The 119576-nt window shown below is 43.1% G+C and overlaps 3 protein-coding genes across 14 annotated transcripts; 2 read left to right on the forward strand and 1 right to left on the reverse strand.

Annotated features, from left to right (window-relative positions):
- The first annotated feature begins 7105 nt into the window (after positions 1-7105).
- Positions 7106-27656, forward strand: LOC109892950 (serine/threonine-protein phosphatase 2A catalytic subunit alpha isoform). The gene is made up of 7 exons (XM_020485876.2): positions 7106-7646; positions 17693-17902; positions 18238-18411; positions 25598-25687; positions 25883-26044; positions 26249-26367; positions 26915-27656. The coding sequence occupies exons 1-7, from the start codon at positions 7545-7547 to the stop codon at positions 26985-26987; spliced, it is 930 nt and encodes a 309-aa protein (XP_020341465.1). The 5' UTR covers positions 7106-7544; the 3' UTR covers positions 26988-27656.
- Positions 27657-30424: 2768 nt separating this feature from the next.
- Positions 30425-36010, forward strand: LOC109892951 (S-phase kinase-associated protein 1). Its single transcript, XM_020485877.2, has 6 exons — positions 30425-30563; positions 31447-31543; positions 33013-33086; positions 34119-34262; positions 34996-35136; positions 35355-36010. Exons 2-6 carry the CDS (start codon positions 31447-31449, stop codon positions 35388-35390), a joined length of 492 nt encoding a protein of 163 aa, XP_020341466.1. The 5' UTR covers positions 30425-30563; the 3' UTR covers positions 35391-36010.
- Positions 36011-36067: 57 nt separating this feature from the next.
- Positions 36068-105599, reverse strand: LOC109892952 (transcription factor 7-like 2). Of its 12 annotated transcripts, none has more exons than XM_031826891.1 (13): positions 105154-105566; positions 104930-104999; positions 104008-104111; positions 62139-62262; positions 58174-58261; positions 52292-52378; positions 51146-51256; positions 50724-50886; positions 45288-45395; positions 44490-44537; positions 41328-41376; positions 40735-40807; positions 36070-37933 (listed from the first exon to the last, which is right to left on the reverse strand). In XM_031826891.1, exons 1-13 carry the CDS (start codon positions 105334-105336, stop codon positions 37615-37617), a joined length of 1527 nt encoding a protein of 508 aa, XP_031682751.1. In that variant the 5' UTR covers positions 105337-105566; the 3' UTR covers positions 36070-37614. The 12 variants fall into 12 exon arrangements, with proteins under 12 accessions (XP_031682762.1, XP_031682751.1, XP_031682756.1 ...); XM_031826897.1 differs by having other exon boundaries at positions 37847-37956; positions 105154-105514; XM_031826896.1 differs by lacking the exon at positions 40735-40807 and having other exon boundaries at positions 105154-105599.
- Between the last annotated feature and the right edge of the window lie 13977 nt (positions 105600-119576).

Below are 119576 nucleotides of genomic sequence, written 5' to 3' on the forward strand. Positions count from 1 at the left end.
TTTCCACCATAATTTGCAAATAAATTCATTAAAAATCCTACAATGTGATTTTCTGGATTTTTTAAACTCATTTTGTCTGTCATAGTTGAAGTGTACCTGTGATGAAAATTACAGGCCTCTCTCATCTTTTTAAATGGGAGAACTTGCACAATTGGTGGCTGACTAAATACTTTTTTGCCCCACTGTATGTAAGGGCAGGTGTGATAAGTTCATGTAAAGGGGACATATAAGCATACATGGAAAAAAAACAAGCAAGTAAATAAACAAAAACGATGAAACACTAAACCTATTATACAACATGCTTGACATCTGACCCAAGCCCATGTCAGTAACAGCATGTTGATGAGGTGTCTGTGAATACAACAAGCATTGTGGCGCTGCCAAGCTTTCTGTCATTGTTTCTATTCCCGAAGGGATGCCCTGATTCACCCCACAGTAATGTTGTGGATTTCCTAATATCTCGCCCAGTATGTTCAGAACATAGTGTCTTATATGTTTAAACCCTTTCTGGCATCAGGCTAAACCACATGGAAGACAGTGCTAAAGCACGTGGAATGCAATGGTGACCGCAATATTAAACCAATGGACACAATAAAAATGTCATAGCTTACATTTCGTATGTACAAGGTTATACAATATGGTAGCAAACAACTATCAACATTTTCTGGTGTTGAACATGGTACTTTATCACCTCTACTTTGTAAATAAATGTTGTTGTTTTTTCCTGACAAGTGTGTTTATGTAGGTCATGATAGTACAGTTACGGACAAATAGACGACTGTGAATTCAATAAGTTGGTGATTTATATTTAATGAATGTATACTTGACTTGTTGTCTGTTGATTAGAACATGAAGATATTGCATGTGTGTTTATTTTAGTGTTTATGATTATGTTGTTTTTGGTTGTATTGCAGAGTGACAGCCATAATAACTTGCAGGTTGAGATGTTCAGTCTGGCTAAAAAATAAGTTAAAGTCAGTGAGAGATGCATAGTCACTTCGTACCCCTGCGCATTGACTCGGTGCCAGTACCCTGACTCGGTGCCAGTACCCCCTGTATATAGCCACGTTATTGTTATGTACATTTATTGTGTTACTTTTTGATTGAGTCTATTTATTTTAACTAGTTTATTTAATAAATATTTTATTAACTCTTATTTCTTGAACTGCATTGTTTGTTAAGGGCTTGTAAGTAAATATTTCACGGTAAGGTCTCCACCTGTTGTGTTCAGCGCATGTGACAAATACAATTTGATTTGAGATGTGAGAGATGTACTCTTCCCTGGACTTCCTGTGTATGGCCACCAGATAGAGCTGATGTCGACAGATGGTAAACTGCGTGGTCATGGTTGCTCTACCTCTGTCTATCCTACTGGTCTTTCTACTTCGTGATCGACTGGAAAGCTCTGGGTAGAAGTTGCCCTTTTTCTCAGATCCAGGATAAACACACGCCCACTGTAAATCAAACCCCCAAATTGAATCTGATCCCAGACGTGAATAAGCATCATTTCCAAAAGTAATCTGTCTGGTTTAACTGAAATCCAAAAGCAATTGGCCCATTGAGCACTGAACGAGAAGGAAAAGAGAGGTAGGTACTGTATCACCTGTATTATTCAATTGCACCTGTATTATTCAATTCAAATAACCTTTATCACATAAGGTCAGAGATAAACATTCATTGACTTATTCAAGAACGTTAATGTGCCTAGTTCATACTTAATGGGGTGTCGCAGCAGCTCGTGGCTCCAGGACAGAGCATGTGGCCGGAATAATGTTACTCTATGATTAGGCCCACAGCTCTTCTGTATTGTGTTACCTGTAAATGCCTCCCGATGGTCTGGTGCAGGGAGTAGCTTGGTCTGGTGCAGAGGCTTTCTCCTATAGAGCTCCATTCTTATGGAATGGTCTGCCTACCCATGTGAGAGACGCAAACTCGGTCTCAACCTGTAAGTCTTTACTGAAGATTCATCTCTTCAGTGGGTCATATGATTGAGTGTAGTCTGGCCCAGGAGTGTGAAGTTGAACGGAAAGGCTCTGGAGCAACGAACCGCCCTTGCTGTCTCTGCCTGGCCGGTTCCCCTCTTTCCACTGGGATTCTCTGCCTCTAACCCTATTGCAGGGGCTGGGTCACTGGCTACTAGGGCTCTTTCATACCGTCCCTAGGAGGGGTGCGTCACTTGAGTGGGTTGAGTCACTGATGTGATCTTCCTGTCTGGGTTGGCACCCCCCCTTGGGTTGTGCCGTGGCGGAGACCTTTGTGGGCTATACCCGGCCTTGTCTCAGGATGGTAAGTTGGTGGTTGAAGGTATCCCTCTAGTGGTGTGGGGGCTGTGCTTTGGAAAAGTGGGTGGGGTTATATCCTTCCTAATTGGCCCTGTCCGGGGGTGTCATCGGATGGGGCCACAGTGTCTCCTGACCCCTCCTGTCTCAGCCTCCAGTATTTATGCTGCAGTAGTTTATTGGTTGGGGGGCTAGGGTCAGTTTGTTATATCTGGAGTACTTCTCCTGTCCTTCCGGTGTCCTGTGTGAATTTAAGTATGCTCTCTCTAATTCTCTCTTTCTTTCTCTCTCTTGGAGGACCTGAGCCCTAGGACCATGCCTCAGGACTACCTGACATGATAACTCCTTGCTGTCCCCAGTCCACCTGGCCGTGCTGCTGCTCCAGTTTCAACTGTTCTGCCTGTGATTATTATTATTTGACCATGCTGGTCATTTATGAACATTTGAACATCTTGGCCATGTTCCGTTATAATCTCCACCCGGCACAGCCAGAAGAGGACTGGCCACCCCACATAGCCTGGTTCCTCTCTAGGTTTCTTCCTAGGTTTTGGCCTTTCTAGGGAGTTTTTCCTAGCCACCGTGCTTCTACACCTGCATTGCTTGCTGTTTGGGGTTTTAGGCTGGGTTTCTGTACAGCACTTTGAGATATCAGCTGATGTACGAAGGGCTATATAAATACATTTGATTTGATTTGATTTGAGTGTCCAAAACAACCCAGCTTCTTGTTCTAAAACCGTCCAAACAAGTCGCTGGCCAGGCCTCTGTTGTTATATCGTAATAGGGTCCCAAATGGCACCCTATTCTCTTTATTTATTTATTTGTTATTTTACCAGGTAAGTTGACTGAGAACAACGACCTGGGGAATAGTTACAGGGGAGAGGAGGGGGATGAATGAGCCAATTGTAAACTGGGGATTATTAGGTGACCGTGATGGTTTGAGGGCCAGATTGGGAATTTAGCCAGGACACCGGGGTTAACACCCCTACTCTTACGATAAGTGCCATGGGATCTTTACTGACCTCAGAGAGTCAGGACACCCGTTTAACGTCCCATCCGAAAGACGGCACCCTACACAGGGCACTTTATAGTACACTTATTTTTACCAGGACCAAAGTAGTGCACTATATAGGGAGAAAGGTGCCATTTGAGATGCAGTTATACTGAATGTCCTCTTGTCACACGAGGATACCAAATAATGTGGTTATATCTCTGCCAATCATGGAACGATGCCCATCTTGTGGGAAAACACAATGCAGGGCTCCATAATCAGAAAGATTGTGTTTGTGTGAGTGGATGAGATGTTGTAATGTCAGAAATTATTAATAATCCTAAATACAGTTGAAGTTGGAAGTTTACATACACATTTAAACTCAGTTTTTCACAATTCCTGACATTTAATCAGAATAGAAATTCCCTGTCTTAGGTCAGTTAGAATCACCAATTTATTTTAAGAATGTGAAATGTCAGAATAATAGTAGAGAGAATGATTTATTTCAGCTTTTATTTCTTTCATCACATTCCCAGTGGGTCAGAAGTTTATATTCAATCCATTAGTATTTGGTAGCATTGCCTTTAAATTGTTTAACTTGGGTCAATAAAAAAAAAAAAGTTTTTTAACCTTTATTTAACTAGGCAAGTCAGTTAAGAACAAATTCTTACTTTCAATGACGGCCTAGGACCTTCCGGTTACTAGTCCAACGCTCTAACCACTAGGCTACCCTGTTTCGGGTAGCCTTCCACAAGCTTCCCACAATAAGTTGGGTGAATTTTGGCCCATTCCTCCTGACAGAGCTGGTGTAACTGAGTCAGGTTTGTAGGCCTCCTTGCTCGCACACGCTTTTTCAGTTCTGCCCACAAATTGTCTATGGGATTGAGGTCAGGGCTTTGTGATGGCCACTCCAATACCTTGACTTTGTTGTCCTTAAGCCATTTTGCCACAACTTTGGAAGTATGCTGGGGGTCATTGTCCATTTGGAAGACCCATTTGCGACCAAGCTTTAACTTCCTGACTGATGTCTTGAGATGTTGCTTCAATATATCCACATAATTTTCCATCCTCATGTTGTCATCTATTTTGTGAAGTGTACCAGTTCCTCCTGCAGCAAAGCACCCCACAACATGATGCTGCCACCTCCGTGCTTCTTGGTTGAGATGGTGTTCTTCGGGCTTGTAAGCCTCCCCCTTTTCCCTCCAAACATAACGATGGTCATTATGGCCAAACAGTTCTATTTTTGTTTCATCAGACCACAGGGCATTTCTCAAAAAAGTATGATCTTTGCCCCCATGTGCAGTTGCAAACCATAGTCTGGCATTTTTATGGCAGTTTTGGAGCAGTGGCTTCTTCCTTGCTGAGCAGCCTTTCAGGTTATGTCGAAATAGGAATCGTTTTACTGTGGATATAGATACTTTTGCACCTTTTTCCTCCAGCATCTTCACAAGGTCCTTTGCTGTTGTTCTGGGATTGATTTGTACTTTACGCACCAAAGTACGTTAATCTCTAAGAGACAGAATGCGTCTCCTTCCAGAGTGGTATGATGCCTGCTTGGTCCCATGGTGTTTATACTTGCGTACTATTGTTTATACAGATGAACGTGGTACCTTCAGGTGTTTGGAAATTGATCCCAAGAATGAACCAGAATTGTGTAGGTATACAAACATTTTTTTATGTCTTGGCTGATTTCTTTTGATTTGCCCATGATGTCAAGTAAAGAGACAGAGTTTGAAGGTAGGCCTTGACATACATCCACAGGTTCTCCTCCAATTGACTCAAATCGTGTCAATTAGCCTATCAGAAGCTTCTAAAGCCATGACATCATTTTCTGGAATTTTCCAAGCTGTGTAAAGGCACAGTCAACTTAGTGTATGTAAACTTCTGACCCACTGGAATTGTGAAACAGTGAATTATAAGTGAAATAATCTGTCTGTAAACAATTGTTGGAAAATGTATTGTGTCATGCACAAAGTAGATGTCCTAAACGGCATGCCAAAACTATAGTTTGTTAACAAGAAATTTGTGGAGTGGTTGACAAACGAGTTTTAATGACTCCAACCTAAGTGTGTGTAAACTTCCGACTTCAACTGTACATATCATTGCCTTCTGAGAATTGTAAAGGGTTGTCTTTGTCAAACTGTAAAAACAAGGATTGTTGCTACCATTCACAGTTATTCATTATGAGGAAAGTGATTTACTAAATGACTAATTACATGCTTCATTGTTCATTGTGAAATTTAATTAGGGAACTGCAACTTCCTAGCAACATGTTTTTCAACAATGAGATATTGATCTCCCAGAATGGTCATAGACTGAATTTGATTGGCTAGTGTCATAGTTTTTTTCTTGTTGGCAAGAGATTTGAATCTCTATTTCATAAACATGAACTATGTTTATACTTTCTATGGTAACGAAGTGAATCAAAAATACTGACTGATCAGTAGTTTTCAGTGTGTCTTCCCACTGACCTCCTCAGCCCTTTGTTCTCATGGCTTGTCATCGCAAAGACAAAGCCATCAAGCAGAATGAATTTATGATAACCAATCCTGCATGTTTTCGTGGAATTGAAATGCTAATCAAATCGTTGATGATGTGGTCTGTGTGTCTTAGCCTCTGTGCAGGACTTGTCATTTTTTATGGAAATTCAGTGTGGATGGAACAGGAGGGAGATGGCGGTGGTGATTGAGGACAAAGGTTATGTTTTTGTCATGGATAGTGCTCCAGCTGGGCAAAACAGACAATGCTGACACACACACACAGGGAGAGAGGGAGAGGAGTAGCTTGCATGGAGGAATATAGATGACATTCAAATGAATTATGTTTCTTCTAGGTTTAATACTTAGAAGATGGCAATATCTGTTAACCTCCTGAACCATCCTTTCTGCTTACTGAAAAATATATCAGATCAGAGAAATCTATTCAAAAGAAGACCATGTTTGCCTCTGAAAACCTGATAAGTAAGCTCAACTGTGCTGACAACATGCTGTTTGAAACTGAATATTTTACTCTTCTATGTAAATGTAATTTGCAACATTACCATATGTGTAAACAACGTGTGGTTTTCTCTGTGTAGATTAAGTATGGTTTCTAAATGTAGATTAAAGCACTCGAGGAAGGAGCAGAGGAAGGAAAGAAGACTCCAAAATACCATCATTACCATCATCTAATTTCACGGACCAGGGAAATAATATTGTGACAACGATTTGCATAGGGACAGGCATGTATTATATTTCCCATTGCTATTAACTCCCTAGGAGGCCTTACTCAATTGAGGTCTATGTCAAAGTAACTCTTAATTGCAATGTTTTTTTTCTTCAGGTTTTGGAGGGAACAATAGTACCATTGAGAGGTGACTGAAAATAAATGATAATGTATTTTTTTGTACTAACTTTGGTGGAAACAGATAATCTATCAATTCAACAGGAAAAAATGTACTTTTTTCCTTCTACTTTTCAGGATTTTATCTTCCAAATATCTCACTGTGAGGACATGAATAAGGAGTCCACATGGTATATAGTTGACCCTGGTAATTTCTGAGTCATTTAGGATTTTGGACAAATCTTGATCAAATCTCAAACACTTCTTTTAGGAATCACAGTTTTGAGAGAAATACTCTTTAAAGTCATAGAGGGCTATAGAAACTACATAAGATAACATGGCCATAATGTAGTTGTCAAGAACGGATTTGTTGTCATATTTTAGTTTAAAGGTAAAAAGGTCAGTAGTGGAACGTCAACTAGGCAACAAAATCTCAGTTTCCCCATTTGTAATTCGTATTTTAAGTGAAAAATCCCTGTCGGAACTATAACTTCCGATAACTTCGATAGGACATGAACGCAGCATTGAAACAGCCAAGTAGGTGGTACTTTCATGGTCATGTCTAGAAGGGATACAGCTTTTGTCAAATTAACGTACAAAGTTTTTATTTTCATAATTGAAGGTAACCCAATTCTCCTAACCTGCTGCGAAAAGTCAAATCTGACAAAAGCGGCATCCTTTCTAGTCAAGACCGATTAACCTGCTACGAAAAGTCCAATCTGGACAAAAGCTGTATCCCCTCTAGTCGAATCTGACTTTGGTATTTGTGTCGGAGTGGATCACGGCCTCGGGTGGAACAGGCGCAACTGACGTCTATATATTTCATAGTCAGCTTCTCTCTCATCATATACTTTCAGAAATAGGAACCCGGTAGACAAGTTTGCGGACGATTTCAAGTATTTGGGTAAATCGCGCCAATTGTTGTGCCACTGAATTACCCGAAATAACAACCAGAAATGGATGAGAAGTGTTTTACGAAGGAGATCGACCTATGGATCGAACAAGTCACCGAATGCAAACAGCTGTCGGAGAGCCAAGTAAAAACTCTGTGCGAAAAGGTATGGTCTACGGAAATAAATAACTTTCCATCTCAAATTGTTTGTGTACAGTAACATTCAGGGGGCGATACATGTTGCGGAGCTTGTCTGTTAGCACTTCCTACTTGCCAAGTAGAATACATAATCTTGTCTAGTTTCAAGAGCAGGCATTTATATTTCCATAGTTTACTGTGTAGCATACAGTATCTAAACTTCTCGTCAACCTTTCAGAAATAGTAACACACATGGCTTGCACATTTATAGAACAATTCGAATGCGGCTTTTCTACGCTTACACTCGCCCCAGACATCCTTAAAATGGCGCCGATTTTGTACATCACATTGAACTTCTCATTCTGCTGAGCTGTAAAACCGGTTTAGCATTTTACTGCAGCAATGTGTTTTGTTCATTTTGGAGACGCCAAACGGTTGCATTCATATAAACATGCTTGTCCGGAACATCTAAATGACAAACTATAGCATGTCTTGTTTAGTACTGGCACAATTTATGTTGGAAATCCAGTCAAACCATACGAGGCCCGGTCTGACCGATATGCTGTCAAAAAAAATTGCAGCCTTCCTATCACCGCAAAGTAGAATAGTCGCCTAGGCTCTACTGCCCACAATGCACTTTAATTCATGCATATCCATGTGGTAGTTGCAGTGGCTTTAGTCCTGATACCTGACAAAGACTTAAGACTAATCATTTTGGCTATTCAAGTTCTGAATATCAGATTCCACAGTCAGCGCATTCTCAAGTAAATTGAAATACATTTTCCAGAATTATAATTACTCCAGTCTTTACAGAAATAAATGACCAAAGTCAAAATACTTCATAAGAGAACATGACTTAGCCACAGAGGATCATTAGCTTCGTTCAAAAAAATCTGTATGTAGTTTCAAGTCACAAGTGAGTAGGTCTATGCCTAGTTGGAAAGTCCGCCATTTGGGCAGCAGGCGTAATAATAGGCCTAAATGATTATTGGGTGGTGGCTGTCAGTGAAAAGCATCTAAAATATGTGTATAGATAATGTGTCTTGAGTATAAGGGGGGGCTCTAGGCACATCTCTCTCAAGAAGACGCTCAGCTGTCTCCCACCAATTCTTTATCATCAATTGTTTCATTGTGTGAATTGTTTGCCTTTTGATGATTTCTTTTGTATTAATTTCCCATTACATATCACCAGCAGTACATTTACTGTTAATCCCCGTCATTTGTTTACATACATTTGTTAATGCTATATTCTTTAGTGTTTAGTTCTCATTCTCGGAGTGGAAATGTTGTTTGCAGAGTTAACACTTGTGAGAAACAAGTTTTGTTTTATTTCTTATCACTATGAGTTTTGTAAAACAAAACAAAATTATATAATGTTTGGTGAGCTCCATGTGAGCAATGAGCATGTGTCTGGTTCATTTCGCTGTCTTGTTAATGTTGAGGGATGCCTAAAGGCTGCTACATGGATTAGGCGAATATATGTGTGGGTGGAGTTTTTGGGGGGGGGCTGCGGACTCTTTTCGTTGTTATACCCAGAGAGGAAGTCCAACTTGTATCGTGAATATCCGCTTGGGGAGCCAGAATAGTTTACCATTCCATACACTAAATTGACTGCCTTTAAACATATTGGAAAATTCCAGAACATTATGTCATGGCTTTAGATGCTTCTGATAGGCTAATTGACTTCATTTGAGTCAATTGGAGGTGTACCTTCAAACTCAGTGCCTCTTTGCTTGACATCATGGGGAAATCAGCCAAGACCTTGTAGACCTCCACAAGTCTGGTTCATCCTTGGGAGCAATTTCCAAACGCCTGAAGGTGCCACATTCATCTGTACAAACAATAGTACGCAAGTATAAACACCATGGGACCACGCAGCCGTCATACCTCTCAGAAATGAGGCGAGTTCTGTCTCCTGGAGATGAACATACTTTGGTGCGAAAAGTGCTAATCAATCCCAGAACAACAGCAAAGGACCCTGTGAAGTTGCTGGAGGAAAAGGGTACAAAAGTATCTATACCCACAGTAAAACAAGTCCTATATCGACATAACCTGAAAGGCTGCTCGGCAAGGAAGAAGCCACTGCTCCAAAACCGCCATAAAAAAGCCAGACTACAGTATGCAACTGCACATGGGGACAAAGATTGTACTTTTTTGAGAAATGTCCTGTGGTCTGATGAAACAAAAATAGAACTGTTTGGCCATAATGACCATTGTTATGTTTGGATTAAAAAGGGGGAGGCTTGCAAGCCGAAGAACACTATCCCAACCGTGAAGCACAGGGGTGGCAGCATCCTGTTGTGGGGTTGCTTTGCTGCAGGAGGGACTAGTGTACTTCACAAAATAGATGGCATTGTGAGGATGGATAAATTGAAGCAACATCTCAATCAGTCAGGAAGTTGAAGCTTGGTCGCAAATGGATCTTCCAAATGGACAATGACCCCAAGCAGACTTCCAAAGTCGTGGAAAAATGGCTTAATGACAACACAGTCAAGGTATTGGAGTTGCCATCACACAGCCCTGACCTCTATCCCATAAATGTGTGGGCAGAACTGAAAAAGCTTGTGTGAGCAAGGAGGCCTGCAAACCTGACTCAGTTACACCAGCTCTGTCAGGAGGAATGGGCCAAAATTCACCCAACTTATTGTGGAAGGCTACCCAAAACGTTTGACGCAAGTTAAACAATTTAAAGGCAATGCTACCAAATAAATACTAATTGAGTGCATGTAAACTTCTGACCCACTGGGAATGTGATGAAATAAATAAATATCTCGACTATTATTCTGACATTTCACATTCTTAAAATAAAGTGGTGATCCTAACTGACCTAAAACAGGGAATTTTTACCTGGATTAAATGTCAGGAATTGTGAAACTGAGTTTAAATGTATTTGGCTAAGGTGTATGTAAACTTCCGACTTCAACTATACAGACACAGACAGCCAGCCATTGAGCGAGCATTCGGAAAGTATTCAGACCCCTTGACTTTTTCCACGTTTTGTTACTTTCCGGCCTTATTCTAAAATAAATTAATATTGACAAAACAATCTACACACAATACCCCATAATGACAAAGCAATACCTTTTTATTTTATTTTAGCAAATGTATTTCAAAAATAAAATGGAAATATCACATTTAGATAAGTATTCAGACCCTTCACTCAGTACTTTGTTGAAGTGTCTTTGGCAGCCATTACAGCCTTGAGTCTTCTTGGGTATGACGCTACAAGCTGGGCACACCTGTATTTGGGGAGTTTTCCCTCACTCTTCTCTGCAGATCCTCTCAAGCTCTGTCAAGGGAGCGTCGCTGCACAGCTATCTTCAGGTCTCGCCAGAGTTGTTAGATCGTGTTCAAGTCTGGACTCTGGCTGGGCCACTCAAGGACATTCAGAGACTTGTCCTGAAGCCACTCCTGCGTTGTCTTGGCTGTGTGCTTAGGGCTGTTGTCTGGTTTCCCTCGATCCTCACTAGTCTCCCAGTCCCTGCCACTGAAAAACATCCCCACAGCATGATGCTGCCACCACCATGTTTCACTGTAGGCATGGTGCCGGGTTTCCTCCAGACGTGACGCTTGGCATTCAGGCCAAAGTCTTGATTTCATCAGACCAGGGAATCTTGTTTCTGATGTTCTGCCAAAAGGCACCTAAAGGAATCTCGAACTCCAAGTCGTCTGTCGTGTACCTTTTTACTGAGGAGTGGCTTCCGTCCGGCCACTCTACCATAAAGGCCTGATTGGTGGAGTGCTGCAGAGATGGTTGTCCTTGTCCCATCTCCACAGAGGAACTCTGGAATTTTTACAGGGTGACCATCGGTCACCTCCCTGAACAAGGCCCTTCTCCCCCGATTGTTCATTTTGGCCGGGTGGCCAGTTCTAGGAAAAGTCTTTAGTAGTTCCAAGCTTCATCCATTTAAGAATGATGGAGTCCTCTATGTTCTTGGGGACCTTCAATGCTGCAGATATTGTTTGGTGCCCTTCCCCAGATCTGTGCCTCGACACAATCCATTCTCGATGCTCCACACACATTTTCTTACGTGTTTCTGTTTTTTATTTTTAATACATCTGCAAAAATGTCTAAGTTTTTTGCTTTGTCATTATGGGTTATTGTGTGAAGATTGATGGATTTATTTAATTTCATCAGTTTTAGAATAAGGCTGTAACAACAATGTGGAAAATGGGAAGGGGTCTGAATACTTTCTGACTGCACTCTAGGTTACTTATTTTGATGGAGTGTTAGTGGAGCGCCACCGCACCATGGAGAGGTGTACTGAGCATGGACAAGATATTTTATGACCCTGCCTTTAGCAAAGTGGGCACTGCATATCATGGGGTGGCATCGGCATTCATCTTAATAGCACGTGCCACTGGGCGAGAAGTTTTCTTTGTTTTTCGGGGCAGAATTATGCGAGGGTTTTATGTGTTGGAGGTGCGTCTTGGCCAGTTTAGTTGGGAAAATGCTGCCCTCTTCAATCTTCCGCTTTAGGCAGCCACTTAATCCTGCCTAATAGGCGGGTCGGCCCTGAACCGCACTCTTCTAAGAACCTTTGTAAAGCACACACACGCCTCATCCATCCTAAATTGGAGAACGTTTATGGGACGGGGCCAGAATTGGGTCCGTTCGAACTTTCCCTTTAACACATCAGTACACCACCAACAGTCTGAGCAAGGATTTAACCTCAATCTTCCTTGATGCCCTTTTCACTAGGTTGCGTAAATACCGTCTGTTCTACAACCGTGTATCCTGTTCTTGTTTACAAACAGGTGATTTATTGTCCAGTGATGCCTTAGAGGCCGGGATTACGGTACGGATGGATATGGTACTTGGCTAGATTTCCCCGTTGCCAAATTTGTAATATTAAGCTACAAGGTGTCGGCGATCACGTTCTATTTGCCTGTGGCGTTCAGTCTCAGTCAAAATCGGGTGGTTAGAAGGAATTAACTTTAATTTGTTTAAAGTAAAGGGGTTTTGTCACTTCATCAAGTCAAACTCTTGAGTTGACAAATGCTTAATCAGCGGTCTTACAAACTCCTGAGCACATAATCGAGCAGGTCCCTCACAGCTCCAAATTGGTAGGCCTAAGCATAATGGTAGTTGTGTGTGTGTGTGTGGTTTGAGAGCACACATTTGCTCAGAGATGTCTGATGCATCCATCCCCTGTGAATGTTGGTAATGTGTTCAGCAGAATGCGCAACGAGTGTAAAAATAGCCATAGATGTGAATGATTCTGAGTTGCATCACCACCACATTGTGGCTGGGCTCTGTGACTCCAATATAACACTGGTGGAATAGCCTCTGTCTTGGGATACAAATTAAAGAATGGGGGAGAGGGAGAAAAGCAAGCTGTTAAATCACAGCAACCCACTCATAACACATTGAAAAGCTGTTGTTTTCTTGTATTTAAAACATGTTCTTACACCAGGAGACTTCAGTGTTACGATCCCAGAGAAGCAGGAGCTCTGAAACAACAAAACGTCACATGCAAACCAGACTCAAAGACTTTCAGGTAGACTCTTGCTTGTGTATTACTCAGAGCGGTCAACAAGAGAATCAAACTCGCATCACTGGATTCTGAATTACTGATTGCCCCCGTGTGATGGTTAATGTGTTTTTGTGCTGAGAACATTGTGTTGTGAGTGATGACAGAGTACCCTTTTGACACCTTGGAAGGTTAAAGGTAGAGTCAGTTGGTTAAATGCGATCTACTGGTGCAAAGATGGTGACATCCACCATGTTGTTGAGTAGTTTGTTTTCACAGTCAACAATCTAGCCCAAAGGTTTCTAGCTAACGCTGAACAAGCAGTCCTGTAGTAGATGCGGTTATGAGGGGTGGAGCAATTTATGTAACCTGCTAAGTCATCCATTCAATAAACACTGAGTATATAAAACATTATAAACCTCTACTCTTTCCATGACGTAGACTGACCAGAAATGTTCCCTACATTTCCTTTTCAGCACTGAGCAAATTTCAGGTCTGAGGGTGAACTTGAACGTTGTGAAACTTCCAGCGGGCATTTACTGTGAACACTGAGGCTGTACCCGCTTTAAGTTCGTTTTAAGTGGCCAAGTAGGCTACTGTGACTGTTTTGATCATAAAGTAGGTCTACCAGAGTGGCCTACCATCAAAACATGGAAATAGCATTTTAACATGGAAATAGCTTTTCTGTAATTCATCCTACAGTTACAGCCAATGTGTGGTGTTCAATGTAGGCCTACATTCCATGAAACTTTAACATGCTTGACATTAACCTGTTTATCCGACTGAAAATGGTTTGATGCAAGAAACCACTTTACAAAATAAAATGCACTATTTAGCCTTTCTCAAAATACAACACTGCCCCTTTAGGACAAAGAAATGCTATTTACTACACTCACTTTTCAAAGATGTCTAGAAATGTACACAATTGCAACTTTGAAGGGACATTTTTATAGTGCTAACAATAAACTCTAGAACAGTGGTCGATCACTTTCTGAGTCGGTGCAAGCTGACATCTACCGCTCAGATTTATTTAACATTTTTAACGTGACTCAAAAAAACGTAAGCCTATGCAACATTAACACATTTTTAAATGTATTAATGCAAATAACTGTCGGTATCACGGTAATTGACTGTTAATTAACAAACATATTTAGCATCTGCTGGCTTCCACACACAGCCTACAAGCCACTCAAAAAAAGTATCTAATAAATCCATTGTAATATAGCCTACACCTTCACAATAAATCCATTATTTTAGACAGGTCTAAAGAAGCATGATATGAAGAAAATGTAGTCTATTCAGAAGGAAAGAATAGCATACTGAGTTGTCCTGATGTGGCTATGCCAAATGGCTGTGGGCTACACTAGTTTATTTAGCAGACAAGATTTGCTTATAATTTCGTGACATTGTTTTATATTATTTTATAGTATGAAGAGTACAATTGAACAAAGCTGAATAAAATATTCATATTTTATCAACTATTTAAGGAAGTGCGCACGTGGCTATTCTGTGAGTGGTTAACAAATAAATGGTTATTCCTATACGCTTAATTTAGTTATTCATGTAACTTTAGTTGTACAAACTTTGGCCTATATTTTGATTTTTAATACATTGTAAGGCTGCATGAGACTGATTTTGAAAAAAGTAGCTTGAAGGGCATGAGCTCTGCTTTGTTTTTTTGGGCAGATTGTACACACTCATAGTCTCATTCACAATTTGACAAGCATGTGATAATGCCTCGAATTTCAAGGTGGCATTTCCTTTGTGGCTGTAAATCACACAAAAAAAAATCTGTGCCTCTTGTGCCCTTCTCCCTGAGTGCTGTGCAATCTGAAGCATCCCACTCACACGGTTTGCCGTCAGATACTGTGCGCGTCCTTATCCAATTCTGAGGTGCGTATTGAAGATATTGGGTGAACTGTCCACATTTACTTTTCGTCAGCCAACAAGATGAGTAGGCCTGACGAACAGCAAAAGCCAATGTCAATATACTATCCCCCATAGTACAAAAGTCAACCTTTTCTGTGCGAGAAATAAATATTCCAAACAGTTGTGGGATGCGACAGATCCCAAATTAATACAACCAATAGCATCAAATAACCTCTTTTTACGCAATGTGGCTGACGCAACTATTAGGCTATTTCTTCACATTATAAGCGCAGATGGTAATAGGCTATAAGTGTGACTGTTCCATTAGCGGAAAACATTATCAAAAGTGACCACACATGCAATTATGCGTGTAATGCTTTAATTATAAAGGTGCATTTTTATGGTGAAAATAATCTTCCCTAAACTTGAAACTCACCCGTTGCTTATGAATGCCAGTTAGGCTCTACACCCCTTGTAAAGTGGATTAATGTGCTTAATTTTAAGAAGTTATTTGGCCAATTTAGTTGTGATACAAACCTTATTGAAACATATAGGCCTATGAGCTAGGCTACATGAGGTGTGGGGCTGATTTCAAACAAGTCGCGGGAAAAAAAGGAATTGTTTCTTATGCTGGGCGTCATTTCACAAGTGATAATATCTAACTCACAAGTGATAGGCTAATATTGTCACCCATCAGACTATTCTTGATTTTAAAGTCGTATTCAAATATACAAAATAATATGATTTTTTAAATTTTTATTTAGAATGGACCACATACCATGCACCTGTATCGAAACAGGGGCAGCGGGAAAAAATACATGTCATCTTTGCACTTAAATAGCAAATGGAGGCTGCTTTTCCCGTGGTCCATTTTCATGCCAACCAGGTAGGCTATTCTCCTGTTGTAAAAAGAAGCAATATGCCTTTATATTAGGGAAGTTGAGAATTAAATATAGTAGGCCTAGCCTATAGAAAGCTGATGGATCCTCTTTTTAGTAGAGGCCATCACTCTGTTTTCTCACGCAATTGCATAGCCTATAGAAATCTTGTGCAACTTGAGCTCATGGGATCTCATGAAGTGTTTGATTAGATTTTCGATTACATTTGCAGTGATTTAGAGAGACAATGGAGTGCTGAGTACCAGGAAGTTAGCAAGTTAGGTAGGCTACTAATGACCATCAGCTGCATCAGAGCTTGGAGAAGCCTAATGACTGTGACTAAATGGTCATGTGGAATTTGACTTCCTTCATGGCTCGTGACTGCCGGTTTGGCGGTAATATGGTCACCGCAACAGCCCTAAATAGGCCCAATACATGACCGCATTTTGGCTTTGTTTGAATTGACCTGCTAATGCATTGTTTGGGCCATTTTAAATATTTTGGAGGTAGTCTATATGATCACACCGGTAATAGATCCGTTGTTGTATTACTTGTGAGGCACAGCTGAGTGAGCATAAATTTAAATAATTAGATTTTGTTTTTATTTTCCTGGACTGATGGTGCCTGCATCTGATGGTCATTCTCAGCAGAGAGAGAAAGCAGCAGACTGAGGGTCAGCCTCTCAATAAGGTGTTCCTTAAGTTTGGTAAATTCAGTGTGTATATAGGCATACCTAGATCAGTTGGTTCAGGTTACTGATTTAAGAGGATCTATATTCTAGGATGTGTTAACTCGGGTGCATGTCATTTTTACCGAGGTTCTGAGTCCCACTAATCTCTCGTAAACCCATGTATCTGACCAAATCACACAAGATTTTACTTCTGGGTTAACCAAGTTTAGAGTCCCATTGACCTAAATTTTTTCCCCCCAGTCTTGGCCTTATCTGACTCTCTTCAATTCCCACTCAAATTAATTCTGAAAAATATCAGATTTGTTTAATACGCATCTAGAATTTGCCTTTTGGCCGAACGATTGAATGGCTTTATAGAAACCCCAGCCAGCAGTTAATTGAAAGGCCTGATGCGGCATAGTTGTGAGGGCATGTGGAGCCGGCTTGTTTTGTGGGCAATTAGGTCAACATTAACCATAGTCCTCTTTCGCCCTGGCCTGGTCACTCTGTTTCTCCTTGGCGTCCATCTGCCGATGTGGCTCTCTCCCCCTCGGGGTGCTGCCTGGAGCTGAGATCAAAAGTTATTTCTCTCATCTTGACCCACAGGCACAAACCCAGTGTGCACATACCCCTGCTCTACTCTCAACATGGGATTTATGCTCTAAAAGTTCCTTACAATCACTTAAACCCTTAGTGTAGTACTGCCAACATTTATCATCCCGGCCGCACACCTCATGGAGCTTCTCTCCTGGTTTTAGGCCCTTTTTTGTAAAGATTGATGTTTCACAACATTGTCAACAAGTGCCTATGGAACGGTGTGTGTTTGTGGACAATTTGTTTAGCATAGAAGTTGTATCAGAGACCTGTGTCTTGAGAAAGAGATTGACAACATATAGCCTTGCATGCAATCACTCGTTCATTAGAGAACAGTAATGGACAGTTTTCCTCAAACACCACCGGCTTTGCGCCCAGCAGGCAGCACTGTTCTTAGAGCTGCCCTACACAGTCCAATGGTTTCTAGGAACTGCTTTGGCATTCAACTAGCTTGCCAAATGTCATTTTTCTATTTATGTCTTGGGAAGATGACTGTTGGGAAGATGACAGTTGGGAAGAGAGGGGACTGAGACGTAATGCAATGTAGCCCACAACACAGCCTTATGTTTGTGTTTTATGTTTTGTCCAGGCAAAGGAGATTCTGACCAAGGAGTCCAATGTGCAGGAGGTCCGATGTCCAGTCACAGTGTGTGGAGATGTCCACGGCCAGTTCCACGACCTAATGGAGCTCTTCAGAATCGGAGGGAAGTCTCCAGACACAAACTACCTGTTCATGGGAGACTACGTGGACCGAGGCTACTACTCTGTAGAAACTGTCACGCTACTTGTAGCACTTAAGGCAAGTTGTTGTACACTGGGGACCAGTTTTCCGGACACAGATGAAGTCTAGTCCTGGAATTAAAAAGCAAACTCAATGAAGAATCTCCATCAAATGTTTTTCACTTCAGGACTAGGCTTAATCTCTGTCAGGGAAACCGCCCCTGAAAGTTTTGAATTACCTTACACTTTTGAACTTGACTAATGAGAGAGCTGAATGGTTAGTAATACACGGGGGGGGAGCCTTGTGATGCAAAAGCAATGTAATGCTGAGAGACACTCATTTACAGAATGCCCTCGTCTCCATTGAACAGTGCTGTTTTGTAATTCCCTGTATTTTGAACATTTTGATCACAGGTTCGGTACCGTGAACGCATCACAATCCTTCGGGGGAACCACGAAAGCAGACAGATCACACAAGTGTACGGCTTCTATGACGAGTGCCTAAGGAAGTACGGCAATGCAAACGTATGGAAATACTTCACAGACCTCTTCGATTACCTTCCCCTCACTGCCTTGGTAGATACTCAGGTAAGAGGTTTCGCATTTCTATTTGATATGTAGTTGAATCTTCTATGGTGCAATTCCACAGTAATGGAATTACACTGAGACTAAAATGGTTATTTGTAAAATGTATGCCAAACAATTGCTTTCAAAGTTTAACAAACCATACAACTATATGCATAAGGAGTCGTTTGAACAATTTACACAAATTTCTCAAAAACACATTTACTGGAAGAACTGTGCAGATAAAGTTTAGTAACAGAATTACAGTAATCTCCCAAAAAAATCTATAAGATTATGCGACCACATTTGCCAAGAACTGTTAAATATCTACTCCGAATTAAGATTTAAAGATGTCTACAGAAAGAATGATATCAGCTATGGCATGACACCATGAGTTTGAAACTACAGTAAGTGAAATGGATTTACATCACGGGTCCCTGTTCTGTACTACACAGAAATGCATAGCATAATTGTGGATAGGAATGTCATTCGCTTCATGATGTATACTAAATAGGTACACAAAGATATGCAATATCATCCTTTGCATATATGGGCAGGGCTCTATAGTGACAAAACATTTTGCTGTGTGACCAGGAGTTTTATTTTGGGAGCACTGTGTGACTATGAAAAAAGCTCTCCCAGAATTGTTTTAATGATAACGTTTCTCTGTACCGTTGCTTCCGAGGGCTGCAGATTTGTTAGCGTCATGGTTGCACCATAACTACCGCGAACACAGTTTGCTTCTTGCCCAACCACGTCAAAAGACCTGACCCATATTACCAGCGCAACATTTTTTATCTTCCTAAAACGGATCTCCGGGACTATATTTTACGTTCATAAACCATCTCGTGCTCTGTTCTAAAACTACTCGCATGTCGATAACCATTTTACACTTAGTCCAGTCATGTTACTTCGTTAGTATCCAAACATTTTAAGGCAGAGAAAGAAAGGGATAGCTTCTTCAGGAGATCAATGAACATAACAATGACCGATCTCTTGCTGGTCGTTTTTAAAGACAAAGTACCATTTTCAATGTAATCTATTCTCAATAGGAAAATAGTGCTTTTACAAAATGTAAAATCTAATATTCCACAAGTGACTTTGTAATTTCATTGACAGGTTTTCCTAAAATTTTATAGTAGACACTAATATACTGAATTGTAATTGGATGCATTTTACCGCCATATCCTACTGTGCTAGGATTGGTTAAGACCACCACCCAAATGGTTAGGTTATGGTCAGTTTGATCCTGGTTGGCGATATGTGAACGTGCCAGTTATAGCTAGCTAATAAAGAGCTACGTTAAGAAATATATCCTGTAGTTCTGCATTTAATTATTTTGTACAAAGTGTGCAAAACAAGACATGGTGTCAGAGTAAAAGGTCTTACAAGATGGATTTTTCTGGAGTTCCTTCACCTCGAATGGACTGGGAGTCTACAAACTTACCCGATGCATGGCGTAAGTACAAACCGCATGTGGCGCTAATGTTCACGGGTCCTCTGAAGGAAAGAGGAGAAGAGAAATGCAGCTACCTGCTCCTCTGGATTGGTGAAAAAGGGAGAGATATTTACAACACATGAACACTTACCGAGGCTGAATCAAAGGTACTGAAAACATACTACGATCGTTTTGAAGCATAGCCCAGAGAGCGTGTTTTAGAACGGAGAGAGACACAACTCCAAAACAGAGCGACAGACTCAAAATATGTGGATATTGTGTATACAAAGTGCATGGCGAACAAGGAAATTGTGGAAAATGGAATCACTTTGCAAAAGTGTAGAGCTTACCGTGGAAAAACAGTACACACAGTGAGTGAAGATGAAATGTCAAACGCTGATGAACTGTTTATTGATTCAGTGACACAGAAAAGTCAAATATAAGAGCAAGCCTTTGCTAACATTGAGATCGGAACACAAGGCACAGAGCTAAAGTTCAAACTAGACACTGGTGCACAAGTAAACATTATTCCTCTGAAAGTACCACCGCTTGACATCTGAGTGCGAGCTACAGCGCAGACTGACTAGTTATGGTGGTGAACAGCTCCCAGTAAAAGGCACATTCACTTTCAAATGCAAATACAAGGAAAGTGACATGATGTTGAACTTTTATGTTGTTGACACTAGAGCACCTGCAGTGCTAGGTCTTAAAGCATGTTTAGACATGGACCTCATCAAGCTAGTTTTATCAGTGACAGCACCAGTAAACAGAGGAGTTTGCTGATGTTTTTACAGGAATAGGATTATTCCCAGGAGAATGTACCATTCACCTTGATCCAGATGCAATCCCTGTGGTCTACCCACCGAGAAAGATTCCCCTTGCTCTCCGTGCCCGTCTGAAGAAAGAGTTGGAGAGCATGGAGCAATCTGACATAGTCACAAAGGTTACAGAACCGACTGACTGGGTAAATGCGTTAGTGGTGGTGGAGAAACCACAGGCAAGCTCTGAGTATGTCTCGACCCAAGAGACTTGAACAAGGCTACCAAATGCCCCCATTACCCGTTACCGACGCTAGATGGCATCACACACAAGCTAGCGGGAGCACACTACTTTGGTGTCATGGACGCTAGATCAGGCTACTAGACTATCAAGCTCACAGAAGTCATCTAAGCTCACAACATTCAACACACCGTTTGGACGCTACAGGTTCCGTCGCCTGCCTTTTGGCATTCTCTCAGCTCAAGATGAGTTTCAGCGAAAGATCGAAGTGTACGAAGGACTCGACGGAGTTGTGGCAATTGTGGACGACATCCTTGTCTATGGTCGAACCAAAGAGGAGCACGACCGAAACCTCCCTTCGATGCTGCAAAGGTCCCGCAAGAGTGGAGTCCGGCTCAACCCCGAGAAGAGCACAGTCGGCGCTACAGAGGTCAGCTACTTCAGACATCTTCTCACAGCGACTGGAATCCAGCCAGATCCACAGAAGATCTTAGTCATAAAAGAAATGGAGCCACCAAGGAACCATGCAGAGCTGGAAACAGTGCTTGGCATGGTCAACTACTTAGCCAAGTTCGCACCCAGCCTCTCCAATGCTAATGCACCCCTGCGTCAACTGCTAAAGCAGTCCAGTGAGTTTCTCTGGGACAAGCAACACGACGTTGCTTTCCAGAATGTGAGACTTGATCATGAGAGAACCAGGACCAATCCTTGCCTACTACGACCCCGACAAAGAGCTCAGACTCCAAATGGACGCGTCGGTGCAGTGCTACTGCAAGAAGGAAAGCCCATCGGCTACGCTTCCAAATCTCTTACAGACTGTGAAATCAACTACGCTCAAATCGAAAAGGAGCTCTACGCCATTCTGTTTGGATGTAAACGTTTCCATCAGTACATATATGGACGACAAGTCATTGTGGAATCCGACCACAAGCCCCTTGAGTCAATTATGAGGAAACCACTAGCCGCAGCCCTGCCAAGGCTACAGAGAATGATCCTTCAACTACAAAAATACAACTGTCACAATCACTCACCGTCCAGGCAAAGACATCCCTGTCACAGACACACTCTCCAGGAAGTGTCTTACCTATAAGGACAGCAGCCTCAGTGAAGGCATGGACATGCAAGTGCACACTGTGTACAGCAACTTACCAGTTAGTGACACAAAACCGAAGGTGATCCAAGCAGAAACAGAAAAGGACTCGCACAGCTGAGGAAAGTCATACAGGATGGATGGCCTGAGGAGAGGAGAAAATGCCCTCACAGCGTCTCAGAATTCTGGAACCATCGTGATGAACTATCACAATTCAACGGAATAATTTTCAAAGGAGAGAAAGTCATCATTCCTACCAGTCTCTGAGAAGAGATTTTGACCAAGATCCATGCTGGACACATGGGCATGGAAAAGTGCAAACAGAGAGCATGGGACATTTTTGTTTTTTTTACATGGTTGGTAAATGCGCCATATGTCTTGAACGACGCCCCTGAAACACTAAAGAGCTAATGTTCTCTCACTGTATCACAGACCGACCCTGGCAGGTCGTGGCAACCGATCTGTTCACCTGGAACAACGAGGACTACATCGTAACAGTGGACTACTACAGCAGATACTTCGAACTCGACAAGCTTCACAGCACCACATCTGCAACTGTGATACACAAGCTGAAAGCAGCCTTTGCCAGGCATGGCATTGTAGAGACTTTAATTTCTGACAATGGGCCCTGTTACAAATCAAATGAGTTTGAATCCTTCACAAAAGCATGGGAGTTTACACATGTCACCACAAGCCCACATTACCCTCAAAGTAATGGCCTTGCTGAAAAATGTGTGCAGATTGCTAAATCACTCATGGACAAAGCATAAGCAGACAAGAGAGACTCCTACCTCAGTCTTCTTGAATACCGCAACACTCCAGTTGACAACTTCAAATCACCAGCCCAGATGTTGATGAGCCGCAGACTTCGCCCAACCTTCCCAGCACCAACCAGCAGCTGCAACCTGAGGTCGTCAGCTACAAGGAAATGCATGGAAACCGCGCACAGAGACAACAACATCAAAAGCGATACTACGACAGGTCAGCTAGACCACTGCCGCCACTGATCGACGGAGAGTCAGTTAGAATCCAGGAGAATGGCCTCTGGAAGCCAGCAGTCGTCATCCAGCCAGCCGACACTGAACGTTCATATCACATCCGCACAGCAGAAGAAGCTGTGTATCGTCGTCACCTCCTGAACACAAAAGAACAACAAACAGATGAGATGAACTGTTCCCCTGAAAGAGAACGTGATGGACTAAACACACACGCTGTTGACTGACACAGAAGCATGCTCAGCATCATATTGCACAAGGTCAGGAAGAGAGGTCAAGCCCAGAGCTGTCCTAGTCCTGTGACATGTCAAAGGGTGTAGGAGGATCGCTGCCCTAAGAGTTCCACACTGTAAATTTGTTATTGAAAGTTCACTTGAAATGCTTTGGTATTGTATTTGTTTGAATTGTTAAGATGTTATTTCTACAATGAAAGCTGAGTTGCTGAGAATCCCTTGTTTGAAAATTAACATCATTGTTTCAGAGTCTGATTCAGTTGGTATAGTATGCAATATAAATGGTTACCTTGAGTTCAAACTACAGAGCATGTATTCAAAAGAAACGCTTAGAATATGTAAACATTTTTCTTTTGATTTAAAATAAGGGGGGGGGGGTGTAATATTAATGTGTAAACATACTGAATTGGAATTGGATGCATTTTACCGCCATATCATAGTGTTCTATGATTGTTTAAGACCACCCAAATGGTTAGGTCATGGTCAGTTTGATCCTGGTTGACAATACGTGAACATGCCAGTTATAGCTAGCTAATAAAGGGCTACGTTAAGAAATATCCTGTAGTACTGCGTTTTATTATTTTGTACAAAGTGTGCAAAACAAGACACATGTATTTACAGTGTTATATATTAGTTTCTAGGCCACAACATGTGCCTCAAAAGTGGCTAGAATTCATATAGGCCCAGGTAGAAGCTTTATCTCAAAACATATATATATATATATATATATATATATATATATTTTTTTTTTTTTTGGTGCTCCTAAATTTCATGTGGTACTCCTAATTATCAATGTTACCAATGAAAAATATAAATGTAGATCCCTGTATATGGTTATTATTTTACACACTCGCTATTATTCTAATGAACTCCGCTTCCGAACAAGACCAAATTTGGTTGGTCCACAACAAATCTGAACAAATCATAGATGTCTGTATTTTACAAGTTTGGGCAGCACAGTAGAGTACTAGTACAGTACATTTTACTGTGCTTTTTTTATTTTTATTTTTTATTTTTTTTACTGTGCTTCACTGTACTGTCCAAACTTGTGAAACCTAGACGTCTATGATTGGTGACGCCGGACAAAATCTGAACCAATCATGGACGCCTTTGTTTGTGCCAAATCAAGGCCGTACCGGGCCAAAACAAATGATGTCTGTGGACATTGAAATCACATCTGTGGACACAGGTTAGGGATGAGCATTTTACATTTTTGTACAGTGAGTACTTAGTGATTTTCTTTTGATTACTCAAATGAAAAAAAAAAAATGTAGAACACAAGGGGAGAAATATGTGCACATTTAGAACTATGCCAGCATAATGCGACAATGCCTAATTTATCATAGCCATTACAGATAATAATTGCTAAATTGCGCCAAATATATTGAATATATTGACAAATACATTGAAGGACACCTTCCTAATATTGAGTTGCAACCCCACTTTTGCCCTCAGAACAGCCTCAATTCTTCGGGGCATGGACTCTACAAGATGTTAAAAGCGTTCCACAGGGATGCTGGCCCATGTTGACTCCAATGTTACCCACAGTTGTCAAGTTGGCTGGATGTCCTTTTGGTGGAGGACCATTCTTGATACACACGAGAAACTGTTGAGCATGAATTTCAGCAGCGTAGCAGTTCTTGACACAAACTGGTGCACCTGGCACTGACAATACCCTGTTCATAGGCACCTCAATATTGTATCTTGCCCATTCAACCTTTGAATGGCACACATACACAATCTCAAATGTCTCAAGGCTTTAAAATCCTTCAACCTGTCTCCTCCCCTTCATCTATACTGATTTGAAGTGCATTTAACAAGCGACCTCAATAAGGGATCATAGCTTTCAACTGGATTCACCTGGTCAGTCTGTCATGGAAAGAGCAGTTGTCCTTAATGTTTTGTACACTGTGTATATTCAGTCAATAAAAAAGTAACTGACATTTTATGAATTTATTGAAACTGGAATACCACCTTGATTATATTGTGAAATACAGTCTTCAAAAAGGCAGTAACCTCAGCAGTGACGCTTGTAGAAGCCTATGGCTGTGCAATGGCATAACCTTGCTTTGTAAATGTGTTTATTAGTTGTCAGGGGTATTCAACATTGTTTTGATTTAGTTCCAAAACCTTTTTTCAGACTTTCTGGTAGATGTTTTCAAAGACCCGTTTTATATAATTTGAACCAGAAATCAAAGCCATTACATTTTTCAACCATTTTCGATCTAAAAGAAATGTATCTGCTTGCATTTCTCGAAGATGTAGACCCTTAGCTTTCATTTGACACCCAGTTTGATATGCTCCTATGAACACGTTGGTGCTCATGGATCCTTTTTACATGGAAATGATCTGTGCTTTACCTGCTGCTGTAAATACATGTTCACTCATGTCTTGTGTCTCTGTCAAAACCAATATTGAAATTCAACTAACATTTCTGTTTTCTTTCCCTTCTAAGATATTCTGTCTTCACGGGGGCCTGTCACCGTCCATAGACACGTTGGATCACATCCGAGCGCTGGACCGATTGCAGGAAGTTCCACATGAGGTACATGGCTCAACAACCCTGCTTCTGAGCATGCTCTGCTCTCTCATTGGTGCTAGGCAGATGGCTTGTAGACACAGGTCTAGGGTCAGTTTATTTGCCCTTAACTATTAGGTGGAAAAACACCTACTCATTATATTGGATCCTTATCTTCTTCCGTATCTTTATTACTTCTTACATTCATCTCCTCCTCTCTAGGGCCCCATGTGTGACCTGCTGTGGTCAGACCCAGATGACCGTGGGGGCTGGGGCATCTCCCCCAGGGGGGCTGGCTACACCTTTGGCCAGGACATATCTGAGACATTCAACCATGCCAACCGTCTTACTCTGGTATCCAGAGCTCATCAGCTGGTTATGGAGGTAAGCTGTCTGTCGCAGATTCTCCATGCTTGAAATCTCAAAAGGTGACCATGGAGAAGTGTATGAGTGTGAAACCATTTTGGAATGCATTACATGTTAGCCCCCTCATTCAGGTTGTTGAATATGTCAAATGTTGCGTCTGTATGCATGTCTCAGGTTTCTGCATTTACTACTAATTCGCTGCTCTCCTGTTTTCTTCCACAGGGTTACAACTGGTGCCACGAGCGAAACGTGGTGACAATATTCAGTGCACCAAATTACTGTTACCGTTGTGGTAACCAGGCGGCTATCATGGAACTCGACGACACCCTGAAATACTCCTTGTAAGCATATTGATTACCATTCCATACATGACCAACCCTAAGTGTTTCCTCCTCAGTTTGGTGAACTACTGTCAAGGGACTCTTATTTCTGGAGGATAATGAATTAAGTAAAATGTTATTTGTCACATGCTTCGTAAACAACAGGTGTAGACTAACAGTAAAACGCTTACTGGGGTGGCAGGTAGCCTAGTGGTTAGAGCGTTGGATGAGTAACCGAAATGTTGCAAGAACGGATCCCCGAGCTGACAAGGTGAAAATCTGTCGTTCTGTCACTGAAGAAGGTAGTTAAACCCACTGTTCCTAGGCCGTCATTGAAAATAAGAATTTGTTCTTAACTGACTTGCCTAGTTAAATAAAGGTCAAATAAAAACATTTTAATAAAACAGGCCCTTCCCAACAATGCAGGGAGAAATAGACAAGTAAAACACGTAGTAATAAATACACTGAGTAGTGAGTGAGTGAGAACTGTATATGTAATGATGTTCCATCAACTCTGAACAGGATTGTTGATGAAAAACAAGATGTGTGATATGTTTCTCTTTTCCAGCCTGCAGTTTGACCCGGCGCCTCGTAGAGGGGAACCTCATGTCACCCGTCGCACCCCAGACTACTTCCTGTAAAACCTCACTCCTTGTACTGTCTAGTTTTGCCATGATTTATGAAAGTATCTTTAGCATCCAACACCATGGGAGGGGGGGGGGAACATGGCAAAACATCAATGTACATAATTTTATTCACACAAAATGCTATTTAAGCATTCAGAAAATATGTGTACATGGACCAAAAGGTATGTTCCATATATTCATTACGAAATGCTGAAGAGTATAATGTCCAAGATCACAACCCCAATTCCTTACTCCACTAGCTCTACTCGGTCTTAAATCTCAAGGTGAGCGCGGCAACCAAGTTTTGTAAATCGAAAAGTATTCAATCCAATGTACCATGGCTTATTTTGTGAGTCCCCACATTTTCAGATGTAAAAAAAAAACACTGTTTGCACTTTTTTTCTTTTTTTACATTCTAAGAATATTTAAACGTAAGTCAGAAGTTGGCTGTTTCATTCTACAGAATGTTTTATTTTAGAATCTGTCAGCAGCTTTTTGATGGGTTAATCTCTCCGGTACACATTTGAGGACAAACTTGCTTAAACAGACGTCCATTCAATTGTGTATGGCAGACCGATTGAAAAATACCATTGTGAAAATGGTCACACACACTACTCACTCATGATTATCTAGTTTCTGTATTGAAGGATCCAGTTCAATAATAAAGTTGCTCCTTGACTTGTGCGATGTGTTTGTTTATTCACTTGACTTTGCGTCATCTGACACTACTGATGGACTTTTAACCAAGGCTTATGATTATGTACAGTGCCTTCTGAAAGTATTCAGACCCCTTGACTTTTTCCACATTTTGTTACATCCTTATTCTAAAATTAAACACTCCCATAATGAGAAAGCAAAAACGGGGAGAACATTTTTGAAAATAATGAAATGCGTATGTGTAATAAGTATTCAGAACCTCAATTCAGCTCGGGTGCATCCTGTTTCCACTGAGCATCCTTGAGAGGATTCTTGATTGTAGTCCACCTGTGGTAAATTCAATTGACTGGACATGATATGGAAAGGCTCACACCTGTCTGTATAAGGTGCATGTCAGAGCAAAAACCAAGCCATGAGGTCGAAGAAATTGTCCGAGTGCTGAGACACCACATTGGCAAAATAAATACAACTGTTTTTGCTTCATCATTATTGGATATTGTGTGTAGATTGAGGGGGGGAAAAAAACATTGAATCAATTTTACAGCAAGGCTGTAACTTAACAATGTGGAAAAGGTCAAGGGGTCTGAATACTTTACAAATGCACTGTAAATAAGTCATATGCCTACATAAAATGACTAAAACCATGATTGATTTTGAGAGAAAGGGTGAAGAATAATGCTTCCATGGATGCTTAATATATGTATTTTGTTGCTACTACACTCATTCTAATTTTACGTAGCTAAGTAATAACTACACTGATCATTTTTATCACATGGTAGTGATAAATACTTCTAATGGTCCAACCTGTTCACCACTTATTTCCCATAAGAATGTGTTACTGTTGATAAAGGGTTGCAGGTAGCCTAGTGGTTAGAATGTTGGGCCAGTAAGTGAAAGTGTGCTAGTTCAAATCCTGAACAATCTAGTTGAAAAATCTGTCCCATGTGCCCTTGACTAAATTATCAAGGAACCCACCAGGTACAACCCTAAATCTGTAAACACGGGCACCCTCATAGATATCATGCTGACCAACCTGCCCTCTAAATACACCTCTGCTGTCTTCAACCAGGATCTCAGCGATCATTGCTGCATTGCTTCTACACCTGCATTGCTTGCTGTTTGGGGTTTTAGGCTGGGTTTCTGTACAGCACTTTGAGATATCAGCTGATGTACGAAGGGCTATATAAATACATTTGATTTGATTTGATTGCCTGCGTCCGTAATGGGTCTGCGGTCAAACGATCACCCCTCATCACTGTAAAACGCTCCCTAAACAGTTCAGCGAGCAGGCCTTTCTAATCGACCTGGCCCGGGTATCCTGGAAGGATATTGACCTCATTCCGTCAGTAGAGGATGCCTGGTTATTCTTTAAAAGTGCTTTCCTCACCATCTTAAATAAGCATGCCCCATTCAAAAATGTTTGAACCAGGAACAGATATAGCCCTTTTTTCACTCCAGACCTGACTGCCCTTGACCAGCACTAAAAAAAATCCAGTGGTGTACTGCATTAGCATCGAATAGCCCCCACGATATGCAACTTCAGGGAAGTTATGAACCAATATACACAGGCAGTTAGGAAAGCAAAGGCTAGTTTTTTCAAAGGCTAGTTCTCTGCTGCCAATGACTGGAACGAATTGCAAAAAATCACTGAAGCTGGATAAACATATCTCCCTCACTAACTTTAAGCAGCAGCTGTCAGAGCAGCTCACAGAGCATTGCACCTGTACATAGACCATCTGTAGATAGCCCATCCAACTACCTCATCCCCATATTGTTCTTTTTTTTCTTCTCCTTTGCACCCCAGTATCTGTACTTGCACATTCATCTTCTGCACATTATCACTCCAGTGTTTAATTGCTAAATTGTAATTACTTCGCCACTATGGCCTATTTATTGCCTTATCTCCCTAATCTTACCTCATTTGCACACACTGTATATAGATTCTTTCTATTGTGTTATTGACTGTACATTTGTTTATTCCATGTGTAACTCTGTGTTGTTGTTTGTGTTGCACTGCTTTGCTTTATCTTTGCCAGGTTGCAGTTGGAAATGAGAACTTGTTCTCAACTGGCCTACATGGTTAAATAAAGGTGAAATACAAAAAATGCTCCATTGATAATGACAGGTCTTGGCTGTGACCCTATTCTCAGAGGGTGACTTAGGGGGAGTTGGTATATGCCCAAAAAAAAATCAAATTCACACATGAATATAATGCAAATGTTAAGCACCCACCTAAATATTATAAGTGAAGAAGATACCATGGAAATTTTAATTTTCAAATAATGTGGAAAGAGTGCCATCTCACGGCAGGACTCAACATTACAACTCTGGATGTCGGTCAAGGTAAAGGTGTGATTGTGAATCAGTGATCATTGTTGTGAATAGTATTTTACATAATATAGCCACATGTTATATGCGAATAATATTTTACATAATATTTATAGTTACATGTTATATGCAATACTTCATAGGCCTACTATTCAAGTAAGGCAACAACAAAGTGTAGTCATATTTACATGAACAATTACTGTCATGGCATTAAAAAATACTAACATCTTGGCTAACAATATGACTGCACAAAGAGAGTAAAACAATTACGGTAATTTATTTTTGTGCTGGGACAAATTGACAGAACCTGAGCGGTACACATCATGAAAGAGCAACAATGTGCATATAATACTATAATTGTATATATTTTGGACGCAAAAATGAACAAAATGCACAAAATATTACAAAAATAACATCAATCATGTGAATAATTATTACGTGAAATTCTGTCTTAATGTCAATGGGGGAAATCACTCACAGGCATATCACAAGACGACCTGCTCCATTTGACAAAGCGCAGCTAGCACAGTTCCAGTGATTGCCTGTGCTTCGGTCTGGCCCTGTTGACGTTTAACATTTTATCTCTAGATTTGCTTTAAAATCACAGTAAGTAACCACCATTTAGTTGCATGTCTTGGTGAAATAATTTGTGTTTTAAATGTAGTATTCCTATATCTAAATGAAAATATAAATGACTTGAATATGGTTGCTAAGACGAGGCCTTGCTGACGACGTCGTTAGCTAGTCGTTGTCAGCTAGCACAGCAGGCTAAGGTTAACGTAGCTAACTAGTTAGCTTACTGTTACCTGAAATTATTGCCACTTACAGTGTAGCGCTAGTATTGAATCTAATTTCAGCCTATGCCTGTTTCAGATATGCTGGTTGTTTACAGTTGCCCAGGCTACATGTGTAGTTAGTAACCAAGCAAGTTAATGCTAACTACTGTACCTAGTTCATGAAACAGACTGGAATCGAAGCTAGATTGCTATGTTGAGTTAGCGTGTGAAGCTAGCTAACGTTATCCAGCTAACTCTACAGCTAACGTTATACAGTCAGTTGCGTGAACTGGTAACGTAGCTAGGTAGAACTACTTAGTTAACTTGCCTGTCTACCGAAACATGAACTTGGCTGGCAAGTGTTTGGGTACCTATTAACTGGCGTTACTTGTCTGACTACAGTAACGTTATCTAACTAGGATTGGAAATAGCTAACTAGCCACCTTAACGTTAGCTAACGTAGCTAATTACTAACTATTTAATTTTACCTTTATTTTACTAGGCAAGTCAATTAAGAACAAATTCTTATTTTCAATGACTCAGTTTGTTAACGTTAGCCAACGTAGCTAAGGTAGCGTAACTGTTCCCTTGTCAGTAAGCCGAATACAGGGCTCGCCTGTCACCCTATATAAAACGGAGTTTATAAAATGTAGTTCATTACCCTGCTAGCTAACGCGAAGCCTGAAACTGACAAACGTTTTACTGTTTTACAGATGCCCACAATTAAACTGCAAAGCTCAGATGGAGAGATCTTTGAGGTGGATGTGGAAATAGCAAAGCAGTCTGTTACAATAAAGACAATGCTGGAAGGTATGTAGCTATGTACTCTGTTGTGATCATGTGGTTGTAACATGAGTAGGGTGTTCAAATCAAAACGCATATTTTGACCAGTGGGTAAAACATGTTAATTATGTTGTTACTCCTCTGAGAAAACCAATGGTCCAAACCCCATGCAACTACCTTAATCCCATCAAAGGTTATTGGAGTTTTAACAGTGTATACAAAAATATGAAAATACTACGTCATGTCTCAAATCGATATATATTTTACCTCTATATTGTTTTATGTCCTCTGGATTTGAGAAGAAAGATGAAGAGTTCAACGGTGACCCTGTCAGGTAGCCTTAATTCTCGCACAGCATCCAGCCTAGCTGGCAATGCTGTTTTTCATATTTTTGGACACTTTTTTTCTTCTTCTCTGGCCTCCATTGATTTAGTCATGCTAATTTTGACCATCCAACAAGGATAACTTGTAACCAGTAAGTTTTGAATGGAGGCTGAAAAGATTTGGCGGGGGTCCTCAGATCCTCAAAGTTACATAGCTGCACCAAGACTCAAGCCACCCAAGTCATAGTCTCTTTTCTCTGCTACCGCACGGCAAGTGGTACCGTCTGGGACCAAAAGGCACCTGAACAGCTTCTACCCTCAAGCCTTAAGACTGCTGAACAGTTAATCAAATGGCCACCTGGACAGTTTACATCGACCTCCTTTATTATTTATGTATCTGAATTGTTTTGCACTGGCTCTATGCACACTCACTAGACTCTACTCACACATACTACACTGACACTCCAACACACACACACACACACACACACACTACATACGCTCACACACACAACATACACAAGCATATTGACGCCACACACTCTCTCACACAGAACCACTTTCACACTTCACACTGCTGCTACTCAGTTTCTTATATATCCTGATTGCCTACCCACGTGTACATACTGTATTACCTCGAATACCTTGTACCCATGCACATAGACTTGGTACTGGTACTCCTTGTGTATATAGCCTCATTATTTTGTGTTACTGTTTCCTTTTTTTTGGTGCAAATATTTGTTTTTTTAATTGTATTGTTGGGAATGGGCTCATAAGTAAGCATTTCACTGTAAAGTTTATGCCTGTTGTATTCGGCACATGTGACCAATAACATTTTATCTGATTGGATATAGACTTGGACCATTGGTTTTCATAGAGGATCATCTACACAATTAACATATTATTTTACCCATTGGTCAAAAGATGCATTTTGGATTAGACACCCTATATTAATGTGAAAATCTTGTTATTTGAAGATTTATTTAGTAAATATTTTCTGAAATCTATTTCTTGAACTGTATTGTTGGTTTAGGGCTTGTAAGTAAGCATTTTGTGGGAAGGTGTTGTACCTGTTGTATTCGGCGCATGTGACAAATACAATTTGATTTAAAGTACAGCTATCAAAACTGTCTGGCAGTATCTGTGTGCTTGTCTAATGGTTGTCTTTGACAGATTTGGGTATGGATGATGAAGGAGATGATGATCCAGTCCCCCTCCCGAATGTGAATGCAGCCATCCTCAAGAAGGCAAGTGGACTCACTGTCTGACAGTTATCCCATATCTGGTGCTATGGACTGAGGGACAGGCAAACTGTTGTGAGTTGGACATTGATAACCTTAGGTAAAGTGCCTCCTCCCAACCAGAGCTGGGGCTATCTTATCTCTATTTCCACTTTTATCAGTTTAGTTGCACACTTCTATCCATAGCGGCACTATTCAATTGAACCCAAACCCTTCTTAGCCTTTTCTACTAGATGATTTTCCAGGAAGTGAAACATTTGTGCACAATTTAAACCAATGTAAGCCAAACGTGTAGGCAGAATTACTTTCCCAAACCTGTAACAGGGATCTGTACGTATGTGGGAGGCACTGAGGGTCCATGCTCGATCATTACATTACTTAGCAGACGCTCTTATCCAGAGCGACTTACAGGAGCAGCCTTGCTCGAGGACAGATGGTTGGGACAGTTGGCCTTAGGGGCACAGTCTACAATGTGAAGGAACAAATGCAACTGGTCATCTGTGCCTGTCCGAATCTCTAGAAATCAAATGGTGTGATTGTCTGCTAAAGGTGTAGACTGTGTTCATTGGATTTATACTGTGTGAAGGGACGTCGGATTAAAGATTATTTTTTGTTATTCCATCTCCCAGTTGAATTGTTCCATGCTGTCTTGTGCATGTCTCCAACTGAGGGACAAGCTGATGTTGTTTCTGCTGCTTTGTTCAGCAACTGTATCCTTCTGGCTAATGAATTACTTTTTGTTTGGGGAAATGTTTGCATGGTCAGACAATTATACATTGTCTGCCTGAGTTAATTCATGTCGGGTTTTTTGTTGTTGTTTCTTAAATCTGTAGAATAGCATGTGTGTCTGCCAGAAGTATACAGCTCTAAACAGAACGTCATGTGTGCTCTGACCTCCGTCCTCAAGTTAGCCCTCTGAAACTGAACTCCGGGGGAGATGGATGCCCCGGCGTGTCTGATTGTTGATTCACGGACAGTGTGCCAGGAATAGTTGTTCCTTTTCATGTTTCCTTTCTCACTTCTGTTTCCTCCCTCCAGGTGATCCAGTGGTGCACCCACCATAAAGACGACCCCCCTCCCCCCGAGGATGACGAGAACAAGGAGAAGAGGACGGATGACATTCCCGTCTGGGACCAGGAATTCCTCAAAGTGGACCAAGGGACCCTCTTCGAACTCATTCTGGTGTGTACTTATCCCCCCCCCCCCCCCCCTGCCACTCACTCACAGAAACAGTTTGACCCCTGTACACATACAAAGTGGAAGTGTCTCAGGTCTTGAATTTAGGCAATTGCTTAGCTGAACATACCACACCAGTTAAGCTACTAGGTGCTTAATAAAGTTATAACTGGAGGTAGTAGTAGGTCATTACTAAAGAGCCTTACACACACAGTCAATAAAGGTTCCGACACTTTATCCAAAATCTTAAACTCTGGTGGTACAAAGCGCCTCCACTATGAAACCACTGGATTATCCAATGAAACACCCCAGAAAAAGGGATCCATCCCCCTGTAATTTGATTGGTCACCGAGGGGAGGCACAGGTGGCAAATATTTGAGTGTCAGAGAAATTCCCTGTGCATGTGCCGTCCCTCCCTCGAAACGCATGGAGACTGCTGCGTTTTCTCTTCCTGTGTGTAAGCGGCTCAGGAAGTATCAGCTATGTGCATATGAAGTTAAACAAGCAGCCTTGCATGGCTCTTGTGTAGTGATTTGCGCAATATGTTCTTGTAGTGCTCAGGGCTTCTAGGAAGTGTAACACAAGTCTGTCATTTGAGTAGTAGGTTTTACCCAGCTCCCGAGACCTGTTTACTCGGCGTAAGCCCAGGGCTGCAGTAGTTCACTTGAAAGGCAGTATTTGCAGTTGTTTTCTTTTCATCCTATTATTATTATTATTATTATTATTATTTTATGTTTAGGCTGCAAACTATTTAGACATCAAAGGACTGCTAGATGTTACCTGCAAGACGGTGGCCAACATGATAAAAGGCAAGACCCCAGAGGAGATCAGGAAGACGTTCAATATCAAAAATGACTTCACAGAGGAGGAGGAAGCCCAGGTAATACGGCCTTCTGTGCTTTTCAGGATGTCCCACACGGCACCCTATACAGTCACAGTGCATAACTTTTTTTTGACGAGCCCTATAGGCCCTGGTCAAAAGTAGTATATAAAATGAATACGGTGTTATTTAGGGCAGAACCGCAGTCCTGAATGCGGAGCTGCCTTGTGATAATATATATGTGAGCCATGTGACAGTGTGTGCTGCTTCCCCCCCAGGTACGCAAGGAGAACCAGTGGTGTGAAGAGAAATAAAGGAGGATCATGGCAACACTAACACACTGAAAGGATTGTTCCATTAACTGGTTGCACTGCGCTATTCATACGTGTTAATATTACATCATAGTCGATTAGAGCTCCCCCCCTATGTACTCCATAGCATGACCATTTCTATTGCTTGTGCAAAATAATTTAAGCTATTTCATGTTTTTACAAATGTTACTTCACATATTCACATGAGATGCATAGTCTGGTCTTTACAATTGAACTCCTTTTTTGAATTGCTATAGTTGTCTTTTTTTTTTTTTACCGAATATCTTTTTTTTGAGTCAACTGAATAAATAGCTTTTTTTTGACTGAAATGATAGTGCAGTGCAGAATTTTGTAAATGCAGCCTCTTCTGTGCTGTCTTCTTAAAGTCATGATAAGGAGACAAGCTGTCGTAGGAGATTTGAAGTGGGGGTAAACATGTGCAAAATGTCCTGTGGATTGGAAGTGCTTGTCGAAGAAGTAAATGTGTGCGATCTGTTTGTCACTCAACTTATGGTATTTACCAAACTTAGTACTATTGGAATATTTTCTCAGTTCTGCTTTGAAGATGACATTTAGGGTTAACAACCATTGAATTCCAGGAGTTAATAAATGACTTAAAATAATGTCTCTGTCTGCTGTTTGTGATTGTACGTCTAATGGGGAAATAGTGAGGAAACTGATCCAGATTTTCAAAATACTTTAATACATCGAACAAAAATGAGCACATCAAAGGCAGAAGTCTTTCAATGTGTAAAAAAAATAAATTGAAAAGACAGACATCAGTACACTTTTATGTGTGGTCGTTCTGATACGAGCAGTCCCCAAATCTAAGATGTGTTAAAATTAGAGCACCCTCTGATGGACTAGACATTGATTGAACAAACAGAAAAGCCTTGCTGTAGACCGCCTATAGTATCTCCAAAGTAAGCAGGGTTTGACACTTGCAAGCAGTAAATTAAAGCCATTGTTTTTCACATATATTTTTGGTACACTTAGGTGGAACATGAACACACTGAAAAGGATTGACACAGCTCTGATAACTTCAATGAAAGGAAAAGCTAATGCAAAACTTCTGCACAAAATGTGTTTTTCTCTTGAGAAGATGGGTGTAAAATAAATTATATATTGCTTTTAGTGGAAAACTGAAATTAGAGACTGAAGAAACAACTTTGGGAGAAAAAGTTAATTCTTTTACATAACAAAACATACATTTTATGTAGGGAATTCAACAGCTTTACAACACAATGAAATATAGTACTCATTTGGTCTTTAGTTTACAGCAGGGTTCTTTAATCTTTTTCAGCTTGAGACCCAAATGAGAAATTAACAGTCCTCTTGTGACTCAAATCGTCCTCCATTGAACCAAATTAAGAAGAAATAGTGTATGAATGTAGATGTATTCTCATAAATTGCGACCAACATCCCAGAGTTTCCTCTAACACCTCTAACATCCCAGAGTCTCACTTTGGGGCCTGACCCATAGTTTTAGAAACCCCAGATTATAGAATGTTCAGTCATACAGAGGCAGTTTAGGACTGCCAAATTTCATTTTTATTATATAATGGAGGCTTTTTGACACCAGGAAACAAATTAATCTCCCAAACTGCATCCTTATGAACAAACACCAATTATGTTTTAATTCTCTGTGAGGGACCTACATCAAAATAATGTATCTAGCAAGAATTTGACTGACAAGCAGGAAGTGCCTAAAACAAATGAACATAACATAGAGATTAGTCTCTCCGAGGGGAGACAAGAACATGTCGACACAGTGAAAAACACTGTCACTACCTTGAAGCTTCAACCTTATACGACATCATTAATCAATATAAATACTATCTATTCTGGAAAAGGTTCCTTTGACACGTCTGAAAGTCTTATGAAAAGGAGGAGTACCGTACTCCTCTGTACAAATCTTTGGAAATGGAATCAATTCGATTTTAGGCAGTGAGGAAGAGAAGCAGTTATCATCCCGGCAATATTAAAATGACATGAGCACTGAGTAAATCAGTCAGAAGTCAGTTAGTCATATTGATGTGAATGGCATCCTCTCCCAGACACAACGCTCTGTCATTGTTTTTGGATGTTTGTGGTGAAGGTCTTTTCTCCAGCGTTTTGCTCCCCACTCCTTGTTTGGTCCGGATGACTTTGGGCTTTGTCTGTCTATCTGGCGGGGTGTTGGGATGGTGCGAGGAAGTGTGAGAGGGGACAGGACAGGTGAGGCTGGCTAGTGAGACTTGGGCAGGGTACAGTCATGATGATGATGATGGAGATTGTCGTGCTGTTGGGATGATTCTATTAAAGCTTTGAGAGAGAGTTCTGTGGTCTTGGGTTTTGAGAGGATACGGGGTGTGTGTTGTTTGCTGGGCTTGGGGTGCAGAGGGATGTGTGAGGGGGAAGCAGGCGAGGGCGAGCTGGGCAGGGAGGGGTGCTGAGGGGGGACGCCGTCGACGGGGGAGGGGGGCGAGTCTATAGCGCTTCCATCGGAAGAAGTGGGGCTGGCGCACCATCCTCCTTGAAGGTATCGAATGCACTTCTTTTTCCTCCTAGGAACAGTCAAGAGAGTTATCTGTGAATAAAGCGTGGATGCAAAGCGTCACCAAAATGAACTTTTTTTTTACTGTTTTCAACATGATTGAATTGAGTTTGAAGACCCCAAAAGTGCAAATCCATTGAATACTATCAAATATGTTTTCATGGATCATCCACCACCATTTCCTTCAAATCATGAATGATTTTTGTGGTTGTTCTCGTGATCATTAGAAATGTTGTTTTCTAAGCTAAATTGAAAGTGAACAACGGTTGTTTGCCTCTTCGTTAAAACCAAAGCGTCACGCCTTATCCCATGATTATTACCAGAACCCAACATGAGTCACTTAGTGCCTGCGCAAGAGAAGGTGCGAGGAAATATTTAGAGATGGGGAGGAAGAGAGAGGGATTCTAAATGTCAGAGTTCACTATCAAAAGCTGCACTGCCTGACCGCATGAATGGAGAAAGTTGAAGGCAGATGAGCATGAGAAATGGCATCAAAGTGCAGAGCGGCGGTGCATGTGCGAGATTGTGTGTGTCTGTGTGTGCGTTCATCTGCGGTGATCAAGATTCGCTCTAACCACATTCACCTCCCTTTGTTCTCTTGCAGCACAACACACATACAACACGCACAGTGGTCAGGAGATTTCCATGATGTGACGGCATGGTGGGGAAGGCAGGGCAGATACCTCTACACTGATGTGACTTTGAGTGTGCAGATGTGTAAAGGAATAAAGGAGAAGAGATTGAGTTGGTAAAAAAAAAGGCACTGATGATGAGCATGACTGATCCTCCATCTTTCGTAAATACATTTTAAAAAATGCCTGCTTTGTCATTTCTACCAATGGCATAATCAAGAAATATCTGTTTTAAGCAGAGAACAGCTACAGTTGAAGTCGGAAGTTTACATACACCTTAGCCAAATACATTTAAACTCAGTTTTTTTCACAATTCCTGACATTTAATCCTAGTAAAAATGCCCTGTCTTAGGTCAGTTAGGATCACCGCTTTATTTTAAGAATGTGAAATGTCAGAATAATAGTAGAGAGAATGACTTATTTCAGCTTTTATTTCTTTAATCACATTCCCAGTGGGTCAGAAGTTTACATACATTTAATTAGTATTTGGTAGCATTGCCTTTAAATTGTTTAACTTGTGTCAAACGTTTTGGGTAGCCTTCCACAAGCTTCCCACAATAAGTTGGGTGAATTTTGGCCCAATCCTCCTGACAGAGCTGGTGTAACTGAGTCAGGTTTGTAGGCCTCCTTGCTCGCACGCGCTGTTTCAGTTCTGCCCACAAATTCTCTATAGGTTTGAGGTCAGGGCTTTGTGATGGCCACTCCAATACCTTGACTTTGTTGTCATTAAGCCATTTTGACACAACTTTGGAAGTATGCTTGGGGTCATTGTCCATTTGGAAGACCCATTTGCGACCAAGCTTTAACTTCCTGACTGATGTCTTGAGATGCTGCTTCAATATATCCACATAATTTTCCATCCTCATTATGCCATCTATTTTGTGAAGTGCATCAGTCCGTCCTGCAGCAAAGCACCCCCACAACATGATGCTGCCACCACCATGCTTCACGGTTGGGATGGTGTTCTTCGGCTTGCAAGCCTCCCCCTTTTTCCTCCAAACATAACGATGGTCATTATGGCCAAACAGTTCTATTTTTGTTTCATCAGACCAGAGGACATTTCTCCAAAAAGTACGATCTTTGTCCCCATGTGCAGTTGCAAACTGTAGTCTGGCTTTTTTAAGGTGGTTTTGGAGCAGTGGCTTCTTCGTTGCTGAGCGGCCTTTCAGGTTATGTCGATATAGGACTTGTTTAACTGTGGATATAGATACTTTTGTACCTGTTTCCTCCAGCATCTTCACAAGGTCCTTTGCGGTTGTTCTGGAATTGATTTGCACCCAAGTACGTTCATCTCTAGGAGACAGAATGCGTCTCCTTCCTGAGCGGTATGGCGGCTGCATGGTCCCATGGTGTTTATACTTGCGTACTATTGTTTGTACAGATGAACGTGGTACCTTCGGGCGTTTGGAAATTAGTCCCAAGGATGAACCAGACTTGTGGAGGTCTACAATTATTTTCTGAGGTTTTGGCTGATTTCTTTTGAATTTCCCATGATGTCAAGCAGAGGCACTGAGTTTGAAGGTTGGCCTTGAAATACATCCACAATTGACTCAAATGATGCCAATTAGCCTATCAGAAGCTTCTAAAGCCATGACATCATTTTCTGGACTTTTCCAAGCTGTTTGAAGGCACAGTCAACTTAGTGTCTGTAAACTCCTGACCCACTGGAATTGTGATACAGTGAATTATAAGTGAAATAATCTGCCTGTAAACAATTGTTGGAGAAATTACTTGTGTCATGCGCAAAGTAGATATCCTAACCAACTTGCCAAACCATAGTTTGTTAACAAGAAATTTGTGGAGTGGTTGAAAAACAAGTTTTAACGACTCTAACCAAAGTGTATGTAAACTTCCGACTTCAACTCTATGTGTGAATCCCTTTCCTCCCCTCAGACCTACAGGACCTCTCTCCCACTTTCCTTTGATCATCACCCATCATCCCCCACAAATCCCTGAGGAGACACCCACCCCATCACCAGCCAGCAAAGCAGCTTTAGTTTCCAATAATACAGCCTCCTGACACCCCAGTATGCTGGGGTTCTCTACCTGTAGGGGGCGACGTGGGTCACAGGGTTAGTGAGATGAGTGCATGCAGAGCAGAGCAGAGCACAGCAGTGGGCTGAGGCACGCTCACAGAGGGAGAGAGGGGTAGCAGAGCGAGAGGGCGAGAGATACACACCTGCAGGGACCACACCAGTCCGTTTGTTGGTTGAGGCCGAAGCGAGCTCTGCATTTCTTAGGAGAGCCAGGGTCTGAGCACAAGGCAACATGCGCATAGGAAAGAAGTAAGGAAAGAGAGGAAGAGATGAAGAGAGAGAGCGAGAGAGAGAGAGAGAGAGAGAGAGAGAGAGAGAGAGAGAGAGAGAGAGAGAGAGAGCAGAGCAGATCAGATAAAGAGGTCAGGGCAGACGTTGACGCATTGACAGAGATGGTAAATCAGAGAGCCATCAAACCAGACTGTTAGTCCCCAATTACTGAGCAGGAGTCAACAACAACAACCCATAACTGCAGCCAGAACAGAGTAAAGGGAGCAGGAGCTCCATTCACAACAGGCATTGAGGACACTAGGGAAGAGAGGAACACTTCAAGTGGGAAGTCTGCCATGCGTTCAAACTCGGCTAGTTAGAGTAGCAGAGACCCAGTCCGAGAAGAGGATAGTCGACCAGTGAAGTTGTTTCAAACGCTAGAATAGGGCTTGAAGTTTTGGTATTTTGTATTGAAGCGTGGTGGTTTGGCCTGAGAGGATGTTGAAGGTTGTTAATTGAACATTACCTGTGGTGGAGTCCTGCTGCTTCTCTCTTTTTCTTCTCTTCTTCTTGCCCTGTTGGAACACACGACCAAACGCACAGAGTCAGTAGGGGGGACGGGGTCCTATACACCACCGGGACAGTATCTGTCAGTGACATCTCGATGAAGACCATGGGAGAACCACGTCGTGATATTCACCATGTTCATGAGACTTAAGTCAACTGTACCAGAGACGGCCCAATTCACAAGTCGTGGAAGGGGGGTCTGAGGGCACTTTATGATCACTTAGGCCACAAGTTACGATGACAGCAGAAGAGAAGAGAAGGGAAAGAACTCGAATGATCTAGAGTAATATTGCTGTAAACTCCATGGGCTATACAGTGGGGCCTTAATAGTATGGTTGGGGTTGTTCACATGAAGAGAGTCATAAAGTCTAAAGTCTCATATTGGGGAGAGGATGTGGGAACAGCTCTTGGATGCCTAGACGCATCTACCCTCACTGCTCCCTAAAGCATTGTGTGTGTGTGGTTACGGCTTGCGGAAGAAAACCCCACGACTGCGTAGGTGGACCTTGACTTCCTGTTTTGCTAACAGATCACATGACTACCCGGGTTTTCTGGCTTGTGTCTGGGAAGGGGTTAGACTGTAGCAGAGCTAGTGGTCCTTTGTATCTCAGTTGGTAGAGTGTGACGCTTGGAACGTCAGGGTAGTAGGTTCGATTCCCTTGACCACCCATATGTCAAATGTATACATGATTAAGTCACTTTGGATAAATTCGTCTGCTAACAAACTATCTGTTGATAAGCAACTGTTTTCTAAGTTGAGGGTTGTTGTTAGTGGATAGTTAGTTGACATTTTGATGACAGTTATTGAACATCTTATGTTAATTAATTAATAATAATATAATATACATAATAATAATATTATTATTTATTAAATTAATTATTAATTTGCTGCGTTCCGTGGTTGCCATGGCGCCGTGAGGTAGCCTAGGCAGAGAGCTCTGTAAATCTTGTACATATTTATTGTTTTTAAGTGTTTTTAATTGCATATTTGAATCAAACTTTTTTTTGTTTTTGATAACTTGTTGATAAATGGGGCGGCAGGTAGCCTAGTGGTTAGAGCGTTGGACTAGTAACCGAAAGGTTGCAAGATTGAATCCCCGAGCTGACAAGGTGAAAATCTGTCGTTCTGCCCCTGAACAAGGCAGTTAACCCATTGTTCCTAGGCCGTCATTGAATATAAGAATTTGTTCTTTTAACTGACCTGCCTAGTTAAATAAAGGTGAAATAAAAAATGGATCAACTGAAATATCTGGTGCTGACCCACGAAATTGCAGGACTGATTATGGCAAGCCAGTTTATATTTGGCTTGGCAAGCTAGCTAAAATGATTTTTGACCCCCTCCCCCAGTTCCTAAAGGCTCGTTTTGTTGAGGGCTTTTCTGAACCACTGCTGAGGTGGCGTGGTCTTAATGGCGTTTTACAGTGCCGAAGCATCACCCAGGTGCGTGGTACATTTCAGTAGTTGACGATCCATCATACACTCTTAGAAAAAAAGGTGCTATCTAGAACCCAAATCGGTTCTTCCGCTGTCCCCATAGGAGAACCCGTTGAAGGAACCCTTGTTGGTTCCAGGTAGAACCCCTTTGGTTCCAAATTGTAGCGTTTTGGGTTCCATGTAAAACCCTTTTCACAGATCTGGAATCAAAAAGGGTTTTGCTATGGGGACAGCCGAAGAACACTTTTGAAACCCTTTTTTCTAAGAGTGTACCTACGGAGGAGGAAGAGCTGTGACTGTTGAGTATGATGAGGGGGCTGATGAAGAGCTCTGTGGCCTGTCTGTCTGATGTCTCTATCTCCCTGCCTGGCTATACCATCTATGCTCCCTCTTCTCAATATACTACATTTCTGAACTGCCTTTCATCTAAAGTTGTGGAAGACCTTCGCCCAAGAACTGCCAAATCCCTATATTTGTTTTGTTATTTAAAAAAAAAATGTTGTTTGTAAAGCGACTTTAAGATTTGACTTGTAATTAAAAGCTCTATATAAAATAAATGGATGATTATTATTATTATCATTGTTGTTGGTAGTATCTATTAAACATCTACCAACCATCTGCTTGGGACTATCCAAATAAAGTGTTATCTATACGGTCACAATAAAGCATTGGTATTCAAACTTTTTCAGCGGCGAGCCCATTTTTTCAGCCAGAATTTCTGGGGACCCCATTTTTTCAGCCAGAATTTCTGGGGACCCCATTTTTTCCCCAAGGCATTCTCACGACCCCACCTCACCCCAAATGTAATGGCACAACCTTAAAATGGGTCATTTTAATTCATTGCATTTCCATTTCTTATCAAGGGGTCGCGACCTCGACTTGGAATACCACTGCTATAAAGTGTTACTATTTTATTCTATTATTATAGAGTTGCCATTAGTTCTAATGTGTTTTGGGACAATATTGTCTCTGGCTGTATTTTTCCCATCTTTGAAATATGAAGAAACATGCATGGAAACATACATTCAAGTGTTAAATAGTGACATTTACCTTCACATAAAAACATTATCCACAGTACGTTGCATCATATTCATCTGATTTGATACTAAATCAGATGCAGCAGTAAAAGCTTCATGCACATTTCACCTCATTGAGAATGCCACCACGACCAGCTCGTAACCCTCTTTACCCTAACCAGCTAACTGACTATCCACAGCCAAGAGACAGAGAGAAATGAGAGAGCCAAGCCCCTATGGTGTGTTATGATACAAAACCCCAAAACTTTATCAAGCCAAGGAAAGGAAAATAGCCTGTGTAAAAGATCTCCAGGAAAGCAAGAAAGTGAGCTCTCTCTCCCTTTGTGACTCATCCGGTCTGTTTTCATATGGGGTGAGCGAACATTGGCAATTATGTAGTCCAGGAAAACCACCTCCCATCGAAACACATCCAGATACATAGCATAACTTACATAACATAAGCCACCTCCACCCCTCTGTGCCTGTCCTAAGGGAGGGTAAAGCCTAATAATGGTCCCCCAAAGCCCAGAAAGCCTCTCCAGCCCAGCTCCCAGCTGTCCTCTCCCTCTCTACAGTCCGAACCCCACCGCCCCACCGCCTGAGGAGGAGAGCAAGCCAAAGCCACCCTGCTGTTAGTAGAGCGGGTAAGTGGGGTAAAATGTGTGCCCTACCCAATCAGCTTTATTCTTTTCCCCCGCGCCCTCTCTAAGGCCCGCCTCCTGGAAGAATTCAACAGCAACTTCACAATTGAGCACAGCACAGAAGGGTAGTTAAGCAGCATTAAGCTAACACACATAACAGAGACGTTCTTAGAGACATGTCTCTCTAATACACATCATATTCATCTGCACAGTATTTGAAGCAAGGGATTCGCTACACTACTTCTTAACTCAGTCTACAAGCCCACTACTAATTACAGATTTCACAGACAGTGCACTTATACTAAGGTCCAGTTACAACAGTACAAAGGTGCCCTCCATGTATATAACTACCAGTGGTTAAAAAACCTATTATAGTAATACAGAGATGAGAGGGGAGCGGGAGGTTTGCAGCTGACTGTGTAATGCTATGTGTAATAAAAGCGGAGCTCGTCATGCGTCCCTAACAGCAAAGCACTCAACAGCCAATTAAATCACCTCACTGAACAGTGCTGAACAGCCATGTCTGACCAACTAATGTCCAGTACGCTCTATCTCATTCTCAAAACCCACTCTAAAGGAATGGCATGCCAAGAGATTATAACACTGGTCATAGAGGTTATAACGCTGGTCATAACAATATGGTCGTAAACTAGTCTCTCTAACAATGTCTGCACTGATACGTGACCAACTCTGGAAATGCGCCAAATAAATATGATTAGATACAATATGTTGATATTTCTATGTGTAGCCACTAGCCTCATTGATTGACAGGTGGCAGGGTGGGGTGATCATGCTGCGTGTGTGTAACCAGGAAAAGGCTGGCCTTACGTAGTTGTCTCTGGCGGACCAGCTGGGGTAGAGCTGCATGTGTAGCTGCCGCTCCTTCCTGGCCAGCTCATAGTATTTAGCCTGTTCCTCCCGGGTCAGAGCGTGCCACTGAAGGGAAGACACACACAAGAATGCACCCGCGCACGCACGCACGCACGCACGCACGCACGCACGCACGCACGCACGCACGCACGCACGCACGCACACACACACACACACACACACACACACACACACACACACACACACACACACACACACACAAAACAAAAATACCATTTAGGTTTTGTTCATTAGCCTAGACCAGTGGTGTAAAACTCATTTTCCCCGCGGGCCGCATTCAGTCTTCATTGAGGTCCGGAAGGCCGCACTTAAAATTGAATATATTATCTCGCCATCATTAGCAAAATATAGTCCTCTATCCATCGCTTTTGGAATTTTCGATGCTCCCTGACCGTATATATTTCATTTCGATGACTGTTGTCAAGCTGGACAGAGTGAAGATACTAGAAATGTAGGTCCATTACCATTTCTACACAGTTTGTTTTGGTTTTCGTCAGTTCAATGTCGTTTTATTTGGCCTGGCCTTGAGTTTGTGACACGTGGCCTAGACAATGACATGCACAATGACAACTGTTGAGGCTAGGAGGGCTGAGGGAATGTGTTTATCTTATTACAGTGCACTGGGTTCTTGGGGATCTTCAATACTGCAGAAATGTTTTGGAACCCTTCCCCAGATCTGTGCTTCGACACCATCCTGTCTCGGAGCTCTACATACAACTCCTTTGACCTCATGGCTTGGTTTTTGCTCTAACATGCACTGTCAACTGTGGGACCTTATACAGACAGGTGTGTGCCTTTCCAAATCATGTTCAATCAATTGAATTTACCACAGGTGGAATCCAGTCAAGTTGTAGAAACATCTCAAGGATGATCAATGGAAACAGGATGCACCTGAGCTTAATGTTGAGTCTCATAGCAAAGGGTCTGCATACTTATGAAAATGTGATCTTTCATTTTTTTTAAACATTTGCAAAAATTTCTAAAAACCAGTTTTTGCTTTATCATTATGGGGTATTGATGAGGATTTTTATTTATATAATCCATTTTAGAATAAGGCAGTAATGTAACAAAATGTGGAAAAAGTGAAGGGGTCTGAATACTTTCCGAATGCACCGTATATTGCTTTATAAACTGGGTGGGTCGAGTCCTGAATGCTGATTGGCTGACAGCCGTGGTATATCGGACCGTTTACCACGGGTATGACAAAACATTTATTTTTACTGCTCTAATTAGGGAAAGGGGGATAGAGTGGTTTGAGAAAGTATTCACCCCCCTTGGCATTTTTCCAGGTTGCCTTACAACCTGGAATTAAAATAGATCTTTGGGGGGGTTTGTATAATTTGATATACACAACATGCCTTTGATATACCCTTTGAAGATGCAAAATATTTTTTATTGTGAAACAAACCAAAAAATAAGACAAAAAACAGAAAACTTACTTATTCACCCGCCCAAAGTCAATAATTTGTAGAGCCACTTTTTGCAGTAATTACAGCTGCAAGTCTATTGGGGTATGTCTCTATAAGCTTGGCACATATAGGCACATTCGTCAAGGCAAAACTGCTCCAGCTCCTTCAAGTTGGATGGGTTTTGCTGGTGTACAGCAATCTTTAAATCATACCACAGATTCTCAATTGGATTGAGGTCTGGGCTTTGACTAGGCCATTCCAAGACATTTAAATGTTTCTCCTTAAACCACTCAAGTGTTGCTTTAGCAGTGTGCTTAGGGTCATTGTCCTGCTGGAAGGTGAATCTCCGTTCCAGTCTCAAATCTCTGGAAGACCAAAACAGGTTTCCCTCAAGAATTTCCCTGTATTTAGTGCCATCCATCATTCCTTCAATTTGGACCAGTTTCCCAGTCCCTGCCGATGAAAAACATCCCCACAGAATGATACTGCGACCACCATGCTTCACTGTGGGGATGGTGTTCTCGGGGTGATGGGGGGTGTTGGGTTTGTAGCGTTTTTCTTGATGGACAAAAAGCAACATTTTTGTCTCATCTATAACCAGAGTACCTTCTTCCATATGTTTGGGAAGTCTCCCACATGCCTTTTGGCGAACACCAAACGGGTTTGCTTATTTTTTTCTTTAAGCAATGGCTTTTTTCTGGATACTCTTCTGTAAAGCCCAGCTCTGTGAGGTGTACGGCTTAAAGTGGTCCTATGGGCAGATACTCCAATCTCCTCTGTTGAGCTTTGCAGCTCCTTTAGGGTTATCTTTGGTCTCTTTGTTGCCTCTGATTATTGCCCTCCTTGCCTGGTCTATAGGTTTTGGTGGGCGACCCTCTCTTGGCAGGTTTGTTGTGGTGCCATATTCTTTACATTTTTTATTAATGGATTTAATGGTGCTCCGTGGGATGTTCAAAGTTTCAGATATTTTTTTATAACCTAACCCTGATCTGTACTTCACCACAACTTTGTCCCTGACCTGTTTAGACTTCATGGAGCCGCACGCTTGGTGGTGCCCCTTGCTTAGTGGTGTTGCAGCCTCTGGGGCCTTTCAGAACATGTGTATATATACTGAGATCATGTGATAGATCACGTGACACGTAGATTGCACACAGTTGGACTTTATTTAACTAATTATGTGACTTCTGAAGGTAAGTGGTTGCACCAGATCTTATTTAGGGGCTTCATAGCAAAGGTGGTGAATACATACACATTTTTTGAAACAACTTCACCAATTTGGACAATTTTGTCCATTACATGAAATACAAATACAAATCCATTTAAATTACAGGTTGTAATGCAACAAAATAGGAAAAATGCCAAGGGGGTGAATACTTAAGGCACTGAACCTAGTCAGTTGTACAATTGAATGCCTTCAACTGAAATGTGTTTTCCGCATTTAACCCAACCCCTCTGAATCAGAGAGGTGCAGGGGGCTGCCTTAATCAACAGCTATGTCTTCAGTGCCTGGGGAGTAGTGGGTTAACTGCCTTGCTCAGGGGCAGAACAACAGATTTTTACCATGTTAGCTTGGGGATTCAATCCAGCAACCTTTTGGTTACTGGCCCAACACTCTAACCACTAGGCTACCTGCTTACATTGGTAACCAGTTTATAATAGCAATAAGTCAACTCAGGGGTTTGTGATATATAGCACGGGTAAGGGCTGTGGTATACTCCGTGTTGCGTCGAGTCTAAGAACAGTCCTTAGCCTTGGCATATTGGCCATATACCACACCTTCTCGGGCCTTATTGCTTAATTATACCATGGCATTGCTGAATACTCCTTTCTGAAGTGCATTCTACAGCGTGCATTTTATTCCCTTATAACACACGGTATGTTTGCATGGTAGAATTCAATGGCTATAGTTAATTTTTACATGTTTTGTTTGAGCTGCTTTTGAAAGCAAAAGTCGAATTGAAAACAGTATTGGTATTGTTGAATTAGATTTTCATAATAGCAAGCTTGGACTGACCTTTTGGGTTACCACGTCTGTTTGGTTACCATGGCAACTACTGTAGCTATCTAGTAAACTTGCTAGCTACTTCAGTGGGTGTTGAACACATTTCCAACAGCAAATTAACCCATTTCTAATGGTAAACTAGTTAAATTATAGTCATGGTATAAAAGGGACAACCAGCTCGGGGCTCCATGCGTTCTCTGGAAAATAATGCAACTCTGTGGAAGGTCAGTTCCACTCAGTTCCACCTTCAATGTCTTTCATTATTCTCCTTAGAACTCTAATTAAGTGACAATGCCCGATAAGCCGGTGTTTGGAGGATATATTGGCAAACTGTGCCAAGATATACTCCGGCTTCGAGGGCATTATCACTTTTATACAACGGGTTACCAACTTATTCATACTATTTAATCATTTCACAAGATATAGTGACATTGCATAGATGAAGGGCCACTGTGAAAAGTTCTGAGACAGACAACATCATGCAAGACAAAGGAGCTGATCGTGGACTACAGGAAAAGGCGGGCCGAACAGGCCCCCATTAACATCAACAGGGCTGTAGTGGAGCGGGTCGAGAGTTTCAAGTTCCTTGGTGTCCACATCACCAACAATCTATCATGGTCTTAACATACCAAGACAGTCGTGAAGAGGGTACGACAAAACCTTTTCCCTCTCAGGAGACTGAAAAGATTTGGTATGGGTCCCCAGATTCTCAAAAAGTTATACAGCTGCACCATCAAGAGCATCTTGACCGGTTGCATCACCGCTTGGTATGGCAACTGCTCGGCATCTGACCGTAAGGCACTACAGAGGGTAGTGCGTACGTCACCCACCCAGTCACCCAAGTCATAGACTATTTACTCTGCTACCGCACAACAAGCGGTACCGGAGCACCAAGTCTAGGTCCCCCCCCCCCTATAGTTTATTTGGTAAATATTTTCTTAACTCTTCTTGAACTGTACTGTTGTTAAGGGCTAGGTAAAGTCCCCCCTTATCTCAGCTCGCTGGTCACCATAGCATCTCCCACCTGTAGCACACGCTCCAGCAGGTATATCTCTCTAGTCACCCCCAAAACCAATTCTTTCTTTGGCCGCCTCTCCTTCCAGTTCTCTGCTGCCAATGACTGGAACGAACTACAAAAATCTCTGAAACTGGAAACACTTATCTCCCTCACTAGCTTTAAGCACCAACTGTCAGAGCAGCTCACAGATTACTGCACCTGTACATAGCCCACCTATAATTTAGCCCAAACAACTACCTCTTTCCCAACTGTATTTAATTTTAATTTATTTATTTATTTTGCTCCTTTGCACCCCATTATTTTTTATTTCTACTTTGCACATTCTTCCATTGCAAAACTACCATTCCAGTATTTTACTTGCTATATTGTATTTACTTTGCCATCATGGCCTTTTTTGCCTTTACCTCCCTTCTCACCTCATTTGCTCACATTGTATATAGACTTGTTTATACTGCATTATTGACTGTATGTTTGTTTTTACTCCATGTGTAACTCTGTGTCGTTTTATCTGTCGAACTGCTTTGCTTTATCTTGGCCAGGTCGCAATTGTAAATGAGAACTTGTTCTCAACTTGCCTACCTGGTTAAATAAAGGTAAAAAAAAAAAAAAAAAGGGCTTGTAAGTAAGCAAGTAAGGTCTACACTTGTTGTATTCAGCGCATGTGACAAATAAAGTTTGATTTGATTTGACGATAATCATCCCATTGAGATATTTCTGCATCCTGGTCAATGGTATCATATGCAGCAGTCAATCGCGCAGGGGGTAACTCACAGGGTAGTAATTCACATTACTGAGATATTCCTCTCAAGTCCATCTCTCATGTGTGAAATCAACAGCAGGGGTTGAGACGAGGGTCTTGGGAATGAGTCTCTTTGCTGCATGAGTATTCATGGATGTGTGTGTGTGTTTTAGTGTGTGTGTGTGTGTGTGTGCTCTCTGCTCACCCTTCTGCCAAGTATCTGGTTGATGGCAGCGCTCTCCTTCAGCGTGCACTCAGCGATCACCTTGGCCCTCATCTCCTTCATGTACAGCATGAAAGCATTCAGAGGCTTCTTGATCACTGGCTTCTTAGGCTCCTTCTCCCGCTTGGGCTCCTGGTGTGGCTTACTGAGGGGGGGGCAGAGCAGAGCAAAACAAACAAGATCAACAGGGACCCCCGTGGTGAATATGTACACAAGAACATCAAAACAATAAGGCGCTATTCATCCATCTAAGCTTTTGATACACTTTCAATGCATCAATGAGATACTACAGTATTATATGCCATGTAACTAGCACACACAGATCACACATCTTCTTTGACAGACACGTGTGTCTAACTCTAGGAGTCATTGTAGAGACAGGGGTTCACCATGGGGGTACTTACGCGTACACGTTCCTGTCGTAATGGTCCTGTTTGCCTGAAGGTGGCACGATGGCTGGATGGGGGATCCCTGTTGAGTGCATGCCTGGCCCTAGCATCAGAGAGTGAGAGAACCTAGAAGGGGAGAGACAGAGGGAGGGCGAGAGAGACAAAGAGAGACAGAGACCAAAGCATCAGACAATATGTTTTGTCTTTATATATGGCAACGTGACCATGAAGCACTGAAGCACGCGGGCGGTTGGTTGGCCCTGAGAGAATGGGCTTCCTGGCAGTCCTCTCAAGAGTGTTAAGACTGTGAGAAGTCTCATCCAGCACCAGCAGATGGAGCTGTGGTCACACTTAGACAAAAGCTAGGCTGTGCTGTAGATACAGTAGATAACATGAATATACTTGCTCTAGTTTTCATTCGTGTTTCATTAAAGGCTTCTTTTCAGTGTGTTATTTTTTTGAGATTCATATTGTTGATGACATCTATTTATTCATTATTGGATTGGGACTGAAAAGTGGCATTTACTGAAACTTTACTGAACATTTAGTTGCCATGTTGGAAATGTGTGTTTTTGATTTCCTGAAATTCATATTTTATATACCTGGTCATTAAATGTGTTTTCTGATTTATACAAAAGACATCATTCTTCTAGTGTAAAATCCTACAGATTCACCCTGAACTGATGAGAAATAGAGAATGCGGTGTGACATAGATGTTTGGTGACATTTAAATGTGAACCATGTCTCCAGTTGGATATATTTCTGAAGCTAACTGAGCTAGCATGTTTGGCTCGCCAGGTACAGTAACAGAGGAGAGATCTCATGACTGAGCCTTTGCCTAAAATAACAACAGTCAACAGCAGACAGTTTGCAGTGGTTTATAGCATCTCTCTTTGTCACAGCAACTGGAGACACACTGCTGCACTCACTCTTCTGTCCAGGAGAACAGACGGGTTGTCTCTTCATGTGTGTCCCCACACAGTTGCAGGGTAGTTTATAGCAGTTGACACACAGAAAGACAGGACACACATTGCGGAGGCACCTGTACAAGGCAATAGCGAAGGGCACATGGTAGGTGGGAGGAGTAGAAGCATTGGTCTGGAAGGGGTATGTATTTTGCGATTCCCTCCCCAGACTGAAGCGGCTCAGCTCATACTGTACCTGGGGTAGGAAGAGCTGTTGGGGAGACTGGAGGAGTAGGGCTGTCTGAATCCACATGAGGACAGGGGATAGACAGGCTGACTTTGCCTGTGGTTGGGAGGACAAATAGGGATGCAACAGGGTTCAACTAGGCTGCTGACCAAATCCTCACTGCCTAACTTCTTACAATATGTTTAGACCAGTGGAGGCTGCTGAGGGGAGGACGGCTCATAATAAATGCTGGAACGGAGCAAATGGAATGGCATGGAACACATAGAAACCATCTGTTTGATACCATTCCAGGGACCTCCATCATATGTTAGCAAAAAAAAAATGCTTTTCACGTCGTATCTTATCATCAGGTGAACGAACATGGCAAAGCGAAGTAATCAACATAAATCATTTTTCATTATTTTGACCTCCCCACATTATAATTGCAAGAGGAAGTGTAAACTCTATATAGCCTATTACCTAGAGAGGTAACTCCAAACACATTTTCGCTAAGAGCAGCTGTTTTGCTGGTTAAACAAAGGTTAGCCATGTGTTGGCAAAACATTATGTCGATGTCAAGAAAGCTTACCAGCAGCCAGTGGCACTTGCTGCACTGGTAGCCTATTTGCGGGAGCTTTCTCAAAGCCTATGTCAGATAATCCAGGGAGTGTAATTGGTTCCAATAAGTGTAATTTGCTCAATATTAATAGTTTAGAAATGAAGTCGACATCATTAGAAATAATATATTTTCCTATGTTCTACTGTAGGTATGTAATTCAAAATTACTTTATTCTGTTATTACTAGCAATATCCATAAAAACATTGGTGGGGGGGAAAACAACACTTAGAAAATGTTTTAAATATGTCGTGTTTTGTATTATTTGTTCTGCACCCAGAACTCTGGGTCTTGTTGTTCCTGTATGTTCTTTTATGTTTAGATAAGAATTGTATACCTGTCTTGTATACCTATACACCATCCTTGTGTGTGTTCAATAAAAAAATATTTGAAACATAAAAAATGTTTTAAATATTTTTCCAGACTCCGGTTGACTAGCCCTGCGATAGGTATATACGGGCAGTGTACCAGTATTGTTTCCGTCGCTCTCCTCACCCCAACCAGGGCTTGAGCCAAGGACCCTCTGAACACATTACCAACTGCCACTCAAGAAACCTCATTATCTATTGCTCCACAAAAGCTGTGCCCCTTGCAGAGCAAGGGAAACAACTACTTCTAGTTCTCAGAGCGGGTGACGTCACCAACTGAAAGACGAGGAGTGAAATCGAGGAGGTGCATATTTGTTTCTCTTTTGGTCCATTCAACAACAGAGCGATATGATCCTTGTTTCAGCAGGACCTTTATTATTCAGAAATATTATCCTACCAACCACTATATGAAGAAGTTTAAGGAAAACATCAACTCAAATTGCTCCTTTTGTAATGACCACCCAGAAACAGTGTTGCATCTTTTTTGGCATTGTATGCATGTAAGAAAACTGTGGCAAGACATCAGTAGGTTTATAATTGAACACATTTATGAAGATTTTACACTATTGTGGAGAGATGTACTGTTTGGATTCTTTACATACAATAGAAATAACCTGAAACATTTTTATGTAATTAATTTCATTATTCTTTTGGCCAAATTGCATATACACAAATGTAAATTTACAAACAGAAAACCACATTTTCGTACCCTAAAAAATAACACACTCAGAAACTGAAAATATATGTGTGTACGTTGTACAATCAACTGGTGAGAGAGAGCCTGAAACGTCACATTCATTTGTACATATCCACTGTATACATGTATTGCGGCAAAGTTGGTTCCTGTTCCAGTCACATCTATGGTCACGTTCGCGTGGGTGAAACAAAAACACCCTAATGCTTGGTTGACAATAGAGCCTCCCACAATGCAGGCGATGGCTGCAGGATGAAGGTGGTGAAGAGCAACTGCAGAAACTGCAGGCGACTGCTGTCAAAACTTCATGACCTTTGATCACGTGATTTTTGTCAAGTTCATGGAGTCAACGTGTAGGCGCAAGTCGAAAATGTTTATCCCCATAATGCAGCACACTTTGGTCACCGACTTGACACATGTGATCTGCTCGAACGCGCCCACAAATGCTGAATCTTCCAACAAAGGCTAACTAGCAAGCTACTGTAGCTAGGAGTGCTAATGCTTACATCATTATGAGTATTCACGAGTCATTGCAGTAGCCTCCTGAGTCAGCTGCTGTGCTCAGCTGACCCAACGATCGCGGAGAAACATTCTGATCTACGGACTGATTTCTGATAACAGTCGGTTCCTCTTAATTGTGGGGCTGCATGTCTACAACTTTAGGGTAATTGAAACAGGCTAAGTAAGCTTTTTATGTCTGTGACGGAAAAGCTAACTAGCTAGCTAACTATGTCAGGAGCCTAAGTTAACAGTTAGCTACACAGCTGATGAAGTGCCTGGCGACTAACGTCCTGACTTTGTGCAGGAGATAGCCACTGGTATGTTTCTATTTTCTCACAATTGCAAACTATTAAATCACTATCACAACATTTGTAATAATTTAGATATTTAGTTGTTCTTCCTATTTAATGGAGAGTCATACGAGAGTGCAGCGATATAAAAAAATGTGGAACTATGTTTTCAAATTTGAATATGAGTTCCACGTCCTACAAGAGAGATAGATCGGTTGAGGGACGAGCTTCGTTTCCTTATTCAAACGGTTATTACAGTGACATTTGGCTTGCCAATTACCCTCATCCAATATTCCATGACCCTATATAGAGTATCTCTGGCTACCTTCACTGCTAACCTCACTAAGGGTCCTGCTGTATGTACAGATGTATGATCTTAATTTGATCACCCTGCTTTGCACAGCAGGAAATGCAAACTTCAAATCAAATCCAATAAAATGTTATTGGTCGCATACATATAGTTAGCAGATGTTATAACACACAAAAAAATGAAATACTGCACAGTTTCCTAGGAGCCATGAACAGGGTGTCCATGTCTATTGTGTATAGTGTACTCAATGTTTAAAAAGGTTTCTAATGTTTGTAATGTCCAATATCACATTTCAGACTTGATTTGCCCTCACAAAAAATGTAGCAACCCCTACAAAAATGTCCATTAATTATAATCCAGAAAATAATTCTAAATTCCTGTTGCTGCAGGATTATTTTCCTACTGTGAGAAACTGGTCAAATTAAGATTCTACACCTGTATAACATGACTGTGTGAAGGGTGGTGGATGGATGTATGAGGGGCAGGAATCTTTGATATGCAGCAGCACCCCCTTTCCCAGCCCTCCTCAGCCCCAGGAGGTCCCTGAGATCAAGGAAGGCAGAGGAGGCTCAGTGTCAGGGAGGCTCCCAGGTCCAGAGGGTTCTCTCAGGGAGGGATTCACTTGCTAATCCCAGCCAACAGGCCCATTAGGAGCAACATCCACATCCAGGACCCAACTAACACCTCTCCTCTCCACAGCCCTGTCTGTCCTCTGCTGGGGAGAGAAAATGTCCTGTTTGTGTTATGGCACAGATGGGGTTTTCCTGTGTATTTGCATACCGATACACTTGTGATTTGTCCCTCTCATGTCCCTTTAAGAGTACCAACTATTCAAACTCTATAGAGAAATCTCAATCCATAAAAAAAAAAAAACTTAAACCTGTATCTGAACTTCTTTGAAACAAATTAACTGTGAAATTTACTGCAATCTGCTAGGCTGTGCCTACAGTGGGCTGCCTAGCTTCATGTGGAAAGAAGACAATACACATCCTCCCAGGCCCCAGTCACGTGCCATACGGTGGCTAGAGTGAGTCACATCCAGTTCTTTGTCATTCCCTTTCCTTGCTCTCTCTTTCCCCACACAAAGAGGGACACAAGAAAACCAAACAAATGCATAATCTGCACTAAGAAGATTACGAGTTTGTAAACAAGATGATTTGTTGACAATACCACAGAAACTCCACAGTGACCATTAACTGTTTGAAATAAAAGTCAGTGAGAGAGAGCCCAGAGAAATAGCAGACCTCTGCCTCGTGCGGACGGAGCCTGTCTAGGGAGTGCCAAAGTCCTCCACCAGCTTTAAAGAAACACGGCATGGGTGTGAATGGAAGTAGTATTAGCTGTCATTCTATTATGGTGAACCAAATCCCCATCACATTTAAGATAAGCCCACAATTGTTCAGGGGGATTCGCTCTAAGTTATTCTGCCAGTTACAGATTTTTAATACATGGATTTGTAAAGTTGAGCTCAAGTCAATGGATGGATTGTTAGCCACAGCGTGTCTGAGATTATGGGTGTTAAAACATGTTCTGATTTGGCATCGTATCCACATTCTGTGATAGTGCCTTAGAGGCCGGGAAGGCAAGGAAGACAGTAGTTTCATTTTGAGAGTGGAACTCTAGGCTAGATATGATCAATGAATCAGGGCATTCATATCTTAGGAAGTGAACTATTCAATCACCAAATTTGTCACGATAACCAGCTTTATAGGAGCTACTAACTGTGTGGGATGAATTGGTTTGTATTTATTATGGATCCCCATTAGCTGCTGCGGAGGCAGCAGCTGCTCTTCCTGGAGTCCAGCAAAATTAAGGCAGTTTACACAATTTTAAAAACATTACAATACATTCACAGATTTCACAACACACTGTGTGCCCTCAGTCCCCCTACTCCACCACTACCACACATCTACAGTACAAAATCCATGTGTACGTGTGTGTATAGTGCATATGTTATCGTGTGTATGCATGTGTCTGTGCCTATGTTTGTGTTGCTCCACAGTCCCCGCTGTTCCATAAGGTGTTTTTTTTTTACATCTGATTCTACTGCTTGCATCAGTTACTTGATGTGGAATAGAGTTCCATGTAGTCAGGGCTCTATGTAGTACTGTGCGCCTCCCCATAGTCTGTTCTGGACTTGGGGACTGTGAAGAGACCTCTTGTGGCATGTCTTGTGGGGTATGCATGGGTGTCTGAGCTGTGTGCCAGTAATTCAAACAGACAGCTCATTGCATTCAACATGTCAATACTTCTCATAAATACAAGCAGTAATGAAGTCAATCTCTCCTCCACTTTGAGCCAGGAGAGATTGACATGCATATTATTAATGTTAGCTCTCTGTGTACATCCAAGGGCCAGACGTGCTACCCTGTTCTGAGCCTGTTCTGAGCCAATTGCAATTGCCAATTGCAAGTCCTTTTTTTGTGGCACCTGACCACACGACTGAACAGTAGTCCAGGTGCGACAAAACTAGAGTCTGTAGGACCTGCCTTGTTGATAGAGCTGTAAAGAAGGTAGAGTAGCGCTTTATTATGGACAGACTCCCCCCCCCATCTTAGCTACTGTTGTATCAATATGTTCTGACCATGACAGTTTACAATCTAGGGTTACTCCAAGCATTTTAGTCACCTAGTTGAGTTTTAGTGTTTAGTGAATGATTTGTCCCAAATACAATGCTTTTAGTTATAGAAATATTTAGGACTAACTTATTCCTTGCCATCCACTCTGAAACTAACTGCAGGTCTTTGTTAAGCGTTGCAATCATTTCAGTCACTATAGTAGCTGACGTGTATAGTGTTGAGTCATCCGCATACATGGCTTTACTCAAAGCCAGTGGTATGTCGTTAGTAAAGATTGAAAAAAGTAAGGGTCCTAGAGAGTTGCCCTGGGGATTTCCTGATTCTACCTGGATTATGTTGGAGAGGCTTCCATTAAAGAACACCATGCAAAAAAAGTATTGAGTGGCTGAGGTGAAGCTGGATTGGTTGATGTAATAGTGGTGAGTAGTCAAGGTGTGTGTGTGTATGCGGCATGTGCGTGTGCGAGAGAGTATGTGTGTGTGTGTGTACTTGAGAGTATATGAGTGTGTGTGTGCACGAGAGAGAGAGAGTGTGTATGTGTGCGTGAGACTTACCAGCCCATGGAGGGGGGCATCTGTCCCACACCGCCCTGAGGTAGGGAGTAGAAGCCTGAGATATCCTGGGACTGGGGCCTGTGAACGCCTGGAGGGGACACACAGGAGACGACAGGCTTGTTAACTCAGGGCCCCTGACTCAGCAAGGGCCTCATTACCTGGCTGGGAACCTACCATTACACAGGTCAAACACACAACCTCCCCCATTCTCATACACCCCTACTGGGAGGGTCAAGGGGGTGTTGATGTACGATGTACGAGAACTAAGGCCTAAAGTCAGCCCTCCAGCATCTTGTTGAACCACTACCAAGTGAAATGAAGAAACTCAGAGCCGTGAACTATGTTCTTTGTTTCCACTCCTTTGTAAACAGCCAGTTTCCTGTGAACATGACTTTGACATTCTGAGCTTACGTCATCTTCTCCTAGGGCAAGCAGTTTTACTGTCTAGCCCCTGCTGCTTGCATCACACCACCAACAATTGTCTCATGGCAAAAGAGGGATCTTGATCCAAGCTACAAGTTCCTTCCCATGATGTGTCAGTCAATCAGAAGCCTGTGAGGTTAGGACCCCACTCACTACTTCACCCTGCTCCACAGACACCCACCCTACTGACGCTCGCTAGGCCAGGCAGCGAAATGGTTTTAATAAAACGGGACGTTTTCCATTATCGAGTCGGCCGACGTAAAAGAGCAGCATCCCGAAACAAAACAAAAAAGGCTCTCTCTGTGCCTTTCAAAGGAAGTCCTTTGTCAACAGCGAGCACCTAGCACTTAAGCGCAACCTGAAGGTAACCTATATTTGTTGCAGAAGAATGCTGCAGATTACTGTAATTTGCCATCGCTGCAGGCCTGTTTCTGGACTGGATCATTTAGAAATCTGAAGGACTGGAATGTACCTCTCTCGTCCCTCCCTCCCTCCTAAAAAAGCCTCTGTCCCTCGTGTACAGACCACTGTGCAGTCTCAATATCAACTCTCCCAACACAGTTATGACAAATTAAGAGGTCTCCAGAAACAACTTGAACCCCGCTTGATATTTAATGCATTTATGACGCACTTAACTTCAATACTTAGCCTTTTTTTTTTTTTTTTATACCTACATTTAACTTGAACTTGAATCTATTCAGGTAAATTCAAAATGAAATGTCACTTTTGATTTATTCATCGGTTAAAATGTAGTAATTGCACTGTTTTGTTTCTTACGGTAAAGAAAAACATCAAATACATTAAAACAAACATCTGTGAAATTATATCAGACACAAGGTTGTTCAGTTAACTGTATCTCTCAGGTGCAAGATAAAACAACTTAGTCAAAAAAAAACTCGATGTTTTTAGGATACACGGCTCAAAAACGCATTTCAATACTGACAACCAGTTACTGTAGCCAAAACCACAGAAAGAGAAACTGTTATTGTATCGGAATCCAAAATGACTGGACAGTAGCTCTTGTGCTGTGCCTGAAAAAAAGACCCAAAGAGAAACACCTGTAGAGTACAGTGCATTACAGTAGCTTTCGTTTCTCCTGTACTTTTCTATTTTTCACTCTGTACTTCACCCTAGCGCAGGCAAAGCTGCACACGTAAACAAACGTGACAACATGGTGTGACTTTGATCGTTTGGTACGATGGTTGACACCAAATGACTAATAGTCCATGTCTGTAGTGAATGCACTGACTGACAGATTGACTGACATGCAGACAGACTGGCTGGCTGAGTGGGGTAATGGAAATGGATGGAGAGTGCTTGGAGGGACTATTGTCAGAGAAGCTGCTGGAAACTGACTGATTGTCAGCTGCAGTCTCTGCACACTGCAAAGTGAGGTACTTGTGGGAAATCAATGTGAGGATACTGAGGTAGGCCTGCAGCGCAAGGGTGTGTGGTAAGAGAGGTGAGGTGTGATGATGTCTGAGGTAAGAGGATGTAGCACAGTAATAGGGGCGAGGTGAGATGGTGTCCGAAGGACGTAAGGCGGTATCAGCTGTGTACGGGTAGGGCCAGACCTCTCACTGTGGGGTGAGTCCCTGGTTCTCAGCCCTCACGTCACCCCTGGGCATTGTCACGTTACCTAGCTGCTACACCACTCAGCCCCAGTCTAGAAAAGGGATGGGAGAGCAGGGGAATTCCAGCAGGAAACTGAGAGAGGTTGTCTGGGCTGGGGCCTGCTGCCTTGCTCTGTCTGTGGAGGAGGTTTTGTCTCTCTGCGCCTGCCCGTCTCTCAGAGTGGACAGAGATAGGCCCCGACGCAGGCAGCAGCACTGACAGACAGACCCAGCCTTGGCCAAAGACCAACTACAGCCACACTCCAACACTGATTGCTATTCAGCCAGAGTCAGTCTTCACCGGAGTGACGCAAGAGGACATTTTCATTGGCTTGTTAATTAAAGTGTGACTCCGGCTGTGTTCGGGTTAAAATGGCATTTTCATCCCACTGAAAATGAATCGGATCCATTGAATTGATAAAGATGAACTCAAACACATTTGTCATCTCTCTCTCTCTGTATTTGAGTGGCATCTTCGTGGGAGATGTTTAGGAGAGTGATGGAGTGAGCGCGGTGGGTGTGGGTCTGTGAGGGACTATGCGAGCCAAGTGTGCGAGCAACTGTGTAAGAGTAGCGTGCCAAGCAGAACCTTCCTTGTGTGCTGCCGAGATGGCCCTGTGTGATTGTCACCCTAATTGCTCCCAGCTGTGTGCGTGTGTTTGAGAGGGGGTTGTGTGGCAAGCAGCCCTTCGTGGGGAAGGGACCACTTCAAGTGCGGTGGTGGGACCGCCAGAGGCTCACTGGAAAGAAGGGCCTGTCTCTGGGCTGCACCATTTCTCCCAGCTAGTGCTCTACTTTTGACCAGGGCCTATAAGGAATAGGGTGTCATTTGGGATGCAGCCCCTGTCTCTGGGCTGCAGCTGCTGCTCGGCTCCACACGGCTCCACCGCTGCAGTTCAGGAACCATGGGTGGAGGTGTGTGTGTGTGTGTGGAGGTTCGGGAAAGACGGCAGCAGCACAACACAGGGCCAGGGGTTTCCCATGACTGCGTGAACTGACCAGGAAAAACTCCAGACCCAAGTAATATGCTATTAATAAGGGCCCATAGTTTTTCATGATAAGGTCATAGCAGTGGCACAGTACAGGTATGACTTAAGAGAAGTGAGAGGCTCCACAGAGGCATTGGCCCAAGTAGATGGTGAAGGGGGAACCATATTCTTCTTTCAGGATTGTTGTTCAAATTCAGGTGGAAGTACTACTTCAATTAGATTCAGGTGGAAGTACTACTTCAATTAGATTCAGGTGAAATAAGGGCCATATAAAATGTGAATCGATAAGGACCGTGGACTATTGTATTACTCTGCTGTGGTGACTGACAGGAGAAGTCAGGCCTTCCCACTCATCTGGCTAGTGAGCGTTAAGATGAGGGAGATGATGATGAGGGGGAAGGCCTGACTTCTCCTGTCAGTCACCACAGCAGAGTAAGACAATAGTCCACAGTTCTTCTCAAGACGATGATGAGGGAGATGATGATGAGGGAAATGATGATGATGGTGATGAGGGAGAAGATGGTGGGGGAGATGATGATGCGGGAGACGATGATGAAGGAGATGGTGAAGAGGGAGATGAGGGAGACGGTGATGAGGGAGATGATGATGAGGGAGATGATGATCATGAGGGACATGGAGATGATGATGAGGGAGATGGTGATGAGGGAGACGGAGATGAGGGAGATGAGGGAGACGGTGATGAGGGAGATGGTACTGAGGGAGATAATGATCATGAGGGACATGGAGATGATGATGAGGGAGATGATGGAGATGATGATGATGATGAAAGAAATGATGATGTGGGAGATGGTAATGAGGGAGATGACGATGAAGGAGATGATGATGTGGGAGATGGTAATGAGAGAGATGATGATGAGGGAGATGGTAATGAGGGAGATGATGATGAGGGAGATGGTAATGAGGGAGATGAATGACCTACCTTTCTGGCTCATGTCTGTGGGCAGGTGAGGGGGGCTGGGGTTGAAGTGGTCATTGCTGTACGGCAACAGGGACGTCAGGGGGTGCATCCCGTGAGATTGCTGGACCACTGAAACTTTGTTGGACTGCAACAGAGAGACAGAGAGAAAGAGAGAGCACGAAAGAAAGAAAGAGTGTGAGAGAGACAGAGAAAGACAGAGAATTAGATAGAATGAGAGAGAAAGAGAGGCGGTCGTCATTTTAAGCATGGTTTGGAACAAACATGTGCTTTGGAGGCTGAATACATTTGCTCCCATTGGGTTGGCTGGGGATTCGGGGAGGGGTGGAGGGTATGGGGGTACATTTGATCGATAGGCCTTTGATGATCAAGGGAGGCTGCGTGAGAGCTTGTTTGCTTTCATGTTTCTGTTTACAAATGGCTTTCAATAACTTACGTGAAATCCAGTTATTTCTAATGCTAACAGCATGCTGTTTGACATATGATATGTCACAGTGGTTACCATGTTGGAGGTATTCGCCCGTTCTTGGACATAGTTGCAATAGCAGAGCCTTTCATATTTATTCAATGTGTGTGTGTGTGTGTGTGTGTGTGTGTGTGTGTGTGTGTGTGTGTGTGTGTGTGTGTGTGTGTGTGTGTGTGTGTGTGTGTGTGTGTGTGTGTGTGTGTGTGTGTGTGTGTGTGAAGGTTTGGCAGAGGCATTGATTTCCATGTGTATGTACATATTTATGAAAAAGTTTTCAATTTTTTCCCCGCTGCTCTGAAGACTCCAGAAGCAGCACTACTGAGAGAGGCTCGTCCTACTGCTTCACGGTGCCCCCTGCTGTTTTACAAAGCGAATGCCTTATCACTTTAAGGCAGTTCTTCCATGCGCACCGACACACATTAAAACATACTTTCAACATTCCCCTCTATCACCTGATCACATCAAACATAGACCTCCTAACACTGGATCTCAGGAGTATTTTTTGCATCTGACAAACCACGTGGTCTACAGAATATTCAGGAGCAGGGCATCTCTCTCTCTTTCTCTTTCTCTCTCCCTCTCTCTAGCTGTCTCGCTCTCTCCCTCTCTCTTTCTCTTTCTCTTTAGGTCTCTCTCTTTCTCTTTAGCTCTCTATCTCTCTTTCTCTTTAGCTTTCTATCTCTCTTTCTCTTTAGCTCTCTCTCTCTTTAGGTCTCTCTCTCTCTTTCTCTTTAGCTCTCTCTCTCTTTAGCTCTCTCTCTCTTTCTCTTTAGCTCACTCTTTAGGTCTCTCTCTCTTTCTCTTTAGCTCTCTCTCTCTCTTTAGCTCACTCTCTCTCTTTAGCTCTCTCTTGTTCTCTTTAGCTCTCTCTCTCTCTTTAGCTCTCTCACTCTCTCTCTTTAGCTCTCTCTCTCTCTCTTTAGCTCTCTCTCTCTCTCTCTCTAGCTCTTTCTCTTTAGGTCTCTTTCTCTTTAGGTCTCTCTTTCTCCTTAGGTCTCTCTTTCTCTTTAGCTCTCTCTCTTTCTCTTTAGCTCTCTCTCTCTTTCTCTTTAGCTCTCTCTCTCTCTTTAGCTCTCACTCTCTCTCTTTTTCTCTCTCTCTCTCTTTCTCTTTATCTCTCTCTCTTTCTCTTTAGCTCTCTCTCTCTTTAGCTCTCTATCTTTCTCTTAAGCTCTCTCTCTCTCTCTCTAGCCCTCTCTCTCTCTTTAGCTCTCTATCTTTCTCTTTAGCTCTCTCTCTTTAGCTCTCTATCTTTCTCTTTAGCTCTCTCTCTCTCTCTTTAGCTCTCTCTTTTTATCTCTCTCTTTAGCTCTCTCTCTCTCTTTTTATCTCTCTCTCTTTCTCTTTAGCTCTCTCTCTCTTTAGCTCTCTCTCTCTCATTAGCTCTCTTTCTCTTTAGGTCTCTCTCTTTCTCTTTAGCTCTCTCTCTCGTTAGCTCTCTCTCTCTCTCTTTAGCTCTCTCACTCTCTCTTTAGCTCTCTCTCTCTCTTTCTCTTTAGGTCTCTCTCTTTCTATTTAGCTCTCTCTCTCTCTTTCTTTAGCTCTCTCTCTTTCTCTTTAGCTCTGTCTCTCTCTTTAGCTCTGTCTCTCTCTTTAGCTCTCTATCTTTCTCTCTCACTCTCTCTTTAGCTCTCTCTCTCTCTTTGGCTCTTTCTCTTTAGGTCTCTCTTTCTCTTTAGCTCTCTCTCTTTCTCTTTAGCTCGCTCTCTCTCTTTAGCTCTCTCTCTCTTTAGCTCTCTCTTGTTCTCTTTAGCTCTCTCTCTCTCTCTTTAGCTCTCTCACTCTCTCTCTTTAGCTCTCTCTCTCTCTCTTTAGCTCTCTCTCTCTCTCTTTAGGTCTCTTTCTCTTTAGGTCTCTCTTTCTCCTTAGGTCTCTCTTTCTCTTTAGCTCTCTCTCTTTCTCTTTAGCTCTCTCTCTTTTGATCTCTCTCTCTCTCTTTAGCTCTCTCTCTCTCTTTAGCTCTCTCTCTCTTTTTATCTCTCTCTTTCTCTTTAGCTCTCTCTCTCTTTAGCTCTCACTCTCTCTCTTTTTCTCTCTCTCTCTTTCTCTTTTTCTCTCTCTCTCTTTAGCTCTCTCTCTCTTTTTATCTCTCTCTCTCTCTTTCTCTTTAGCTCTCTATCTTTCTCTTTAGCTCTCTCTCTCTCTCTTTAGCTCTCTCTCTCTCTCTTTAGCTCTCTCTCTCTCTTTAGCTCTCTATCTTTCTCTTTAGCTCTCTCTCTTTAGCTCTCTCTCTCTCTAGCTTTCTCTCTCTCTCTTTTTATCTCTCTCTTTGTCTTTAGCTCTCTCTCTCTTTAGCTCTCACTCTCTCTCTTTTTCTCTCTCTCTCTTTCTCTTTAGCTCTCTCTCTCTTTTTATCTCTCTCTCTCTCTCTTTCTCTTTAGCTCTCTCTCTCTTTAGCTCTCTATCTTTCTCTTTAGCTCTCTCTCTCTCTCTTTAGCTCTCTCTCTCTCTCTTTAGCTCTCTATCTTTCTCTTTAGCTCTCTCTCTCTCTCTTTTTATCTCTCTCTCTTTAGCTCTCTCTCTTTTTATCTCTCTCTCTTTCTCTTTAGCTCTCTCTCTCTCATTAGCTCTCTCTCTCTTTAGCTCTCTCTCTCTCATTAGCTCTCTCTCTCTTTCTCTTTAGGTCTCTCTCTTTCTCTTTAGCTCTCTCTCTCTTTAGCTCTCTCTCTCTCTTTAGCTCTCTCACTCTCTCTTTAGATCTCTCTTTCTCTTTAGGTCTCTCTCTCTCTTTCTATTTAGCTCTCTCTCTCTTTAGCTCTCTTTCTCTTTTGCTCTCTCTCTCTTTCTTTAGCTCTCTCTCTTTCTCTTTAGCTCTCTCTCTCTTTAGCTCTCTATCTTTCTCTCTCACTCTCTCTTTAGCTCTCTCTCTCTAGCTTTCTCTCTCTCATTAGCTCTCTTTCTCTTTAGGTCTCTCTCTCTTTCTCTTTAGCTCTCTCTCTCTCCCCTTCCTCCCTCCCTCCCTGTAAGAGACCAGAAAAACCCTCCAGGACCACTGGTTCCGTTTCAAGGTCTGAGGTTGACGTACCATTTCCTTGTAACATTAGAGTCGCCACACAATGTTATATTTCAGTTTCTTGATGTCTCGCCTTTCCTAAAGGCAATTAGTCGTCCTTGAAGTGGTTCACTATGTGTGTTCCTTTACACACACTCGCAGAGACCAAATGAGTGCACTCCTTTAACGTATAATTATCAGTCTCCCTCTATTTAACCCCCCCCACACACACACACACAACTTAGACATAATTGTGATTCTGTCGTTGTAACAGAGACAGACTAGTGCGTACATGCATAGGAGCGAGTGCAAATGAACTCACACGTATGCACGAAAGTGCGCATGCACCCAAAGAGAAGTGAAATTAACGCAAGACTTCAATCCAACTCCAATCGACAATCTTCGGTCTCCGATAACATCAAAGACAAAATTCCAATTAGATATTAAACCTTTTTAAAGTACGGCAAACGCACAGTGCTCCTCCTGCAGTAATCTAATTTCACTTAAAAGGACATCTATTAGCATATTGTTATTGCCTTTTATCTGGCGCGGGGTTGTGTTTGAACAGGAATCCGGTGTTAAATAAAAGAGGTAATGGTGTTTGAGACATCACTGGGAATTAATGATGGATGATGCCCCCCCCCCCGACGGCCAATAGGCTACACCTTGACCCTAGTCTCTGCCGCTTCATTCCCTATGCTGATGAAACACTTTGCGCATAATGTATTCTTTGGTTTTCACAGACCTAAGTAGGGTTTTTTGAAGCGGAAATTAGGGGGTCCTTTCTAGAGCACGGCCAGAGTGCTTTGAGAGTAACGTCTTTAATCTCTCTATTTAGATTAAAACACACTCACTTCTCTGTTCCTCCTCTAGGTCTACCCTCTGTTATATCTCATGGCTGAATGAAGTAGAATCATTTCGATTGAATGGTCTTTGGGGCTTTCAGGTAGGTGGAAAAAAAAGCGATTTTTGTAAAGTAAAGAGATCCAAATCAGGGTCAAGCCAGTTTTTATATTTTTGTAACATTGTCACTACATGAATGAGGAGAACACATAAAGTACCACTGACAAAACACTCCCTTCCCGTGTGAATCAATCGCAAGTTAACATGAATTACCATTCTGTTAAGTACAGAAGACAACTATGGTTGTAATGTAATCTACTATTCATTACAATAGAGAGCCTGTTCCCACCGTATACAGTGTAGTCTATATGTGGCCCCTGTGAAATCCCAGGTTGAGCCTCTGGGCTGCAGACATAGACAGGCAAGTACACAGATGAGCGAGATGGGAGACAGTTGTGACTGTTTACCAATCCACTGTACCACCGCCACACTGAACCACACTGAGACAGACTGAGCCAGAGCCTCGCTGTGGTGGGGCTGCGGCATTAGTCATACAGACACACATTCAACACTACCCACACACCCATACATTTTCAACAATACCTACATACCCCCATCCGCACATTCTCTCAACACTACCCCCTCCCCCACCAACACATACACACCCATACATTTTCAACAATACCTACATACCCCCATCCGCACATTCTCTCAACACTACCCCCTCCCCCTCCCCCACCAACACATACACACCCATACATTTTCAACAATACCTACATACCCCCATCCGCACATTCTCTCAACACTACACCCCCCCACCAACACATACATTTTCAACAATACCTACATACCCTCCCCTCCATTCTCTCAACACTACACCCCCCCCCCACCAACACATACACACACATACATTTTCAACAATACCTACATACCCCCCCTCCATTCTCTCAACACTACACCCCCCCACCAACACATACATTTTCAACAATACCTACATACCCCCCCTCCATTCTCTCAACACTACACCCCCCCCCCCCACCAACACATACACACACATACATTTTCAACAATACCTACATATCCCCATCCACACATTCTCTCAACACTACCCCCCCCCCCCCCCCCCCCCCTCACCAACACATACACACACACATTCAACACATACTGACTGAAAGGTGAGAGACAGGTTGGAGGTCTGGGTGAGCAGGGGTATAGAGGCTGAATCTAAAGGTAGGGAAATAACCCACACCCGACTGCAGTGCAGAGAGAGTGAAAGGGTTGTTTGAGGTGGCACAGGATGTCTTCAAAATGAGACCTGAAACTTTCACGTTATTTTTGATCCCGGAACTGGCTATGTGTTTATATATGGGTCCAGGCCAGGGGTGGAAATAATTTCAAAAGTTCTCTGGATGACTAAGTTTATGGCTTCTATAAAAAGACTGAGACAGTTTCATGTGTGTGTGTGTGTGTGTGTGTACAGGGTTGAGTAGGTTACTTTCTAAATGTAATCCATTACAGTTACCTGCCCAAAATTTTAATCAGTAACGTAACTTTTGGATTACCCAAACTCAGTAACGTTTGTTTAAATTGTTAAAAATGATTATTTAAACCATATTTTGAGGCTATACAGTGTTGGTTTGCATTTACATGGTTTACAAACAGTGGAGTAAAACAAGCTTATTTCTTGGGTTCTCATGGAGTGTGACAGTTGAACTAAGCTCATGAGGCATTTATAAGTTATATTCTTCAAGAATCAATATATATATATATTTTTTTTATCAGCATGAATTAGATTGAGCAATAAAAGTGTCACTTTTATTCCATAGGCTGGGATCCGCACTATGCAGCTGTTGATAGAGCAAATTTGACATCAATGTGCTATGTAAATATCAATAATAAGTGATATCCGTATCGCTGTAGGCTACACCACTGCTGTCATCCTTACCTCCAAGCATTTATTCAAGTTAGATCTTTGGATGCCGACAGCAGTCGCACCATTGGAAGACATAGCTTGGACTGTAGTTTGGACTATAGCCTACAAAAGCCTATTCCTGCTCTTTTCCTGTGATCTATCAAACACATTTGGTGTGTCATCATAGTGGTCTCTGACTTGTGGTCAGACTCACTCAGGTGGAACGAACTTAAACTTGCGCGTTTTTTCAATGCTGATTTGAATGTCATTGAAAAAAACAGTGTCAAATATTTTACAGTTACAGTATTTTACAGTTACCGTTTTTTTGTTGTAAACCGTTACTCCCCAACCCTGTGTGTGTGTGTGTGTGTGTGTGTGTGTGTGTGTGTGTGTGTGTGTGTGTGTGTGTGTGTGTGTGTGTGTGTGTGTGTGTGTGTGTGTGTGTGTGTGTATGTATCCAGTGCCCAGGGCCCATGTCTAGTGGCTGACGGTCAGGCAGAGGTACTCCTAACGTCCCTTCCCCGTCATTGCCACTCCCTGCCATTATAACCCAGCACCCAATCACACAGAGTAGGAAGCCCAATCTGGAAGTGATTCTCCCTCTCCAGAGTTACCCAAAATGAGCGGCACTTAGTTGGAGGTTTGGAGAACATCAAAGCCTGGGCAGACATAACAACGAAGCCATGTTTAAAATACTAAATCCCCCCTCCACACACGCGCACACACAGACACACACACACACACACACACACAGCCAATGCACATCACAGTGGACATCTATGTATGCTGGTGGGCAGATGCTGGGCTGTGTTGGTAGGGCAGGAGGCGGATCATAAGGGATCTAGTATCTTAATTGTTACCTCCTAGCAGCACTATGGGAATGCTCCATTGCCGAGCCATTCTGTCTTTAACTGAACAATATACGGGACTGAAGGACAGACAGACAGACAGACCAGGCCAACTCAATACACAGACTTGCAGAGGAATTATATCTCCATCTAAATGAGCACAAATAGACCACAATAAAGATGTGTTCAGCTCCACTGAAATGGTCTTTAATGATCATGCTTTAAAAGCTAATTAATGGTCTTCTCGTTTATATCATCAGAGGAGTCATCCGTAACTATTGATGCAAAATATTGACACAGAATTAAGGGAAATGAGATGACCACAGAATCATAAATCCTGGTGGAAATCATCACTTCCTCCTCTTTATGGTTTATCAACACAATAGATAAACCTTTTAACACACAGAACCAGACATATTTGTTTGTCTAGTGGCGTTCTGTACACAGAACCAGACAGTAAGCGGTGAAATAAGAGCATTGTCAAAGTGGCTCGAAAGTCAGAAGTATGACGTTTGTGGTTATTCTTGGGTGTTCATTGTTTGTTTGAAATGTCAAGACTTATACAGATGTAGGATCTTAATTTGAGCCAGTTTGCTACAGCAGGAAAATAATCCTGCAGCGACAAAAAATGTGATGGATTATTATGTGTATTATAATTAATGGACATTTTTTGTTAGGGCAAATCAAGTCTGAAATATAAATGTGGAAATTACAAACTTACCAGAAAATGTTAAAATGTTAATAGTTCGCCTAATTTCCGTTAATGTGACAAATGTATAGTGTAGAGAATCATTGTACCATCTAAACTGTTGTGAAATATATTTTCCATAACCAAAAATATTGTATTTTCAGCTGTTTGAAGCTGGTGTACTAAACCGAAAGTAAAAGAAGCAAAGCGAAACTTAAGAATGGGAAGCATAGAAATAGCACACATAGAACATATCTATCTACCACTTTTTAGACTTGCTTTCAATGAGAATGACATATCTATAACACACATTTCTTTGTGAATTTGGTCATGTCACTCAAAAAGTTACATATTTAAAACTCGAATACACTACAAGCCAGCAACAAAAGAATGATCAAATTAAGATCCTAGATCTGTGCTCTCTGACCTTTTTGGGTGCTATGGTAGGGAATGGGGATTGAGACGCGATCCTCGTCACCTACAACCCACATGACCTTTTATGAATCCCGTACACTGAGGGAAAAGACGCCATCGAAATGTTCTTAAATATCCCCTTGAATCAAATCCCTTCAGTCAGTGGTTGAATGGTCTGGCAGTAATGATGCTGAACAGACAATCCATTCAGCACTGTGCGAATCATAGTGAAACCTTTACGGCGGCTGGGCCAGCTTTCACTCACAGGTGGTTTTGGAAAACAGAACTTGCGCCCCCCTGGGAAATACCACAGCACATTAAAAAAAACTCCCATCAGGCTTTATGTTGTGGTCGATGACACAATAGACTTATTGATTTCCCAAACTGAACACAGCTTCCCTTGTCAATGAAAACCCCCTCTATACTGTATCACTAGCTAGGTTGGCGACATATTTTCATGCAAATATTCTAAAATCTGCATCCCCACCAGAGACGTGTTTCGATCAAATTTATTTTGGGGGGGTTAAAAGGCTGTGCGTGATGATGTAATTCACATGAACATATATTTTTAGGTTAAATTCCCATGTACCGAATACGGATGGTTTTCTAACAAAAAAAATGTAGCATTATATAGCGTGTATTGGCACGTGGTATACACGTGGTGTATTGGCACACTGGTATTGGCACTCTAGCCAAACAGCTCGCAGGGGTATAGTCTACTGATGAGATTATTATGGACAAAAGAGCGACATAATTTGTATTAGTCAAATGGCAGCCAAGCATCGATGATCATGGCACCAGTATAAGACCCTCGACATTTATTGGAAAGGAGCATCAAGCTCATCACCTTGCACTTTCACCACCCTGTGAAGTTCATCGTCATTTATTTGATATGTAGCCTAACAAACTGCATGATTTCCCGACGAGTCGTAGTGGGAGGACCACACAACAGGTCATCGCGTGACTCCCAAGTTTACTTCGACATGATGGTTATTATATAAATATTTGCGTATAAAAGCGTTTCCACCGACATTTCTTGAATAATTCATTTTACAGGCACAAAAAGATCCTACCTTGTCTCGCTTATTTTGTTTTTGTCGACATTTTGGAAATTTTCCTGACAAATGTTCTGTTTCCATCAGGCCTGTCATTATATATTTTATCCGACATGTACTTTACTCGCATAAAAAGGTTAGATGGAAACTTGGTTACCGTCATCCCTGTTCTAGATGAATACAAAGAATGCCGAGGGCTCTGGCATTAGAGTGCTGGAGGAGAGACAATAGATGAATAAGAAAGGGGGATGAGGAGCGAGGGAAAGACAGCAGAGAGAGGGGACAGAAGAAAAAAAAGACAGAGAGATGGGTGATCTCTAACAAGGTGAGATAAACTGAGATAAGGCAATAGAAATGGAATCCATGGATCAATGGATTCTATTTCTATGGATACGGTATGGTGGGTTAAGGCGTCTGCATGCTCCAGTTCGGCTGGCGGCTAGCCGATGTCGGCTAAGCGAACCGAACGAGTGTGCTCGCATACTCCCTTAATAAAATACGTTCGCTTGAATAACGAGAAAAAAAGCGCCAAGAGAACTTCCTCAAAATTGTCCGAATTAATCTGAGATCACTCAGGAAATCGATCCATAATTTTTTACGTTTTTGCCCGAGGAGATTTTACATCTAACTAAAATGTTTGGTGCAGTATTACTTAATGATAAAATTAGCATGAAAACGAGTCGCATCTCGTTTCTATGACAACATAGTCTTTATTGAAGAATCCATACTGTTCACCAATTACCGACGAAGCTGCGTAGACTTCGGCTCCCGAACTTCCGCGGGCCTTGAGAAAAAAATGTGCGCTCGAACAGCCTGCAAAACCCTAACCGAAAGTCCAAAACTAACACAAACGTCACAAAACGTCGTCATAATAAATGCACAAACTATTCCCGAACTGTTTCGGTTGGGAAGCCTGCAGACGCCTTTAGGCACGAGTCCTATCTATGCCTCATATATGAGAATTAGGTTGATCAGGACAGGCAGACCTTCCCACAGCATAGCTACTAGTCAGCTGCGTCCCACTGCCAGGGGTGGGGTGTGGCCCTGCCCTGCTGGACTGGATGTCCTCTCCTCTACACACTTAGTAGACTCTAATGTCCCCCACAAATATATAGCACTTGGGACAAAACCTGGGTGACAGATGCATGTTGCCATAGAGATGCGTCATTTACAACGTTACAATGATTGGCCCAAGGAGGGACCTATAGTAATTCATTGAAATGTGTTAGTCACATGCAATATCTCAATTGGTGCATCATTTGTTGGGGACAAATGTTTACTGTTGCCCTGTTAATCCGCTAAGATTGATGTCTGTGCCCTGCTGAAATCAAATTAGCATAATACAAAAATCCCAATTAAAATCAGTTTCAGGTAGAGATATCTGTTGTTGTGTTTTTTTTTTACATTGGATGCATCTCAATCCATCATGATCGCCTATGTCACACTTCTGCACCTGTGGTGAAATATGACAAGAGCTGGAGTGGTGTTTGTCAGACCATGAGACATCCCGAAAATCGGCCTTCTCACAATCCCATCGTAGAGTACAAACGGTTTGGCCTGCAAAAATACTATTACCCCTCTATGGAAAGGTGAGACTCTCGCGAACATGATGGTTTTCTCTGTTTTGCTTTACGGCCCCCACAAGCGTCTTGGGACTTGTCTGAAATTGGTACAGCCGATCTGCCAACTCCTTTCTGTAGCGCCCGAATAGTTTGGGGTACACATAATTTCACCCTCTGTGGAAAGGTGAGACTCTCACAAACACATACGTCGCTTGTTTCTCTGTAGGACACCCACAGGCCTCACAAGACTCGTCTGACGGTCCCCCGGTACCAGTTGAAAAAATGGATGGAAGTGAATATGGAGACTGTTTAGTGCCAAAAAGAATGGGTCAAATACAAGTTTAAAAAATGAAACAAATGTTTCCTGATATTTCTTATACACTATATATACAAAAGTACAGTGCATTCGGAAAGTATTCAGACCCCTTCCTTTTTTGCACATTTTTGTTAAATTACAGCCTTATTCTGAAATGGATTTAATTCAATGTTTTCCTCATCAATCTACACACAATACCCCATAATGACGAAGTGAATTTTTCTTGTTGCAAATGTATAATTTCTTGTTGCAAATGTATAGTTTTTCAGTGGCAGGGGCTGGGAGACTTAGTCAGGATCGAGGGAAAGATTAACAGAGACATCTTTGATGAAAACCTGCTCAGGACCTCAGACTGGGACGAAGGCTCACCTTCCAACAGGACAACGACCCTAAGCAGACAGCCAAGACAATGCAGGAGATGCTCCCCATCCAACCTGACAGAGCTTGAGAAAATATGTAGAGAATAATGGGAGAAATTCCCCAAATACAGGTGTGCCAAGCTTGTAGCGTCATACCCAAGAAGATTCAAGGCTATAATCGCTGCCAAATGTGATTCAACAAAGTACTGAGTAAAGGGTTTGAATACTTATGTTAAATAATAAATTGTTATTATTTAAAAAATTACATTTGCAAAAAAAAATGTTTTTGCTTTATCATTATGGGGTATTGTGTGTAAATTGATGAGTGAAAAAAAACAATTTAATATATGTTAGAATAAGGCTGTAATGTTACAAAATGTGGAAAAAGTAAAAGGGTCTGAATACTTTCAGAATGTACCGTATGTGGACACCCCTTCAAGTTAGTGGATTTGGCTATTTCCGTCTGACAGGTGTATACAATCGAGCACACCGCCATGCAATCTTCATAGACAAACATTGGCAGTAGAATGGCCTTACTCAAGAGCTCAGTGACTTTCAACATGACACCGTCATGGGATGCCACATTTCCAACAAGTCAGTTCGTAAAATTTCTGCCCTGCTAGAGCTGCCCTGATCAACTGTAAGTGCTGTTATTGTGAAGCGAAAATGTCTAGGAGCAACAACAGCTCAGCCGCCAAGTGTTATAACACACATGCTCACAGAAAAGGAACGCTGAGGGCTGAAACGCTAGATGTGTAAAAATGGTCTGTCCTCGGTTGCAACACACTACCAAGTTCCAAACTGCCTCTGGAAGTCAGCACAAGAACTGTTCGTTTGGAGCTTCATGAAAAGGGTTTCCGCACACAAGCCTAAGATCACCACACCGCCATTGGACTCTGGAGCAGTGGAAAAGCATTCTCTGGAGTGATAAATCAAGCTTCACCATCTGGCAAGCCAACAGACAAATCTGGGTTTGGCGGATGCCAGTAGAACGCTACCTGCCCCAATGCATAGTGCCAACTGTAAAGTTTGGCGGAGGAAAAATAATGTTTTTTCATGGTTCGGGCTAGGCCCCTTAGTTCCAGTAAAGGGAAATCTTAACGCTACAGCATAAAATGACATTCCACACGATTCTGTGCTTCCAACTTCGTGGCAACATTTTGGGGAAGCCCCTTTCCTGTTTCAGCATGACAATGCCTCCTCGCACAAAGTGAGGTCCATACAGAAATGGTTTGTCGAGATCGGTGTGGAAGAACTTGACTGGCCTGCACAGAGCCCAGACCTCAACCCCATCGAACAACTTTGGGATGAATTGAAACGCAGACTGCGAGCCAGGCACGCCGACTGCGAGCTAGGCCTAATCTCCTAACATCAGAGCCCGACCTCACTAATGCTCTTGTGGCTGAATGGAAGCAAGTCCCAGTGTAAAGGTTTTCCTCCTCCTCTTCTGAGGAGGTGTAGCAAGGATCGGACCAAGATGCGGCGTGGTAAGTGTCCATGTTTTTAATATGAAAAAACTCAACATGAACACTAATACAAAAACAATAAACGTGAACAAAACCGAAACAGTACCGTGTGGCGAACAAACACAGACACGGAAACAAACACTCACAAACAAACAGTGAAACCCAGGCTACCTAAGTATGATTCTCAATCAGAGACAACTAATGACACCTGCCTCTGATTGAGAACCATACTAGGCCGAAACATAGAAATTCAAAACAAAGACTGCCCACCCCAACTCACGCCCTGACCATGCTAAATAACGAAGGAAATAAAGGTCAGAACGTGACACCCAGCAACAATGTTCCAACATCTAGTGGAAAGCCTTCCCAGATGAGTGGAGGCTGTTACAGCAGCAAAAGGGGGACCGACTCCATATTAATGCCCATGATTTTGGAATGAGATGTTCAACAAGCAGGTGTCCACATACTTTTGGTTGTGTAGTTTATCTCTTAGACATAGAACAGACACTTCAGAAGAAACTTCCGTTTTATGTATTTTTTTTGGGGGGGGGGGGGGGGGGGCTATCTGTTGTTCCATGTAGTGAATCTGTAATTCAATGTGTTTGTATGGGCTAATAGCAGTATACTACTTTTCATACTTCAAGGGGTCTTAAAATTCTAAATCAAATAGAAAAATGATCCTTGGTATGACCTTCTTAAAACAATTAAGATTTAGTAGAACCCCCCCTCCCCCAGCTTAGACAGAGGGCTTAGACTCTTATGGGTTAAATGGTGGGAACGTCAAAGGACTGGGAGAAGAGAGGAGAGTCTCTGATGGGGGGGGGGGTGCTTCAAAGACACTCTGAGCTATGGACTACATTTGGATAGAAAACATGCATGTATACTACACATGTAGACCACTAATATCAGTTAACAGAGTGTGTGTGTGTGTGTGTGTGTGCGTGCGTGCGTGCGTACGGAAAATTGCAAATAAGAATGGCAGCCCCGTGTTCCGTATGGAAGTGGTAACTGTTTCAGTCCAAGAGGTCACTTTCAGTTCAGACATCTCAACGCCCCCCCAGAGAACGGCATGATGACCGAATTGTGTAAACATCACCACAAGTTCCCGTGCCATGAATCAGTCTATGAAGTGTAAATGGTCAATTCTGCTTTCCCGTGTTTACAAACAAAGCCATGCTAATGAATAACCTAATGGCACTATAAAGGGAATAGGGTGGCATATGGGACGTAGACAATGCCTTTGATATCTATCTATTGCGTCTGAGAGAGCTTTCCCTCTACTTTGACCTTAGAGATGACCCTCTTCCTCCCGAGGGGAGGATGGTAGAGGAATTGAAGGAAGGAGGAGGGGAATGTTCTCCCCAGCCTAACATCTACCCAGTGGAGATGAACAAATCATTGGTGGACAAAACAGGCGTGAGGCAACTGACCAATCAGAACATTGCTCCAGCATCGGTCTGAAAGATCTGGAGAGATCTTTCTTTCTGTCTTTAAAATGTTTATTTTTATTTAAATCGTTTATAAACCATACAAAACATATTTCTTATCGATAGACTCCATTGACTTACTACAGTGTAGCCCTCAACACCCTGCACCTACTGTTGAGGAAGGTGAACACTGTCTGTCTAGCTGTCTAACTAGGCCCTGAACTCCCTGTTCTTCAAAGCACAACAAACTCGTTCTGATTAGCCATTGACACTGACATGACACAGATGAAGTCTACGCTGTCCCTGATTCTGCTTTCCATCTGCTCAGTTCGATTGCTATCGTTAAACTCAACACAGGAGAAATGGATCAATCCATTCAAAACCAGAACAAACAGTCCATACACACCCAAATCCTCTATCTATCCAAAACCGCATGCATCATCCCTATCCATCCAGAGTTAGATGCAGTAGTAAATAGTGGGGATTAGGGAAACATGGCTGCTTAATGCATGCACAGAGAAGGGGGGTGGATGATCTTCTTTCATGTCATAATTTATTCTGTCTGATTAATTCTCTTTGCCCCTGTGGCTGAAGTGATTCCAGTGGATATGCCCTCCCCTTCTCCTTCCTCCTCTTCCCTCCCTCCTACCCTATTCCACACAGCCCCGAGCTGCTCCTCTCTCTCGTATCTCAGAGCCCACCTGCTGGGCTGGGCCCTCTCTACGGCCGCCTGGAACAAGGCATACCGTTCCCATGGTTACCGTCCCTGCACGGTGTGCGCCGTCCGCAGGTAGGCTGCGAGGCCCCGCTCTGTGGAAATCTGTGCCGGCTCACTCCTCTCAGCCATGTGTGTGTGTGTGAGAGTGAGAGCCAAACCCCTTCATCCGGCACTGCACTGCTCTGAGGCAGATCTGCTGCTGCCGGACAGACAGAGGAGGTGAGACGCGGATGGTGTGTGTTCTGCTACGTCTTAGCTTAATGTAACTTAATTAAACATCAACTTAAGCCTGTGAGGAAACCCCCTGTTGAGACACATCCTAAGCCCCTTGATTCACCTGAAGTTAGAACATGGACGTATCTATTTATTTTATTTTATTGAACTAGGCAAGTCAGTTAAGAACAAAGTCTTATTTACAATGATGGCCTACCCTGGCCAAACCCTCCCCTAAACTGGGGTCAATTGTGCGCTGCCCTATGGGACTGCCGATCGCGGTCAGTTGTGATACAGCCTGGGATCGAACCCGGGAATGTAGTGACGCCTCTAGCACTGCGATGCAGTGCCTTAGACTGCTGCCACCCTGCCCACCTATCTATTAGTGGCCGTACCAACAGGGATGTTGCCGCATGCCGCTCCATCACTTTTTTCAATTTGAGGATGCTAAATATTCAAGGTCAAAATATTTCTGGAAAATTCATTTGGATAAATTCTAAATAAATTCTATTTAATTACCACTAAAATTCCATGAAAACGATAGAATGACAAACTCAATAAATATATAGGCTATAGCAGCCTATAGGTAGGTAATTGGTGGTTTCTTCCCTGTCTTCTCTCTCTGGCAGGAGCGCGAATTCTGAATAACTGTAGGTGTGTGCAGAGGCCCTTTGAGCGGGCCAAATCTGACATAACAAGAACTGCCACTGACAGAAAACTTCAGGGGTTGCTGAAACGGATGTCCTCAAAACAGCTTGTTATGGACTTGGGGCTTAAGTAGGCCTACGACGCACTTGAACTCGCCCTACTGTCCGAGTGCTTAGCTGCCAGAAACGTACCGCCTCTATTGCGTATGCAGACAAACTGATCCCCCCCGCATGAACCTTATCACCACACCAACGAGATCTAGGATCCAAATTCACTGCGTGTCTGCCTTGACGTTCATAAAACTCCCTCTTGCGCAGTGGAACCCAGAACGATATGTGACCACTTGGTTACGGTGCTGTCCTTTCAGCACCGCAAATCGCTTAAAATAATCCTCATCATCAAGATCTGTTCCCTACGCCCCTAACAGTCCTACTCATCACTTACATCTATTATTATTACAAATAGAAGACTATCACTTCTCACAATGGTGCTCGTTGAGTAAAGTTCGATCAAAGCTGAATCAAAGTCTTGCAAGATCACATAATGATTCATTTGTATTTTACATAACAGAATGGAATATAACAGCATATCCTGTAGCATAGCAGGCCTATAATATGTCACACCAAAAACACCTCAGTTAATTCTTAACATAAACTGAATAGTCCCCAGAAATTTGTCATGTGTGGCTAGGTCCACACAACTCAACAGTGTGCGCCGCTAGGCAGGATATATGCTTTGATTGAAAAAAAATGGGAGTACAAGAAAGGCTTGTAGTTTGTAATTAATACCATCTGCTTTTTATCACTCACAAAACAGTAATTCAAGAAGAGCTCAATGCATATTCCCATGAAACTGATTCAGATCAAATGATTGGCACGCAGTTTGGACATTTCACCGGAAAAACGTCAAGATTTATTGACAGTGATGATGGCCTATTTTTTTATTAGGTATGGCTAACTTTGTGTTTGAGGGTATTAAAAATATCCGTTTTAGGTAGGTAGACTTTGCAATTGGGTGATGCATTTCATGCATATTCTATAATGATATTCAATAGTCGGTCGGTACAAACTTTGATTGAGAAATTATGACATCATTCATTATTTTTGTAGGTTTAAAACTTATAGGGAAACCCTAAAAAGTGTTGAACATGCCGTTCCTTGATTTTAACTCAAATCCCGAGAGGCATCTTGACGGTTTGCTAGGAAACATCCTCACAGTAGTTGACTGGTTTGAATTATAGATTTGAGACTCAAACCCCCCGCTGTTTGTTTGTTTGTTCAAGCCTTTGAGTGAGGGGAGAACGGTGACGAGAGTCAAGAAAGACAGAGAGAGAGAGAAAGAAAGGAAAGAGCCCGTCCCCCCCGTGGAAACGGGACCGTTAAAAAATACGTTGTGTGCCTGCCTGGAAGGCTAATGGTTTGTTATTGAATGAGCGTTACATCATTAACCAGTCTCCCAGAGCTGGACCTCATGGTAGGCTTTAACTCCACCAGCCATTCCAATTTAAGCCACCAGGCTCAGATATCACAGGGCCCAACGCTCTGATGTGGCCACAGATATCATTGGAACTCAACCAAGAAGAAGACGGCTCGAAGGAGCCTTGTCCTGTGGGTTCTGTCTATGAAATAATATTTTGGAAAGCTTGTATATTTGCAAGCCAGAACTCCCCTAGCTGGGACCGACATGCTGTTCCCATTTTACCAATGGCTTTTCATATTTTAAAAAATACCATCGCCTGACATCACTCCAGACGAGGAATATTGTGGTGAGTATTTATGACAAGTTTGTCAAAGTGATGCATGCGTACAGTATTTCAACGGTTTTCCTTCAAGGGACGGAGAGTTTCGCAACAGTGTAGAGTGTCTTTCGTGCTAAGATAACCAATGTCAGTTTGGATTTGGGAGCTATGTTGAGTGCAGGGAAAGCCCCTAAACAATTGCAGTGGGCACCATAAAAAAAACTTTAAAAAACTTTGAGATCTGTCAGATGAGCATCCCCACCTTCATGTATTCAGTTAAGTGAAGACATGGGGCAGAAGTGAAGACCAAGGAAACTGGCCCGAGGCCATTCAGACAATCCCTCTTCCAGGGATGCGACACAAGCTGTATCCAGCACAATATAGGAGAAAAGACACGGTGTGTGAGAATGACACGACACAGCCAGGCCTTCGAGTATATGAGATCTTCATTGTGAAAAAAATATATTATCTCTTGAAATTCCGGACCGTGACATCAAACAGCCCATATTATCAAGGGATTTGGACCGTTCTGTTCTTGGTGTTTCACACAACGCAACAACTGTGATGAGATTGAGCAGACCTCAGAGCAACACAGAGAAGAGCCCGACCACACACAAAGTAGAGGTGACACGACACACAAATAATACATTCTTAGTTCATACGTCTCCTTGTAATTTGATGTCTCTGTTCTATCCAGCGAGCACATGAGCCAGTCATTTGGCTTCGCATGCAAACAATGTCGTCTCTCGTTTTCGTCACTACATCTACAAAATGTATTTGACGCACCATAAAAGTTAGCTGCAGCAGAAAATACAAAATGAATAAACAACAGGTTGTCAACATCTACAGCCGCCCTGGTCTATGAAGAAGGCAGGATTCAAAATCAACTAGCCTATTTCTCTTCTTCACCACGTCTCATAACCAACCATTCTTATTACAAAATCTAATTTGTAATAGAAAATCTAGGGATGAACATGACAGAACGGCCGATATTAGCTAAAAATGCCAATATCTAGTTTAACGCCGATGTGCAAAATCGAAGTCAAAGCTGACGTGCCTGCCTATATAGCACAGAAAGATGAGAACATCTTTGTACACAACGTAGGTACATGAAATAATGACGCTGCCTACAATTTTGCGCTACACGTGCAACACAGCATTCCTAACCTAGTCCACAATGTCTGCTGTGTGGATTGAGCAGTCAACAAGTCATTTCAGCAGTCATTTGAAAGAATAAGGAAAGCAAGACAACTCAAAGGCGAAATCCATTAACGGCAAGATAATGGAATTCATTGCCCTTGACAATCAACCGTTCTCTGTCGTGGATGATGTTGGCTCTCGCCGACTGGTCGAGCACCGGTACACTTTGACATTTTTAAAAAAATACTATTTTTCATAAGTTGCCCTAGCGGAGTAACACAGTAACATCGTCACTGCTATTAGCTTCACGACTGACATTTGGATCAGCGATATCAGCCCCATGTGCATGGTGAGTCTGACAGCACAGTGGGTCATCAAGGGTTTCGTACTGAGGAAAGTCGTATATCATGCTCATGAATACGCTAGTTGTCATACCGCTGCTGCCATTTCAATGGCATTTGACAACATGTTTGAAACTTGGAAACATGATCACACCAGCTAGCTCCATTCGAAACAACTGACTCGAGAAATAAGCTCATCGACTGCGCCTGCAGCAGACGTGAGACCCTCTGTCATGACATTGAAACGCCTGCTCAACAAAACTGACAGGGATGTAAAAAAATGTGCACAACATTTGAGATAAGCTTTATGTGTGTATGGAACATTTTTGGGATATTTATTTTCAGCTCATGAAACATGGGACAAACACTTTACATGTTGCATTTATATTTTTGTTCAGTGTAATATTCGTATTCTAATTCCTAATTCTAATGCTACCGATTCTGCCACATGACAGTGGAGTGCACATGCCTACTCTGACTTTGTCAATGTTAAGCTAAACAGTTAGCTAGCAGCTAGTGTGCAACGTTAGTGCTGACTGGTTTCTATGGAGTGAAGATGGACTCTTTTCCCGACGAGGTGGATGTTTTTACTGGCCCACATTTGTGAATGAAACAGTTGCCCTTGACAACAGTTTGCCCCGGCCGCAAAACTGCCCACATAGGCTGTGAACAAGCGATTTGGTGGCATTCTCTCTTTACCACCATGCTCGATGCTATGTACAAGGATCGCTATCGTCTGTGTGTGTGTGTGTAACCTTTATGTACCTAGCCAAGTCAGTTAAGAACAAATTCTTATTTACAATGACGGCCTACCCCGGCAAACCCGGACGACGCTGGGCCAATTGTGAGCTGCCCTATGGGACTCCCAATCACGACCGGATGTGATACAGCCAGGATTCGAACCAGGGACTGTAGTGATGCCTCTTGCACTGAGATGTAGTGCATTAGACCACTGCGTCCATGTGTGTGTGTTAACTATTTAACTGTACTAGAATGCTTAAAAGCCCGCTAAAATGTTAAACATCGGTTATCGGTATCGTTTTTTTGGCAAGGAAAATATCAGATTTCGGTATCGGTCAAAAATGTCATATCGGTGCAACACTAAGAAAATCCACACACTGCAAGTACTCTATGAGCCCTCGAAAAACCCTCATCATGTTTATACCAAATAATAGCATAAAAAAAGGCCACCAACCAAACAGAGCTATAAAGGTGCATGGAGTGGCACCTTAATGCATTTTGAGTGGCGAACGAGAGCCAGATCAATTGATTAAAGAGATCAATGGCACTGAGACACACCGACCGGACACACAGATCCTTTTGAGGGCGCGCTGCTCGTCACGAGGGTCAATGTGTGAGTGTGTGTCTGTCCCCACACACACACACGTCAATTAAAGCCTTTCCATTTGCCTGCCTTTGTACATTATTAGCTCGTGTCACTCCATCTCTGTGTGCCTTTAATCTTCAGGAGATGTTCAAGCTCTCCCTTATATCCAGGGGCACTGGAGACGCAAAGACCTACAGGGGAGAGTCATCCGCATCCCCAGCATGTCGGTCTTTAACCTTTAATGACAGCTGCTAAGACCTTGTAGACGAGACAGAGTTAGATGGGCAGCGTTTTGCTTGTGAGCAGCTCAGGAACTTTGCTCATCACGGCTGTGCGAGGTGGAAACCTCAGGCTGGTCCAGTGAGTGAAGGCAGAAAGGGCAGCTTCTCCCCTGAGTTCAGTGTAGCAGGAGTGACTTGCACCGGGTGCATCCCAAAAGTTGCCCTATTCCCTATTTAGTGCCCCGCCTTTCTGACTGGCCACTTCTAAAAGCAGAGTCAGCTTCTCCATGAGCCGTCGGTCTTCCAGGAGTCGGCAGAGCTCCGTCGGCAGTGAGCCAACCCAACGAGGGCAAAACCACAGAGCAGCACTCCCAGCCCCAGGGGGCCCCCCTGTGGTCCAGCATCACAGAGAACCACTGTCATCACTGGGTTACACTCCTCCAGGCCCAGGGCCGCTTGGCTGGGACACTACCCTCCCTAGAGAACAAGGTTGCCAGCGGTTCTCGGGACACTGCCAAGCTGCCTAGCAAAAGGGTGGCATTGAGCGATCGATAATCAGCACAAATAACATAGTAAGCCTTCTCACTGTGTAATTTTCACCCCAAAATAAAGTGCCATGCAGGGCTCTCTCTCTCTCTCTCTCTCTCAAAAAGTTGCTGGGAGGGCCTGTTTGAACATGGTCTCGCATGACTCTGTACTCTCCCTCCATCCCCGCTAACACAATGGACCTTATTTGTCCTACAGTCAGATGAATTTTTGCAGAAGATTTGTAAATGTAAATGTATGGTTGCACATGTGAACACCGCTCCCTCCCAGTGAGCTCCCCGGGAGCTGCCTCCCTGCCTGGGACCTGCAGGGCTGCCTCCCTGCCTGGGACCTGCAGCGCTGCCTCCCTGCCTGGGACCTGCAGCACTGCCTCCCTGCCTCTGCTGCATCTCATAATTGCTCCCTGACTCTCGTCTTCTAGCGCGGGGCTCATTGGAGCCAAGATGCTAACCAGGAGCAGCTTGTCAGCTTTAAGGCCACAGTGTGGTCCTCAGATACAGCCGAGATAAGTCCATCGGCCTTGTTTCATCACGCTCCAATAGCAACATGGAAAAGACGGGTGTGTTTGCCTTTACAGCGCCGGCCGAGCCCACTCCTTCCAGGCAGGCTTCCCTCCCTGCTACTGCGCCTGGGAGCTGGGATATGCTGGGAGGGAAGGCTGCTGGGGAGTGGGGATGGTGCTGACTGCTGACACAGACCCATCACTCACTCACTCACGTCACCTGATCCATTACGCAACTGAAGACCCCCCACTGCTGCAAAACAAAACAAACCATGACCACAGCACACAATGCTAACATCTGACATTGTTACCTTCTTATACATGGAGGTAGCGCTGTCCCTTCTGGGGAAGGCAGCATTTTTTTTATGCACTGCATTTAACTCACTTCTTCATTCAGAGCTGAGGGGCCACAGGTGCTGGGATGGACGAACAACAAAGAGCAATGTCGAAGATCGGATAAAGTACCTGACAACCGGGTTCAAAATAACATAGCCACCTGTCAAGGTCAAATAAAATAGGTATTTGCACATTTTGCTCCATTTGTGACAGCCGCAGTAGCAAGGGCTGAGGCCAAGAGCGGATCGGACCGTTGAAAGGTTTCCGGGGGCACTGTGCCCGGTCAACGAACTGCTGTGTTTGTGTTGCTCACTTGACACACAGTGACAGACCCTTTATTTTCCATGGTGAACCACAATAGGTTTAACCTCACACCACTGTAAACGATGAGACGAGCGAGGCACACAGACAAGCTGCAGGCAAAACCATCTAGACGGAATCTTAACACAACTTCCAAGCCGCAACGCCTAGACAGGCGCAGTATTCTGTACATTCGAAAGGTAACGTTCGCTGGGCAATACAAAGACCAGAGATCACGATCACATAAAAACATGTCCTATAGAGGAAAATCCTTCATGCACGTCATCACATGGTAGCTAGCAGGAAGGACATTGCCCATGTCCTAAATGGCACCCTATGGGGCCCTGGTCAAAAAGTAGTGCACCAGATATGGAATAGGGTGCCATTTGGGACGCAGCCCTATGCTGCAGCCGTGGATCAGTGAGTCTCGTCCATCTCCATCCGTTTGAAACTTGCTGTGTTTGACGGCATGCCTTTGATTGTGCCCTCCTCCATGTCGCCCAAGCAATTCCCTCGAAGGCAGCTCTCTCTGGTAAGGTGGCGAAAGAACTAACCCAGGATCGAAGAAAATAAGCCCTGAAACAAACACTACAAAAGTTATCAGGCTGTTTAATTGCTAATAATGAACATGAGCTTATTATATCACTTAAGTTAAATAACATTACGCACCCTATACATATCATTTCCACTTCTAAACGTTGCATTAGAAGCAGAGCCTACTACGGGCATAAGGGACTTTCGGGGACTTTCTTCCTTCCTTGTGGTAAAATTAACCTAAAAAACGTCAACAGTCATCTCCCTTGTTTCCCCTCATCAAAAATGTATGACATAATGTTTTGTTAATGAATGTATAATTGAAAACAGTATTCCCTGGGTTGGCTTGAATTAATAAGGAGGGAAATCTACTTGAGCTGGGATAGCTCTCTGCTTTTAATGAAGACAAAGTGGTAACGTCTAATTCGACACATTAACTTGGAGCCCTCTTTCTACACCCCCCCCCCCCCCCCCGAGATGGATGGGAGGAGGAGGAAGACGATGGCGTCCCTTTGAGACTTGGACCGCAGAGAGGGGGCTCTGGGTCCCCAGTCACAATGATTTAATTCTAATACGACTAGCTGCTGTAAATCTCCCGGGTTGGACACGTTCTGGAAAGGAGATGAAGCAAGTGGGAGCGTAAAACGCTGGGGAGTCGTCAGTGCATCCCAAATGGCACCCTATGTGGGGAATAGGTTGCCATTTGGGACGCAGATGACTTCTGTGCTCCCAGTCAGTTTGACTTGATAAAGACCGTTCGCTGTCTGTGCTCCCATTCAGAAAAGACAACCAACTGCAGTGAGCGGCCGAAGCCTCCAGGAACACAACAGAGTGCTCTTTCTCTTAGTCACCAGGGCATCTGCTGCTCCTCAGAGAGAGACGCTGCTGAGGATCCTCACGGATTTAGAAACTGGGGGGGGGGGATTCACAGATGAATATCAGTGGATCAATGACAGATCAGTGACAGCTAAGACACTGTAAACACGCTCTCCCAGTGCGTTTTAAACATCCGTCGTGTCTTTAACATGTTTCAAGCAGACCAAAATAGACACTGTGCCCAAGAACGTCAAGGTAACCTGTCTAAATGACTATTGCCCCATAGCACTCACTTCTGTAGCCATGAAATGCTTTGAAAGGCTGGCCATGTCTCAATACCAATACATCAATACCATCATCCCAGACATCCTGGATCCACTCCAATTCGCATACCGCCCCAACAGAACCACAGACGAAGAAACTCTGTATTGCACTCTACACTGCCCACTTGGACAAGAGGATCACCTATGTGAGAATGCTGTTTATAGACTACAGCTCAGTGTTCAACACCATAGTCCCCTCCAAGCACATCACTAAGCTAAGGACCCTGGGACTAAACTCCTCCCTCTTCAACTGGATCCTGGACTTCCTGACGGTCCGCCCCCAGGTGATGAGGGTAGGGGCCCTGCAGGGGTGCGTGCTTAGTCCCCTTCTGTACTCCCTGTTCACCCAAGACTGCGTGGCCAAGTACGACTCCAACACTATTATTAAGTTGGCCGACAACACAACGGTGGTTGGCCTGTTCACCGACGACGATGAGACGGCCTACACAGAGGAGGTCAGGAGACCTGGCAGTGTGATTCTACATCTGCATAGTTTGCTGTTTTGGGGTTTGGGGCTGGATTTATGTGTAAGCACTTTGTGACATCTGCTGATGTTAAAAGGGTTTTCTAAATACATTGGATTGGACTTGACAACAACCACTCCCTCAACTTCAGCAAGACAAAAGAGTTGATCGTGGACTATAGGAAACAGAGGGCCGAGCACACCCCCATTTACATCGACGGGGCTGTAGTGGAGCGAGTTGAGTGCTTCAAGTTCATCGGTGTCCGCATCACTAAGAATCTATCTTGGTCCACACACACCAGCACAGTTGTGAAGAGGCCAAGACAACGCCTCTTTCCCCCTCAAGAGGTTGAAAATATTTTGCATGGGCCCTCACTTTCATCCAAGACCTCTATACCAGGCGGTGTCAAAGGAAGGCACAAAAAATGGTCAAAGACTCCAGCCACCAAGTAGTAGACTGTTCTCCCTGCTACCGCATGGCAAGCAGTGCCGATGAACAAAGTCTGGAACCAACAGGACCTTGAACAGCTTCTAATCCCAAGCCATATGACTGCTAAATACTTAGTCCGGGTAGCTATTTGGTTAACTATTTAACTATCTGCATTGACCCCTTTTCACTAACTTTTTTTGACTCATCACATACGCTGCTGCTACTGTTAATTATCTATCCTGTTTCTGAGTGTCTTTATTCCTAGTTATATGTACATATCTAACTCAATTACTTCGTATCCCTGGAAAGATACCGAAGAAGGTACAGCTGATGTACTACTCTGAAGGAGGAAGAAGTCATCGAGGAAATGGTGGCAACCATGTAAACTAAAGAGGCAGAGAAAGAGGTAGAGTGCGAGGAGCCCCTGCACATCGACTCTGTACTGCTACCCTGTGTATATTAGGGCTATCTGTTCTTTGGACAAACATAAATGTTTTTTAATCAAATCAACAAGATTCACTGAGCTTGTCTGATGCTTTAAGCACACTGTTTGATGACATTTCTGTCATTTAGCAGCCAGATGGCGAAGCGTGATTCATCACTCTAGATAACGTGTTTCCACTGCTCCAGTTCAATGGCGGTGAGCTTTAAACCACTCCAGCCAACACTTGGGCTGTGCAGGGCTGTGTAGGGCTGGGCTGTGCAGGGCTGTGTCCGGCTGGGCTGTGTATGGCTGGGCTTTGTCGGGCTGGACTGTGTATGGCTGGGCTGTGCAGGACTGGACTGTGTAGGGCTGTGCAGGACTGGACTGTGTAGGGCTGGGCTGTGCAGGGCTGTGTGGGGCTGGGCTGTGTAGGGCTGGACTGTGTATAGCTGGGCCTTGTAGGTCTGGACTGTGTAGGGCTGGACTGTGTAGGGCTGGACCCCTTAGGACTGGACTGTGTAGGGCTGGACCCCTTAGGGCTGGACTGTGTAGGGCTGGGCTGTATAGGGCTGGACTCCTTAGGGCTGGACTCCTTAGAGCTGGACCGTGTAGGGCTGGACTGTGTAGGTAGGGCTGGACTCCTTAGGTCTGGACTGTGTAGGGCTGGGCTGTGTAGGGCTGGACTGGACTGTGTATGGCTGTGTAGGACTGGGCTGTGTAGGGCTGGGCTGTGCAGGGCTGGGCAGTGCAGGGCTGTGTAGGGCTGGACTGTGTATGGCTGGGCTGTGCAGGACTGGACTGTGTAGGGCTGGGCTGTGCAGGGCTGTGTCGGGCTGGGCTGTGTTGGGCTGGACTGTGTATGGCTGGGCCAGGTAGGGCTGGACTGTGTAGGGCTGGACTGTGTAGGGCTAGACTGTGTAGGGCTGGACTCCTTAGGGCTGGGCTGTGTAGGGCTGGACTGTGTAGGGATGGACTCCTTAGGGCTGGACTCCTTAGGGCTGGACTGTGTAGGGCTAAACTGTGTAGGGCTAGACTCCTTAGGGCTGTGCTGTGTAGGGCAGGGCTGTGTAGGGCTAGACTGGAATGTGTAGGGCTGTGCTGTGTAGGGCTGGGCTGTGTAGGGCTAGACTCCTTAGGCTGGACTGTGTAGGGCTGGACTATGTAGGGCTGGGCTCTGTAGGTCTGGACTGTGCAGGGTTGGACTGTGTAGGTCTGGACTGTGTAGGGCTGGACTGTGTAGGGCTGGACTGTGTAGGGCTGGGCTGTGTAGGCTGGGCTGTGTAGGTCTGGACTGTGTAGGGCTGGGCTGTGTAGGTCTGGACTGTGTAGGGCTGGACTATGTAGGGCTGGACTCCTTAGGGCTGGACTGTGTAGGGCTGGGCTGTGTAAGACTGTACTGTGTAGGGCTGTGCTGTGTAGAGCTGGACTGTGCAGGACTGGACTGTGTTAGCGCTGGGCTGTGCAGGGCTGGACTGTGCAGGGCTGGACTGTGTAGGTCTGGACTGTGCAGGGCTGGACTGTGCAGCGCTGGGCTGTGCAGGGCTGGACTGTACAGGGCTGGACTGTGTAGGGCTGGACTGTGTAGGGCTGGGCTGTGTAGGGCTGGACTATGCAGGGCTGGACTGTGTGGGTCTGGACTGTGTAGGTCTGGACTGTGCAGGGCTGGACTGTGCAGGGCTAGACTGTGTAGGTCTGGACTGTGCAGGGCTGGACTGTGTAGGTCTGGACTATGCAGGGCTGGACTGTGTAGCTCTGGACTATGCAGGGCTGGACTGTGCAGGGCTGGACTGTGTAGGTCTGGACTGTGCAGGGCTGGACTGTGTAGGTCTGGACTGTGCAGGGCTGGACTGTGTACGTCTGGACTGTATAGGGCTGGGCTGTGTAGGTCTGGACTATGCAGGGCTGGACTGTGTAGCGCTGGACTGTGTAGCGCTGTGCCGGGCTGGACTGTGCAGGGCTGGACTGTGTAGGTCTGGACTGTGCAGCGCTGGGCTGTGCAGGGCTGGACTATACAGGGCTGGACTCTCCAGGGCTGTAATTTGGACTGTGTATGGCTGGACTGTGTAGGGCTGGGCTGTGTAGGTCTGGATGGTGCAGGGCTGGACTGTGTAGGTCTGGACTATGCAGGGCTGGACTGTGTAGGTCTGGACACTACAGGGCTGGACTGTGCAGTGCTGGACTGTGTAGGTCTGGACTGTGCAGGGCTGTGTAGGTCTGGACTATGCAGGGCTGGACTGTGTAGGTCTGGACTATGCAGGGCTGGACTGTGTAGGTCTGGACTGTGCAGGGCTGGACTGTGTAGGTCTGGACTGTGCAGGGCTGGACTGTGTACGTCTGGACTGTATAGGGCTGGGCTGTGTAGGTCTGGACTATGCAGGGCTGGACTGTGTAGCGCTGGGCTGTGTAGGTCTGGACTGTGTAGGGCTAGACTGTGCAGGGCTGGACTGTGCAGGGCTGGACTGTGTAGGTCTGGACTGCGCAGGGCTGGACTGTGTAGGTCTGGACTATGCAGGGCTGGACTGTGTAGATCTGGACTGTATAGGGCTGGGCTGTGTAGGTCTGGACTATGCAGGGCTGGACTGTGTAGCGCTGGGCTGTGTAGGTCTGGACTGTGTAGGGCTAGACTGTGCAGGGCTGGACTGTGCAGGGCTGGACTGTGCAGGGCTGGAATGTGCAGCGCTGGGCTGTGCAGGGCTGGACTTTTTAGGTCTGGGCTGTGCAGGGCTGGACTGTGCAGGGCTGGTCTGTGCAGGGCTGGTCTGTGCAGGGCTGGACTGTGTATCGTTGGACTGTGCAGGCCTGGACTATATAGGGCTGGACTCTCCAGGGCTGGACTGTGTAGGGCTGGACTGTGTAGGGTTGGGATGTGTAGGGCTGGGTTGGACCGTGTAGTCTGGACTGTGTAAGTCTGGACTGTGTACGGCTGCACTCCTTAGGGCTGGACTCCTTTGGGCTGGGCTGTGTAGGGCTGGACTGTGTAGCGCTTGGCTGTGTAGGGCTGGACTGTATAGGGCTGGGCTGTGTAGGGCTGGATGGACTGTGTAGGGCTAGACTGTGCAGGGCTGGACTGTGTAGGTCTGGACTGTGCTGGTCTGGACTGTGTAGGTCTGGACTGTGCAGGTCTGGACTGTGCAGGTCTGGACTGTACAGGTCTGGACTGTGCAGGGCTGGACTGTGTAGCACTGGGCTGTGTAGGGCTTGGCTGTGTAGGGCTGGACTGTGTAGGGCTGGGCTGTGTAGGTCTGGATGGACTGTGTAGGGCTGGACTGTGCAGGGCTGGACTATGTAGGTCTGGACTGTGCAGGTCTGGACTGTGCAGGTCTGGACTGTACAGGTCTGGACTGTGCAGGGCTGGACTGTGTAGCGCTGGGCTGTGTATAGGCCTGTCGGATAGTTAGTTAGGGAGTGTCTGACAAGGAAGTTTTGCTGTGGCCCTGCCTTAACTGATTAAGGCATCGAGGCGTTCATTGTTGGCGCTGTTCCTTGAATGCTGCCTGCCGTGGATGGCTGTGAAATGGTTAAGGTGCTGCGAAGGTGCCTCTGACTGTTTGAAGTCGTTTGCGGTGAGGTATACCAGGTGCATACGCGGTTACCTGCTTCTCAATGTTTACTGCTAACTCCCTTCCGCTATCCGCTCTCTCTCGCTCTCTCTCTCTCTCTCTCTCTCTCTCTCTCTCTCTCCCCTTCTATAAATCAGATAAGGTAATGAGAGAGAGGAGAAAGAGGCTTGTTTTACGCGGTCCCTACCTATCCTACCCCTCTCACTGTCTATGTTGCATGTTTCCCCGCATACATCAATATACGTTCACGCACACACACGCACACACTAACACAAAGAGGAGGCAAGGTGTCTAACCACACTACACATCACCATCAATCTATTCACACAAGCTCTTCGACTTGGCCTTGATATACAGGATGCATGTCAGAAACCCAGCCACCGCAATGCCTATGCACATACTCATGCACACATGCACGCCCACACACACACACGCACGCACGCACACACAAACACCAAAATGAACGCACACCCACAAACACACACACACACGCATACATACACACACACGCCCACACACACCCAAATGAACACACACACACACCCATCCACCCACCAACCCACCCACCCCCCCACCCAAATGAACACATGCACACACACATATACCACATGTGAACACAAGCACACACACTTTCATGGTATGAAACCTGCACATGAACTAGGTCTCACAGCCTAACAGTGAACCAAAACGTTTCTTAACTCAGACTGCAACAAACCTAGGTGTGACAGAGGTGGGTGGGAGGGACTTCAAACAGGCGTCATCACTTCTGAGGCAGAAAGGGTCTCCCTCTGTATCCACAGCACACAGCTTGCATCCCAATTGGCACCCTATTCCCTACACAGTGCGCCACTTTTGACCAGAGCCTCTGGTCAAAAGTGGCGCTCTGTGTAGGGAATAGGGTGCCAATTGGGATGCATCCCTTCTGTATCCACTACACACAGTTGTTCCCTTAAAACCTCCCTTTAAGCTCAGGCACTAAAAGCACAGCTCCGCGGCACAGAGCGCTGCGGTTCCAGCTGAAATGGGGGGAGCGTTTACGTTAATAACTTTCATGTCCACCATTAAAAATCTTGATGCTATTTTTTGAAGCAAGATTTTCATTTTTTTCCATTCTCCTACCCGCCACAGCTTGTTTGATATCTACAAAGACCTTGCTCTCTATCCCAAAAGCAAAGCCCTATTTTAAGACGTGAAATGGTTTCCAGTTGGCTCCAGACGATCATAGGGGGAAAACCACAGAGAGAACCACATTCCATAACATTTGAAAGGCAGCGAGCAGCTTGGCGGAACTGGGATGCCTCTTGTTTAACTTGTGGAGTTCTGAGGAGCAACAGAGGCTCGGGCTCTTGAGATGAAATGGCTTTTACATCGTCACTCACAACGCTGGGGTACAGCGTCGGTAATTACCACCACACCCGCCTACTCACTCACTCGTGTTATTATTTGTCTGTTATTTCAACTTTTCTCTCTCTGCGGGGCCCGTAAGTAAGCATTTCACTGTTAGTCTACTATGTGGGTCTTTCTATGTACTAGGGCAACAGTGAAGATTTCCTACACTGTCATTGATAATAATCTAAAATTTTTGTTTATGTCGTTACATTATGTTATAAGGGGGACCATAGCTATATTCAATAGAATTCACATGTTGATTTGGTGTAGAGATCAGCCCTGAATCCCTACGAGTGGGGCGGACCAGACCAATTTATTGGATGCTTATGACAGCGGAGGCCGCATCCAAGGAAATACTGTACGGGCCAATGCAGATGTCGGATTGACCATGCAGCGCCTTTTATGAGGACATCTGTTGGCTTCAACTTGGCTTTCCATACGAATCATTCCATTAAAAAAAGAACCCGTTTTTTTCTTTTGGACACTTCCTCATTATAAAAACAGCGATGGTGAGATTCAAATGGTGAGATGAATGCTGCCGCTATTCACAGCTTTATTATGTGACCCCGTGTCGGCTACATAGGCAGAAGAATCTCCATGCATCCAAACTATTTAGTCTTCACATGTTTTAGAATGTAATCTGAATAGCAATGTATTGGCAAGGCCCCCCAAAATTGTTTTTTCTTAAAGTGGTAATGGCCTACTTTTTTTGTTGACACTTTTTGGGGGGGGGTATAAGGCCATATATGTACAATTATATAAATTATACAATTGAATAACATTGACATCCTTGAAAATGACAATGAAGTGCTTGAAAAGGTCCCTGAAAGACCTTGAATTTGACTTGCCAATGTCTTTATGAACCATGCTTAAAGGATGCATAGTCCTCGGCCTATGCTGTTGTGTAGGTGGAGCTATGGGCCAATTTGCATATATTCACATTATTTATGGGGCCATGTGTGCTTTCCCATCTAAGAAAAATAAAAGAGTAGAAATGAACTTGGTTACGTAATTTATCTCTTTATTTCTCTCTCTCTCTCTCTTTCTTTCTCTTTCACACACCTGCTTTTTTTTACGGCTATGTGTGTTTGGGGAGCCCTCCCTGCCTGTAGTAGGCAGTGTGTCATTATCTCAGGGCCTCTTTCTCAAGGGATGAGTACACACACGAGGAATCGGCTCTGACAAAACATATCAGCTTACTTTTCAGGGAATGTCTGAGACCGAGACCTACGGGAATGATACAGCTCAACGCTTCAAACAAACCACCGTCTAACAATCCAGCCAGTCACTAATTTCATAGTCTTCTTTGCCGAACTACACATTGTTTCAGAAACACTGTGATGACAAAAAAAAAACGGTTTGAAATGAACATGGTAATGGATATCAGATCGTTAGAGAAGAAAATGTTAGGGGGCATTGCTCTTAATGTTGAACAAAGACTGGCTGAGTTCCCCTTTGGAGTCAATGATGGAAAAATAAACAAACAAATGAATTCCATCCATGAAGAACAACAGGACTCCATGTTGTGATTGGAGTTGGAAAATGGGCAAAATGTTCTGCCTGTCTGTCTGCACGGGAGTGGAATCTTTTACTCTTTCTCTCTCTTTGGGATTTTGTTCCATAAGATTTACAGGGCAGTCACATGCTCTTCCAAACACGAAAACGTTTATAATTCAATGAAAATGAATCTAAAATACCTTTCAAATAAAGTTATTTTAATGTTGGTAAGTATGGGGCCGACTGTCCCCAGCCTGCTCTCGACCAGAACCCACACATAGCCAAGCACAAACATATGGCCTTATGGCTTTAGTACAATGGCGCCAGAGGAGATGGCTGCCGTTTTATGGTCTCCCAACCAATTGTGCTATGTGTGTGTTTTTTCGCATTATGTGTAACTTATTTTGTATATAAATGTTTCTGCCACCGTCTCTGATGACCGAAAAGAGCTTCTAGATATCAAGACATGGATTATTCACCTCGTACTGGAAGAAGATTTTTTTTTCCTGTAACGAGTCGGACACGAAGGATTTACTTCAGACACCCGACAAGGCCCACATCCCAGGGATTCGCATGAGAAAGAGAGGGAGTAATCGAGGAGCCTTGTAAGGATCCGATGGCGAGTGGGTAATCTGCCACTTCCATCAGTACTCTTAGCCAACATACAATCATTGGATAATAAAATAGACAAACTACGATCACGAATATCCTACCAACGGGACATTAAAAACTGTAATATCTTATGTTTCACCGAGTCGTGGCTGAACGACGACATGAATAACATACAGCTGGCAGGTTTTACGCTGCATCGGCAAGATAGAACAGCCGGTAAGAAAAGGGGTGGCGGTCTGTATATATTTGTAAGGTTTTGCTCGCCTGAGGTAGAGTATCTCATGATAAGCTGTAGACCACACTATTTATTAAGAGAGTTTTCATCTATATTCTTCGTAGCTGTCTATTTACCACCGCACTCAATGAGCTGTATACGGCCATAAGCAAACAGGAAAACGCTCATCCAGAGGCGGTGCTCCTAGTGGCCGGGGACTTTAAAGCAGGGAAACCTAAATCCGTTTTACCTCATTTCTACCAGCATGTTAAATGTGCAACCAGAGGAAAAAAACTCTAGACCACCTTTACTTCACACACAGACGCATACAAAACTCTCCCTCGCCCTCCATTTGGCAAATCTGACCATAATTATATCCTTCTGATTCCTGTTTACAAGCAAAAACTGAAGCAGGAAACACCAGTGACTTGGTCAATAAAGAAATGGTCAGATGAAGCAGATGTTAAACTACAGGACTGTTTTGCTAGCACAGACTGGAATATGTTCCGGGATTCTTCTGATGGCATTGAGGAGTACACCACATCAGTCATTGGCTTCATCAATAAGTGCATTGATGACGTTGTCCCCACAGTGACTGTATGTACATACCCCAACCAGAAGCCATGGATTACAGGCAACATCCACACTGAGCTAAAAGGTAGCGGGACTCTAACCCGGAAGCTTACAAGAAATCGTGCTATGCCCTCCGATGAACCATCAAACAGGCAAAGCATCAAAACAGGACTAAGATTGAATCGTACTACACCGGCTCCGACGCTCATCGGATGTGGCAGGGCTTGCGAGCTATTACAGACTACAAAGGGAAGCATAGCCGTTAGCTGCCCAGTGACACGAGCCTATCAGAAGAGCTAAATTACTCCTATGCTCGGTTCAAGGCAAAAAACACTGAAACATGCATGAGAGCATCAGCTGTTCCAGACGACTGTGTGATCACGCTCTCTGCAGCCGATGTGAGTAAGACCTTTAAACAGGTCAACATTCACAAGGCTCCAGGGCCAGACGGATTACCAGGAAATGTACTCCGAGCATGCGCTGACCAACTGGCAAGTGTCTACACTGACATTTTCAACCTGTCCCTGACTGAGTCTGTAATACCTACATGTTTCAAGCAGACCACCATAGTCTCTGTGCCCAAGAACACTAAGGTAACCTGGCTAAATGACTACCAACCGAGACAGCCTATAGTGAGGAGGTCAGAGGCCCGGCCGTGTGGTGCCACGATAACAACCTCTCCCTCAATGTGATCAAGACAAAGGAGATGATTGTGGACTACAGAAAACAGAGGACAGAGCACGCCCCCATTCTCATCGACGGAGCTGTAGTGGAGCAGGTTGAGAGCTTCAAGTTCCTTGGTGTCCACATCACCAACAAACTATCATGGTCCAAACACACCAAGACAGTCGTGAAGAGGGCAAGACAAAGCCTATTCCCCCACGGGAGACTGAAAACATTTGGCATGGGTCCTCAGATCCTCAAAACGTTCTACAGCTGCACCATCCGAGAGCATCCTGACTTGTCTCATCACTGCCCGGCCTCAGACCACAAGGCACTACAGAGGGTAGTGCGTACGGCCCAGTACATCACTGGGGCCAAGCTTCCTGCCATCCAGGACCTCTATACCAGGCGGTGTCACAGGAAGTCCCGAAAAATTGTCAAAGACTCCAGCCACCCTTGTCATAGACTGTTCTCTCTGCTACCGAAAAGCAAGCGGTACCTGAGCGCCAAGTCTATGTCCAAAAGGCTTCTTATTAACAGCTTCTAGCCCCAAGCCATAAGACTCCTGAACAGCTAATCAAATGGCTACCCAGACTATTTGCATTGTCCCCCTCCCCTCTTTTACGCTGCTGCTACTCGGTTTATTACCTACGCATAGTCACTTTAACTCGACCTACATGTACATATTACCGGTACCCCCTGTATATAGTCTCGCTACTGTTATTTTACTGCTGCTCTTTAATTATTTGTTATGTTTATTTTTTATTTTTAGTTATCTATTTTTTTATTAATATTTATTTTTCTTAAAACTGCATTGTTGGTTAAAAGGGCTTGTAAAGTAAGCACTTCACTGTAAGGTCTACTACACCTGTTGTATTCAGCGCATGTGACAAATAAAACGTGATTAGAGTTGATCTGATTCGATGCTACTAATACATACTCTAACATGCCTATTCTTTCTTTGATGGCGAGGCTGAACCCAAGAAATCCACCACAGATTCCACTTCCCACCTCCCCTTCAACACAATACAGTTCAACATGTAACTTTGAAAGTAGACCATTCCATTTCTCAACTTCCAATGCCAGTGCAGCTACCCAGCGCAGCTCTGGGACAAGGAGTGTGTCCCAAACGCCCAACCTGTTCCCTATATAGCCCATTTGGGATGCAGCAAAGGGCTTGGGCTGAACCTCCCTCTGCTGGGGTCAAGCCACGGCCCACCAGCACTGCCCAGCTCCCCCTCCCCCACCCATCCACCAGGCCGGGCCCCGCACCCTAAGTGAGCCGGTGCCCAGCCCCAGACCTGGTGGAGCCACCCCAGCCACATGGGGCAGGCACACATGGGTGCGATCACAGTGACCTAATCCTACCCCATCTGATACCCATCTACCAGCAGCTCCACCCACAGCCTCACCCACCCACCACCACCGCTCAGCTCTGGTCTGGTTCTCTCCTGCTGCTGCTGCTGTGTGGTTCTGCCGCTATGCACCGCCACGGCTGGGCCTGTCCCAGCAGGGGACACACGTCACATGACCACAGCAGAAGTGGGCAGAACAACCTGTGACAGAGGGCTGAGTTTCTGTGTGGCCTCTTGAAAGGCACCAAAACAGCTTGCAATAATTTACAGTGATTCATAATCATGTAACAGAATTAATTTACGTAATATATGCATTTCTAGTCACTTGTTATAACTATAACCATTTAGAATAAGATAGGCCCTACACCCAAACACATAATTGTAATACTGTGAACGACGTCCATGACACACAATTTTATAACAGGCCTCATCCACATTGGGTAGAAGCAACAACACACTATTGCGTGTGTGTCCATCACAGCTCAACCCACTACGACTTCCTTCCCGACCTATTCAGACGAAACATCGAGCAGCATTCAGTTACATGCTTCACTGTGTGATGCTATGAACCTTCTGTGAAATGACAGGGATTAGGGCAATAGTAATAACGGACACAGTTTTCATGTGACGGGGGGGGGGGGGGGGGGGATTCCACCCGAGCAGGCCCCGCACAAAACAAAGCACATCAAGATGAAAGCTCCCACCCTTCTCTGAGCACACATGGTAGTTTGGATGCAAGACAGAAGACTCACAAGCGCAAACGGGTCGTAAAGTTCCTTACAGAGCCAGATAAAAGAGAGAGCACATGGCAACCTGTCATCTAGGGCCATGCAGAAACCATTCAGCCACCCATCTATAAAATGCCTGTCAACAAGAGAGAAGGGGACTGGCCACCTCTCAGAGCCAGGTTCCTCTCTAGGTTTCTTCCTAGGTTCCTGCCTTTCTAGGGAGTTTTTCCTAGCCACTGTGTTTTTACATCTGCATTGCTGGATCTTTGGGGTTTTAGGCTGGGTTTCTGCACTGCTGATGTGAAAAGGGCTTTATAAATAAATGTGATTGATTGAGAGAAGACAAGAAACCCCACAATAACAAATCTCTCTCTCTCTCTCTCTCTCTCTCTCTCTCAAACAGGCTTTGTGAACAGACACTACCCATCACCCAACACACTGGTATTTCATAGTTGGAAAAACAGAAGACTGATTTCCTATCTTAACCCAGGCCCAGATGCTGTAGATGAGATGACATCACAGTGGACAGGCCAAAAACAACGGCTTCATTCACAATGGAGGCTTCAGTCATTCGTGTTCTACTAGCTAGCGCCCAGGAAAACAATGGTAACCTGCCTGAACTTCACACCAACGAAGGGTTGACCTCCTCCACCCCTCCCTCCAGGGCCTAGCTTCCCACCACCACCCCCACCTAGGCACCACCCTCCTCCATCTCCCCCTGGCCCTCCACCAGTGGTGGGACACGCTGCTGAGTTCTCACCCCCAGCCTGACAAATACCAATTGGCCAGGGACACAGACACAACAGGGTGAGAATGAGAGAGCTGTGGCCCAGGAATGCAGGCCATTATAACGGAGACAATCGGCCAAGTGGCCCAGGAGACTGTCACTCACTCTACCCAGGTTACAGTGTCCCCAGCCTGGACACCGCAGCTCCATAGAGTCCCAGAACCGAACCGTCTCCTCCCTATCTAGCTATCTACCTTAATTGTTATATCTCCAGTCCCCTATAGCACAGAGCTCGGGCCAACTGAAAGGTGCCCGCATGTTTTGTTCAGCCACCTTCATCTTCTTTCCTCTTGCTTTTCCTCCCCGGCAATCCCTCTTTTTCAGAAACATCATCCTGAAACATCAAAGTGATACCACCCTCTGACATCAAGAATCAAAAGTTATGGTTATATAAGCCGGGGGATTTTTCTCTCTCTCTTTTGATGAAAAAGTACAGGCTGTGTGTATATACTTAAAATATGATTCATCTGGGGAAGGTGATGCTGTATGAAAGTGCCATGTAACGGCACTATGAAGTACAGTAACACGAAATGATACAAAACCAACTTCCCATATGTCACATGACCATTAACCTTTGAGCGACCTATCAGACACCCTTGTCATTTATTTTCAGGTAGGTCAACAGGAAGCAATATGAACCTGTCTACAACTACAGTGTCCTAGTAACACGGGGTACCTCAGCCCCGGATCGGAATTTGGAAAAGTCAACGATTCGATAATTACACATCAAAGGTGCACAAAGCAGGTTACCGCATGTTCCCGAGGCCTATATTTAGTCCTGCTTGCAAGGTGGAGACTAGGAAGGAAGCCGTTCTATTTAAACCCCCCTTTGCTGTTGCCGGCCTGTGTGATAATCATCCTCCTGAGCATCTGGGCTGTCAACAACAGCAATTGAGCCTCCGTTTGGTTTGCTCCCGTCAGCCAGTGAGTCACCTGGGTGCAACATCTCTTCACCCCCCCCACAAACACCCCAACTGTAAAGACCTCGCAGACAAATACAAACAGGGACCCAAAGAAGGACCGAGCGGCGAGCGGCTCGTGGTCGGAAGCCTCTAGTAGTCTAAAGAGGAGGGTTTATTAGAGACGCTCACTTCCAATGGAGACTCTCTCAGATTCGTGAGTAGCACTCTTGTAAAGAAAAGTGGCGGAGTTATAAAACATGTTAGTCATTGAAACTGTGATTTTGAGTCAAAGACTATGAAAGAGCAGCAGATGCTGGAACATCCACCTTTCAGGAGAGCTCTTTAATGAACTCAAAATTGGGGTGGGGAGGAACAAGTAAATAAGTGCATTAATAATTACAGCTATAAACGCCTCAGGGGATTCAACAGGTTCCTTATATTTTCTAAATGTTTCCGCCTCTTAAAATAGGCTTGTACACATTTTCTCTTGAGGCTTCTTTATAGCCAACCACTTCAAAGAGCTGAGGATGAGGGCCCCTTATCATCATTTGTATTTAAATCTGCAGCCTCTCTGTCATTTCCTGCTGTCCTAAATGTTCTCTGACTGACACGGCTTTCTCTGAATGTTCTACTGCGGTCCATACATATATTGGAGCCGCATTGTCGGTTATGGGCTTGTAAGGAAGCCCATAAGGTCTACACTTGCTGTATTCGGCGCATGTGACAAATAAAGTTTGATTTGATTTTCATTCGGCTACTCTGCCAGACCGCCACCATCATCCTTGTTCATTTCAATAATCTCATGCTTATAATGTTAAATTACATAATAAGGAGCCGTTTTGGGGCAGTCAAACATTTCCAAGGAGTCTTTTCGCACGCACACACACACACGCACACGCGCAAGAGGGCCGGGAAAAGCTGCTTTTCTTTAGCGGAGCATAATCCAGCACCACAGTTTCTTATCGTTGTCAGTCAGAGGCACAGAGCCCCAGCCCATGGGCTTGTATGCAGGGATTACAGGGCCTAAATCAGTGTTCTGCTATTGTTTACCTAGGGACTAGGGGCTAGTTGAACAAGCCAGTGTAAACAGCACTTCACAATGCCAGACAAGGATGTGTGATCTGGGGACCTGCGATCCTGGGCTTTGCTTGTAATGAATCCCTTGATCTGGGGAAGGACTAAGACTTAAGGCACAGATAGTTCAGCACAGAAGCAATGCAGAGGCACACCCACAGACAGAATGAGGGAGAGATACGGAGAGGGAGGGCTGAACTGGTAAAGATTTTTTTTTTTTAAGATTGTATCCTGTTTCCTGTATGACGATACTCAAAAAGTTGACTGACGGAATTTAAGCGGAACACCAAAAAGCTCAGTTAAGAGTATTTGTGAAAATTCACTATAAAATATTTGAAACAACGAGCTGGCCTTTTAATAATGTTCACTTGCTCAAGATTCAATACATTGAAGAAACGATGCGAACACGTCCGCGATGATCTGTTCGTTACGTTCTAATTGAACAGGGGTAAGTGGGATATGATTTACAGCCGCCCCAGTCTGTCCGCTAGACATGTTAGCGCCTGTGATCCACACGGTGAACCACATCTTCCACATCACAGGCTCTCTGGGCTCTGATGATTGTCCTGACATTCTAGCCCTCCATGAGCACAGCCCACCGCAAACATCCTCCACCCGGGGCCTCACCACCCGCTGGGATGCAAGGCCATCAGAGAGAAAAGGGAGAGAAAGGGAGGAGATAGAGAGGGAGAGGAAAGAGGAGGGGAGATAAAGAGGAGAGTGACACGGGGAGTAAAGAGGAAAGAGAATAGAGAGCAGAAGGAGAAGAGGAGAGGGAATGAAGAAGAGGGGAGAGAAAACAAGTGTATTTGTGGAAGCGAGACAGAAGGTAAGGAAGAGAAGGAGAGGGGTGATCGCAAAGGAGATTCGAAGAGCGAGACGATGGGCTGAGAGAGACGGATGGGGAGATGAGGAGGAGTGCATTGTGGCGAGGATACCACGGAGAGGGAGAGAGAGAGGAGAGACATAGACAGATCAGGAGGAGTGTATTCTGGTGGCTCTCATTTAGAACCCTTCCTCCGCAGGGGTTTGGCTCCTTCAAACGACCCTCTTCTACTGATCCCCTCAAATGAAACAATGTCTTCTGGTAATCCACAGCATTACACACACCCTGACCCTTCTCGCGTCACCGCTACACACTCAGGAGGAAGCTTTGTGCACAGAAAAGCTAGGGAAATCTAGTGAAGCATCTGGGATTGTCTCAAATCGCCTTCTTTTGACACTGTATCTGGAAGGACAACTGATATCTACATTAATGTTACAGCCAGAACATAATTCCCTGGCTTGTCCCATGAAACAACGCTGTGATAATTGTATTAGGACCCGTTCGGCTTAGAATGAACACGCTTTCCATCCTTGTGTTTTCTTTTTAGACATTGTAAAATGATTTCTGTAAAGAGAATAGATTTTTGTGAAATTCTTTTGAAGAGTTAATAACATTAATTCTAAAACAATAAGGGGTGCGATTCAACTGTCTGGGGTGAAGAATCAGCTAATTAGACAATCTGTTTCGTGAGGCATTTCAACTAATTGAAGAAATGTACATATTTTGTAACAAAATGGATTCAAATTCTCCTTTCAATAGTCAAATACTAGTCTTATAATAGTCTTATATATTTTAACAAAATGAATTGTTACCCTGTGGATAGTCTAGAGTTTTAACAAGGTCATTTGACATGCCTAAACAAAGGTTCAACAGACAAGAATAAATTGAAAAAAGAGAGAATATTTCTTTCATAGTTTCAAAGAGGTAAATTCACAAATTGCTACCAAAACAAATAACAAAGATAGGCATCAACCAAGTCAAAAACCGACAAAATGAACCCAGCCAAAACAATGAGGTGATAGAGCGCCTGAGCTGAGATAGAAGCAGAGTGCCTGCCTCTGGGTGAGGCGAGGTGAAGACAGGCATCACCTTGTTCAACGTAAACATCAGAACTGGTAGGCCAAACAGAAGGGGATTCACAGCCCTGTTTCCCCTCGCGCCCCACTGCCATGTCCCATGCAATAATCACCATCTATACCATCCTCCCTTCCTTTTGAAGTGGCAGGTAGATAGATAGAAGTGGCAGTTAGATAGATCTGCAGCTACAGTACTGCTATTGCTCCTGGGTAATTACAAGGGAAGCAACAAGTGAGCATTGTGTGGAGCCGTGGAGACACATACACACACAAGGAAGAAAGTGCCCTTTATTCCCAAAACAATCTTTAGAACCTATGTGCTTTGCACTGCGGGGCATTTAAGGATAAAACGGGGGAATTGATTTATAAGAAGAAAGAGGTAGCGACACATTCGCTTCTGGGCGTAACACTGAAAATAATTCAGAGTATTGTGTTTACTTTGTAATGACAGCTTTAGAACGTCTCAATAAAATGTGTTCATTATTTTTATAAATGTCTGATGCATTTTGGAGGCATATAAAGCCACTACGTGGGGCCTAACAAATGGAAGACTGTTTTTGGTCTGTATACAATTAGGTGTCTCACACACACACACACACAGACACAAAACACACACTTGATACTTTTTGGTCATTTGAGTGGCAACATGACTAGGCCTCATATCCGAACCCGTTTAAACTTGAGCTTCTGATTGTGCGAGCGTTTCTTTCAGAACCCTTGGGAGTGTTGATGAAAGAAACGTTATGACCCGAAAATAAGAACGAAAAGTATGCTTTAAAAAAAAAAAAAAATGAAACGCCATGCCTTAATATGAGCGTTTTTGTTCTTCTGTTTTCGCAGATTTAACAGAATGTGCTTCACCTCATCAAAGATGCATAGTTCCCTTTAATGTTATAAGATACGAATACCCAGAAAACATACAAAAGTGTGCGCAAAATAAGCTTTGTTTTCTGATCTTCTACTGATTCAGGCCATACTCAAACTTGCACGAGGGTGCGGATGTATACTTCATATCAGAGTAATACCATGGCAGTACAGAAATCTAAATCTACTGGAGTACACGTGGCTTTGCATCCCTTTTTCTCCCAGACTTTCTCATTCCCTTACAGTTTGTTGCCCTCGCAATTTGACTTTCAGGTATAGACGTTTAACTGATCGTGCACCTGACCTGGAATAACAATCCATAATAATGAAACAGAGTGATGAACTCGACATTGTGATGTGGAAGGTAACGTGATGTGGACTTACAGATGGGGACATTGATCCGTTGGGGATGTATGGGTCAGGCAGCATGAGAAACGGGTACCCCGGATACGCTGTTTTGTACATTCCTCCATCTTGATGTTTGGAAACTGTGGAGTGAGACCAACAACAACAAAAAATGTGAGATAACTTGTTTTCTCATGTTCACTTACCTTCCGAATGACTTTCATTGTTGTTGTTGTTGCCTACTGTAGTTAAAATTGGTATAATAAGCAAAAGTATTTTCAACAAATAATGACCGAGAGTTCTTTGACAGATTCTAGGTTACAGACTTGTTTTTACTACTGTCACATATTTGTGTGACAAAGTGACAGCCCTAATCTTGCATCACAAAAACAGACAAACCACCATCCCTTGTTGTTGTTGTTGTTTGTCACACACCACAGTGGGATAACCACTGATCTCTCAAGTCTTGACTGTTGATGGTAACAAAATGTGTGATGCATCTTTACAGGCTGTCCAAAAAGAAGGTAATTGATCCAAATAATATTTTTTTCAGCTCCCTTTTAGGTAATTGCATGAGTGGACACATCTTGGTGATTTATCACATTCAAACATTTCTACTGAACTAGAGCTCCTTATAAACGTTAAATAGCGTTTAACTTACCTGCCCTGAGGTTCAGCACAGCCCAAAAAATGTATTTGTGTTTTTTTGACAGAATTGGCAAGAAATAAACCTAACGTAAAGCTTATGGCTACATTATGCTTTTGGTTTTAGTTAGGTCTTTCAGAATGAAGTTACTTGAAACATTATTACCATGTCATAACCCATGTAGCCCAGGGAATGAATGCATGGTCACACAATATTGTCAGAAATCCCAGGGAATGTATTTCACTCACTGCGATGCAATTTGCCTACTTCAGCTGCTGTCTGGAAATATGCGAGTTTGTTAACGTTAGTTCTTACCGCCGTCGAGATGCTCCCGGTGTTTCTCTTGATAACCTCTGTGTTCGTTTTGCTGTCCCCGTCTGACCGCCTGAAAGTGTCCAAAGCAATGACAGTAGACATAGATTAGTAACCTGAGAATAACTTTGAACAGGCCAGGCGACAAAAGTTTCATACCAAGACCCCTTAAACAACCGCTTTCAACCTTACCAACAGCGCATAAGAACTATCTCTCTTGTACCTACCGCTGCGTTCGGACTTTGATTCGTCTCGGATTCATTCACCAGAGACGACTTGAGGTCAGCTAAGTCCCTTTCTGTGAAAGCGTTTTCTTGAATTTTCTCATCTTGATCGCCTTCATCCTTAAAGGATATCATTTCATCGTTCGCTCCGAGATCATCTCCTCCGCCGCTGCTGAGCTGAGGCATGTTGCTTTGAAAATAACAAAATATTGTCCTAGCCTAATCAGCGGTGCGCTCCTTAGAAGAAAAAAAACGAAACTTTCTATTAACCTAAACCTCCCAAGTTTGTTGCACTCAGATACGGCCAAAGTATAAAACTCAACAAAAGTTGCTCTGCTGTGGAGCGGCCCTGTACGTTGAATGTAATGCAGCCAGGCAGCAACAAATAGTGCATTTGAGCTCAAGACAAGGCGAGGACTCCCAACATCAAAGAGCGCCGACCGGTGATTGACAGATTCAATGACTTGTTGGGGGTTGTACAATTGTTTCCGCAGAGGGTACAGTTCTTAAAGAGACATCACCTAAGAACCTGCTGGGCATTAGCCTATTCATGACGTTTTAACACCTCATCATGGATAGAGTTACTTGTTTTTAACAAAGGGGACACTTTTTAATCTTTCAGATTATTGTGCATTGATGGATATTTCCCACAACGTTATCTAATGTGTAACATTGTTATAGCATTGTTATATATATATATATATTTATTTTTATTTATTTTTAAAATTTATTTCACCTTTATTTAACAAGGTAGGCAAGTTGAGAACAAGTTGTCATTTACAATTGCGACCTGGCATATAAACACACACACACACACACACACACACACACACACACACACACACACACACACACACACACACACACACACACACACACATACACACACACACACACACACACACACACACACACACACACACACACACACACACATACACACACACACACACACACACACACACACACACACACACACACACACACAGAGAGAGAGAGGATGTAGAGTGTATACACATATACAGTGTGTATTTAGATACAACACCTAAAATCATCTTCTCCCAACATTTGGTGAAGTTGTAGAAATATTTATTTGACATTTGTATTTATGTAGTGAGAACACCAGAGACGTGTAAGGACATCCCCTGTAAACCATCAGAAAAAGACTCAATCTCATCAATAAAAGAGACATGGCATGGCTCGCTAGTCTCGACAGCAATTGGATTTTGATTGATGGAAAAACACAACTTGGAAGGGAAAAGATGTAGACTAGGAGTCTGGTATCTTGTCAAACAAGCATCTGTCTCTTCAATTCTTTCACATCAACGCATTTTTTTTTATGCTGATACAGTAGCATGGTCTTCTGAGTTTTAATTGAGAAATATTTATACGCTCCCATGCTGTGACTTAATATTTGGCTTAATCTGGTGCCTTGAATGAAAATGATGAACCTCAACTGGGAAATAGAATTAAATACAAACAGAAAATGTGACTAGTATTTGCATAAAGCTGCATATTTATACAATATCGGCCATGCATATGAATAAAAAGATTAAAATGAGCTGCTTAATGTATGCAAATCTAAATTATAAATGAGTTGTTTAAACTCCTTGTTTATTCGCTTTGATTAAATATACACAGCTGTTTTTTTTCTTCATAGAACCAGTTTCACTATGTGGCTTACTTCACAAGTTCTTGATTCTTTGGCACTTTGTGTGTGTGTGTGTGTGTGTGTGTCTCTACGTGCTCACATTGGTTTCAAATATCCTTGAGGTGGCGTATGCACTCGTTCCTTTGTTGGACTTGACCGTGTGTGAGTTTTGGATTTGATTAATATCATAGATCTATCTTTGTCGGACTCCAAATCGTTCCTTATCAGTGTTTGTGTGTGCATTACTCACTCACACACCAGCCTCTGTATCCCCATCTCTTATCTCCTCTATGGGAATTGGAGACATGACGTCAGATGTCAGTAAGTTCTCTGCTCTGCCTTAGGGGCAGGAAACGCCAAAAAAAGGAAAGAAAACAGACAACAAAAATCACTGTCTGCCGACACTAGCACTTCATCGAGAGAAAAATATGTACAATTGGTAATATTGCTTCAGGCAACAGTTTATGGAAACTCAATTCAAATATTAATGGCACATACATTTGTCCCTTGAATGTTTAGGGGTTAAATTTAGAGCACGTTTTTAAGACCGAAATATGTCTGGGGTGGTGATGTTGTACACTTTACAAGCAACATAATTATGTGGCTTTACAATGATGTGGAATCCTGCAACGTACATTTCTAAAGTTCCACACACGTTAAACGTGTTTGTATATGTCATCTCTAGTGCGTTGTTGTCTATTGTGAACAACATTGACATATCAAGTGACATTTCATTTACATTTAGTCATTGAGCAGGCCAGACATGAGTCAAATACATTAATCAAATACTTCAGGAGCGCTTGATTTAGCTTGACTGGTACTATTGAAGCAATGGAATAGTCCCAAACGTGCAAACTCCTCCTACCCTACACACCAGTCAACGGTCTAGTGAGCAGTCTTCTGTAAACTTAAGTCATGTTTTAAACCACTCATGTAATACTTTTGTCTAAGTCGGAATGAGGCTTTGAACATCAGCTGAAATGAACAGAGAGGGAAATTAGATAGAGAAGAGGAATACCAAACAAAAATACAAAGTTCTTCCATTTTCCCCTCTCAGATATCAGTAAGCTCAAACAATTTGGAATCATGGAATGATTTCAAGTGTAAACTTGGATTTGAGTAACCCCTTTTCCATTTCTTAATCATTTGTAAGGGAAAACATTCTCTCTTGCACAGATTTTTACGGCACAATGGATAAATTGCCGTTCCTACAAAAAAATGATATACTCTGCTTTCTAAATAAACTTCAGGCACATTAAAGCAGCAAACTAATTAAATCACATCCTTTCATTGAGGTTAGGCCACATCGAAGGGAAACAGTTCCTAACTGTAGCCACTTGTGTGCGCTTTATTGGTTTCCCTCCAACCAAAAACATGTTCTCTCAAGCAATATTCAACGTGCAAAACTGAACCTTAGCAAATCTTTTCGACGGCCTACATTTTTAAGTACGTTTTCCCCCATGAAATATTACACCCTTCAGCACAAGTATGAATGAAGTATGAAGCACCCTTGAATGTGAAACCCTGTAAATGACAATAATTCAATTGGATGAGTGAATTGTTAATGTAAATTGTATGCATCCCAAATAACACCATATTCCCTACTGTATGTGGTGCACTATATAGGGAATAGTGTGCCATTTGGGATGCATACATGGTTACTAGATTGTCGCTGTGACCTGGTCAGTTCTCTCTCTCCTTTTCTAAACTGGAGTTTGCTGAAAAATTGCCTTTCTGTCTGTTTATCTCCTCTAGCATGCAGGACAGTTTTTAGACGTTATATCTAGGACTTTTACACAAACGCTATTTGAATACATCTCCGAAGTCTACATTATTGATACATTATGTCCCCTCTGAGTACGTTGTAAGGCCGAGCCAATCTGAAGATAATTAACACATAAAAGGAGCCATAAGGAATGTAACAGTGATTATGCAATGTGCTCAATAAAGTGATGTTACTTTAAATGCTGGACCAATCCTTTCACAAAAAGGTTAAGAAGGCAGGTAAAATGCTATGTAAAAAAAGTAAGCTAAACTTCTGCCCCATTTTGAGTAAAGGGAGGACTTTTTTTTGAGGAGAAGAAAGCAGCAAACCATTATTGGAAAGGTTCCATCTTGTCTCGCGACTGCTTTGGCTCATGTGCTTCTAAAGATGTTACAGTTAAAAGAGCTGGACTGGCTCATTAAAAATGCTCTCTGATGGGAGCTACCATACCTCTACATTCCAAATGGAATTCTATTCCCTATATAGTGCACTACTTTTGACCAGGGTCCATAGGGCTTTGGTCAAAAGTAGTACGCTGTATAGGGAATAGGGTGTCACTTGGGACACACTCCAACCCAACTGTCTCACATCACACAACGTTTGCTGAAGGAGCAGCCATTTGCTGTTGCAGAGTTAATGAGGGATAGGGAAGTTTATGAACGGGTGAATCTGCTATGGACCAGATGTAGGTATAGTAGTTGGATCACAATGATCTTTATTAATTTCTACGAGTGGGGTATTGTGATGACTCTCCCCTACTCTACAGGGCTGTAGTGGGCTGTCGGTCCTGAGGTTACTGTGCTATCCCTAGCAGAGCCTGAACCATTGCAGTGGAGGGAGAAACCTGTTGTAATCTGTGAGGCAGGAAACAAAGGGCCTCGTTAATGCAGAGTCTTGCAGGGGCCTTTGATGTGGAGCCAAGCCATTCACTCCTCGCTCCTTCCACACACACAGGCGTGCGTGCACACACACACACACACACACACACACACACACACACACACACACACACACACAGACACACACACACACACAGACACCCACACACAGACACCCACACACACACACACACACACACACACACACACACACACACACACACACACACACACACACACACACACACACACACACACACACACACACACACACACACACACACACACACACACAAAGCTATTTAAAGACACACTAGATTGAAACAACGATGTACGCTTGTACAAAGATGTGGCATAAGTAGCAAGTCGCTTCAGTGGAAAGATATTTTTTTCTACAGCACCTTTTCCCCTCGTTGAATTTATTCCATTACTTGTTGAACTTATGCCAACATGCCAATGTTGCAATTATTTAAAAAAAAATAATAAGTGCAGCTTTTTTTGGCACCTCCCCACAACTTCACAACAGTACACTAAGATCACTGACGTGCTAGAGCTTCAATTTCAGATATTTTCATTAACAAAATTCTAGCTTGGATTTGCGCTAAAGTGAGTCAGCCCTGCCTTGCCTCGGCACCTAACATGATATTAGCGGTTTTACTGATATTAGCATTTTCTTTGTTACCACAGTCCAGCAAGGTCTGCTGTGGGTGGTTAAATAACTCTTCCTGATTGCGTTTTCACCCAGGCACAATCTAACTACATCACAGATACCATGAAAGCTCTAATTTAACCTCATCAGTCTCTGCTAATAAACACTTTGGATTGTTGCTTGAGTGCCATTGACTCAGATGAGCTTCATTCAATTGCTAATCAATCTTCAAAGTCACGTCTGATTTGGTTTTGATATGTTCTCTCTAAAGTCTGTCCCTCAGGATATAGGTCACATTTTACATTGAAAAGAAACATTTGTGTATGAGTGTATGAGAATGTGTGTGCTCTATGTGCTTGTGTGTGCATAAAGCTCCTACATGTGTATTTGTGTGTACTTAAATCTGTATGTGTGTGTGTCTGTATGTATGACCATGTGTCATATGTATATGTATATGTGTTCATGTACAGTATATATCACCTTGTGTGTGTGTGTGTGTGCTTGACTTCGTGTGTATGTGTGGCCAGGGCTCTGGGGCTTGTGCCTCTTTAGAGGTAGAGGACTAGCGTGAGAACCCTGGTGGGCCAGCAGCAGGCTCTGACCACAGTGGCGGGCAGCTGAAGGCTGATGCCTGAGGACCCCCTGACTCCCTTCCCCAGTCAAACCATAAATGGAAGTGGGGGGGGGCTCAGGAAACACAAAAGCAATTAGGGTACTTCAGCATGTTAGTGGAGTGGCAACAGTGGTACAATGAGAGCAACTAACAAGAAAATATGGGACCGCTTTTTAACTATATAGTTATTACAATGTAGTTAAGTGGCTCATTAGATCGCCGCTCAAATCACACGCGGGCGCGCACACCGCACACTCTGATGATTTACTTTTGTTATTACTTCAGCTTATGAAACTGCATGGAGATGAATATGACGTCCCTTAGAAAGCCACCTAAATAAGCCATCTCACTACAGCATCATACATCACAATGAATGAAAAAATGGCAGTTATATTTCCGCAATTGCTTTGTTTATTTTTTCTCGGTTTGGAGAGTGAAACAAATTAATGTCATAGATAGAAAAAGATCCGCGTGGCCTTCCACGGGACTTATGGCAGAGCTATTAAATGTGTGCGTTCACGGTGGTCGCTTTCTAGTGGTGAGTGGGCGGGTTGAATTTTTTGAGTTGACAGTCAACAGCAGATTCCGGGATCAGTTTTTCCGCTGTTAGTGGACTGATGTGGCAAAGTAGAGGATGTATACATCTATCAAGGGGATACATGCTTAGTCTCACACATGCATGTAGGCGCACACACACACACACACACACACACACACACACACACACACACACACACACACACACACACACACACACACACACACACACACACACACACACACACACACACACCAATGATCTGGGTACCAATGTTTCACAAGACCTATAGAGAAGCCACCAATTGATACCTGCCAATATACCGAGAGGCAAGAAAGCAATTGTTCATGTGTTCTGAATTGCTCTTATTCCTGCTTTAGGCAAATGAGATGACATAGCAGACCGAATGCCCTTCCTCAGGGGGGACATCCCCCATTAGACTCCTGTTCACAGGGTCTCCCTTCAAGACAAGACATCCACAAAGACCATACATGAGTATCAATCAACATGAAAAGGAATAGAGAAAATCGTACAACATGTCCCCTGTGTTCTGCACAGATTTTGTCCGACACAAGAAGCAATGGATATGAGCCATTCATAAAAGAACAATAGCATGAAGATGAATAAAGGGGTGGATTTTCAGCTCTTTATCCTGCCAGCACCAGTAGTGTTTACAAGATAATGGACTGAAAGTGTGGGGAGATTATTACAAGCACAGAATCATAAAGAACACAGTGAAAACTCCTCTGTGTGATCTTGTTCATTTCCAAGCCTTATGAGAGACTGGGCTCCAAAACATCCTCTCTGAAGCCAAGGTCAAAAGTGGGGAGTGTTGTACAGAAAGAAAAAAAAGAAAGAAAACATCCCAGATTTTTTAACCAGCTGGCAAAAGCCATGGAAATACAAGGAAAATACTAAGAGAGCTGTTGCTAATTGGCTGCCTGAGGAGTGGTGAAAGCTAAGGATCAGACTTGACTTCTCACTCAGGGACAGAATTAGTGGTGTGAAGGCTAAGTAAATGACGATGAGATGTGTGATGAAACGAAATCACTGCAGCGACATGTACTGTACATGGCTGTGTCAACGGTGCTAATCAATGTAGGCTAGCAAGAGCTCTGTTGCGTCCCATATTATTTACATGGAGTACACCATTGCACAAAGTAGTCAACATGTCAACCATTTCATGTGTTTATACGAGCAATATTCTACTGCTTCTTTTAGAACTGCAGAACACGTTTATAGTACCAATGTACTGTGCGGAACTGGTCAGTGAGCTACTTCATAATTGATAGGACCCAGGACTCAGCAAAGTGAATAAGGCTGACCCCTTGAGGAACAAGAAGGGAATTAGTGGAAACTGGTTGTACAGTAGCCTACTGTACATTACCAACCTGGTCTTGTCTATCGATGGACAAACACTTGATTTTTGCCCCATTGTATGACTGTAAAAACACAGCTCAGGCTCAGAGAGCACAATGCCAACTTTCGAATTTCAACAAAGAAAATATGTGATTTGTTCTGTTTTTGGTTTGATATGATTACTTAGGAACAGTGCTTTAAAGTCTTAATTATTGTTCTGGTCTGTGTCTCTGCCTGAGCATTCTAAGGAAAGTTCTCTCAAACTGAACTTGCATGTGCCATAGTGCTACATTAGAAGCCACGGGATTCATTTGACCACATTTTGAAAAATTATTTGGTCCCATCTGGGATTGATCCCAATTCCCTGCAACAGATATATTTTTTTTTACCCATGGAAAGAGATATAGTTTGAAATAGAAAAACAATTGTATTTATTCAACATTTCACTACAGTAGGAACACTAATACATTACATACTCACACGTCTTTTTTTTATCATTTGTCATGTGAAAAGACATTGACGCCAAAAGAATTATGCCTCAAATGATGAGTCTGCACTTGTGTTTTGTTGAATCCCCAAAACTTTTTCCACAATAGTGAACCACTTTCCAATACAATTATGTTTTGACAACTGTTTGTGGTGTTTGCTTATATGTTTATTACCAAGACACTTATAGAAATCATCTCCAAATTTCCCCCTCAAAAAAAGATCTATAATTCACAATTTCATCATCTCTAATTTATTTTACATTGAATGAAAACAGCCCCAATCTACTCAATGCCTTGGGACTAAAGATACTTAACAGTTTCTTTGGTGCCCTTACACTTTGTATTATAGAGCTTTAAGTACAGTAAAGTCAAGATATCATGAGCATTTTGCCAAGGTGACACCAAGGGTACAGGTCTGTGCTCATGGGAACTGTCAGCTCAGAGGGCCATTTACTTGTCAAACAAAAACAAAATATTATCCAGTGATATTAAATATTTTGCAGCTGTGTACGGTACAATACGGTTGTTGAGTTGGATATATGAGGGAGGGCCTTGTAATCTTTTCGCTGTGACTGGGGCTATTCTGTGTGACACTGGGAAAGGCGGGGTTAATTCAACTAATCCAAAGCAAATAAATGTTTGGCAACCCATGAAAGGTTGTGGGAAACGTTCTGAGATTGAACCGACTTTAGATTCCTAAACTTTAGGCTTTGATGGTTTTGACTTGATTCAGAGACTGAGAACAGAGATTGGATGTCCCAACTGGTGCTGAACTGTTTTGCCTTTTTTAAACTCACACAGCCTATTGAAAGATTGACATAACTTTCAGCAACTCATTAAAATGGAAATGCTCACACTGTACTTTCATCTTTATGACGTCTGGGTTTCATGTAGCTGAGATTTTCTTTAATCTGGGATGTTACTACATGGAACTACTATCAGGAGGAAAATCTATGACCGTGTTACACAGGAAGCTGGAGGATAATGTTGTGATAATAGTGTGGTGGTTAAATCCTTGCAGAAAAGAAACAATGACCATTGAAGAGTGTGATTCATAGTCAACTAACCTTGTCCCTGTAATGACAGGGGAAACTCAACCCTAAACCATACTTGTGTATTTGGGAGAGTGAGAGTTTGGTGAGAGTTTGTCTGCATATGTGTGAGAAATAGATTTGAATGGGCTGCTTCTCACAGTATATCATCTAGTTTGGAATCAATCTTGGGAACAAACAGTATTCTCCCAGGCCTTCTGATTGGCTCAAAATAATTTAAAGCGATGGCACCCTGGAAGCGCTAAACCAAATCTGTTCTGGTTTTATGATAGGCTAGATTACAGGGTTGCTCTGGCAATGGCACCAAGAGATTCACCACACATATATCAACTGTTGTTATTTCTCTTGATTTTCTAAACTGGAACAACTGAAAATATTCATTGAGGCTAGATAGACCTCTTATCTTTACTACTGATATGATGTATTGGTCTTGAATGGTGATTGGTGGAGCAGTGGTTGGTATAATAGCCATTGTTGTTGCATGGTGTTATGGACTCTTGGTTTTCACATATCTGCTCCAAACTGCAGTTTTTTAAAATATTTTGTCATGGCTAAGCAGTTACGGTTTAGGGGAAAGAGATAGCTACAGTGGGGAAAAAAAGTATTTAGTCAGCCACCAATTGTGCAAGTTCTCCCACTTAAAAAGATGAGAGAGGCCTGTAATTTTCATCATAGGTACACTTCAACTATGACAGACAAAATGAGAAAAGAAAATCCAGAAAATCACATTGTAGGATTTTTAATTAATTAATTTGCTAATTATGGTGGAAAATAAGTATTTGGTCAATAACAAAAGTTTATCTCAATACTTTGTTATATATCCTTTGTTGGCAATGACAAAGGTCAAAAGTTTTCTGTAAGTCTTCACAAGGTTTTCACACACTGTTGCTGGTATTTTGGCCCATTCCTCCATGCAGATCTCCTCTAGAGCAGCGATGTTTGGGGGCTGTCGCTGGGCAACACGGACTTTCAACTCCCTCCAAAGATTTTCTATGGGGTTGAGATCTGGAGACTGGCTAGGCCACTCCAGGACCTTGAAATGCTTCTTACGAAGCCACTCCTTCGTTGCCCGGGCGGTGCGTTTGGGATCATTGTCATGCTGAAAGACCCAGCCACGTTTCGTCTTCAATGCCCTTGCTGATGGAAGGAGGTTTTCACTCAAAATCTCACGATACATGGCCCCATTCATTCTTTCCTTTACACGGATCAGTCGTCCTGGTCCCTTTGCAGAAAAACAGCCCCAAAGCATGATGTTTTCACACCCATGCTTCACAGTAGGTATGGTGTTCTTTGGATGCAACTCAGCATTCTTTGTCCTCCAAACACGACGAGTTGAGTTTTTACCAAAAAGTTATATTTTGGTTTCGTCTGACCATATGACATTCTCCCAATCTTCCTCTGGATCATCCAAATGCTCTCTAGCAAACTTCAGACGGGCCTGAACATGTACTGGCTTAAGCAGGGGGACACGTCTGGCTGGCACTGCAGTATTTGAGTCCCTGGCGGCGTAGTGTGTTACTGATGGTAGGCTTTGTTACTTTGGTGCCAGCTCTCTGCAGGTCATTCACTAGGTCCCCCCGTGTGGTTCTGGGATTTTTGCTCACCCTTCTTGTGATCATTTTGACCCCACAGGGTGAGATCTTGCGTGGAGCCCCAGATCGAGGGAGATTATCAATGGTCTTGTATGTCTTCCATTTCCTAAGAATTGCTCCCACAGTTGATTTCTTCAAACCAAGCTGCTTACCTATTGCAGATTCAGTCTTCCCATCCTGGTGCAGGTCTACAATTTTGTTTCTGGTGTCCTTTGACAGCTCTTTGGTCTTGGCCATAGTAGAGTTTGTAGTGTGACTATTTGAGGTTGTGGACAGGTGTCTTATATACTGATAACAAGTTCAAACAGGTGCCATTAATACAGGTAACGAGTGGAGGACAGAGGAGCCTCTTAAAGAAGAAGTTACAAGTCTGTGAGAGCCAGAAATCTTGCTTGTTTGTAGGTGACCAAATACTTATTTTCTACCATAATTTGCAAATAAATAAATTAAAAATCCTACAATGTGATTTTCTGGATTTTTTTTTCTCATTTTGTCTGTCATAGTTGAAGTGTACCTGTGATGAACATTACAGGCCTCTCTCATCATTTTAAGTGGGAGAACTTGAACAATTGGTGGCTGACTAAATACTTTTTTGCCCCACTGTATGTAGAGTTTTGTAAATGTGTTACTCTCACACTGAGCAAGCCAAAGACGCACCAACACTAAAGTTGGCTTTACAGTCCATAGTGACTCGAACGAGAAAGACAGAAATACATCATGTTAAAAAAAATTATGTCATTTCGTTATCCAGGACCAGAATTAATAATAATAATCTGTTGGGGCCTTTGGGTAACACAACGTCTCCTCCTCTGAACTATAAAAGATGATGGATGGAGACTGATATTTCTCATACTGAGGGGAAAAGCAATGATGTATATACATAAGAAGTTTTTTTTTTAGGGTTGCTTGGATGTGACAAGACGGTCTGAGCATGTACTGTGTGTTCGTTATTCAGAGACGCAAGCCTGGCATTTAAGGTTTCCTGTCTATCTCCTCAAAGCTAGCACATATGCCAAGCCTTGGAGTAGACATCTCCTTTTGTTGTCTGATTTCTTTACACTTTAGATAGAGGAGCTGCAAATTTCTCAGTAAGGTGTTACACAACAAGCAAAAAGCTTGTTTCCACTGCATAACAGTTTGGAAGTTATCATCCATTATGGCCTCTCAGTTGCTGCTTGCTGTGTTTGAAAATATGTTCATTTCAAAAGGGTTGAGTGTGATTGATTAAATTGTCCTTTCTCTGTGCTACATCTTGTCAAAGTATTGTAGTATTTACTTGACAATGAATCTTAATTAGGGCTTTGTTTCTGTTTTTCTTTTGTGGTCCAACCTTACCTAAAGGTTGCAAATGATACCAACACATCAACCAGGCAGCGGTAGAGTAAGGAAATTCAATTTCCTAGGTTTCTTCTTGGCCATGTCTAGGGGGTTAAAACCAGGCTTGTTCACAGTAGTAAGTGCAGGCATAGAGATACCATTCCACCCTTTGCCCCTTTGATGTGCAGACACCTGCAGGGAGAATATGGCGAATCTGTTGATTAGATGATCACATATTCAGTACACATGTTGATGTTGGGTACAGTGAGGTGCAGGCCTCTCTGATGAACTTCATAGCGGTTGTTCAATAACTTCAATGCTGAACATCTTTCCCTTCTCTGAGCCAAACCTGTGTTGTTATTATCAATGGCAAAAAAATATCCTAATTGTGTGAATGATCAGTTGTTGCTGATCAAGCACAGTTTAGTGTTGAAAATATGAATCTAGACACCCTGGCCCTTAATATGTTTCTATTAGTAAACAGAAAGATTGATAACATATCTATGGAATTATAACCACAGTGTTACACTGCGAGGTGATTTGGGAAATAGAAAGTGGGCGATTGCAGAAATACTTTTGTTCCCACAACAAAGCTTGTTCTATACTGGAAAAAGGTGCGTCTGAGCATACCCAATTATCAGCACAGATCTCTCCACTACTGTGAAACTGTCTGTTACCCATCTTACTGCATTCCTTGGACCAGAGTGCATGGTAGCTAGATAAAGATCACAGTCTCTCACACTTAGAGCAAAACAAAACAAAACAAAACAAGCAGGCATAGCAAGAGTGACTCAAGGCTCAAATGTGTGTGTGTGTGTGTGTGTGTGTGTGTGTGTGTGTGTGTGTGTGTGTGTGTGTGTGTGTGTGTGTGTGTGTGTGTGTGTGTGTGTGTGTGTGTGTGTGTGTGTGTGTACGTATGCGAGAACAGCTTTGACCACAGTCAAGCCTTGACATTTCTCATACCTTCTACCAAAGTTCAGTCAGGAAACACACACATTTTTTCCCCCCTATAATGTTATCAACTTCTGTGACGTTGAACTGAAGAGAAAAAACAAAGCCTTTACAACTTTCATATTGTTTTAGCTCGTCTTTGGCATCACTAACTTTATGTGCTAGGTCAGGGCAGCCAACAGTGGACGATGGGGATTTCAAAAAGTCAAGAAGTCCAGAAAAGGTTGACTGAATCTCCTGCTAACTACTTATTGTATTCTGTGTCACCCCCTCTCTAAAAACATTTCCAATCATTGATAGAAATGATGTTTTACTTAGAAAAGTGCGAGACAATAAACCATCCCATCTTCAAAAACGTCAGTTACCATATTCAATCGCTGCCCATAGTTAATTGAAGTTCGAAGGTCTTTGGAGAGTGGCTGTTTGAGGAGGAACTTGGGGAAAATAAAATTATTTACACAGCCATAACCAGAGTCTGGGTTGCGGACTTCCATTCAGTGCTGAATGGAAAAATCATCAACATACATCAGGCTCCAGTGAAGTCATTGACTCATGAGAGGCTTGGTTGGATGGGAGGGTTTTGGACATCGCTTGAACCACTGTTTTGAAAAAGATGACATAGTGCTTTATTTATCCATATGTTGTAAATTATGGCATCTGTTTATAATTTCTTTATTTACTTTGTAGATGCGGGCCCTGGGTTGATTAGCATTTTCTGTTGTGTTTGTCATCTTTAGATACGTGATTGGCAGTTGGTGATGGCTGTTTGAAGTGTGCATTGGTTGGCTTTGATGCGTGGGGATCAAAGGAGAATCCAGATATTACTTGAGGATCATTTTCAAATGAATTTGGCTTCATCTGCAGGCGACTGAAAGGCGACAAACGAGAAATTGTTGGTAAAATGTAATTCAGCATACAATGACACAAGAACAACAAAATGCAATTTGGCATGTTCAAGACAAAAGAGCAGTTCAAGAATTTAAGGAAATACCTCAAAGCTAGAATCCTTAATTGCAACAATAACAAAACTGCTTCTGTTTTGGTAAAAAAAAAGAAGAAGAAATGCAACCACTCTTAAATTCATTGACAGAGCTATGGATGCAAGGACTAACTATCCCACGATAGAACATTTAGAGTTAAACCATGTTTTGAGGATATACAGTGTTTGTTTTCATTTACATTTTTTCCAAATATTGCAGCAAAACAAGATTATATTTTGGGTTCTGATGTGGTAAAACAGTTGAACTAGGCTCATGAGGCATTTACAAGTTATATTCTTGAAGAATCAATGGGTATATATCATACATTTATAAGTCCAAAAATGGATGTAGCAACTAAGGATCGTAGCTCTAACTTGAATTTATTAAAATAACCAGTCACTGTTGGGAAATAAATAAATATAAGAGTCTCTGCATCAATGACAGACTGTTTGGTAGTTATGTTTATAACTGCTCTGGTGTTATAATTAACATAATTAATTATTGTTTACTGACATGACTTACTACAAGCCATCTTAAGGAAAATAAAAACACAAAAGAACTGCCTCAAACACTGCATGATATTATCTTGGAAT

Source organism: Oncorhynchus kisutch, linkage group LG6 (assembly GCF_002021735.2).
Source record: "Oncorhynchus kisutch isolate 150728-3 linkage group LG6, Okis_V2, whole genome shotgun sequence".
Lineage (NCBI taxonomy): Eukaryota > Metazoa > Chordata > Actinopteri > Salmoniformes > Salmonidae > Oncorhynchus > Oncorhynchus kisutch.

Excerpts from the sequence above, each read along its gene's own strand:
- LOC109892950 (XM_020485876.2), top strand. The coding sequence starts at position 7,545 with ATGGATGAGAAGTGTTTTACGAAGGAGATCGACCTATGGATCGAACAA. Across the intron at positions 18,412-25,597 it reads CTGCCTTGGTAGATACTCAG|ATATTCTGTCTTCACGGGGG; the intron begins GTAAGAGGTTTC and ends TTCCCTTCTAAG. Across the intron at positions 26,045-26,248 it reads CTCATCAGCTGGTTATGGAG|GGTTACAACTGGTGCCACGA; the intron begins GTAAGCTGTCTG and ends TTTCTTCCACAG.
- LOC109892951 (XM_020485877.2), top strand. The coding sequence starts at position 31,447 with ATGCCCACAATTAAACTGCAAAGCTCAGATGGAGAGATCTTTGAGGTG. Across the intron at positions 31,544-33,012 it reads AATAAAGACAATGCTGGAAG|ATTTGGGTATGGATGATGAA; the intron begins GTATGTAGCTAT and ends TGTCTTTGACAG. Across the intron at positions 34,263-34,995 it reads CCCTCTTCGAACTCATTCTG|GCTGCAAACTATTTAGACAT; the intron begins GTGTGTACTTAT and ends TTTTATGTTTAG.
- LOC109892952 (XM_031826891.1), bottom strand. The coding sequence starts at position 105,336 with ATGCCTCAGCTCAGCAGCGGCGGAGGAGATGATCTCGGAGCGAACGAT. Across the intron at positions 44,538-45,287 it reads GGTCCGCCAGAGACAACTAC|GAGGCGGGCCTTAGAGAGGG; the intron begins GTAAGGCCAGCC and ends GAATTCTTCCAG. Across the intron at positions 37,934-40,734 it reads GACTGGTGTGGTCCCTGCAG|GAGGAAAAAGAAGTGCATTC; the intron begins GTGTGTATCTCT and ends GACTGTTCCTAG.